Source organism: Crotalus tigris, unplaced genomic scaffold (genome assembly GCF_016545835.1).
Source record: "Crotalus tigris isolate CLP2741 ecotype Arizona unplaced genomic scaffold, ASM1654583v1 scf7180000019504.1669754, whole genome shotgun sequence".
NCBI lineage: Eukaryota > Metazoa > Chordata > Lepidosauria > Squamata > Viperidae > Crotalus > Crotalus tigris.
In genome coordinates this window covers 317,051-461,229 of record NW_024097569.1, presented here as the reverse complement: position 1 = coordinate 461,229, position 144,179 = coordinate 317,051, and the positions used below count along the sequence as shown (strand labels likewise).

Here is a 144,179-nt window from a genome sequence, read left to right as displayed (position 1 = left end):
ATGCACAATACAGCATAGGTGGCACCATGCTCAATAGTAGTAACTGTGAGAGGGACCTCGGAGTCCTAGTAGACAATCACCTAAATATGAGCCAGCAGTGTGCTGCAGCTGCCAAAAAGGCCAACACAGTGCTAGGCTGCATTAACAGAGGGATAGAATCAAGATCACGTGAAGTATTAATACCACTCTTCAATGCCTTGGTAAGGCCACACTTGGAATACTGCATCCAGTTTTGGTCACCACGATGTAAAAAAGATGTTGAGACTCTAGAAAGAGTACAGAGAAGAGCAACAAAGATGATTAGGGGACTGGAGGCTAAAACATATAAGGAACGGTTGCTAGAATTGGGTATGTCTAGTTTAACGAAGAGAAGGACAAGGGGGGACATGATAGCAGTATTCCAATATCTCAGGGGCTGCCATAAAGAAGAGGGAATTAAGCTATTTTCCAAAGCACCTGAAGGCAGGACAAGAAGCAACGGGTGGAAACTAATCAAGGAGAGAAGCAACCTAGAACTAAGGAGAAACTTCCTGACAGTGAGAACAATTAATCAGTGGAACAGCTTGCCTCCAGAAGCAGTAAATGCTCCAACACTGGAAGTTTTTAAGAAGAGACTGGACAGCCACTTGTCCGAAATGGTATAGGGTTTCCTGCCCGAGCAGGGGTTGGACTAGATGACCTCCAAGGTCCCTTCCAACTTTACTAATATGAATATGAACAGGTAGTCTGGGAATTGAAGTCCACGAGTCATAAAAGAGCCAAGGTTGCCTACCCCTGATCTAGACCATTGTTTCTTAACCTTGGCACCCTTGGCAACTTGAAGATGGGTGGACTTCGATACCCAGAATTCCCCAGCCAGCATGAATTTAGTCCCTATTCTGCACATATGACAATTTCCTGGTTGACTAGGTGCCTCTGTCACGTTCACGGTGATCAGCTGCTAAACACGGCTAAAGATGGTCTCTGGCCTCTCAAAGTTTGCCCATCCAATCAACATGGAAAGGGGAATAGTGATATATGAAGCCAAGCTGTGGAATGAGGAGTTAGGAATATTTCATATGTCCTATGTTTTTACCTTTTCAGTTGAGGCAGTTGAGGCAGTTCATATGCTTAATAAGGAGCAATATTGCCACCCAGCGTCTGCATTCACACAACATCCTGAGTCTAAACTAAAAAGGGGTGGGAAGTGTTGGAGCAATCTCACAATTGACTTAGCGTATTGCATGAAGCTGGCTCTCCTGCTAAGTTACCACTTGATTTGTCTTTAACCATTTTCAAAGGAAGCTATGAAGCGCTGAATCTGGGCCCCCTCCAAGCTGCAGATTCCTTGTCCTGCCTCAGTGATCCTGACACCTATCACTTGACTCAACAGCAGTAACTGTGAGAAGGATCTATGTGTCCTAGTGGACAAATATTTAAATATGAGCCAGCCATTTGCTACAGCTGCCAAAAAAGCCTATGCAGCCTAGGCTACATTAACAGAGGGATAGCATCAAGTTCCCATCAAGTAAGTGTTAGTACTGCTTTGTACTGCACTGGTAAGATCACACTTAGCAAACTGCATCCAATTCTGGTCATGGTGCTAGAAAAAAGATGTTGAGATTCTAAGGAGGAGTGCAGAGAAGAGCAACAAAGATGATTAGGAGACTGGAGGCTAATCCATACAATAAATGATTGAGGGAACAAGGTATGTCCAGTCTAACAAAGAGAACAACTAGGGGTAACATGATAGCAGTCATCCAATATCTGAGGAGCTGTTGTAGAGGAGAGGGGTTCAACCTATTGTACAAAGTACCTGAAGGCAGGACAAGAAGTAATAGATGGAAACTTATCAAAGAGAGACCCATCCTAAAATTAAGAAAAAAAATTCCTGTCAGTGAAAACAATTAATCAGTGGAACAGCTTACCTCTTGAAGTTGTTGGTGCTCCATCACTGTCACTGTAGGTTTCTAAGAAGAAATTGGACAGACATTTGTCCAGAATAGTATGGGTCTCCGCTTCTTAAGGGGCTTGGACTAGACTGGGCCCCTGCCAACTCTGTTATTCTCTATTCTGAACATCAAGAACCAGAGATGTAAACTCAGAAGAACTAACAACCATCTACCACACAAGGTGAACTACAGAATCTGAACTACAGTCAATGCAATGAGGTATGGAGATACCAAAGTTGTGTCCTTTGGTCCTTCAGACCAACTTTATGCCCTCCAGTTTCCTCTATAGTCATTTATTTGGGCGCAATGCAAGATAGACAACTGAGTCGTCAGGGATTTAGTGACATTCTCATTATTATTGTTTCCTGGTATGAACGGCTGAAGGAAATTCACAGGCTTGATTTGGAGGAAGAGGAAAGTCTTCACAGTAGAAAGAAAATGGATTTCCTCCCATGATGTTATCATTGAGAAATCTATGATCTTGGTCACTGAAAAAGAAGGGGATGTAGCTGTATCCCTCAAGACCAACTGCTTCTTTCCCTATTGGTCAGCTGTGAACTGGCTGAACAACATCATGTTGGTTGTATTAGTGCTGCTAAAGACAATAAGAACCTAGCATTTTGTTTAATTACAGCGGCAAGGTTGTTAATAGGGCAATATTGGAAGAAGGAATCTTTGCCTATTTTGCAAGAGTGGTTTTTTAAAGTTTCTTACTTAGCTGAAATGGCAAAAATTTCGGCTTTCTTGAAAGATCGATCGCAAGAGAAGTACCTCTTGGTGTGGAAAAGATGGATAAATTTTATACAATATAAGTATGATATAAGAAAATATCATTTAGCTTTTGAATAATTTATATTTAAAGCTTAAGATATTATTTAGAAGTGTAGAATAGTTTTTTTGTTTTTTTTGTTTTTTGTTTATTATTATTATCATTTTTTTATTTTTTTATTTTCTTCTTTTTCTCTTTCTGTTTTTTATATATAATGGAGTTAAAGTATTTAATAATTTGTTTACTGAATGTAATTATATTTGTTTAAGGTTTATTTGGGTTTAAAAGTTTTTTCTTTTAAGTTCTAGTTAACCTTGTATTCAGCTCTGGGAAGAATGGGGGAGGGTTTTGGGGTGGGGGTTTTATTGTAAAATTGTAAAAATTTATAATAATAATAAAAGAACCTAGCATTTTCCTCCTCCTGTTCATGTCGGGGCTTTACTCAGGGTCTCACAGATCTTTGAAACTCAACCAGCAACCAGGACTAGAAGTTGAAGACTCAAGGACTAGCCTTGAAGAAAGAAATCAAAAAGCCTTAAGAATGAAGATCAACTACTGCAGAATCTAATAATCCAAGTATAAGTAAGATGAAAGTGTAAACTTTACATCTTTTTCTGGTGTGCTTTGGTAGAGATGGACTTCTTGGCCTGAAATATGGGGAGGAGGGTACAGGGGTGTCTACCGGGGAGAGTAAAAACAGTAATGAAATCAACCTTCACATTTGAATGAAGCGCCTCTCATGGGGCATGTATATAAGGGCAGGGTTTTAATTGGGCTATCAGGGATAACATCTTGACTTTTTTAAACACCTTGTCTTCCGTGAATGCCCTTAGGTGGGCACTGACACTGTGTTCTGCTAATGGCCTTGTCTATCCTTCTCCATCCATGGCTGCTTCAGCCATTATTAGTGCAACAGAGTTCTTTTTTTTTTTTGTAAAAAAAAAATTATTTTCAATTTTGCAATACATTACATTCATAAAAATACTTCAGATAAGAGCCGAGGTGGCGCAGCAGTTAGAGTGCAGTACTGCAGGCCACTTTAGCTGACTGTGTTCAGCAGGTCAGCGGTTCAAATCTCACCGGCTCAAGGTTGACTCAGCCTTCCATCCTTCCGGGGTAGGTAAAATGAGGACCCAGATTGTTGGGGGCAATGTAAATATATATATATATACATTGCTTACTGGTGTACACCGCTTAGAGAGTGCTCGCACTTAAAGCGGTATATAAGTCTCACAAATAAATAAATAAATAAAAAGTAAAATAAATTGATACACACAACTTATGGTATTGCTCACCCATTTCCCCCCAAACTGCATCCACCCTCTAACCAACTTCCCTCTTTCCCTCTTCTTCCTCACTCTCCCCCTCTCCTCCTTCTCCTCAACCTTCCTACTTGCTTCTCCCCTTAAACTTATGATGTTAAAGTTTGAAGAGAGCTAAGGGTTAGTATGATTTTAGTTATTGTATAATTAGTAAACTTAAATAGATTATGTTTAATATGTTGGTATAACCCCGTACTTGTCTCTGGGAAGTCGGGGGGGGGGAAGGGGGTGGGGGGAGGATGGGTTGAAGTTTAAGTAGCTCAGATAAGTAGAAATAGTTTTATTGTATATAATATAATATTGATGTTTTAATTTGGAGAGAGGAATTGCTCGGGCATTTCCCCGGGACCGCATCCAGAGTGAGAAGATAAGTGCAACAGAGTTCTTGCTTTGACCTGTGACTGTGGTTGCTGTGGCATAGACATTTTGAGCCACTCTGAGAATTTGTGAAGAAGCTTCCATGCTCACCATTGACCTTGTGGTTTTAGGTGGTGGTGGAAGGAACTTCTAAGTTTCTCCTCCTGGAGGCTTCTGGTGATATCAACCTTCTTAGTTCTTTGGTGCCCTCAATGCTTTCAGAAGCTGACGAGACAGTCTGGAAGAAGTAATGTTCAACCTATTGGGAACAAGTTTGGTTAGAAATACTTGGGTGGAAATGTCTGCTGGGGTGGACAATTTAAGTATCTGATCTTACTTTAAAATATTTACTAGCTTTATTATCAGCTGCAATCACTAAAATCTTGGCTCCTTGCAAGAATTCAGACCATAAAATTGTAGACTTGTAGAGCTGGAAGAGACAACAAGGAAATGTAGTTCAACCCGGATGACCTTCCTTTGCTAGCTCTTGTCAAAATTTATGCTGATTTCCTTTGCTTCAGATCTGAAATGGATATCTTCTCTTCTGGATTATGAACACTGTTCAAGAAAAAAAGGCCGCAGTATGATTGGTAAGGCATCTAGCATCTGTTCTCTCATTTATTATAGTGCTAGTAATATAATAAGCTTTATGGCAATAAAGTGTAATAAGAATGTGGTAAAAAAAATACAAGTGCAGATCTTTACAGAGTTTCAATAGCAAATCTAATTAAAACACCAACCAAGCTTCAAATCTGGATTCTGACTGAAGAAAGACGTTGGAGGACAGAAAGGAACAGGTGAGTGTTACCTGCAGAGGCGTAGACCTACAATGAAGAAGCCAGAGGTTCAAGAATGGCAACAGGTGTTCATTGGCTTCTTTGTGGTTCACAACTAGCTTGAGAGGGAAGTTTCCAGGCTGAGGTGTTTTTTTAGTCTGTTCTTCAAAGCATCAACCAGAGAGACACTGAAGGGGCTGAGCTCCCTCACTTTGGGGGGAATCAGAAGGAAGCTACTTAAAAAAAATAAAATGTTGGAGATGTGGAAGTTTGGATGCTACATACTATCATATTTGGTGGTCGTGTAAAAATATAAAAGCTTTTTGGATTAAGATATGGTGGAATATTCAAAGAATTTTTAGAAGGAGGGTAAAATTTACCCCACAATTGTTTTTATTAGGTATTGTTACAGATTGTGATACTAAAGATATCACATTGATGTTAAATTTAATCACAGCTGCAAGGTTGTTAGTAGCACAATGTTGGAAGAAGGAATCTTTGCCTACTTTGCAAGAGTGGCTTTTTAAAGTCTCTTATCTGGCGGAAATGGCAAAGATTTTGGCTTTCCTGAAGGATCAATCTCAAGAGAAGTATGTTGTGGTATGGAGGAAATGGATAGACTTTATACAACGTAAGATGGATATTAAAAAATATTATTTAGCTTTTTAATAACTTATATTGAAAAGCCAATTTTCTTGAAAAGCCAAATTTTTTTATTATTATTATTATTATTATTTTCTTCTTTCCTCTTTTCTATTTCTCTTTTTTTATATATATTTTATCTTTAATTATTTTATAACTTGTTTAAGTAATGTATTTAGATTTGTTTATAGTTTTATAACTTATATTGAAAAGTTAATTTCTTTTTCTTGTTTTTTATGTATTTCCTTTTTTTTTCTTCTTTTCTGGTATTTATGTTTTTCTTTATATATATATATATTGTTGTTAATTATTTTGTAATTCGTTTAAGTAATGTATCTAGATTTATTTACATTTTATATTTTTCTTAAGATTTTTTGAAGAAACTCTAATTAAGCCTATATCCAGTTCTGGGATAGTCGGGGGAGGGAAGGGGAGGGTTGGGGAGGGATGGGGAAAATTGTTTTGTTTTTGTATTGTAAAATCTTAAAAATTTTCAATAATAAATAAATAAATAAAATGGCCTCTTTGCTTCTTGTTTCATTTTCAATACTTCTGAGAATCCTGCTGCCCTATTTTGGCATCGCAACCTTTCAGAGCTGAAAAGGGGCCTGGGATACAGGTAGCCCAATCCAGCAAGCAAGAGAGCTGGGGAACTACTTCCAAAGTTTGTCCACTCTTTTTAAATCTTAAGTTGCTTTAAAAGACCAGATGAGCTTTCCTGTATGTACTCTTTTTTAAATTTTATTTCTGCACCTTGTCCGATTTTTCCGGTTTATGTTTCTTCTGTAGGCACTTGTTCTTTAGCTTTTAAAGATTTATTCAAGGTTGTCCACTGAGTTCCTCATCTCAGTGTGGAGAAGGAAGGAAGGAAGGAAGGAAGGAAGGAAGGAAGGAAGGAAGGAAGGAAGGAAGGAAGGAAGGAGAGGGAGGAGAGAAGAGAAGAGAAGAGAGGAAGGAATGAGTGAGTAAATGAAGGAAGGAAGGAAGGAAGGTGAGGGACGAGAGGAGAGAAGAGGAGAGAGCAAGGAAGGGAGGAAGGGAGGAAGGGGAGGGAGGGAGGGAGGGAGGGAGGAGAGGAGAGGAGAGAAGAAGGAAGGAATGAGAATGAAGGAAGGAAGGAAGGAAGGGGAGTGAGGGAGGAGAGGAAGGAAGGAAGGAAGGAAGGAAAGAAAGAAAGAAAGAAAGAAAGAAAGATAGGCACCCACATTCTTCAAAGATTCCTGCCCCTTCTGTAGACGCCTACGATGGGTGTACAGAAGACCCCAGAAGCTGTTTGTGCCCCCCCAGCTGGTTGAAGGGGACCAAATCAGTCGCCAGTCGATCTGGTTCCTTTTTACCAGCCCCAGGAGCACAAGAAAAGCGGATCTGTCTGCTGGCTGCCTTCCTCCTCCAGCGCCTGCTGTCCCCGGAGTCCGAGTGGTGAGAAGGCTCCACGCTCACAATCTATCCCAAAGATACATACTTCTTAACATTCCATAGCCGGCCGACTCCATATGGGCATATGAAGAAGTATGTAGACTCGGGAGGGAGAGATGAGAAGCAGCCGGGCTGACTGTCCTGCAGCGGTTTCCATCACCAGCCACCGAAGGCCCTGCCAACAAAACAGAGTCAAAGTAGAGAAAGGAAGACAAGATTTGGGCAGGGCTCCCTCAGAGGGTGGTCCAAAAAGGCAAGATGGCATTCGTGGTAGGGAAAGAGTACAGTTCTTAATCATCTTCTTTTAATCTGTGTAGTTTTAATGTTTTATATTCTAATTATTTTTTTATTTGAATTATCACTTGTGAACTGCCTAGAGCAAGGGGTCATCAAACTTGGCCCTTTTATGACTTGTGGACTTCAATTCCTAGAATTCCTCAGCCAGGCACACTGGCTGAGGAATTCTGGGAGTTGAAGTCCACAAGTCATGAGGGGGCCATAGTTCCCCCATGCTGGCTGAGGAATTCTGGGAGTTGAAGTCCGCAAGTCATAAAAGGGCCAAGTTTGAAGACCCCTGGCCTAGAGTCATTTTGTAGGGGAGATGGGTGGCATAAAAAAATTGAATAAATAATAATAAATAATAATAAATTAATAATTTTTTAGGTGCTGTTCTTCCATTAGGGCTGCCATCTTTACTTTTTTGACCCCTGGCTCATTGGCTAAAGGGAAACTTCCAAGAACAAACTTGGAATGGTAAGCTGTCCAGAGTTGTTGATTTTAGAAATTGATTGATTGATTGATTGAATGAATGAATGAATGAATGAATGAATGAATGAATGAATGAAAAGAGTCCACTAACTTTTAAGAGCAGCTGGCCATCTCAGGAATTTTGAAATTGAAAATGTCAGGGGTACGGTCGGACCTACCTCCTTGGCCTAAGGGTGGCCCCTTGGACAATGATTACTGCTGGGGATGACTCCATAATGGACCCATTTCACCCATTCAAGCCTTCATGAGATGAAAGAGCAAGAACCAAGCCTGAGGGAAAGCTACGCCTCAGAACTTTTCAGTTCTCTGATCCGGCTAAACCCATTTCACAGACAGGCCAGCTGATGATGCAAATGAGAAACACCTTGCATAAGATGGCGATAACATCCCAGGGATAATTCTGACTCCTGGAACACATTTGATCTGGCAAATGGTGATGCTAAAAGATGTTTTCACACAACATGCTTTGCTGGATCAGTTTCAATCCTAGTGGCTGCATTTGCACAATTGTGTTTGGTCAGCTTTTAACTTGATGAGGGCACATTGTGAGAATCCAGTCTGTTGGATTAACCTTAACCAGAGAACGGTTTTTAGTTCAGGGACCAGCTAAGCCTATTGTGTGAACTCAACTGCCAAACTTCTTTAAATATACTGTGCAGCCACAATTGGGACCAGAATTTCCACTGCTAAGCAAGACAGTTATTTGCCACCGTTGTTAAGACAGTCATTGCAGTTGTTAAGCTAGACACAAATCTGGCTTCCGTCATTGACTTCACTTTTTGCCATTGCCAAGATCCCAAAATATTGATCATATGACCAGGGGGGTGCTGTGATGGTCATAACAGAAGAGAACAGAATAACAGAATTGGAAGGGATCTTGGAGGTCATCAAGTCCAACCCCCTGCTCAGGCAGGAAACCCTATAACATTTGAGACAAATGGCTATCCAGTCTCTTTTTAAAAGCCTCCAGTGATGAAGTACCCACAACTTCTGGAGTCAAGTGGTTCCACTGATTAACTGTTGTCACTGTCAGGAAGTTTCTCCTTAGTTCTAGGTTGCTTCTCTCCTTGCTTAGTTTCCACCCGTTGCTTCTCGTCCTGCCTTCAGGCGCTTTGGAGAATAGCTTGACTCCCTCTTCTTTGGGGCAGCCCCTGAGATATTGGAACACTGCTATCATGTCCCCCCTCGTCCTTCTCTTCATTAAACTAGACATTCCCAATTCCAGCAGCCGTTCTTTATATGCTTTAGCCTCCAGTCCCCTAATCATCTTTGTTGCTCTTCTCTGTATTCTTTCTAGAGTCTCAACATCTTTTTTACATCATGGTGACCAAAACTGGATGCAGTATTCCAAGTGTTGCCTTACCAAGGCCTTGTAAAGTGGCATCAATACTTCGCGTGATCTTGATTCTATCTCTCTGTTAATACAGCCCAGCATTGTGTTGGCTTTACGTGAGAAGACCGGTTATAAGTTATTTTTTCAGTGGTCTTGTAACTTTGAACAGTCGCTAAAGGAATGGATGTAAGTGAAGGACAAAATTGTTTAGTTTTATTTAAGGATTGTTTCTTTGTCTATGAATTTATTAAATTTGTTTGCCATCCATCTTGCCACAAGGTGAAGATTACCTTCTTCCTTTACTCACCACCAGTCACACACACCAGGATCCCTACAACCCAATTCCTAATTTCTCTTTCAAGTTCCCCTCCAGACGTGTTTGCTGGGATTGGCAAGAGGTATTGTGTCCATCACAATGTCATCGCACCGATTACATAACTGGTGTCATTTCCCTCACATCAAAAATAGAGACAATGCCCCCCCTCGCCATTTCTCCCCACTGGGCTGCCTTATACCACACACCCCCCCACCCGATGTCTTATCTTGCTTTTTCTCGGTTCGCTCTACTCCCAATGGCTGTTAAAATTAATCCTTATACTTGAATCACCTGGTTATTAAATAAATCATCTTCTGGCTTTTCCCAGTCGCAAACTATATGGTAGACATTTAAGATATGATAAAAAGAGGCAATAAATTGTTTAAAAGGGCCCTTGCAGAACAAGAACCATTTACATCTGAAGGTTGTATAATAATCACAAGAATTCTACAAGTATTTTCCTATAATTATTAAACAAACGTCAGTTGTAAACTGAATTCCATTTAAAGAAGACTCAAAGCTTGACTGAAGATGGGAGAGAGCAGATGTTCTTAAATTGTAGTAACTGTTTTTCTTTTAAAGCCTTGCTCTTAAGATCTGGCCATCAACTCTTCTCCAGCCCATGAGGAAGCAGGTGACTTTATCTGTTCCAGTTTCAAAGTTGTGTTTACCCTCTTTTCCCAACACAATATGGCCAGGACATTTCAACCCTTTGATAGTTGTTGATGCTCTTATTGGGAATCAGTTTGGTCCAGCGGTTAAGGCACCTGGCTAGAATGCAGGAGACAGTGGGTTCAAGTCCTGCCTTATCCATGAAAGCCAAACGGTGACCTTGGGCCAGTCACTCTCTCTCAGCTCAACCCAGTTCACAGGGCTGCTGTTGTGGGGAAAACACGAGGAGGAAGGTGTGTTGGATGTGTTTGCCACTTTGAGGTATTTGTTGTTGTTAGTTGTGAAGTCGTTCCGGCCCATCGTGACCCCATAGACAACGTTCCTCCAGGCCTTCCTGTCCTCTACCATCTTCTGGAGTCCATTTAAGCTCATGCCTCCTGCTTCAGTGACTCCATCCAGCCACCCCATTCTCTGCCATCTCTTTCTTCTCTTGCCCTCCATCTTTCCCAGCATCAGGCTCTTCTCCAGGGAGTCCTTCCTTCTCATTAGGTGGCCAAAGTACTTGAGTTTCAACTTCAGGATCTGGCCTTAATATAATAAAAAAAATCTGCTCAGGTTCTGTTGGATCATCTCCTTCCCTTCCAGTTGACTCAGCCTTCCATCCTTCCAAGCATGGCAAAATGAGGACCCATATTGTTGGGAGCAATATGCCAACTCTGTAAACAACTTAGAGAGTGCCGTAAAGCACTGTGAAGCGGTATATAAGTCTAAGTGCTGCTGCTATTGCTAATTTTCAATGGACTCCTTGGGATACTATCAGCCCCAGTTGTTCTCTTGTGGATCAACATGGGGGAAAAACAAACCATTGTAACCTAAACTTAATATCTGTCAGGGGACAGGATGATATGCAAACACCACATTGTATTGGCTTAAATAGCACTTAGCAATTGCACTTAGACTTATATACTGCTTCACAGTGCTTTACAGCCCTCTCTAAGCAGTTTAAGGAGTCATCTTATTGCCCCCAACAATCTGGGTCCCCATTTTATCCACCTCGGAAGGATGGAAGGCTGAGTCAACCTTGAGCTGGTGAGAATCAAACTGCCAAACTGCAGGCAGCTGGCAATAGTAGCCTGCAGTACTGCATTCTGACCACTGCGCCACCTGGGCTCATAAATTCCACCATGATGTGTGAACAGAAAGAGGAGAGAGAGAAAGAGAGAGAGGGAGGGAGAGAGAGAGAGAGAGAGAGAGAGAGAGAGAGAGAGAGAGAGAGAGAGAGAGAGAGAGAGAGAGAGAGGCAATATCTCAATCAATTTTCCCTATACAAGGTAGTCCTCAACTAATGTCCAATCACTTAGCGATGTTCAGAGTCACAACAGACCGGTCCCAGGCTACTTATAACGCAAATTCAAAATTCCAATGGTTGGCCTCCACCACAGTCACCTGATTGCATTTTGGACACTCAGCAATTGGGTTGCATTTATGGCTGTATGCAGTGTCCTACAGTCACAAGACTGCAATTTATGATGTTCTTTTGATAGAAACCGGTGTTTATTTCTGGTTTCTGGCAAAAAATGACCATTGTAGGCAATGGATTTGCTTAAAAACCTGCGCAAGAAGGGTTGTGAAATCAGGTGTGGTCACTTGGTAACCCACTTAACGACCGGCGTGACTAATGACTGCAATTCTATGTCCAGTTTTGGTAACCACATTACAAAAAAAGAGGTTGAGAGTTTGGACATAGTGCAGAGAAGAGCAACTAAAATAATTAAAGGCCTGGAAATAAAACCATATGAAGAACGATTGCAGGATTTGGGGATGGCTAGTCTAGAGAAAAGAAGGACTGGGGGGGGGGAACATGATAGCAGTATTCCAGTATTTGAGAGGCTGCCCCAAGGAGGAGGGGGTCAATTTATTTTCCAAAGCACCAGAAGAAACAATGGACATATCTGTTATATGGTGTCCTGCTTGAGCAGGGGAAAGGCTGGACTAGAAGACCTCCAAGGTCCCTTCCAGCTCTATTCTATTCTAATTCCAGACTCAATTACAGTGAAACGTCGAGGACTATCTCTTTCACTGATTTGTCTTTCCCAGGCTGGTATGCGTTACTCTTTTCTTCTCTGTATCACTTTTCCAGAGCTATAAAGAGAGATTGCAGATTATTAGGAAACAGAATTGCATTTTGTTAAGATCTCTGGTTGCTTGCCATGAATGCAGCAAACTGAAATCATGAGGCACACACATTCACACCAAGCATAAAAACAAGAGAACGAAGAATATCAAGATCTGCACAAAGCAAAACTTGCTGCAAGGCATAGCCTGGACACACCCATAACTCAGCTATTAAATTCACCCGTGTCCTGGATTTGCATAGTAGGTGAATTCACCCAGTGGCCACCCAACTATAGTTCTGGTTAAAAACAACATTTAATCTATCGAGACAAGAGCATCTATGAGAAACAACTCTTTGGTGGTGGTTAGTAGGTTAAGAGAAGATCCCACCTAGATCCTGGGTGTACTGGCCTTTTATCCAGTGTTGGTTAATATTAATGTTTTCATTCTTCATGCATGGCTCAGCTTGGAAACCTCTCCCTTTCCCCTCAGCATGGCTGGCTCAGGAATTCTGGGAGTTGAAGTCCACGAGTCATAAAAGAGCCAAGGTTGCCTACCCTTGTTCTAGGTCAGGGGTCTTCAAACCTGGCAACTTTAAGATTTGTGGACTTCAACTTCCAGAATTCCTGAGTCACAATGGCTTAGCTTGGAAACTTTCAGCATGGCTAGCTCAGGAATTCTGGGAGTTGAAGTCCACGAGTCATCAAAGAGCCAAGGTTGCCTACCCCTGGACTAGGCCTACCAGTTTCTGATAATCTACTCCTGTCAGGCTTAATAGATTAGTACAGAGGTAGGCAACCTTGGCTCTATTATGACTCGTGGACTTCAACTCCCAGAATTCCTGAGCCAGCATGGCTCAGCTTGGAAGCCTCTCCCTTTCCCCTCAGCATGGCTGGCTCAGGAATTCTGGAAGTTGACGTCCACCAGTCATAAAAGAGCCAAGGTTGCCTACCCCTGGTCTATACACACAGACCCACATGGCTCTATCAGATGGCAATCCTGTAGGGGTGAGACCTAGAAGAAGTTTGCCTAATTTGATCTTGACTAGATGGGCAGATAAATAAAGGCGAAAGTTGTCCCTCAAAAATTTGGATTGGAGCCATGTAGTTAGGACCTGGAAGCCAACGGCATGCCCCCTTCATTATTGGGAGACTGCATCAGCTTAGCTTTCAAATGCTCTTCAAGGGGCAGCATTGTATGATAATCCATGTAGGAGGAGATTAAAGCATAAGTGGTGGTAGGCAGATCCTGCTAGTCCAGGAATATTGTGATTGGCACACCAAATTCATATAGGTGTGCCAAGGTTCTCCTGGCCACAGCTGCCACCCGCTATTCATTGCAGAAGTTGTGTGAGTCCAGGGGAAACCTCTAATTTGTGAACCATCTCTGAACACAGGAATCCAATTCCATTTACAGTCAGAGGGGGAACCACTCCTGCCTCATGAGGTTCACAAACTCAAGGCTTCTCTATCCCAAAGAGAATTGGAGTCTGTTCCTCCCATCCTGACATTCACTGGCTCGACAGTTCCACCACACGGCAGAAGTGGACAGTCACCAAAAACTACACAAGGGATTTCATTAGATTAATTGCAGTGTCAGGGTTGTCTTCAAGCAAAGGTAAAGGTAAAGGTGTCCTTGTGGATTTTACTCAGCTCGTAGGGGGTTAGGTGCTCATCTCCATTTCAAGGGCCTTTGAGCCAGTGCTGTTCAAAGATATTTCTGTGGTCATGTGGCCAGCATGACATCACAGAGCATTGTTGCCTTCCCACCAAAGTTGATACCTATTTATCCAGTCACACTGACATGCTTTCAAACTGCTAGTTTGGCAGGAGCTGGAATAAGAAGAAGGAGCTCACCCAGTCTGGCGATGCTCAGCTTTTGAACCTGGGCTGTCTGCTTTCCAGCCAGCAAGCCAGTAGCTTAACTGCTGAGCCATCATGTTGTTGTTAGTTGCGAAGTCATGTCCGACCCATTGTGACCTCATGGACAATGTTCCTTCAGGCCTTCCTGTCCTCTACCATCTTCTGGAGTCCATTTAAGATCACACCGACTGCTTCAGTGACTCCATCCAGCCACCTCATTCTCTGTCGTCCCCTTCTTCTGTTGCCCTCCACCTTTCCCAGCATCAGGCTCTTCTCCAGTGAGTCCTTCCTTCTCATTAGGTGGCCAAAGTACTTGAGTTTCAACTTCAGGATCTGGCCTTCTAAAGAGTAGTCAGGGTTGATCTCCATATTGTCTTTATAAAAATCAAGTCCTTGGCAACTCCGGTTCTAGCTATCTACAATCTGGTACCATCCAGATGCTTTGATTGGCAACTGTCAGAATATTCTACTAGCATTCTCGGAATGGCAGAAGTCACACTGGCAGAAGATTCCCGGCAGCCCAATCCAAGACATCTGGAGAACATCCGACTGGAGACCATTCTAGCAGTTAGCAAGGAAGGCCTTTCTTGGCAAGTGCAAACTGGATACCTCTTCCTGATTACAGATAGTCCTTGACCTACGGCCACAAGTGGGACAGAATTTTGGTTGCTAGACAGTGCAGTTGTCAATTGAGTCACCTCATGACTGGATCCAATTTTATGACCATTTTGCCATACCGGTAGTTGTTAAGCGAATTGCACTGTTGTTAAGTGAATCTAGCTTCCCCCATTGACTTTGCGTATCAGCAACTGTCATAAATGTGAGCCGGTTGCCAAGCTCCCACATTGCAATCATGTGATCACAGGGGTGGTGTGACAGGAAAAAATCATAGCAGAATACCATAATAACAGAGTTGAAGAGACCTTTGAGGTCATCTATTCCAACTCCCTGTTCAAGCATATTATTTCAGACAAGTGGCTGCCCAGTCTCTTCTTAATTGCCTGCAGTGATGGAGCATCCACAACTTCTGGAGGCAAGCTGTCCCACTGGTTAATTGTTCTGTCAGGAAATTCCTCCTTCGTTCTAGGTTGCTTCTCTCCTTGATTAGTTTCCTACCATCCATTGCTTCTCGTCTTGCCTTCTGGTGCTTTGGAAAAATAGGTTGACCCCCGTCTTCTTTGTGGCAGCCTCTCAAATATTGGAACACTGCTGTAACCCCTAATCCTTATTTTGTACTTGACAATCTTTTTTATTAATTTTTTTCCCATCAGCATATGTTAATTTTTCCAATCAACAAGTTGTCTAGAGTTTGCTAAGCTAATACATGTTCAATTCCTAATCCTTCATTCTTTTCTCTAACCAAGAATAAAATAAATTCCAAATTTTATAGTAGTCCGTATCTTCTTTGTTTTCAGCCTCATAGTTAGTCTGTCCATCTCTGCACATTCCAATATTTTCGTGATTATTTCTTCCTCTGATGGCAATCCTTCATTCTTCCAGTATTGTGCAAAAATTATTCTCGCTGCTGTGGTAATATGTAGAATTAAATATAATTTCTGCTTATTAGTCTTTTCAGACATAATGCCTAGTAAAAAAAGTTCAGGTTTAAAATCCACTTGTTCGCCCAATATTTTTTCTAACCAGATATGTAATCCTTATTTTGACTAGACTAGACTAGACTAGACATACCCAGTTCCTGCAACCATTTTTTATATGTTTTACCCTTAATCAACTTTGTTGCTCTTTTCTGCACTATTTCCAGAGTCTCAACATCTTTTTCATAATATGGTGACCAAAACTGGATGCAGTATTCTAAGTGTGGTCTTACTAGGGCTTTATAAAGCGGTACTACGGTAGTACTTCACATGATCTTAATTCTAGCCTTCTGTTAATGCAACCTAGGATTGTATTGGGTTTTTTTTGGCTGCTGCCACATTCTGCTGACTCATATTTAAGTGATTGTCCACTAGAACTCCAAGATGCCTCACAGTGATTGCTATTGAGCCAGATTTCACCTAATCTGGACCTGCACTTTTGGTTTTTCTCGCCTAAGTGTAAAACTTCACTTTTCTCCATACTGAATTTCACTTTGTTGGATAGGGCCCAGTGTTCAAGTCTATCAAGATCCATCTGGATTTTGAGCCTATTTTCTGGGGTATTGGCTTTTCCTGCCAGTTTAGTGTCATCTGTCTTCAAGAAGATCAGTCAGTTTTTTCAGCCGCATCATAACTCCGAACTGTTATTAAACAAATGATCATAACTTGATCACTTCTTGTAGTGTAGTATAGACGATATTGGTGACAGCTACACGGATGTGCTTTAAGTAAGTAAAAAGGCAACACTGGGTCAGTGTGAGTGCATTTGGTATTGATGTAGAAGGCTGATGGGTAAAGATTATATAGCTGATGCCCAGAATAATCTCTGATATTTCCCGAATCTTACAGAAATATGTTAAGTGAGAATCTCTGTCTCTCTCACACACATACATACCCCTTTGGAAAACAGTTCCTATAAACCAGCAAGAAAACATTAGGCTTGTTTTTTCTTGGCTGAATTTAGGGGCATATGACAAATTTAACCTAGTTGCCAAATTATCCCATTTTTCTGGATTTATGCTATTTGTGTAGCATACACCCGTAACACAATAGCAAGCTAGAATGTTCACGTGCTAATGCAGCCAACAGGTTAGCCACCCACCCAGTTTGGTGGGCTGTGTGAACGAAGCCACAGAACTAGGCAAACAAATGAGGAATTCTTGAAATAGGTTTAGCTGGAAGTACCAATGTTGTTCCTACTGATTGTAAGTATTGCTTTCATTTATTTATTGCATGCATATTTAGAAAGAAATTATAGCTGTACTTGCAATTCCCTGGATTCCTCATTGGGTAGCGGGGGGGCAGAATACATCCTGTAGCATCAGTCAAGAAAATTGAAGTTGTGGCCTAGTTATTTTTTGCTAGACTCCTGCAGTCTTCTCCATCTGATCTGTCCCTTCAGGATCTCCTAAATAACCCTGCTTTTTTTTTCAGGGCTTTATAGCTAGGTTAATTCACATCTTCCACTCCTTGAGCACAGTGTCCCCTCTTAAACCTTTTAACTGATTTCTTTCTACTCCTGGAAACTATTGCAAACAGTTGTCTTTCCTTTCAAAGCTCTTGATGATCTTCTACACTTCCACCACCATCCCAGCCACTGATGTTTAATAATAATAATAATAAAGTTGGAAAGGACCTTGGAGGTCATCTAGTCCAACCCCCTGCTCAGGCAGGGAACCCTGTACCATTTCGGACAAATGGCCTTCCAGTCTCCTCTTTAAAACTTCCAGGGTTGGAGCATTCACCGCTTCTGGAGGTAGGTTGTTCCACTGGTTAATTGTTCTAATTGTCAAGAAGTTTATCCTTAGTTCTAGGTTGCTTCTCTCCTTGCTTAGTTTCCACCCGTTGCTTCTTGTCCTGCCTTCAGGTGCTTTGGAAAATAGCTTGATTCCCTCTTCTTTATGGCAGCCCCTGAGATACTAGAACACTGCTATCATGTCCCCCCTCGTCCTTCTCTTCATTAAACTAGACTTTCTGCCAGGTAATAAGGAAAAACTTGCCACAAGGATCTGGAGCAACATTGGCTACCTTAAGATTTGTGGATTTCATGCTGCCTGAGGAATTCTGGGAGTTGAAGTCCACAAGTCCTAAAGTGGCCAAGGTTGGACACCCCTTCTCTAATGTCTATTATCTCCTTTCTGGCCAAGAATGCCTCTGAGTCCATAAACATTTTTTTTTCAGAAAGGCACCTGATGATTAGTTGCCATTCTATTGGGGAAGGGCATCCATCTGTCTAGAAAAATGGACACAAGCTGGGAAGATGGAAAATCTTCTGTGAAGTTTTGGAAAAGGGAATGGCAGAGAATAAGGTCATCTATGTCCTTTGGGGAAACAGATGTTTGTGACTGGCTAGGCTCCCCTGGGCAGCTATTTTGCATAAGCACACAGAATAAGCTCTCAACATTCCAGATGTGCCAACTGACCCCAAACGCTTATCAACCATTATCAATCAGCCCTAGGTATGGTGTTTTTGCCTCCTGCTCCAGAGTCTTCTGCTCCTTCTATTTATTTTTTTTTAAACTGTGCCTTGGACACTTGACTACTGATCGCACGTGCTTCTCTTTCACCCTGCACACTCCAGTTCAAGCCCCCAGCTTTTCCACAACGTCTTGGCAAAGCACTCTGCAATCTCATGCCCTTAGTCATCCAGTAAATACATGTCATTGAAGTGAATTCATATTCTCTTCCATTGACCTGCAATTGCATTCTTTCCTTCTTCTCTGCTGTCCTCATCTCCAATGAGGGCAGTGGTTCTCAACCTGTGGGTCGGGACCCCATTTGGGGTCGAACGACCATTTCACGGGGGTCGCCAAACAACGCAGTCCGCCATTTTTTCCCCCTTTTCCTTAGCTGTGCTACTCCCTTTTATTCTATTGGCTTTTGAAAGCCAATAGAATAGACTCTCTTGAATAGAGTCTAATTCTATTGGCTTTCAAAAGCCAATAGAAATTGTCCAGGCTGTCTCTGCCCTGCTGAGCCCGCCAAAAGTCCCATTCTGCAAACGATGCTGCACCAGTTGAGTAGTCCTCGACTTACGACCGGTTGAGTAGTCCTCGACTTACGACCGGTTGGGGGTCGCGGCATTAAAAAAGTTGAGAACCACTGAATTAGGGCCAGGGATCTCTTATCCCATGGTTCACAAAATAGCAATCACATGCATGGTGTTGCAGCAGAACTGGGCAACCTGGTGACTTCCAAATGCTCCGGACATAAAACCCCATTAGCCACAACATGAAGTCTTTGGAGAGAGAACAGGTTGTTCTTGACTTACAACACTCATTAAAACAACACTGAAAAAATGACTTATGACCGTTTTTTACACTTACGACCATTGCAGCAATAAAAAAAATCAGAACCTTGACAACTGGCTCATATTTGTGATGGTTACAATGTCCTGGGGTCATGTGGTCAACTTTTGCAACCTTCTGACAAACAAAGTCAACAGGGAAACCAAGTTCACTTATCAACCATGTTACTAACTTAACTGCAACTATTCAGTTGTCAAATGGGGCAAAATTCACTTAACAAGCATCTCATTCAGCAACAGAAAGTCGGGGCTCAATTGTCATAAGGCAAGGACTACTGTCCTCTAAGATGTCCCATTATTAGAGAAACATTACCTTCTCCAGTTGAGTATAGATGGTGATCCAGAGATGTAATGTAGACCAACCTCTAAGGTTCTCAGCTATAGCAATTCTAGCTCAGGAGCCTGGAAATTAAAGTCCGCCCATCTGGATGGTAGCCAAATTGAAAAAGACTACATTAAAGAGATGGATAAGGTGACAAATAAGCTGAAGACTCCTGGCTTTTTGGAATTGCTGTGGCTGTAGATACAAATCTAGTTGTCAGTCATCCCGATAATTCAAGGACTACGTATTATGAGTACAGGTGTTCCTTGATACACAACCACATTTGAGTCTAAAACATCTGGTTTACATCTCTGGATCACCATCTATACTCAACTGGAGAAGGTAACGTTTCTCTAATAATGGGACATCTTAGAGTACAGTGAGTGAGACATTGGCTAAGTGAGTTTCGTCCTCTTTTACGATTTTTCTTGCCACCGTTGTTAAGTGAGTCATGGAGTTATTAAGTTAGTAACCCACTTGTGAAGTGAATCTGGCTTCCCCATTGACTTTGCTCGTCAGAAGGTCGCAAAAGGTGAACACGTGACCCCGGGACACCGCGACCGTCATAAATACGAGTCAATTGCCAAGCCTCTGAATTTTTGATCAGGTGACCCTGGGGAGGTGGCAATGGCTGCAGAGTTTTTTTTTCCCAGTGCCGTTGTAACTTTGAACGGCCCTAAATGAACTGTTGTAAGTCGAGGACTAACTGTACAGCATTTCTGCGAAGAAAGGTGAGGTTTTTTCCGCAGAACTCCACTCAGGCGTCCTCGCTGGAGAAGATGCTTGGGAGTGGGATGTTTAGGATTCCGCATTGGGATGAGGTTTGGTGGTGTGCAGAACAACGTGGAGTCTGGCCAAGTCAAGGCATTGATGAAGTTTCTCGGGGAACTTGCCAAAGGCAGATTGGACAAAGAACAACCTCCCCCCCCCCTTCACTGCTCAGCATTTGCTATAAAAGGAAGTCTCTTGCTTTTTAATTCCATCTCGTTCAGCTTCAACCCAGGGTTTCTGCAGCCAGTCACTTAACAGAGATGTTCCAAGTTTTGCTCTTGCCTTTGCTTGGCCCAATTCCTGGCTTTGCCTTCTCTTCACTCCCTGTTTGCTCCATCGATTCCATTATAAGGGTACTGCATTAGCCTCTTTATCAAATGAACGCTCTTTTTTTTAAAAAAAAAAAAGAGCCAGAGGAACAGAACAGCTTCAAGAAAACAAGTCTGGAACTTTAAATCCACACCCTGCTTCAACAGCAACAAGATGTGTGGATTCAGAAGCAAACCTCCTAAGGATCTTTCCTACCAGTGTTGTCCGAGTATGATGCCAAGATTCAATTACAGCAAAGTTCCGTCCTTTTTTCTATTTTAGAATACTTGCCTTTTGCTCATGAGTGCCCAGCCAATCAATCTCTCTCCGTATCAAATTCCTAGGAAGCCCATCAAAAATTTAAGAATCTGAGGCAACCTGATGTCTATGCTTATGTGTTTACATTTTCGGATGGGGTGAGAGACAACCTCCCGAATACTAAGCAAGATCTAGATCTATGGGGTGGTCAAAAAAGTCAAAATGGTATCCGGAATAGCACAGTCGAAGTCCTGCCCTTTTTGACAGGAGTGTGACGCACAAAAAAAAGGGGGGGGGCAGGGCTTCAATTGTGCAGTCCTGGTAGCTCCCCCCCCCAGATGTTCTGTTTAAGAATTCCCTATGAAAGCAACACTGCTAAGCATCCTCTGGAGATATCTCTAATTCCATGCCTACAAAATTCATTTTATGGCACTTCTAATGTAAGAGATTTTCATTCTTGGGCAAAAATATAGAGCTGCCCTCCTTCCTGGTAATTTAGGCCTACATCTCCAGAAATAAAATTAACACACCCATCAAAGATTCTGGCTTTAAAGCAGCAAGATTATCTCTGTACGTTTGTACATGTGTGTATTATAATATGGATATGTAGTGATATATATATATATATATATATATATATATATATATATATATATATATATATATATATATATACACACACGCACAAATACACATCTCTAGCATCTATCTATCAGTACCTATCTATCTATCATCTATCCATCTCTATCATCTCTCTATTTATCCCTGTATCTATCTATCTATCTATCTATCTATCTATCTATCTATCTATCTATCTATCTATCTATCTATCTATCTATCTATCTATCTTATTCTATTCTATTCTATTCTATTCTATTCTATTCTATTATCACCTCTTTCTACCTATCTATATAATATTTTATTCTAGTCCATCTGCACATAGAGCAGGAAGAATGGCGTCCTCAAACACAAGCCGGTGCTGATATGCTGAAAGAGGAAAAGTCCTGTAAAGTTACAGATCTAAATGAGATCCATGCTTTACTTGGGGACACTTCTGCAAAACTCTGTCGTGCAAATGGTCCTCAATGCAGAGAAGAGAAAGAAGGAACCTTACCGTCTTTCAGATTAACTCCTGCCTCCTGCCTTTCCTCTTTTTTTAACCCTTACTTTCCCTTCTCTGGGCAAGTCTCCATCCCCCAGGGGTGATTGATAGCCCAGGAAGAAGAGAGGAAGGGGGATTTCCATCTCAGACCACCTGCAAAGCAGTCATGACCCCCCCCTTCGAAGAGGCAGAACCCCCTTGCCCCCCCCCTTGGGGAAAACCACTTGCACACATCCATGGAAAGCTTCTTGAAGGATGCTAGTTCCAAAAAAAACAAAAAACCCCACAACCCCGTTTGTACGTGCATGTTTCCCCCTTCACCACGTCCACAAGGTTATTATTTCTTCTGCATTTTTTTAAAAAGAGAGAAACAAATGAAAGGTGCATCTCTAATGTCCAAGCTTTGCAACATCAGCTCCGTACTGGTGAAGGTTAAACACGCCCAACTCTTCTGCAGTGCCCGGCAATCTGCACGCCCCCCCCCCAGCTCTCTTTTCCCAGAGCATCACTTACAGTCCTGGTGGAGATGCTCCCATCCTCTCTGCCTGGAGGGGGGGGTTCAGGGGCCTTTGGGGTTGTGCTCTGCAGCCTGCCAGGACGGCTTCCCTGGCTTACCGGCACCGGGGCTTGACTTTGCCACGGGAAAACTCCCAGTTCATCCTCACCGCCTCCTGCATTCTGTTTCTTGCTAGCCGGCTGGTGGGAGCCAGTGGCAAACCGCTGGCAGTTCAGCTTGAGAAGTTCCTTCCTTGTAATAAAGGGGAGGGATTTATCTCTCTCTCTCTCTCTCTCTCTCTCTCTCTCTCTCTCTCTCTCTCTCTCTCTCTCTGAGAGATGTGCATAGGTTGTGTGTGTGTGTTTGTGTAGTCACAGGCACACACACAAACACATGCATCCATTGGGCCATAGAGGGACCTGCTTGCTGAGCTTTGCAGGGGTTTGTCAGGTGCAAAGCAGCCATGAATTAAAAAAAGAAAAAGAAAAAGAAGAAGGTTGTTTTGTCTCCCCATCTCTAAAGCGCCGGAGAGTTCCCTTTCCGACTTCTTCTGCATCCCCAACTTTAGAGGGACAGGAAAAATTATTTAGTTCCGCCTATCTTTCCCCACGCAGCCCTGTAGCCGACACCCCCCTTCCTTTCCACCCAACGGCCAATGGAAGTTTGTACAGACTTAGACGGTGGGCTAATGGAGGCCTTCAAGATTTATTTATCAGCAAAGGTTGGCGCAAAGGGGTAAAATTCCCTTTACATTTTTATCCACACTTGCCAAGAAATGACTCCGGAGCTTATGCACCTTCCTAGCCTAAGCACGTCTGAAGGGCCAAGATTGAAGGGAATTGTGCTCTGCACACAGTTGCAGATAGCCAAGATTTGGGTGGAACTGGTGCCAAAGAACAACGAAGTTGGCGGCAGATGCCTCCTGGATCTGATAGAAGGCAAAATATTTTTTTTTTTTTGCTTAGGGCAATAGCTTCATTCTGCTTCTTGCATATTGCCATAATAATAATAATAAAAAATAAATAAATAAATAAATAAATAAAGTTGGAAGGTACCTTGGAGGTCATCAAGTCCAACCCCATGCTCAGGCAGGAAATCCTATACCATTTCGAACAAATGGCTGTCCAGTCTCTTCTTAAAAAATTCCACTGTTGGAGCATTCACCACTTCTGGAGGCAGGTTGTTCCACTGGTTAATTGTTCTCACTGTCAGGAAGTTTCTCCTTAGTTCTAGGTTGCTTCTCTCCTTGATGAGTTTCCATCCGTTGCTTTTTGTCCTGCCTTCAGGTGCTTTGGAGAATAGCTTGACTCCCTCTTCTTTGGGGCAGCCCCTGAGATATTGGAAGACTGCTATCATGTCCTTCTCTTCATTAAACTAGACATCCCCAATGATTCCAGCAGCCGTTCCTTATATGTTTTAGCCTCCAATCCCCTAATCATCTTTGTTGCTCTTCTCTGTACTCTTTCTAGAGTCTCAGCATCTTTTTTCCATCGTGGTGACCAAAACTGGATGCAGTATTCCAGGTGTGGCCTTATCAAGGCATTGTAAAGTGGTATTAACACTTCACCTGATCTTAAGTCTATGCAAGTTGAACAAATTGGGATTTGCAAGGCCTGTCTCCCAGGGACCTGGAGCCTATATGCCCAGGGCAGGACTACAGGTAGACCTTGACTTACAATAGTTCATTTAGTGACCTTCTCAAAGTTATGACCATACTTTTTCAGTGACAGATGGCCGTTCTCCACACTGACAACCGTTGCAGCATCTCCATGGTCCCACAATCAAAATTCAGACCCTTGGCAACTGACACGTACTTAGGACGGTTGCGGTGTCCTGTCATAAGTGTGGTCACCCTTTGCGACCTTCTGACACGCAAAGTCAATGGGGGAAGCCAGATTTCCTTAACAACTGTGTTACTACCTCAACAACTGCAGTGATTCACTTACCAACTCTGGTAAGGTTGCAACATGGGGCAAAGCTCCCTTAGCAAATGTTTCACTTAGCAACAGAAATGTTGGGCTCAACTGCGGTCGTAAGTCGAGGGCAAGGAGCTCACATTCTGCTTTTTGTCCTCATCTCCATCCACCCATCAAGCACAGCCTTAAAATCAAGTATTGACAGGCTTCCTGAGTCCTTTTATTTTTTTTAATTGGGACTGTTTTTACAACAGTAATGATCCAAACTTTTGTGGCTTGCAACTTCATAAATCGCCTGCTTCTTTCCTGCACTCCTCCCTCCACAGACTCGACAGCCAGAGATTTACATTTATTCCTTTTCTGATTCCAGCAAGCGGCTTCAATCCAGACCCTTTAAATCTATGATCACGGGCATCTGGAGATCACACATGATTCCTCGTCCATTTGTAGGGTGAAATTTGAAAAGTGTCTTGTTGTCAATTCTATATTATTGCTAGGGTTGAAAATAAATATCTGATGGAGGAATATGGTGATTGAAAAACCAATCTTTCTGATGCTGGGGGAAAAGTAGTAATAGTAATAGTAGTAAAGTTGGAAGGGGTCTTGGAGGTCATCTAGTCCAACCCCCTGCTCAGGCAGGAAACCCTACAGCATTTCGGACAAATGGCTGCCAGTCTCTTCTTAAAAACTTCCAGTGTTGGAGTATTTACTGCTTCTGGAGGCAGGTTGTTCCACTGGTTAATTGTTCTCACTGTCAGGAAGTTTCTCCTTAGTTCTAGGTTGCTTCTCTCCTTGATTAGTTTCCACCCGTTGCTTCTTGTCCTGCCTTCAGGTGTTTTGGAGAATAGCTTGACTCCCTCTTCTTTGTGGCAGTCCCTGAGATACTGGAATACTGCTATCATGTCCCCCCTCGTCCTTCTCTTCATTAAACTAGACATACCCAATTCCAGCAACCGTTCTTTATATGTTTTAGCCTCCAGTCCCCTAATCATCTTTGTTGCTCTTCTCTGTACTCTTTCTAGAGTCTCAGCATCTTTTTTACATCGTGGTGACCAAAACTGGATGCAGTATTCCAAATGTGGCCTTACCAAGGCATTGTAGAATGGTATTAATACTTCACGTGATCTTGATTCTATCCCTCTGTTAATTTCATATACCGCAGTGATGGCGAACCTTTTAGAGACTGAGTGCCCAAACTGCAACCCAAAAGCCAGTTATTTATCGCAAAGTGCCAGGGCCGCATCAGCATTGTGGTGCCCTCACCGGGGGGGGGGATGGGGACATGGCCCACTGAATGGGTGTGGCTACGGTGATCACGGCAGATTGGTGGGTGTGGCCACCTTGATGTTGCTCGTGGGGGGATGCCTGTGGGGGCTGGGCAGGATTAGGGGAGATCCAGGGGGTCTCTGGTGGTGGGGCGGTGGGCAGGAGGCTCACCCTGCAGGGTGAGGCAGGGGGTAGGGTGGGGTGCCATTGCTGCGGGGCAAGGCAAGGCAGGGGTGGCTGCTGCCTGACACCATCAGCCCCCACACACAGAGGTCAGCAAGCACATGGGGCGTGCTTTACCACCTCTACTTGAGCTTGCTAGCCGGCTGCTTCGCTTCCTTGTGCTCGGCGGGGCTGCTACTCCTGGTACCGGCGGTGGCCTAATGGACCTGTTCAGGCAGCTGGCGGTGGTGGCAGGTGTGCCCACAGAGAGGGCTCTGAGTGCCGTCTCTGGCACGCGTGCCATAGGTTCGCCATCACTGATATACACGTAGGCCCAAGTATATTTCTTTTACAGTGTTTTTTGCTTTGATTTTTTTTTTTCTAATGGTATGTGGGAATGATTTTGGGAGATAGGAGGGCGGGGGGGGGGGTAAGGTGACCAACCATCCTCCTTTAGGGAGGACAGTCCTCCTTTTGTAAGTTCTGTCCTCCCTCAAAAAGTGTCCTCCTTCATGTCCTCCTTTTCAATATTTGAAGACTAATCTGCAGGGCTTTTTTTTTCCCTCATAGAACGCTCAGAACGGCGTTCCGGCACCTTTTTTTTGATGGGTTTTTTTTTCAACTTTTGCATGAGCTGTGCTACTCCCGCTATTGGCTTTCGAAAGCCAATAGGAATTGCTGCTGAGCGCGCCAAAACACCCGGCTGACAAACTTTGCACATGCAAGTTGTCTGTATTATTGTTGCAATGAATAAAATGTTTCTTTTATTTACGATATTTTTTTTCTTCAATTTATTTGTGTCCTCCTTTTCACTGTAAAAAAGTTGGTCACCTTACCGGGGGGGGGGGGGAGAAAGAGATGTTGCTTAGGGAATGATCAGATAAATTGGGGGGAGCTACGGCTGCATAACGGGCAGAGAAAGAGACTCGGAAAAGAATGTCCCAAACTTTATCAGTCTGTAACAAGAGATGGCAGGAGATTTGTACTTTCGGACTTGCAAAATTCTGTTCAGGTAGACTTACAGTAAAGTAGAATTAGCTCACCTACCTGTGCTTCCTATTTGGTCTCTACCTGGGAAGGCTGATATTTTAGTCAGGGATGCCAAGAAAGATAACGACTTTCCCTCTCCCTCTTCCCCCAAATTGTTCTCCTTTTCAATTGTCCATGTCCTCCTTTGCTTCTTCAGGAATAACAACAACAAAAACAATAATAAAGTTGGAAGGGACCTTGGAGGTCATCTAGTCCAACCCTCTGCTCAGGCAGGAAATCCTATACCATTTCGGACAAATGGCCATCCAGTCTCTTCTTAAAAACTTCCAGTGTTGGAGCATTCACCGCTTCTGGAGGCAGGTTGTTCCACTGGCTAATTGTTCTAACTGTCAGGAAGTTTATCCTTAGTTCCAGGTTGCTTCTCTCCTTGATGAGTTTCCATCCATTGCTTCTTGTCCTGCCTTCAGGCGCCTTGGAGAATAGCTTGACTCCCTCTTCTTTGGGGCAGCCCCTGAGATACTGGAACACTGCTATCCTGTCCCCCCTAGCCCTTCCCTTCGTTAAACTAGACATACCCAATTCCAGCAACCATCCCTTATATGTTTTAGCCTCCAGTCCCCTAATCATCTTTGTTGTTCTTCTCTCTAAAGGTATGGAGATGCTTAGTTGGAAGGTTTTTTTTTGTAAGTTGCTCGGGTACCAACTTGGATTCCATGACAAGGTGGCCAGAGTTAAATGGAGTTGTAGTCCTGAAAACAAAATCTCAAGTTCTTGAGGCCTCTATGGATCTTAAGCAAGAGTATATTCACTCCGCTCATTCGTTATAACTTCTCAGGCAATGGAAAACTGGGACTCTTTGCTTTCTTCCTTCTCTCTCTCCCCTTCCTATAATAAATCGTGACTGCTCATCCACTCATTTTCAATTATTATATTAACCATCTCAATCCATGCTCAACCAGTCCTCCCATTAGTCAGCTCTGAGCCAACACTTTTCTTTGGAAAACAGGACAGTTATTTTCCCGCATCCCTGGTTTTCTCTCAAGTATGAAACCCTGTAGCCAGCCTAAAAATTCATGGAAACAGGGGAAAGAGATGTGTAAAGGTCTACAGGTGTGTGGAGAATCTCATCTCACTGCATTGACCTAAAATTGAATTCTCAATTCAAGATGTTTTAGAATAGGACAGGGGTTCTCAACCTGTGGGTCGGGACCCCATTTGGGGTCGAACGACCATTTCACGGGAGTCGCCAAACAACGCAGTCCGCCATTTTTTCCCCCTTTTCCTTAGCTGTGCTACTCCCTTTTATTCTATTGGCTTTTGAAAGCCAATAGAATAGACTCTCTTGAATAGAGTCTAATTCTATTGGCTTTCAAAAGCCAATAGGAATTGTCCAGGCTGTCTCTGCCCTGCTGAGCCCACCAAAAGTCCCATTCTGCAAACGGTGCTGCATCAGTTGAGTAGTCCGGGACTTACAACCGGTTGAGTAGTCCTCGACTTACCACCGGTTGGGGGGAGTCATGGCATTAAAAAGGTTGAGAACCACTGGAATAGGGGGAGTGCAGCCCCCCCATTCTAGTTCCCCTAGAGCAATGGTGGCGAACCTATGGCATGTGTGCCAGAGGCGGCCCTCAGAGCCCTCTCTGTGGGCACGCACGCCATTGCCCCAGCCCCGCTTCCCCCTGTGGCCCCCTCCTCACCAGTAGCTCCCCTGGAGGAGAGTCACCCGCGAGCGCAGCCCGTGCTGAGCAGCACAGCCAAGGACATGGCAGCCAGACAGCAGGGACAAGACTCTACCCTCACGCCCCATCGCGCAGTTGATACTGCGGGTGCGCAGACAGAGGGCGTGGCCATCATGGTGGCGCTGGGCCGCCTGGGCAATCTGCGGCGGGCCGTGGAGGTGGTGAGTGGCCCTGTGGGCAGGCGGGGTGGGGGCGGGGGTGGGGGCGGAGCAGGGGCAGGATGGGGCAGGGCGGAGCAGGTGGGATGGGATGGAGGTGATTTTTGGGCACTCGATCTCTAAAAGGTTCGCCATCACTGCCCTATAGGAATAGAAGAAGGTACCATTTTGCCTAAGACTGAAAATCAGGCTTGTCAGATGCTATGTTTTTCCTATCCTGCTCTATGGAGTAGAGAGTCGGTCTCTGACAGAAGGCCACCTGAAGAGACTACAAGCATCTGAAATGTGGATTTACAGGCGGCTGTTACGTAGAAGCTGGGTTGACAAGATCAGAAAGGAGGAGGGGATAAGCCGCCTGGGAAAGTCAAGGGAAATCATCAAAACAACTAAAAAAACATTTATACAACCTCCAGTTATTCAATACTGTGTCGCCTGGGTCTCCCTCCTTATCTGCTCCTTCTTTGAGAAGGTTAGATAAATAGAAATATTAATGTAAGAGAAAATTAATCTTATTATATATAATACAGATAGGGAAATTTGGAGAGAGGAGTTGCTCGGACATTACCCCTGAATTGTATCTGAAGAGGGATGAGAGGGAAGAAAGGAGAGGAGAGAGAAAAGAGTGAAGGAGGGGAGAAGGAAGTAGGAAGGTTGGAGGAGAAGAGGAGAAGTGGGGAGAAAGGGGAGGAGAGTGGTGAAGGAAAGGGAAGAGGAGAGGAAGAAGAGGGAAGTAGGGAAGAGAAGAAAGGGAGAAAGAAGGTAGAGAAGGAGGAGTGTGGATACAGTGAAAGGGGAAATGGGCGAGCAACACCAAAAGTCATGGGTATGTATTTATTTCATTTTATCAAAAGTATCTTATATATGAATGTAAAAAGAATGTATGTTAACATCTGATAAATATCACGGGATATGTATGGGGGGGGAGTTTGGAAAAATAAAAAATTATTATTAAAAAAAACAACTAAAAAACAAAAATTAGAATATTTCGGACATGTGATGCGACAGCCAGAAAAATATGGCATACTCCATTTAACCCTCCAGGGAAAGATGGAAGGCAAACGAGGTCCAGGCAGAAGACAAACATCGTGGCTTCAAAATCTAAGGGACTGGTTTGGAGAAAACTCAGCAGCACTTTTTCGTGCGGCTGCTGATAAAAACAGGATCGCCAACATGATCGCCAACGTCCGATAACGGATAGGGCACAAGAAGAAGACCATTTTTCCCCCTTAGTCTCACTCCAACCTTCTCCAACCTGGTGCCCTCCAGATGAGCAATCTCTAGCATTCCCAACTGGCTTGTTGGTATGGACCCCACACAAATGCAACGGCCCAGACTGGGAAAAGGCTATATGAGTTATCAAAATATTTTATGCTTGCAGGATAACAATGGCAGTGATGAGGGTGGGAATGGAGACTTCCAAAGAAAAGGAAAGAAGCAGACAGGATGGGGAAGGGCTGGAAGTTATACTTCTTTCCCAATACTGTCCCAGGCTAGATCTAGTGGCTAGAAAGGAGCTGATGAAAAAAAGGCAGTAGTGCCATGGATGGCATCAAAAGAAGCAAGATGGTGAACACAGAAGCGTACTCCACCCACCTCCCCATTCTTTTTGTACACGGATCAATGTCCTTTGCAAAAACAAGAGATATCATCCCTCCTATCCAAAATAAAATAGTTTCTAGCCTTTTATGGCATCCAGGCAGGAGAAATAGCTACAAATATTTGACCCTTAGTTTCAATATAAATAGGGCTTGCTTTTAATACACAGCAGCAACTGGAACTTTTTCATAATGGCTCCGTTAGCTTTTCTGCAATCTTATCAGAGTTTTTGTGTCCTTGGAAGTTTGTTCTAACAGTTTCTTGTTTAACTGCCCAAGAGAAGGCTGACATTCCTGCAGCAACTGTCCCATTCAAATTGGGAAGTGGGGTTATAGTATTTCAAGACTTAAGATCACTAAGCTATGGGCAGGACTTAAGATCACTAAGCTATGGGCAGGGCCTCCATAGGAGCAATCATTTCTCCTGCTCAGGTCAGGCCTACTGCTAAATAGAGAAGTGAATTCCCAGTTGATGGTGATGACAACCTCTGGACCACGGCTTCATTGTACCAATGCTTCCTCCAGGATAGCATCAACTGCAAAGAGAGTTATGGACTCTTTTAAAGAAAGGCTGCCAATATTCCATCTGCCCGTCAGTCAGGAGTTAGTTTGGCATCAGCTCTGAACTAGGCCAAAAGTAGCATCAATATGAATCAGTTCAGAGGGGATGCCAATGGCAGCTTTGAAAGGAGACGTCAAGAGCCTTGTCAACTGGCATCATCTTCCTTTGAAGGAGTTACGAGGCTGGATCTACCACCTTCATTCTCATCCTGTAAAACAGTGGTTCTCAGCCTGTGGGTCGGGACCCCATTTGGGGTCAAATGACCATTTCATGGGGGTCACCAAACAACACAGTCCGCCATTTTGTTTCCCCCTTTTCCTTAGCTGTGCTACTCCCTTTTATTCTATTGGCTTTTGAAAGCCAATAGAATAGACTCTCTTGAATAGAGTCTCATTCTATTGGCTTTCCAAAGCCAATAGGAATTGTCCAGGCTGGCTCTGCCCTGCTGAGCCCGCCAAAAGTCCCATTCTGCAAACGGTGCTGCACCAGTTGAGTAGTCCTCGACTTACGACCGGTTGAGTAGTCCTCGACTTACGACTGGTTGGGGGTCACGGCATTAAAAAGGTTGAGAACCACTGCTGTAAAAAGAGGTTTCAGGAAGGGAAAATGTTGTTTTCTACTCATTGCCCCAATATTTCTAGCCCTGGAGATTCCAGCATGGCCCCGATCTCCTCTCATCTTACCTAGATGCATGTGTTGATCAAATCCATCTCCTCAGGAAGTCCCGCTTACAACTGCCAGGTTTAATTTTCTAAAGTGTTTTGGAAGCGACTGAATCTTTAATTTCATAAGAGTTAATTCTTCTGAGCGCAGAGATGCTCTGAGTTGCAAAGCTGGTGGGTTCTTTGTTTGATTGTTTCAACATTTATAAGAAACTTCTCAAAGGCACAAGACTCACTGTGTGGGCGGCAGTCAGGGAGACCTAACACAATCTTCTTCAACTTGGTAGGTTCCAAAGGTACAGCCCAAGTTCCGAGAATTCCCAGGAGGTCTGACCCAAGGAAAGTCTGGGAAAGTAGTCTCCACCTCATCTTCAGCGGACTATACTGAGCAAGCCTAGCTGGACTCCCAAATAGGAAACTTTAAAGCAGTGTCTCTCAACCTTGACAATTTTAAGGCATGTGGACTTCAACTCCCAGAATTCCACAGCCAGCATTGCTGGCTGTGGAATTCTGGGAGTTGAAGTCCACATGTCTTAAAATTGTCAAGGTTGAGAAACACTGCTTTAAAGGATTGAGAGAAGATTTTGCTATAAGAGTTCCCCTTGTCAGTATTCTGTCACTCTTTTAAAAAAAAATTGATTTGCAAACATTGTGATTTTACACGAAGGTTTAAATGCCAATCTGCTACCCTTGAAGGAAAACTGAAGGAAAATGTATCACCAAACATTCTAAGGATGAAGATCACCCACGCTTCTCCTGAGCTGAGGGTGAGGGTGTCTCTGAGAATACTTCCATTTGCCTGACGTGATTCCCTTCCTACGAGAGTTAACTCTCCTAGGAACACTTACCAAAATTGAAATTGGCTCAAAATGTTCACAGCCCCAAACTTGAACTGCATCGTCCGTAAGACCAGTCAAGCAATTTTAGCATCCCCAGAAAAAAAAAAATATATGGTATGAGCAGCTTCCCTCCCTGGCTCAAAACACAATACTGTAGTTCAGTGGTTCTCAACCTGTGGGTCGGGACCCCATTTGGGGTCAAATGACCATTTCACAGAGGTCGCCAAACAACGCAGTCCGCCATTTTTTTACCCCTTTTCCTTAGCTGTGCTACTCCCTTTTATTCTATTGGCTTTTGAAAGCCAATAGAATAGACTCTCTTGAATAGAGTCTAATTCTATTGGCTTTCCAAAGCCAATAGGAATTGTCCAGGCTGGCTCTGCCCTGCTGAGCCCACCAAAAGTCCCAGTCTGCAAACGGTGCTGCATCAATTGAGTAGTCCTCGACTTACGACCGGTTGAGTAGTCCTCGACTTACGACCGGTTGGGGGTCGCAGCATTAAAAAGGTTGAGAACCACTGCTGTAGTTCCTTCCGAAGGTGCCCAAACTCGTCAGCAAGACTGTTCCCTTATTTAACCGGAATGGGGCATCCAGTGTCAGCCAGACACGAGGAAGCAAATTCCTGCTTCTCACTTTGACTTGGTTCGCCTTCTACATCTCTGGATGCCCCTGAAGGGAAACCAAGTCTGAGGACGTTCTCAGTGGAAGGAGGTTGAAGATCTCCGATGGGTGGGATCCAGGAAGAGATGTTCTCTGCCACTGCTCCCATCCTGTGGAACAGTCTTCCCCCCCCCCCATCAGAAGCCCCCCCCACCTTCTGGAAGGGAGTCAAAACGTGGTTCTGTGGCCTTGCATGGACAACCCAGAGGATTATGCAACCGTGGGGCTGGTTAGCACCCTGAAAGCCCTCCCTTCACCTTCCCATTAATTTTTAACAGCGTTTTAATCAACCTCGCCTTTTAAGTTTTTTTTTTAAAAAAGAAACTTTTATATCCTGCTTTTTTATTTTATTGTACGCCGCCCCAGAGTCCCTCCGTGCGGGAGATGGGCAGCTCCAAAATGTGATCAAGAAATCAATGAATGAATACATTCTCCAGCTGGACCTCTGATGGAACTTAAAATTTGCTGTCCCTGTGGGCTCGTGAGCTTTCCGAGAGTCCTAGTCACGGGCCCTCCTTGTCTCTGCATTCACAGTTGCAAGCCAAAGGCCCTGAAAAGTCATTTAGCATTGCTTCAAAAGGGGGGGGGGGAAACCACATTTTTTTTTAAAGAAAAAGAAGGACCTTTTACACCAGAAGTTAGAAACAAAATGGAAAATTTCCTACCTCATCCTTGCTTACCCAGGAGAGCTGAAATTGACAAGGCTGGGACATAACTTTTTTCTCTCGGGGCTCTTCCTCCATCTCATTCCCCCCCCCCCACAAAACCAGGCAATGTTTGCTTGCTATTTTTGGCAGGATCCTCCAAACTGCTCCGCCTATGAATAAGGGGAGTGAAAAATCTGTTTTGCCTCTGCTATATAAGGAAAGGTAGAGGGATCCACACAGCGAACTATACTCCGAGCCAGAGCGTGTGCACGCAGAAGCAGGAGTGTGTGTGTGGGGGGGGGGGAGAGAATCACGCTTTTGGCACAAGGAATGGAAAAGAGATTGTATCAGGGCAATTCAGGGGCAGTCGCCTTGCTGCACGCACGTATGGGAGAGAGGGGAACAAATGCTCCGGCATCATCTTTCAAACATCTTGGATTGCCCACCTCTGGAAATCTCTTTACAGTTTCACAAACAAGCCAGAATTACTTGAGTTTGTTTCCGAAAGTGGAATCATCATCAGTCACATTGCTGAACCCAAACTTGGTCCTGAAAAGAATAATAAAAAAAAAATACCACGGGGTAGTTTTTAGCTACTGGTTGAGTTGCCTGACTAATATCAGATCTGCAGGGTGCTGCACACCTGTTATTTGTATTTCCGGACAAGGGTCTAGTGTTCCTCTGAATGAGGCTTGCACAATTACCCGGTCATGTTTGTGTTACAGGAAGTGGAAGGCAGCCTGAGTTTAATCAGACTTGAAGCTTTCTGTCAAGATAAGATGAAGATGCTTCCAATCTTGGGTTGTTTAAGAGGGAAGTCACGTCTACGTGTGATTCCTTGCAATAACTGGTTACTTTTGAGTTCTTTTTGCCTTTCAAAGAGAGGAATGTTATTAATGATATTAAAGTAATAAAGTAATAAAAGTAGCAGCTGGGGAGAGGTCTGGGATCCTCTCCTTATTTTCTTGTGGAAGGGGGACACCAAATATGGACACTGACAGCAGAGGAAAGCCAAAGCAAATATCAGCATGTGCTGTCCTGTCAATGAGCTGTCAACATTCCCAAGTAGTCCAAGCAGGAAACACGACTAGGTGAGCTAATTCTACTTTACGGTAAGGGTACATGAACAGAATCTTTCTGCTCTGCTCTTTAGAAGGCCAGATCCTGAAGTTGAAACTCAAATACTTTGACCACCTAGTGAGAAGGAAGGACTTGCTGGAGAAGAGCCCAATGCTGGAAAAGATCGAGGGCAATAGAAGAAGGGGACGACAGAGAATGAGGTGGCTGGATGGAGTCACTGAAGCAGCAGGCGTGAGCTTAAAGGGACTCCAGAAGATGGTAGAAGACAGGAAGGCCTGGAGGAACGTTGTCCATGGGGTCGCGATGGGTTGGACATGACTTCGCAACTAACAATAACAACAACAGAATCTTGCAAGTCTGAAAGTACAAATATCCCGCTATCGCCTTTACAACCTGAGAAATCGGAGAATCTTGAGCACTGCCTCCTAGAGTGAAAAACAATTTGATAGGAGAATGTTTTACCTGTACCTTTAAAAGCACAAAGGTCTTGGGTTCGATTTATCTAGATGACTAAGCTTCAGAGACCAGACCATATGAGAAGGATTAGGATTGGGGGTCTACTGGCCCATCTTTAAATGCTCCATGGATTTACTCAACCTAATTTCCTAGATTTCCATGAGACATTAAACTAAGAGTATCATCAAACGCAAAGCAAAATGTGGTTGACCAGTTTGCATTCCATGCATTGTGTAAACATAATTTAAGATTCCCCAAGTATTTTTCTACCTCTGCACTGGCTTTGGGTAGATCTGTCACCTAAACAGCAAAAAATAAAGAATCCAGTATTCACAAAACAGTTGACATGGCGAGTCAGTAAAAGACCCACCAAGCTTGGATTAGTTTTAACCTTGGTTAGTTGGGGGTGTGGCTTACTGTGTTGTTGTGAACCTCAGCTATTTGGTTAGTTCACGAAATATGCAAACCTCCCCCTCTCAAACTGGCTAAATTGGGAAAAGATTAAGCACGGAAGCTGTTATAAGGATTTAATTTGACTCATATATTAATACATTTACACACTGTCTTTCTAAGTGAGTTGCTTTTAAACTTCATGAGCAAAGTATACAGATAGTTAGTATTTATTAAGCATGGAATAGGAGAGGTGGAAACAATGAGTCATGTCCTTTCACACTGCTTGATTAAGAGATGGCTTTGTGCAAAACTGTTTTTGTTTTGTAAAGATTTTTCAGGCAAGACAAACCAATGTGATTTTACCTTTTACTAACCAGACCTAAAGCTCAGCATTTGCAGTTTTACAATTCATACATACCCAACTATCATGATGTTCCTTTTCAGACAGAGCCGTATTATGCAAAATATAAAAAAGGAGTAAAGGAGGACTTAAAGCATGAGATAAGAAAACATAGCTAAAACTACTTTACTTAAGAACATTAGACCTCTCCACAGTTTTTAGCCCTAGAAAAAAGTCCTTGCTTTCACTACATTTATATACACGTAGTGCTTCTATGACTACAACTGAGTCCAAAATTTCCGTTACTAAGCGAGACAGTTGTTCAGTGAGTTTTGCCCCATTTTATGACTTTTCTTGCCACAGTTGTTAAGTGAATCACTGCAGTTATTACACGGCTGTTAACTGAACTTGCCTCCCCCACTGACTTTGCTTGTCCAAAGGGGGCAAATGGGATCACATCACCCTGGTACGCTGCAACTGTCATAAACATGAGCCGGTTGAATTTTGATCCCAATGGTTGTTAAGTGTGAAAAATAGTCATTGGTCGTTTTTTCAATGCTGTTTTAACTTTGAATGGTCACTAAACAAACTGTTGTAAATCAAGGACTACCTGCACCATTTAATAATAATAATAATCATCATCTTCATCTAACCGTGCTTGTTTTGGAGTTCTTGCTCTTCCCCTGACTTCTTACCCATTCGCTCTTCCTTCATATATCTGTTTTTCAATGCATTCTCCTTATATGTATATAAATCTGCATATTCTTGTGGATCCCTCACTTTGCAGTCATTCTTCTTTCTTTACTACCTGTAAAGACCCCATTTGCATTCCGGTACCTTTCAGTTCCTCCTATTGTAGCCAACTCTCATTTCCATTTAAATGGACCTACAAACTCTTTATCTAAAAAGCAGAGACACCACCCTGCCAACAAAAGTGCGTATAGTCAAGGCCATGGTTTTCCCAGTTGCAATGTATGGCTGTGAAAGTTGGACTATAAGAAAGGCTGAGCGCCAAAGAATGGAGGCCTTTGAACTCTGGTGCTGGAGAAGACTCCTGTGAGTCCCCTGGACTGCAAGGCAATCAAACCAGTCAGTCCTAGAGGAGATCAACCCTGACTGCTCTTTAGAAGGCCAGATCCTGAAGTTGAAACTCAAGTACTTTGGCCACCTAATGAGAAGGAAGGACTCCCTGGAGAAGAGCCTAATGCTGGGAAAGATGGAGGGCAAGAGAAGAAGGGGACGACAGAGAATGAGGTGGCTGGATGGAGTCACCGAAGCAGGAGGCGTGAGCTTAAATGGACTCCAGAAGATGGTAGAGAAGGCCTGGAGGAACGTTGTCCATGGGGTCGTGATGGGTCAGACACGACTTCGCAACTAACAACAACTCTTATATACTCTAGTTATTTTCTCTTCTTTCACAAACGCACCATACCACATTCTACTTATTATCTTTCCACCCAATTTGCAACTTCTTAAAAGTATCTCCATTTTTTGTTGTTGCTAGTAAACATTCTACCAATGTACACAAATTCATCTATTTACTTGTTTTCTGCCATTTCCATATAACTTTAAACAGTTGACTCCATTATTCTTACTGAGTTCAGCTGTCTTGGTCTTTGGTACATTTCAATTTTCAGAGCCATGCTCTTTATTTCATTGTATAATTGAAATAAATCTAACGTTCCCTGCATATAATTTAAGAACTCAGAATATATGCGTGTATACTTCAACTAATATTTAAGATCAAAAGAATATATGCGTGTATACTTCAACTAATATTCTTCTAATTCTAACATCACCATAAGCATTCTTTATGCGTTTCTCTATCAATATATTAAGTAACCAAGGAAACATCTTGTTTTAATCCGTTTTCAATGTTAAAGCATTCAGTAACCATTCTGTTTATTCTTACCCACTTAGTCCCACTCTTAATGCATTCATCAATTAACCTTCAATTTCACACTCATGCAAAACATTCCATAATTCCAATCTATTCACTTAATCGTACACTTTTACCAAATCAACAAATGCACAATAAACTTTCTCATATTCATATAGTTCTTCGTGACCTAAAGAGGAAACAATTGTTCTTACTTTTCTTGCCTGGCAGTTCCCAAACTTGTGTTTGTTGACTCTTCTCATGGCTTTACCATCAAAATTCTACCAAACATCTTGCCAGATATACATAATAAACCAATTGTCTGGTAGTGTTTGCATATTTTCTTGCTACTTCGAAAAAGGAACAGCAACATTATTTTGATGCTCAAGCACCAGTACACCAATTTTCCCGCGCATCTTAAATTACTAACACAGGCACTTCCTGAGCAAACTACCTGTTACTCTACTTACACCATATACCCCTCACATTAGTTATCTTTTTTCCTGGAAACTAATATTTGTAGCATTCAACGTATCACCATAGATCTTTTACAAATCTCCTTCCAGCATTCCCTTACTTCAGTTTCATCTCAAATACTTGTTTCCCTTTTATGTTTAATTCTATTGTTTTGCTGGCAGCTTCTCATTTAGTTCTTTCCACCCATTTCTAATTAGCATAAAAATTGCTTACTTTCAATCACAATACCTCACTAACTATATTCTTTAGTTACTTTCATCTCTATATACGTGATATAGTCTCTTTTTCTCACCTTTTGCAGCCATCAGTCTTTTATATATATGTTTTCCATCCACAGCCTCTTTCACTTCATCATCCCGCCAGGCAACCCTTGTGCTTCTTTTGGTTAGTGCCACATTTCTATGGCAATGACACGTTATTCTTTTCACTCTGTTCCAATAAGCTTCTGTAACATCTTTTTATGACCATTTTCTGTTTAATCCTTTGGGAGGTTAATTAATACAGGTAGCCCTCAATTTATGACAACAATTGGGCTCAACATTTCTGTTGCTAAGCAACACATTTGTTAAGTGAATTTTGCCTCATTTTACAACCTTTTTTGCTACAGTTATTACGTGAATGACTACAGTTGTTACGTTAGTAACGTGGTTGTTAAGTGAATCTGGCTCCCCCATTGACTTTGCTTGTCAGAAGGTTGCAAAAGGGGATCACAGGACCCCAGGACAGTGCAACTGTCATAAATATGAGTCAGTTGTTAAGCGTCTGAATTTTGATCATGTGACCATGGGGATGCAGCAACGGTTGTTAGTGTGAAAAATGATCATGTCACTTTTTCAGTGTCGTAACTTTGAAGGCTCACTAAATGAACGGCTGTAACTTGAGGACTACCTGTATTTTAATTTTTTTTATATAGAGGAGTTAGGCATATTTCAGTCAATTGGCCACAGGTATTAATGAAGCCAAGTCTGATTCCAAGTATGTTTCATTATTTTTTCCAAGCTAAAATCTCTAGAGATTATCTTGCAAGGCAACACACAGTTGCTCACAATCCACTTCTTAGGAAGTACTGTACATGCAACATACTGATTATTGCTAGAACCAAATGTTGCATTATTACCTATTTCATCTGAAAACTGCTGGTCAATAAACAATAAAACATACTTTAGATGAAATAGCTTTTAAAAATGCATGATATGCATGTTTGCTGTTTTATGTTATCATGATTATTGATCTATGGCAGCAATAAAATAATAATAGTCTTACTTTTTAAATAATAGAGCAGATTCAGAGAGGAACCAAAGTCAAAACATTTGTTGACAGTATGGAATGTTCTTATGTGACACACTGGCCCTGTGGAGCTATTCCACATTTTGGTTTCTTAAGGGATTTTTTTTTTAGGAGTATCAGAAATCAAAGCACTAGAAGCAAATTCATATTAGATATTTAAGTTAGCAATATCTGAACCCTAAGTACGCTTAGTAAATAAGTAAAATAGAGGCACATTAAATTGCTGGTCACCAGCAGACAAAAAAAGATGGAAACCAGATATCAATTTAAAACAGAATTGTAACCAAAGTTTAAATGTATGTATGGTCAGAGATGCAAATACACTTCAAAATAAGAGCCGAGGTGGCGTAGCAGTTAGTGTGCAGTACTGCAGGCCACTTTAGCTAACTGTGTTCAGCAGGTCAGCGGTTCAAATCTCACTGGCTTAAGGTTGACTCGGCCTTCCATCCTTCCGGGGTAGGTAAAATGAGGACCCAGATTGTTGGGGGCAATGTAAATAAATATATATACATTGCTTACTGGTGTACACCGCTTAGAGAGTGCTTGCACTTAAAGCGGTATATAAGTCTCATAAATAAATAAATAAATAAAATAAAAAATATTAGAAAGCATAAATGCAGGGAAATGGTGAAATGTGATTTCCGATGGCCTCTCTCTTGTGTTTTAAGCTTCCTCATACAAGAAAGTTTTAACCTTTGAATCTACAGTTGGGAAATCATAATGCATAAGCATGCAAAGCAGTTATCAAGGTGAGCATAGGTTCTGAATGCATAGCAAGCGGTTGACAATATTCAACTATATAAGAAAAGCAATGTACACTTTGGGTTGCAGTCAGAACTATGAAGATTACACTTCGGACATTGCTGTGTCATTTATGACATCAATTGTGAAACTGGGTTTGAATGGTTAAATATGACTTCTTTCATAACTGGACTCACACATTGTGTAAGTCATGAGTGATTTGATATTGGCTTAGAATGTTATGTGACTCCGTTGCTTGTCTTTGAAAACTATGGTGTAGCATTATGAGTGAACTCAGGTAATAGGGTGGAAAAAACCCAGTCTTGTCTGATGCCTGAATCCATTCTTTGCATTGAATAAGATCTCTTCCTCAATTTCAACCTTACTCCTATTTACATGATACAACATGATGTAGCTAGCCAGGAATAGGTTTGGGGCCAGCATCTGCTTATTTGCTAGACTGGTTGTTTTTGATCTTCTTTTGTTGTAAGAACTGAGAAGTTATAATAGCTAGATACTTATGGAGGAGAAATACATTATATCTATTACAGAACTTGGAATACTGTAGAGGATAACACTTTCTTTCATCTCCTTACCCTTCCCATGACCAATGACATTTTGTTTTTAATAATGTACCTACGTTTGAATAAAAGCTCAAACTAAGAGCTGAAAATTTCAATTGAAATGAGACTGGAAAAAAAACTCTCCAACAAGATATGATGAAAGAGCCAGTTATATTTATTCAGGATATCGATGTGAATGTCCAAGAAATCAAGATGGTGGACACAACTACGTGACTGGAGCCTCATCATTTTAATGTTTGTTGTGACCCTCCAGGTTGTAGCTGCCATCTTGACCACTGTGCCAACACCCCTGCACTTAGTAGATCATCTAGATCAGGGGTAGGCAACCTTGGCTCTTTTATGACTCGTGGACTTCAACTCCCAGAATTCCTGAGCCAGCCATGAAGTCCATGAGTCATAAAAGAGCCAAGGTTGCCTACCCCTGATCTAGAGTCATCACCCTCCCTCCATTCACATAGGGCAGTGATGGCAAACCTTTTAGAGACCGAATGCCCAAACTGCAACCCAAAACCCATTTATGCATTGCCGGGTGGGTGTGGCCCATGGCCCATTGGGTGGCCGTGGCTACGGTGGTAATGGCAAACTGGGTGGGACTAAAAAGTTCAATCAATCAATTCCAACTTTGCAAGATCTTTTTTTCCCGTGAGAAGTTGAAACTGACTGATTGATTGAACCTTTTTGGGGGGGGGGACATGGCGACGGAGGCCTAAAGCGAAAAGGTTTTATAAAACCCAGCTGAAGGCCTAGGACTGGGGCGACGGCGCGCGTGCCCACAGAGAGGGCTCTGAGTGCCGCCTCTGGCACCCGTGCCATAAGTTCGCCACCACTGACATAGGGGCTATTCTCCCCTCGTAAACAATAAAACTAAAGATTCCACTGAGTCAACCTCAGTTCCTGTGACTTTATGAACACATCTAAAGGGATGGGATGGAATTTAAAGATTTTCTCCCTACTGCCTCATCCTGGAATTGTGGTTTGTCATCTGGGTACAGACTAGACCTTCTTAGTTTGTTTTAAGACTGCACGTGTCAACTCCCTGTATAAAACCTATGTTAATTTTAATCTGGTCATGAAGTTCAAATCCTTCTTTATTCACAGCCAAATCCCTCTTTATTCACAGCCAAAGCCTCGGAGAAGGGCCTTTTCTGTGGTGGCTCCGACATGGTGGAATCAACTTCCCCCCGAGATTCGAACTACTCCCACCTTGCCGGCCTTCAAGAAAGCCATTAAAACTCTCCTGTTCCGGCAGGCCTGGGGTTGATGTCCCCGGGGGGGGGGGATACGATTGGGACATGCTGTGTGAATGTACTCATTTTTATTGTTATATTTATTGTTTTAATTGTGTATGCCGCCCTGAGTCCCTAGGGATTGGGCGGCATATAAATTTTATTAATAAATAAATAAATAAATAAATACTGCTCATGAACATAAATTGTTCAGCCTCCAAGTTATGTCTTCTTCTCAGAGCCCCCAAATGTGCATCAGAACCTTCTTGCCCACCGGTCTTGACCCACAGGGCGAGGGCTTGTTCCTCTTTCTTTATCTGTTACATTTGCAACATCGCTATAACGTGCTGCAGAACCTGCACATCCGCTTCTTGGTTTCAGAGGACACCCAGCGTTTGGAAGCCATAGGATGGTTAGGCATGTCATTATCTTCAGCAAATGGGTGCTGAGTTGAGAGTTAATGTGATAATTTATTAGATTTTTATCCCCCTCTTTATTACTTTATAAATAACTCAACGCAATGAACACACCTAATACTCCTCCCACCTCCTTTTTTCTCCACAATACTATGAAATGTATTGTGTTGAGAGTTACGGATTGGCCCAAAGTCACCTAGTCAGCTTTCATGCATAAGGTGGGACCAGAATTCACAAGTCTCCTGGTTTCTAGACCAGCACCTTAACCACCACACCAAACTGGCTTTTACCCACAGGGACCTAAAAGGAACTACATTTCAGTACAATAAATCCTTCAAAATAGGCTTGTAGCATCATATATGGCTCCTATTTCTCAAGGATAATTTAAGGCAGTGGTTCTCAACCTTTTTAATGCCGCGACCCCCACCAGTCGTAAGTCGAGGACTACTCAACCGGTCGTAAGTCGAGGACTACTCAACTGGTGCAGCACCGTTTGCAGAATGGACTTTTGGTGGGCTCAGCAGGGCAGAGACAGCCTGGACCATTCCTATTGGCTTTTGAAAGCCAATAGAATTAGACTCTATTCAAGAGAGTCTATTCTATTGGCTTCCAAAATCCAATAGAATAAAAGGGAGTAGCACAGCTAAGGGAAAGGGGGGGGGGAAATGGCGGACTGCGTTGTTTGGCGACCCCCGTGAAATGGTCGTTCGACCCCAAATGGGGTCCCGTCCCACAGGTTAAGAACCACTGCTTTACAGGCTACAGGTGCCCATGTGAGTTCTAGAGATCAAAGACCTTGCCCTTTGAACAGGTTATTTTTTTCTGGACAGAGATTTTCTACGTCCAGGCCCTAAAAGTCCTCATTTCTCCAGTCCTATCAAGGAATTTCTCTGTGTGCTTGCTGAGGAAGCAACTCTTCCTCCTGAACACATCCCCATGGCAACTTAGACCCCATTCCAACCTTTGGTCCGTTGGAAGTGGAACGTGCTTTTGCTTAGAACACAGTTGTTCATTTTCAGGGAGCCATCCAATTCAAGAATTCCACCTCTCCTACTGGGAAGGAAAAGAAGACAAGGACAGCCATGATTACAGTTCAACGGGGTTAAGAGCCCCCACAGGCTGAGCAGCATATTTATTTCTTCATCTTCCCAAAAATCAGTAGTGCAGCAATGTAAACAGGAAACAGAAGAACTTGAAAAATGATTCTTCACCAGAAATAAGCCTGGCCAACATCAGGATCCTCAAGGCTACATTTCCGTTTATAACCTTTTGGGGCCTACATAACACTATCAACTTTTTCTCCCTTACTTCCAAAGACTTTATTAAGAATATAGTAAACCATTCACCTTGGGTCTACTAACCTCTACAGCAGGGGTCCCCAACCCCGGTCCGTGGACCGTCACCGGTCCGCAGCATGCCACCAAGCAGGCCGCACAAACAAGCAATGCTCCATCCTCAGGAGGCAGGCAGTATTCAAAACCACACCCCTTCTGGTCCGCGGGAAAAACCTTTCTCCATGCCACCGGTCCCTGGTGCCCCAAAGGTTGGCGACTTCTGCTCTAGAGGACCCACATAATTGTTCAGGAGGTATCTGGCGCCTGGGCCACCAACTGGCCATCCTAAACCTAAAAAAAAAAAATCTGAACTTCGACAATTTAAAAATTAGGGTCCTCCTCATCACAGTGTAAGTCCTTAGAATGGTTTGCCTTTTGCAATTCATCAGTGATAGCACTAAGAGGAGGGAATGAGGGGGGGGGGAAAGGAAGGGATAATCAATTAGGGTTTTTTTTTTTCTTTAGAGGGGGAAAAAAAAGGATGTTTGCCAAGTGTGAAACAGAGAGCACGGAAATGAATAAAGCACGTAATAATAAGAGGGGAAAAGGAAGATGAGCGAGAGTAAATCACATACCCCTAATGAAACTACGAAGCATTTTCCATCATCTTAGGGACGAAAAGGGAGCTGGTTCATATTGCCTAGTAACTTGTGATTTCCACCAAATGGGATGTTCAGTGGAGATGCCTGTATTTGCTCTAGGTTTTAAAAAAAAGGGGGGTGGTGGTGATGGTGGTTTATCGATCTGACATGGGATAACCAACATTTCTGTTGGAAAGCACACAATGTGCATGGAATTAACAACAGATAAAGAGGTGCTACAATAGGAGAGGAAGAGGCTCTGATCTACTGGGCAGTATTGGAATCAGTTTGCCTGTATTTGCCTTTTGATCCTCTCCCTCATTTTCAACTTGTGCAAAAGTGGTTTTTTGTTGTTTTCAAGACAACACATCAGTGTTTTTCACAGGCAAAGGAGCCTGTTGTTTTACAGTGTGACTGACTATCAGTGAGAAAAACTTTCAGGCTGGACGCAAGAGTGTGGAGGAAAAAGCCACCACTGATCTGGAGGCTCCATCTCAATTCTCACCACTGGCAAAAACTTAAAAGGGGAAATAACCCTTGACCATCATAGCCAACATGCAGTTTCTTTGCTTGCCGTGGAGACAATGCTTAGCTTCTTCCATTTCTGGAAAAGGAAGCTCCATCAATGATGGTGAATCAGAAAGGTTTTCTTAGGACAAAAAAAAAAATAGTTTGAGGCATCTCAGCTTTCAAGACAAACTACAAAGTGTGTTCTCACAAACAACACAGGAGTGTGTGTGAAGAAGGTTGCCAACGCTGTGGCAAACAGATGTTGGCGAGAAGAGCCTGGGATCGCTACTGCAAGCCCTACGCAAATCGATGCGTTTTCACAGGAGTGGCCGGGAAGTTCTGCATTGTTTTTCAGAACCGCACCCGCCCTTTGTAGTCTTTGTTTCACAGTTTCTACTTTTTTTTTTTTGCCAAAATTAAATTTCCCTTTTGAGTCCAGCTTCAAGTACCGGGCAGTTTGACTCCCCGTTTTCTTAAGAGATTATTGGTAAAGAGAGAAGGGCTCTCCAGCAGTGATGCTCCCAAGATGCCTCGTGCAACCGAGGGCGAAGAGAGAGCGGTCTTCTGAATCCCTTGCCACCTCTTTGCGACGCAGGCCGGTCGCTATAGAATCTCTTCTCGCTGTTTTTTTGGCTTCAGGATCACCTGCCCGTTTCTCAGAAACCCGTTCTGGCCATGGAGCAGCTTTCCTTTCTCCCGGTCAGGCCAAGTGAAGATGGCTTCGTCGCTGTCCAGTTCAGACTCGGAATGCATCAGACTGGTATTCTGGGCCTGGGACTTCTGCTTGCTGCCTTTAAAAAGGAACCAAGAAACATCAGGAAGCGAAAGGCTGCCTGTGGAGCGATCTTCGTCCTCTAGATCAGCCCCTCTGACCTGGTCCGACAGGGAAGATATGTTGCGTTAGCCCAGTGTTTCCCAAACTTGACAATTTTAAGGCATGTGGACTTCAACTCCCAGAATTCCACAGCCAGTTGAAGTCCACATGCCTTAAAATTGTCAAGTTTGGGAAACACTGCGTTAGCCCATCAGTCAAAAAGTTCTGATTGACTGGCTGCAGGAAGAGAACTTTCTCTCTCACTGTCCCTGCCGTGTGGAATATTCTCCCACCCCCACCCCCCCGCCCACTCTCTCTCACTGTCCCTGCCCTGTGGAATATTCTCCCACCCCCACCCCCCCGCCCACAGATGAGGCAGCCCCCCCCCCCCGGCCTTCCAAAGCGGAGCAAAGACCTGGCTGTGTGGCCTTGTGTGGGGAGCCCAGAGGAGCACACCACCGTGGGGCAGGTTAGCACTCTGAAAGTTCTCCCTTCCCCTTTCAATTAATTTTAAACCGTGTTTTAATCATTCTTGCCTCTTTTAAATGTTTAACTTCTTTGATCAAGAGCGAGAAATACAAACGTTACAAGAAAGAGAAAGGTTAGAAAGAGAAGCAAAAGGAAGACTTATAGAGACAAGAAGCATAAAAAACATAGATCAAGTAAAAAATGGGAGACGTAATTAAGCTCTTTTCTGTAAACATTAATGGATTAAATATATCAAGAAAAAGAGTTTAAATGTTTAACAATTTAAGGAAATTGGATGTAGATGTGATGTATCTTTGGGAAGTTTATATAAAATAGGATTATAGAAAATTACTAGAGAAAGTAAAATTTAGAATTATATACAATATTAGCATAAAACAAGAAAGGAGGAATTATTATATATGTCAAAAGAAAAAATAAAATAAAATCAATATATTTGGATGAAAAAGGGTGAATTTTAATGTTGGAAATAGTATTAGAGCAAAAACAGTATATGAAAATATTTGTATGATCACCAGGCCTAGATGGAATCCCGGTCGAGTCTTATAAAAAATACGAGAGTTACTACAATGAATAATGTTGGAAATTTAAAATGAGGTGTTGGTAGAGGCGATATGTGTATAATAATGTATTATAATAATAATAATATGAATTATTCCTAGTAAGTAGTAGAATAGGAAAGAAGGAAAACGTAAATAAGTAACAATATAAGGACAAATATTTCAAAGAAGAAAGAGGGGGGAAATGTAAATAATAGAAGAGTACTGTTACAAATTGCTGTTAACAAAAAAGGACATATTATGTGTGTATGTGTGTAACGTTTTGCTGTGTTTTGTTTTGTTTTGTTGGTCTAAAATAAAAATTAAAAAAAAATAAATGTTTAACTTTTGTATGTTTTTATACCTTAATATTGCATGGCGTATTCCCAGAGTCCCGCTGTTAGGGAGATGGGCGGTTTAAAAATACGATAAACAAAAAAGAAACAAACGTGCAAAGGGAAGAGATTTCAAGCCCCTTCTTACTTTTATATCCCTCTTTCAGAATAAAGCTTTCTTTACAAAGGCAACAAAAGCATTCGATCTCCAGATTATGGTGTATCAGAGGAAAGACAGCAAAGGAATCACATGCTCGGTCCTCTATTTCACACGCTGGCAGGAATGAGGATCTATATCATGTGGTTGGACCTGATTTCACAACCATTTTTTTAACTGGAGTCATGAAGCAAATCTGGCTTCCCCGACTGATTTTGCTTGTTGGAACCAGGCTGATAAGGTCATAAGTTACACTCACATGATCGCAAAATACTGCAACCATCATAAATGTGAGCCAGTTGCTAAGCTCCCAGATTGCGAACCTGTGACCTTGGGGGTGGTGCGAGAGTCATAACTTCGAGGACAGGTCTTAAGTCGCTTTTTTTGAGGCCGTTGTAGCTTCAAACTGTCCTTAAACAGTCGCCAGTCGAAGACTACCTATAAAGGTCTAAACTGGGGTTCATGGAGACATTTATAATCCCTTGAGAATAAAAATCAGGCTGCCTCAGTCTTTGGTCATCACTAACCTCTTCTCTAAGGTCTCACCTGCTTTGGAATTTGGTTTCAGCTCCAGGCTCTCTTGATCCGTGGCATCCAAGATCTTATACTTACTCTTCCTTCTGGCTTTTCCTTTTTTCCTTCAGGAGACAAACAAACAAGGTGGAGCTCAGGGAAGGCGGAATAAGATGAACAGCTCGCCCGAGGAACCCTGGCAAAGGGGGCACGGGAGTTTACTCACTTCTTGCAGCAGCAGACCACCACCCAGGAGAAGATGCCAAGGGAGACCAGAATCACAAAGGATGCAATCACGACGTAGAGCACACTCCATTCTGGAAGAAGCACAGAAATGTTCTCGGATTGTCTGACTTTTGAGACGTTAAGAGAAATTTCACGAGTCCTTTGGGCACAGCAAGAAGAGGTGAATGCAGTCATGGGTTCTTAGTTAGCAGAGGAAAAAAAATGGAACTTCTGGATTACCAGGACTAGGATCTTGACTTCCTGCCCTTGCTTGGCCAGTCTTCTCAATCCCCTGCTATACTTCTGACTCCAGATCAAAACCAGCCTTACGTCTCCATCTTTCAGAAATTACACAAGAGAGCCTGTGTGTTCAGATAAATTTTCTGTAGCTAATAATAGATACCGTATTTTCCGGCGTATAGGACGACTTGGCGTATGAGACGACCCCCGACTTCGGAGCCGATTTGCATGCTTTAGAAAGTCGTCGGAAAATACAGTAATTTAAACTCTGGATTAAATTCAGGAACCATTTTAGGCATAGAGGGAAGTATGAATGGGCAAATTAAAAAGCAGCCCAACTCTCGTTACTTCACCCATTCTCCTTGGGATTTCACGGAAGAATGGTAAACACAGGAATCTCATGAAATTTGGCAATCTTGTGAATTTTCTTTTTAAAAATTAAACGAGCCCCACTTGCTCCACAAGATCAGTCTGAAAAAGCTGGGGTATTCTGCTATTGTGTTTTTTCTTAATGACCTTCTGTGTTGGGGAGATGCTTCGACTGTCCTTTTCGATAAATACTGTAAATGGATTGGCTGAATTAAGGGAATATTAGCAGAGCCTCACACCCCAGAGAAGTTGATCTATCTTAGGTAGTAGCTACTGTGACTACTCTCCCATCTTCCTTTGGAAGGGATATCCCAATTGACCTAACAGGGTGTGCTACTGACAGATTGTAGGTTAGGCAAAGTGTAATTATCGTGGTCTTGCCTGAACATTCCTGTGGAACAAGGATGAATGACCTCACTGACCCTTCCTCTCCTAGAGAGCATTTAAGACACAAGAAACACAATCTTAGAAGTCAACAGCAATGCTCTATGTCAGCCTGTTAACTCTCCTCTCCTTATAACAGAGAGTAAGATTTAACATGTAAGCAGAATCTAGACACACCTAAAATGTAAGCAACATCCTGACACAGCCTCTAGCAAAACTCATCCTATGTCCAGCAGAGTCATGAAACTGGGATGTCCACCTACCGCAATTGCTTTCACCATCCCCAATCTGCACTTTGATGAAGTTCTCCATCCAAAAAGGATCACAAATACAACGCTTGGTGAAAGAGTCGCATAGGCCGTGATCTGAACAGTTTAGCTGGCAGGCTGAGGAGGAGGAAAATCTAGTCAATAGGGAGGCAGACAGTACCAGGGACAGGGACAGAGGCCGCTTGAGAATACGAATACGGCCTTTATGTATATTTCTCATGGTTGTTTGTCCATATAGCATGGATGTATAAATAAAATACAAGTACTGCCTGGCTGTTTATAGTCTGTAATGATTTAGATGGGGGATAATAAACCAAATCCAGACTAAATAAAAGAACTCACTCTGAAGGAACAAGTTTCCAGAGAGATAATACATATCTTAATTGTGAATACGGTTATACTCTTAACAGAAAACCAACAGATATGCAGTTTGAAGCAAATCTGCATTTATTCTGGTTTTGCAGATGGATGCAACCATTTTGACCAACTCTGGTTGATGTACAACTCCATCTCCTCCCCATATATGCACCATAGAGATTTGATTGGCTATTATAGGCTTCCATTTAATATGGGTATCTGATGTTCAGAAACCTCAACTGTTCCAGAACTAGGTTGGTCTCGGCCATAACTAAAAGATCACATTACATCTATGCTAAGAATTATATTGGCTTTCAGTTCCCAGGTAAATGATGTTGTTAGTTGCGAAGTCGTGTCTGACCCATCGCGACCCCATGGACAACGTTTCTCCAGGCCTTCCTGTCCTCCACCATCTTCTGGAGTCCCTTTAAGCTCACGCCTCCTGCTTCAGTGACTCCATCCAGCCACCTCATTCTCTGTCATCCCCTTCTATTGCCCTCAATCTTTCCCAGCATCAGGCTCTTCTGCAGTGAGTCCTTCCTTCTCATTAGGTGGCCAAAGGACTTAAGTTTCAACTTCAGGATCTGGCCTTCCAAAGAGCAGTCGGAGTTCATCTCCTCTAGGACTGACCGGTTTGATGGCCTTGCAGTCCAGGGGACTCACAGGAGTCTTCTCCAGCCCCATAGTTCAAAGGCCTCCATTCTTTGGTGCTCAGCCTTTCTTATGGTCCAACTTTCACAGCCATACATTGCAACTGGGAAAACCATGGCCTTGACTATGCATCCCAGGTAAATAGCCAGCACTGATTATTATCAGCGCTATGGTTTTGGTTCAGACTACTTGAAAAGACCTCAAAATCTAGGACACTTTCTGCTGACTCCCTTGTTCACAGGGTTCAACTGAGGAGGTTTACCTAGAGTTACTTTGGGCTCATTTTGTGGCAATCCTTGTAGCTGGATTTCTGGAGTGTGATCCCTGCTGAGTTGTGGGAAATGGCCTCTTTTTCAGTTTTAAGAAAGTCCTAAAAATATATCTTTCGAAAGAGATTTGGGATAGGTGATTTTAGTAGGCATTTTTAAAATATTTCTAGCTTTCGCTGCTAATTTACATGAGTGTTTGATATATAGAAGCAAGTTAGGTTCCTAGCCAGTTGCCTGCATAAGACCTGGAGTTTTAGATTTATTTATTTGAATTATAGATCAAATTTGGAGATGGAAGATCTCCCTCATCAAATTTGGAGATGGAAGATCTCCCTCATAGAGCAACTCTGATGATGGGCTTACTGAAATAACCTTTCTGACTTTGCTTGTCAGAAACCAACTGGGAAGGTTGCAAATGATGATCACATGACCCCAGGACCTTGCAACTGTCATAAATACCTGCCAGTTCCAAGTGCCCCAATTCTGATCACATGGCCATGGGGATGCTAAGTGTGAAAACCGGTCATAAGTCACTTTTTTCAGTGCTGTTATAACTTCAGTCACTAAGTGAATGGTTGTAAGTCAAGGACTACCTGTAATGCGTTTTACCAAAGGGCAAAAGGGAAGCTTCAGCAGGTGGATTCGTGAACTGAGCCCTGCCTTCTTGTTTGTTTGCAGTGAAACCAAAAATCAAAACCTGCTGCCACAATTAATCTCCTTCAGTGGAGCCAACAGCACCATCTTCAAACTCTAACCTCGCCCTACCCAGTGCTCGGAGGAAGAATCTTGATGGCCTTCTGGAAGGTAAGAGAGTTGGAGCCTGTTGGATCCCTAGAGCAGGGCTTTTCAACCTTATCAACCACTTTTAGGATATGGCAACATCCGAGGACCACCAGTCGCCTAGCAAGGTGTCAAAAACTTGATGACCCCCCCCCAAAAGGAAAAAAGCGATGAAGTACAGGTAGTCCTCGACTTACAACAGTTTGCTTAGTGACTGTTTGAAGTTACAACGGCACTGAAAAAAGTGCCTCCCAAGCCACAGCCGAGCAAGACACCTGCCTGCCCGCCCGGCTGCGCTCTTCCTCCTGTCCGAGGTTTTCATTCATTCATTCATTCATTCATTCATTTATTTATGAGACTTATATACCACTTTAAGTGCACACTCTCTAAGCGGTGTACACCAGTAAGCAATGTATATATATATTTACATTGCCCCCAATAATCTGGGTCCTCATTTTACCTACCCCGGAAGGATGGAAGGCTGAGTCAACCTTGACCCGGTGAGATTTGAACCGCTGACCTGCTGAACACAGTCAGCTAAAGTGGCCTGCAGTACTGCACTCTAACTGCTGTGCCACCTCGTGAGCATTTTGTTGTGAGCATTTCTGCTGAGGATTGGCAGCAGGGGTGGGATGGTGTTTGGTTTTTATTCCCCGTCTGCTGGGTGGTTGCAGCAGGTTTTGGTCACTTCACATGACCCTGGGACACTGTGACCGTCATAAATATGAATCAGTTGCCAAGCATCTGAATGTAAATCACAAGACCCTGGAGATGCTGCAACATTCCAGCTGATTGGTGCTTCTTCTGGGCTCAGCAGAAGTGCCAGGATCAGCGCCGAGCTCCATCTGGAGCCTGACGCTGATCCTGGCGCTTCCACTGAGCCCTGACAGCCCCGAAGAAGCGCCAATCAGCTGGAAAGTGGCACTGATCCTGGCGCTTCCGCTGAGCCCTGACAGCCCTGCAGCTCCAGCCATCTCTCGCTCAGGCTTGTGCGGTGCTGCCACCGGTTCAGCTCATTCCCCTCCTCCTTCTAGGATGGTTGCATACCACCTGCCAGGTGCCAATGTACCACAGCTGGTACCCGAACCACTGGTTGAAAAGCCCTGTCCTAGAGGAATGGTGTGCACAGGGCAGAAGCTGCCATGGAAAAGACACGCTTTCAAGGTCCCGCTAGGCAGCAACATGATTTCTGGGTGTAACGGAATAAAGTGAGTCTCCTACAGTATCCTCTGACTTACTGACAGTATTGATCTCCAGCGCACGGAAGATAAGGAAATCTGATTGTTGCTTCCGCAATTCACTCTTGAGGGTCCATGCAACATCACGCCCTTTGAAGACCTGGCGAGGAGGCTGGTTCCGCACGTAGAACACCAACTTTGTGCTGTCAAAGGGAAGAAAATTGGGAACGGGAAAAGAGAAAATGATTGACCAGAATTGCAATTCATGAGAGGCAGGAAGGCGCCATGGAAGTTATTTCCTTAATACACAATCTTTGAGAACTTGCCCGATGTTTCTCGCCCAGTGACCATGTGGGCCCTGTGTTTAAGATAATCCTCTTTCCTCTGAAGCAGTGGTTCTCAACCTTTTTAATGCCACGACCCCCAACCGGTCGTAAGTCGAGGACTACTCAACTGGTGCAGCACCGTTTGCAGAATTGGACTTTTGGCAGGCTCAGCAGGGCAGAGACAGCCTGGACAATTCCTATTGGCTTTTGAAAGCCAATAGAATTAGACTCTATTCAAGAGAGTCTATTCTATTGGCTTTCAAAAGCCAATAAAATAAAAGGGAGTAGCACAGCTAAGGAAAAGGGGGAAAAATGGCGGACTGCGTTGTTTGATGACCCCTGTGAAATGGTCGTTCGACCCCAAATGGGGTCCCGACCCACAGGTTGAGAACCACTGCTCTGAAGCCTAATGAAGAGCAAACACATTGCATAGATGATCAAACGCCAATCTTTTAAAACATACGTTATGCATGTGTAAAAGCCCGTCTGCCATTTTTGCAAGTGAGAACTAACAAGAAAAGATTCAAACTGCAGACAGGTGAAACCTTTCCATGTATACTGAGGGCTGGGCCCTTATTTATCAAGCATGGATAAGCAAGGCTACAGATAATGAGAGCTAACAGTATCTGTCTATATGAAAGGGAGGTGAGGCTTTGTGTTAGCTAACTGCCCTTTCCTCAGCCACCATATTGCTCAACAAAATCATGCAGTTGATGCTGGACTGAAGCCAGCATCAGACAGACCATCCACACTGTTTTTGCTTCTTCTTTTTTAAACCAAGTACCAAACAAATAGGAGCATCAGATATTTATAGGCTTAAATATCTGATGCTCCTATTTTTTCAAGTTTATTAGAAATCTACTTGAAGAAAGCAAAGCACTTCAGGAGTGGATTCATCAAAACTGCATCATGGGAAAGGGTGTTACCAGGTTTACTATATAAAACAAAATTGGCTATGTTTAAGCAACACACTTACAAAGTAGGCTGGCTAGAAACCAAGTAACATCTTAAACTACAAACTTCTAAATTACATATTAGTTGGTAGCATCTATGTGTCCAATAGTCCCGCAGCCCTCTAAATTTGTCTGTATTCTCACAATGTGAATGGCTGAGGGCAGGGGTGTTTAGTACAGATATAACTGTGCATACAACTGTGCCCACACAATACAGTGCACCTGGGCCACCTCTGCTCCAAGAAACCCATAGCGCCCAACATTGCAGCCTTAAAAATAGGTCAGTTGGAGCATGTCAAAAGAAAGTGTTGCTTTGTATCATTTTATTTTGATGAGAAGGAGCTGGGGCTAGTGCCAGTTGGGATATTCAAAGATTAGTTATCTCAGAACAGGTCCATTAATGGAACCTCCTTACCTAACTGATGTCTACATTCACCCTCAACCTCAAAAGAACTCCAAGCACCCAATGTACGGAGACATTTAATTTCCAAGACAACCACCATGGAACGGAAGCTGGGTTGAAAGTGTGGTTCTTCTTTTCTTACCTCTTCTCAGTGTAAGCCTGGATCTTCTGAACTGTGATGTCTGAATCTAGGACCCCAAGCAGAACCCCGATCTGACGGATGAACATGCCCTTCTGCCGCTCCGTCAGGTGGCTGACGTTGACATCTAGGATCATTTCCACAAGGTTGTTCCTCCTAGGATCTGGAAGAGTGCTGAAGTAAGTGCTAGAATGCGTCACGTGCACTGGCGAGGTTGGAATGTAAACTTGCTCTATCGCCGGGGTGAGGCCAAGGAAAAACAAAACGGGTCTGCTGTGGCCATCTATGCGTTTAACTTAGTTTAACACAAAGCTAGCCAAACGGGCAGGGCATCCAAGATTCATTCTTTGGAAAATGTTCAGGGAAAGAACATGAAGAAGGATGGCTCCTGAGAGACAGCTGTTCCCATTCCAGGTGAAGCCAACTTGGAGAAGCTTTGTGTTGTTTAGAACAGAGGAGACAAAGTTTTGATTTGAAGTGGGGGCTGGTGGAGATACTTAAATATTTCAGGTAGGATAGGCTAAGTGGCTCTGTCACTTACGGGCGTGTGTGTAGTAGTTTCCACTTGTTTCTGGATTTGGAAGATGGGGGGACTTCGGTTTTTTTTGGCTCCTCTGTTGGAGTAACTACATGCGTGTTGGGCAGCCATAGAAATCCATTTAATTAATAAATATTTTTGTGTGTTTCTCCACCTAAAAGTTAGGAGCCATGCAATCTTTCAGCAGTCAAGTCAGAGAAATTCAGAATCTCAGCTGGAGAAAGCTATGGGGGTTGCATAAAATGATGGAGGAAAATGGGTGCATGTCGTTCGTACGTACACTGTATGCCTAGAAATATGATAAACTTACAGAGTACTAACCCTACTATGTCATATATAGCAGGTAATCCTCATTTTAACGACCACAATTGGGACTAACAACTATATTCCTAAGTGAAGTTGTCACGAAGCTACAACTGTGCTTGTGATCTTACTTCAGCTTTCCTTTGCTTTAAAGACATGCAAAGGTGATACATTGTGAGAATTGGTCGGGAAGTTACTTTTTTATCACTGTCATAACTACAAATGGTTGCTAAATGAGGCAGTCGGTAAACGAGGACTACTAGAAGTGAAACCCAATGCAGGGTCTTAGCTTTTAAAATGGATGAAGCACAGCAGCTAAAAACACAGAAACCGTTTAGCCTAAAGTTACGATTTCATCACATCCATGAAGGCCCACTTCAAGGTCCAATTGGAACAGATGAGTTTATGTCTTGTAATGATTATTAATATTGTGGATTACATGCTTGGAATACGATGCTCAGCTATACTTCTTACTACCAACCCTGCTCCTTCATTAGTTATTTATATTATTGCTACTTGTTATTAGCACATAATAATAAGATCATACATACAGTGTCTACTTCACTTTCCCCCTTCCACATAAGCTTCATGTAGAACAGTGGTTCTCAACCTGTGGGTCGGGACCCCATTTGGGGTCGAACGACCATTTCACGGGGGTCACCAAACAACGCAGCCCGCTATTTTTTTCCCCCTTTTCCTTAGCTGTGCTACTCCCTTTTATTCTGTTGGCTTTTGAAAGCCAATAGAATAGACTCTCTTGAATAGAGTCTAATTCTATTGGCTTTCAAAAGCCAATAGGAATTGTCCAGGCTGTCTCTGCCCTGCTGAGCCAGCCAAAAGTCCCATTCTGCAAACGGTGCTGCACCAGTTGAGTAGTCCTCGACTTATGACCGGTTGAGTAGTCCTCGACTTACGACCGGTTGGGGGTCGCGGCATTAAAAAGGTTGAGAACCACTGATGTAGAACCAATCATTTTGGGAACGAAGATATGATGACGGAAATGGACACGCTCACCAGCTTTCACTTCCACAGTGGCTCGGTCTACAGCACTCTCCCCTTTGGCATCAGTCACTTTTAGATGGAAGGTGTACGTTCCCTCCACCAGGTTGGAGAGAAACAGAATGGGATGATGATCCGAATTATTTAGCACCTCCTGTATTTCAAGCAAACGTCCCAAAGGAAAGAAAGCAGAAATTCAAGATCCAGAAAGGTCTTCAAACAGTTCCAGAATTCAGTTTCTTAAAAGCATTGCACACAAAGACACGCACACAATTATAGCAAAATGGATTCTCTCCTTCATGTGGAGGAGAAGTTGGAAGCACCCCGGGTATCCTCATGTGCTTTTGATCAACAACATAAATTGTAAAGCACCAGAAATGCAGAAGAGGCCTATTTTTACTTGCTTTAAAAAAAAACAAACCTGGAATTTTGAAGGAAGTACAAGAAGCCCTACTGACTAAATACAATTGCAGGCAAGATGAGCAACTATCAAGGGCCAATTAACAGTGAAACAGGTTTAAAAATTAAGAACAGAGCAAGGGTATTTCACTGATACAGCAAGCATTACACAGAGATAATGCTGTGTAGCTTCAGGATGTGCCGTTTCCTTTCTGATTATCTTCTATTAGAGAGCTCCAAAGGGCCCCTGGGGTTAATTAGTTTTATACAGATTTTACAGACTTCTCCTGTACAATATTTATGGGAGTTGTTTCCAACCCATTTAGAGGGCAACTGACTGAGGAAAATTGCTCTAAAGGAAAACAAAATTCAATATACTGGATCGTCCCTAGTTTATGAGCTGCTGTATCGTTCATGCAGTTGGCAAAATATTGCTAAACGTTCTTGAGTCTCACATATAGCAGAAGCACTGTAGAAAATGGAGTAGCAGATCTTTCAATACCCACCCCTGCTGCAGGGCTGCTCTCATCCCGAGTCCACAGGAAGGTGACAATTCCTTTGTCATCCATAGATTGGGACCCATCAAGCTCTGCCGTGCTTGTAGGGAGTGTAATGGTAAGGCTGTTCCCCACAATTTTTGCCACAGGAGGCTGATTTATTTCTGGACAAAAAGGGAAGAAGAAAGGATCAGAAGACTTATGAGTCCAAAGGGTAACAGTAGGTGAAGATACTCCAGGAGGAGGATTTTGGGAATATTCATTCCAGCACGGACTCCATCATCAGCCATAAAACCCAACTGAATTATCAACCATATGGTTTACAGAGCTAGCCAAAATATGGTCAATAATTTCCCTCAAACTTATCAATTAATTACTAAAGAAGATGGGATAATCCAGAAACATACTTTTAAAAAATTCCCACTGGTTCTCGTAGGACAAATTAATTGCAGAATACAATAACAGCCAGGGTGTTGGTTTAGTTTAGTGTTTCTCACTCAGCAACTTTTAAGATGTGTGAACATAATTCTCAGAATTCCCCAGCCAGCATGGGTGGATTTCAATTCCCAGAATTCTCCAGCCAAGATGGCCCATCTGATTTGATGGCCATTAAAATATTATGACTTCCCACCTGCTACTCACCTTCTTTCACAATGACATTAACTGAACTTTGCCCTTGTAAATTCCGTTCATCTTTGACTGTTAGTGTGAATTTGTACGTTCCCACTTTAAGCCCAGAGACTGTGGCTATGCTGCTGTTGGCATTTTCCAGTTTCACGCCATCCGGACCCCTGGCACAGAAGAAATAAGCTGAACTTGACATAAATGCTTGCACAGGAAAGGAAGACAGAGACAGTTATTCCTTCTGACACCTGAGGAAGACCTAGGCTGTGACGCAAGGAGAATTATTTGGTGTGCTCAGGAAGAAATAAACATATCGAGTAGCGTTTCCCCCCCCCTCTCTCTGGTCATGATTCTTTTTCTCTTGTTCCATATAAGTGAATGGAATAAAGTCAAAATAATTTTATTCCAGTCAGCTGTTTATGGAAAAAATAAGATGCAGTTAGTAAACGTGGGTGACACAGATTTCTCCCACCCGAAAAAAAAAGACCAAATATCAAATTGTGTAGGTTTGTGAGGAAGGAGAGATAGGAGACCCTTAAGAGAATTTTCCTGATTTTTCAGAATCTTTGGCATTTTGTAACTTTAGGAAGCTACTTCTAGGCTAGGTCAAAAGTCAGCATAGTTCTACAAATATACAGGAACAATGAATGGCTTGAGATGAGCTTTTATTCCCACCTGAGACCAAGTTCTTGTCAGGACTGCCAAGAAAACCTCCCAAGAGACTCCAGAAAAATGTCTGGCCCCATCAACCTCTTATAATAAAAGGATCCGTTTCTCAGTCTAGGTTTCAGGGAACCTGAAGTCAACACTAATCATGTAATGAAAATCCCATGACAATTGTGTTTTATTTTGAGATTCTCCCTCCTGCCCCCCAAGATGATTACCCCTAATCCTAGACAGAAAAATATTCTACCACATATGGAAGTCTTGATTGCTCCAGAGAAGGTAGCCTTGGTGTGAATAGAATTGAAGCCTTTGAACTTGGGTGCTGGAGAAGACCCCTGTGAATCCCCTGGACTGCAAGGCGATCCAACCGGTCAGTCCTAGAGGAGATCAACCCCGACTGCTCTTTAGAAAGCCAGATGCTGAAGATGAAACTCAAGTACTTTGGCCACCTAATGAGAAGGAAGGACTCACTGGAGAAGAGCCTTATGCTGGGAAAGATGGAGGGCAAGAGAAGAAGGGGACAACAGAGGATGAGGTGGCTGGACGGAGTCACTGAAGCAGGAGGTGTGAGCTTAAATGGACTCCAGAAGATGGTAGAGGACAGGAAGGCCTGGAGGAACATTGTCCATGGTGTCATGATGGGTCGGACACGACTTCGCAACTAACAACAGCAAGTCTATGTACTCAACACCACACTCAAGATAATCTACAACAGGCAAGGCAAGTGAGCCTGGGAGGTGGCAGGTAACTTATGGATTCTCAGGCCTATCTCAAGATGCGAACTCAAAAAGACCTTACTTAAGTAAGCAGAGTAGACCAAATGTGTAATTTCTTTTCCATGCAAAAGAACCACCACCAAGTGCGGGAGAAAAGAGAGACATACTTTGTTTTCTCCCAAAGGAAGGAGACAATCTTCTGGTCGTCTGAGCTCTTGCTGCCATCCAGAGTGGTGCTGTCCACTGGCAGAGTGAGTTCTTTGTCTGGACCAGCATCTGCCCTGGGCGGCTTGTTGTTTTCTGAGTAAAAGGACAGGAATTGAAAAGACGCTCCAGAATGTGGCAGATTGCTTGCAATGAGAGGTATAAAGAGGAATAAAACGCAAATAAAATTGATTTATAGAAAGTTAAACCGTTATCTGACCCATTGGAATCCATACTGGCAACCCTCCTTCTCCCCCGCCCCCCCCCGGATTTTCAAATATGACTGTTGTCTATCCCTGCTAGTCGAGATGCTTTAAGCAGGAAGGCTTGGAATCAGACAGGGCCCTTTTTACATGCAAGGCACAATGTCCTGAATTATGGATTTTTTATAAACAGCCTGTAAAATATAAACTTAAGTTACACATTAAAAATTTACTTGGATACTGCCATATCCTGTTTCACTGACGTTTTATGGGATTTATACGTTTATTTAACATAAGCAGCTTCTACTGGGCAAACAAGTCATATTCTGTAAATCCAACTGAGAGGTTGTAGGTGGCCAAGAGTGAGAACTTAAACCCAGATCGCCTTTTTTTTTTGGCATTAGCAAATAATAATATTCGCTCCACAAAACAGGCATTTATTTTGTTGGTAGGAGCTGCACTTCTCTCCCCCCCCAACACACAAACACACACGAGAGTTCCTGAGGGCCAAAGGGAAAAAGGTGTGACATAATTCTGAATTCTCTAGAGCAGTGTTTCTCAACCTTGACCATTTTAAGGCATGTGGACTTCAACTCCCAGAATTCCACAGCCAGCATTGCTGGCTGTGGAATTCTGGGAGTTGAAGTCCACATGCCTTAAAATGGTCAAGGTTGAGAAACACTGCTCTAGAGGGTACATGGTCAATATTTTTGGCATGTCTGTTGTGTTTTTTTTATTATTTTTAGTTTTTGAGGATGTGAACTGTTTTAAAAATCAAAATCAGCATGTTTTGCCTGTTCAGATTCAGATACTTATTCACGTTCTTTTTTTTTGGTCAAAATATAAAATTAAAAAAATCAAAATAGGCATCAAAAATAGATAATATCCTGCTGAGGTTTGTGATAATGATCTTAGGGTGGTCTAGAATCAGAAAAATGAGGGTGGAGATGCATGTGGCCTATGAATTGCCCAGCCTTCTAGTTCTCTATATTTATGAGATAAGATCTTGACCTAGAGAGTGGCATATCCAGCAAATGATACACATTGTCTCATAATATAGAGTTTTCCATTCCATATAAGCCCTATAATTCAAACTAACGCGTAACACATAAAAGAGCCCATAAAGGAGGTTTTGCAGAGTTTTAACAGGCTTCCATTAAAGACTTCAATATACAGAATGGAAATTATTGTACAGGCTTAGCTCTTTGCTCTCCAGCAATTTTTAAATTTTTTTTTCATGCTATGCAACATACCATTTCTAAAACTCAAGGGAGTTTCAAATGCTATTTTTTGTTCTTTAAGTGGTTTGGGGGGGGGGATTGGTGGGGAGACAGCCTGTGCACATTTATTTGGGTAAAATAAAAGAAGTCAAGGGCTTTTAAGTGTCATTGGTTTCACCAACAGTAATTTAAAAGCATGCACCCCAGGAGGATGATACTGAAGAAGCCTTCCACGACTACCATGCCCCTTCTACATCTGGCCCATAACAATCTTCATAACTAGGTTTCTGGAATGTAATAGGGATTTGCATTTTGCATTCCCTTATGCCAAACAATTTGTTTTGAAAGCATACCAGGTTGTACGATCACAGTGACTTCAGCGGTGGACTGATGGCCAGCAGAATCTGTCACTGTTAGTTGATAGGTATAGTCACCTTCACGCATGGCTGAGAGCTGCAGAGTTGAAGTCCTTACCCCCTATGAATTGGAGAAGGAGGAGGAGGAGGAGGAGGAGGAGGAAGAAGAGGAGGAGGAGAAGGAGAGAGATAAAGAAGGCTGATTAAACTTTTTATCTTGGATGTCAGAATGAATCGAAGGGTTTCGTCTCAGATAAGCCCACTTTTATCTCTTTTTTTCAAAACTATGGAATTCACTTAAATCAGTGGTTCTCAACCTTTTTAATGCCGCGACCCCCAACCGGTCGTAAGTCGAGGACTACTCAACCGGTCGTAAGTCAAGGACTACTCAACTGGTGCAGCACCGTTTGCAGAATGGGACTTTTGGCGGGCTCAGCAGGGCAGAGACAGCCTGGACAATTCCTATTGGCTTTTGAAAGCCAATAGAATTAGACTCTATTCAAGAGAGTCTATTCTATTGGCTTTCAAAAGCCAATAGAATAAAAGGGAGTAGCACAGCTAAGGAAAAGGGGGAAAAAAATGGCGGACTGCGTTGTTTGGCGACCCCCGTGAAATGGTCGTTCGACCCCAAATGGGGTCCCGACCCACAGATTGAGAACCACTGACTTAAATGAATGCTAATCTTGGAGACTTAGATATCATGCAGATTTGGTGAAGTAAAGCTAGCCTTAGGCACTTATATGCTTAGCAATTCTGATCTGGGGGAGGAACAGGAACCAACGCAGCCAGAAATGCAATGACATTGGCGGGAGATAACCTAACCATCTTTTCTATGGATTGAACCATAGTGTCCACTCTTGGAGAGCGCATTTATTTTTATTAAATTTATGAAAAACTGGAGGGAGATTGATATTCATTAGGTCATAAAATTCCCCGAAAACACGCACGTGACTGGAGCCAGTTTAAAGCCTGCCCAGTGTGTCTTGAACACAAATGTTAACATTAAGAATCATATTATTTCCTATATTTTACTTGATGCTACATATTCTCACGGCTGCTAGATTGGCGTATGCACAAAACTGGAGGAATAAAGAAATTCCAACAGAAGAAGAGATTTTATATAAAATCTTATCGTGTGCTGATATGGATAGGCTCACAATGGAAATGAAGGACAAGACAGAGTCAGATTACTTTGAAATCCGGGACAAATTCTATTGTTGGTGTGAATCAAGGAGAACTGTTCGAGTTTTAAGTTAGTGTTAAGATAGAGATATATAAAACCGTATGTCAGTATATAGAGAAACAAATTAGAGACTGTATTGTATAGAAAAATATGTATATATATTGATTAAGAATTATATGTATGGTGAGGAACAAATTGTTAGGAATATATACACTGGAATGTTACGTTATGTCCATCCTTGTTTTAACTGTTTTATAAATAAAAAACTCTTTTTAAAAAAAGAATCATGTTATTTCCTAACCGTATGGAATCATTTGTTTTACAGGCAAATATTGGACTCTAACTGCCAGACGTTTACAAGGATCGCTGCAATTTTTTTTCAAGCTGAACTTGTAAAGTGTATTAAGAAAATGTTTACGGATGCATTTAAATGGGAGTCCTGGCAATCTTACCTGCATTTCTGCTACCTTCACTTTGCTGTTGGGGCTGAGGGACCATTCGTAGCTGACAATGCCGTGGTCATCTGTGCTTTGGTTTCCATAAAGGGTGATGGAATTTTGAGGCAGGGTGATCACTTGGTTAGGACCCGCATTTGCCACAGGGGGGTAGTCCACGGCTTTGTTTACTGTCAGGTTAGCGGTGGTGGAATTGCTAGCACCATCAGAATCCACCACAGTGAGGCTAAAGTGGGAGAGATAATGAGGAAAGGGAACAATTTTGCAGGCAGCAATCAGAGCTAAATCTGGCAATCAGACGCACGCTACCTCTGACATTTTTCATTCGCGTTTATTAGTTCCTAATGGAATTGACTGAAATGTTGCGATGGTGCTTATTTGAACATCTATGGCAACATCCCTGGCTATAATGGTTATTTATTTCCCATGCTGCATATAACTGAAATTTAAGCAAATGCTAGTACTTCTGGGAGCAGCTCTAACTGCTGGCCAACTGCATGACACACAGCTTTACAGAGTGACTCTGAAGCCCTGCATTTCTATTCACAGATAGGAAAGGAAAGAGCTATTTAACAAGCAATGTGGAAATTTCCACTCTCTGATTGAAGATATATCATATGTGATTCTCCACAAGGCACCAAGAAGTTCCACAAGGCACCAACCTCAATTAGCAAAGTCTGGCTGGCCTCCGGGGACCTCTTAGTAGTGGCTGCTGTTGGACAGGTCTCTTCCCTAATGGATATGCAGTTGGCTAGTTCAAAAACCTACCTGTATCAATGATCATTTCATCAAAGTTTTTATTGCCACTTTCGTGCTGTGATTGGGGAGACTGCTTTATACTGGCGGAACAATATCGAAATGTCCTGCTATTTTTTAATGTTATTATATTAATATCAAGCTACATATTTTTTATTTTATATCATCTGTAGCCTTGGCTATTCTATTAATAAATCTGCTAAAATATTAATGCCGTGAGTCATTTAAAATAAATATCAGAATTCAGTGCCAGAGGGCACAAGGCTTATGTGGTGTGGCAATTTTATATCATTAAACATTTGCCGATACGCTATAAATAAGGTGGAAGGAACAATTCGAATTAAGTGGGTGGAAGTGACCAAAAAAGTTGTTTTTGTTAATAATTTGGTTTTATATCTGCTGCAGCCTAGTGTGGGCACTGTGTATATGAGTCTCATGAATAATAAGGCTTTTTTGCAATTACCGGTTTCAAGCAAGTGTTCACTGCCAAAGTAAATACATTTTTAAAGTGTTCCTCAAAAGTGCCAAAGAAATCCTTTCAGAAACAGCTGAAAAGCCTTGCTAAGCATGAAAAAAGAAGCATAAAGAAACCACTTGGCAATTAAGGCAAGCACATGATGTAAGATTCACTGCTGGTTTCAAATGCACAAATGAAATCTAAACCGTCGCATTATATAGGCCATTTGCTAGTTGATAATCTGCCTGTTCACTTTTGGAGGGCTCTGTAACAGAGCCATGCAAACAGTTAATTATTTAAAATCATTGGCAAAGCAACCCAGGAAACAGCTTTTTGGATGAGAACATCTGAAGCATATCATCCTACTACTGATCAAAAGAAGAAAAAAAAGCTTTTTAAGCTTAAAATATTTATTCTACAAATCGAATGACAGCTATACCAATGAGTAACAGGTATTCTTTAGCTATTAAATTGAAGCCAGCTAGACTAAATTCAAAGAAAATTGAAATATTTATTTATTTGTCTGTTTGTTTGTTTGTTTATTTATTTATTTATTCTATTTACGACACTATAATCCCTTTTATCGGGGTAAACTGAACGGAGCTGAGTGTTTATTGGCCGGATGGCCTTCCTGATGCCTTATTTAAATTTATTATAGCTGCCCAAATCCAATGGACACTGAGTGGAGTGCAACCCCCCCCCCACCATAAAAACAGGTAAACCTAGAACTACAGATAGCCCAAATGACAGAGAATTGCTGAAGAATATCCCTAGAAAATTCGACGCGTTTACAAAAGAAGCTAATTTAAATGTATCCTCATTATTTTATTATTCATTTGCCGTGTCTTGACAACCCTCAAGAATATCCATCTTAAACTTCAGTTAAACAAACAGGTATGCAAGCACTACTTTTTTTTAAATAGATGCAGGGCAAGTAGAAGAGAGAGAGGAAGGGAAAGATTTAGAAAGAAATAGGGAGGATGAGCCATAGGATATTCTTTCACTAATGTTCATAACTCGCTAAAAACAACATAATGTGGGATCCCACTGTTTTATGAATGCAGCAACAGCCACCTGGATCCAGGATGATGCTAGTAGCAGCTTTGCCAGATTATGTTGTCAACTGAGGTATGTATGCTTATATAAGCAGACCACCTACACAGGCTAACAAAAATAAAATAACATTGTGGGTAAAACAGCGTTGCTGTTCTTGGAACTAATTTAGTTGCTAAGCTTATTATATAATCTAAAGTAACGCTGTATTTTGGACTCACAATCAGAAACAGGATCTCTTGGCTTACCGGAATGTGTAATTTCCTGGTACCAGGTTGGTCAGTTCCAGAATATCTGTATCCGCAGATACCTTCTCTTCTCGAAGTGGCCCCTTTAGTTCTTCCCAGTGGTAGCTGACTATTTTATCATCATCGGTACTTTCTGATCCAGTGAACACAGATAATGTGTGTCTTATTTTACAAGCCATTTTCTCAATAAACATGCAATACTCAAATCTACTTAAAAATTAGTCCAAAGCTGATGCGTAGTTATAGCCCAGTGGTTCTCAACCTGTGGGTCGGGACCCCATTTGGGGTCGAACGGCCATTTCACGGGGGTCGCCAAACAACGCAGGCCGCCATTTCCCCCCCCCCCTTTTCCTTAGTTGTGCTACTCCCTTTTATTCTATTGGCTTTTGAAAGCCAATAGAATAGACTCTCTTGAATAGAGTCTAATTCTATTGGCTTTCCAAAGCCAATAGGAATTGTCCAGGCTGTCTCTGCCCTGCGGAGCCTGCCAAAAGTCCCATTCTGCAAACGGTGCTGCACCAGTTGAGTAGTCCTCGACTTATGACCGGTTGAGTAGTCCTCGACTTACGACCGGTTGGGGGTCGCGGCATTAAAAAAGTTGAGAACCACTGTTATAGACCCTTTCACAAGCCACAACATTTAATTATTATTTTCCAAGAATTGATGCTATAGCACCCCTTAAATTTTCAGCGGATGATCAAGAGCCCATGGACAGAAGCTGCGTTATAGATATATTGGATTCCAGTTTCAATCTCCAGAATGTCACAGGCAGGGCAAGAAACAATTGAGAATGAAACCCTGGAGGGCCCAGAAATAATTCTAACCAACCTGTCTAACAGGCTACAGGTTTGTAAAACAGTCTTCCCCAAACTGAAGTCCTTTGGAAGCGCTGAGGAAGAATTATTAATTACTCTCCAGAATTATCTGTGGAGATTCTCAGTCATCCAAGCCATAGTTGTCTCAAAAGTGCTTTTTTTTTTTCCCTTTTCCAAAGGCAACTGGACTGTTTTTTTCTTGAGGAAGAAGAAAATGTTTTGCTTCTCATCCAAGAAGCTTCATCAGTTCAGATAGCAGGGGGGATGGAAGGATAGGTACTGACAGTTGAAACTGGATGGTGGGGGATGGAAGGACAGGTGCTGATAGGATGGGGGGGTATGGAAAAATTGTATTTCTTTGCAGTCACCTGATCGTTAGCACTCTCTCTGAGAGCTGTGTGAGGAGGCCACTTGGGGGTGTATCTGTGCCCTCAGGATCACAGGGTGCAACTGGTTGTGGAATCTTCTTGGAACTGCAGCAAGGGTTGTGTTGCAGACTGGAGACAGATGGGGTCTTACTCCTCCCCCTCTGTTGAGGGAGGGGTGTTCAGTTCTAACAAAGATGGATTCTTTTACCCCTCCTTAATGTTTTCTTCTTCCTCCTCAAGGAAAAAACAGTCCAATTGCCTTTTTTTGGGGGGGAAGCACCTTTGAGACAGTCTCCAGAATTCTTTTGGCTGAGCTGATTGAAAAGGCAAGTAGATTCAGTCCCAATATACAGGTTGTCCTTGACTTATGACCACATTCGAGACCCCACCCATTTCCACTGAATTGGCTTATCAGAAGCCCTCTGGGAAGGTCGCAAATGGCGATCATACAATCCTGGGATGCTGCAACCGATGTAAATATATGCCAGGTGCGAGCGCCTGAATTTTCATCATGGGGATGCTGCAGTGATTGTTAAATGCAAGGAAAAAAGTCTAAGTCACTTTTTTCAATGCCTTTGTAACTTTGACTAATTGCTAGATGAATGGTGGTAAATTGAGAACTACCTGTACTCCGGGGAGGCAAGAGTATAGAAGGCTGGCATGAAAAACTTCGAGGAATTAAAGCAATTTAGCAGGAAGAGATAACATACAAGCTGATGGTGTTTTATGTCCTCATCATTTGCAGCCATCTGAATGCAGTAGAGAAATCCTTTATGAGGCCTTTCTTTGTTATTGAAAAGGGAAAGTAGAGCTGATTTTTGGACAGGTGTCGGATTCTCTTCCTGAAAATATGGCAGCGTGATGTTTAGGACCAGAACTGGGACACTGAAAAGCGGTGCTTAAATGTTTTTGTGCGAAAGTAGCATAAAGCCTTGAGTCTTTCAGATATTAAATTACGCATTTGGCAGTGAGGGCTTGTAGATCAGAAATCTGGAGAAGTCAAGACGTGAGTAACACTTGAAGTGCTCCAAGGGATACACACCTCTGCCGTGCCTCTTTTTTCTTAAGGAATGATCGTTGCCTTCCCTAGCTTTTCTGATGATTTCAGGAGCGGACTGCAATGATTGCGTTCATGTTGGGAAACTGCCAGTTAGGCTGTAAGGAGGGGTCAAGCAAGGGCCTAGCTTGGAGTCATTGCACAACCTCAAGTGGCCTAAGATTGAGCTCCCTCAAGATCCATGAAGTCTTAACTTGTCGTTCCCAGGGAAAGGCAAGCAGTCAGAGGAAAATTCCTATAAGATACTGTAGGTGGTAGACAATAAAGTAAATACCTATCCATGAGTGTCTTTGGTTGCCGGGGTCTGACATTTGAATACTTACGGCTGCCGTCAATGACTGTTGAGGTGGTTGGAAGAGAGATCTCCAGGAACTTGGGTGACACAATGGCCACGGGGGGCTGATTTACTCGAGGCTCTGCAGTGACAAAAGAAACATGACAGTTTCCCTAGGAACAAATTACAAGATACTTGTGACACGTGCCAACTCCTTTAGAAATCCACTTCATTCAATTGCAGCATAGCGGTAGAAATAAGAACTACAAAAACCCCAACTCCAGATTGTGCTTGCTAGACTACCTTAAGATGAACCCTCTGGAGCACAAAGACCCTTTCCTGTTCACTGTGCATGTGCTATTCTATCTTTAAAGGCTGTTGTAAGGATTAATCAAAGAATCTATTAAAGAGTCTGAATTATCTAGAAAGTTTTGTAAAATGTAAATTCATTTAGTGGCTATAGCAACTTTTCAGCTTCAAAATCCTCCAGTCAAAACTGCGTCCCGTTGCACTTGCCTAATACGGCCCCTCCCACTCCATGCACTGCTCTTCACGTTAGGTGGTCACGTGATCCATCCTAATACGGCCCCTCCCACTCCATGCACTGCTCTCCACGTTAGGTGGTCACGTGATCCATCCACCGGCAACACGCAGGAACAGCGCTGACGGTGCAGCTCGCCATTTCAACGGGGCTGACTGGAAGTTCCTGGTTTGTCTGTCGTCTCACTCGACGCCGGATATGGGGATACAAACGGGTAGGCATCACGCTGGGTCTGACATCACCATTGTAAGGATTAAGTTATTACTTATTAAATCCTCTTGTTTGCAAATTGGAAATCCACTTTCTATAAAACTAGCTGAAATCACAGCTTTTTTTCCACTGCTCTTGCATTTTTGTGGTGAGGTGAACAGTCCCCTGGACTGCAAGGCGATCAAACCGGTCAGTCCTAGAGGAGATCAACCCCGACTGCTCTTTAGAAGGCCAGATCCTGAAGTTGAAACTCAAGTACTTTGGCCACCTAATGAGAAGGACTCACTGGAGAAGGGCCTAATGCTGGGAAAGATTGAGGGCAATAGAAGAATGGGACGACAGAGAATGAGGTGGCTGGATGGAGTCACTGAAGCAGGAGGCGTGAACTTAAACGGACTCCAGAAGATGGTAGAGGACAGGAAGGCCTGGAGGGACGTTGTCCATGGGGTCACAATGGGTCGGACATAACTTCGCAACTAACAACAACAACGAACAGTCCTGCCATTAAGTTAGGACAGTATTACAACACTAAGAATTCTCTCCAGCTCCTGAACGAAGCTTCTAACATTCTTCAAAGAGTGGATAGGGAGGCAAGAGAGTCCTCAATTTGCTGCATATATTTAATATGCCCTCATATTCATATTTGTAGTATCCAGATGTTAAATTAGTTTCTAAGTACAAAATAGGGACATGGATAATTTGAACATAGTAGTCCTAAATTCTGGATTAGCAATATCAGCTGCCCGCTGCAATTCATTAGAGATACTCACTCTGGTTGCCCACATAGAAAGAATCATCTTTTTCAAGTAGAGCCATGCAAGCATTCTGATGGATAATAGGGAGTATTTAAAATAACAAGACAGAAGAAAAGCTCTATAGAGCTCCTGCAGCTCATAACCAAGGCAACACCATTTAATCAATGCTGTATTACCTAACTTAAAATAATTAGTGGAAAACAGTAAACACTTCCAGAAGCAGGCAGCCTTATTAGACTGCTGGTAAAAAAATAAATAAAAAAATCCTGTGGCATCCTAGCTAATTCATTTTCACATAAGCTTCATGCATCAAGCCCACTTCATCAGACAGATGGAACCAATCCCAGGAGAGAGATTCTCTTGAGTACATGCAAAGGAAGGGAATAAGAACCCCTAAAGGAATCAGGTCACAGAATGATTAGATACTGGTCATAATAAGATCTCAGAGTTGTGTATTTTGTCCCAAAGGGCACAAAATCCAGTATAATGTGAGTTTTGTGTTCTGAAAGTGGTGGCTGACTATAACTTGCCTTGTCAAGATTTAGCCTGTCTCTTGTCAAAGAATTACTTCACTGGATAATCCCGCGAGAGCAACTGCAGTTCAAGACAAGATTATAGTTTTTTCAGAGAGGCAGAAAGTGGTTTATATTTATTATTCATGCTCAAATAGGTCCCTGGGTATGATCTCACCTCACGAAGAAGCATTGCCAAAGAAATTATATAACAACCACCAACAGGAGCACTGCTGCTGTTCACACAAAGCACAGAAAGGGAAAAGAGGTGAAAGGAATGTGATAATGACACACTCCTTTTCCTCTCTCAAAACTGAGTCAGACGTTTTGCTTAGAAAATATTCAGGCCAGCGATGATTTGGGCCACCTACTTGCTTTCCAAATGTTTATGAAGACAGGAAACTATAAGAATAACATCTGGGAAGACAATGCAGGAGAGAAGGCGATTGATGCAATCCCTGAGCATACCTGGTTTAACCGTCACATTCACCATCCCTTCTCCGTGTGCATTATCACCATCTACTATCACGTTGAATTCGTATAGGCCAACTGTGAGCTGCCAAACAAAACGAGCAGGGATTGTTAAGGAAAAGGACAAGACTATCATGATATGTTTTTTAAAAAAAATCCATCATAAAGGATACCCGTGTTTCCCTGAAAATAAGACCAGGTCTTATTTTATTTTTTTGCCTCCAAAAGAGGCACCAGGTCTTATTTTCGGGGGATGTCTTACTCACCTCCGGCAGCGACAACCCCGCCCAGCAGGTCCACTTCTTCTGGGGCCAAAAGGAGCAACTGCATTCTGGCCTGCATTTCACAGTCAGGCCTTTCTGAAAAAGGCCTGTAACTAAGAAATGCAGGCCTGGCTGCAGAAGATGCCAGAGAAGAAGTGGGCTAGCAAAGAGAGGCCTGGCTGCAAGGTAAGCGGGTGTGGGGCACATGGGGCAGATCCACCTCCCCACCTCCACCCTGGCTTGATTTTTAGGTGTGTGCCTCGCCCCCAAACTAGGGCTTATCTTAGGCATAGGGCTTATATTAGGCCCACCCCCCAAAATCAAGCTAGGGCTTATTTCAGGGAAATACGGTATTGGCAGTGTATTTGAGGCAGGCCTTTTTATAACACTGTTTTTATAACACCAATTCTTCCACCATGATCTGTAGTCACCAAAAAGATGTTGCCACATGCTTAGGGAACTTTTAGGAGCCAAGGAAAAGTTCAGATAATACGGGATGAAAACATTGAAAAGCTTCAAACTGCTTTATATGCTGCTCCCACTGAACATGTTATTGTTTAAAAGCGTTCTTCACGTACACTAAACAAAAGTGATGCATGTTAAACTAGACTGCATCCTCATTCTGGAATTTTTACATTCTCACGATCCTTAAATCTGTTGCTCTTGCATTCCCGTTTCATACATTTAACCTCTTGCAAGTGGGACAATAGAGGGAGAGTATGACCAGGTAAACACTTGGACAGCAGTGCTTTTATTTGTTGCCACATCCATCTAAACCTTGTACAGTGACACTTTCAACCTCTAATTCTTTCTAGCAGACTCACCTTGGATAACTTGAGAATCTGTGAATGCTGTCCTTCCATCTCTCCACTATAATCCTTTGGGTGCGTAATCAATCTCCAATCATAGGAATAGCTACTTCCTAATGGAAGAAGATCAGAGATTAAGATAAAGACCTTAAATTTGCATGTCAAAAATTATTCAAAATGTAATGCCAATGTGGGACTTATGCAAAACAATGGTTTTCTTTAAGCTGCCATATTTATGTGAAGAAGTCTTGACTGCCAAAATAGATTTGGCCAGGCTTCTTAGCTTCATTTTCCATCTTCAACTTACATGCATTTACCAAACAAACTCACAAGGGCTACCAAATTCTGAACTGGATTGTTCAGCTTCTACCTTTAGGCGGTGGAGGTAGGACATATGCATTCAGTTCCACTTCATTCTTTGGTAGGGTCACCTGGACACTGTCTCCAGCAGAAACTGCCAATTTCTTCATAACTGTGGAAGAAAATTAACGTTCAGACACCGAGCAGAATTGGGGACAATTCACATTTTATATGTGTAAGGACCCACCTTACTTTGCATCTTAAGAAGACAGAACTCTTGGAATAATTCTTCCAACAGGTATCCTTTATTAAGAGAAAATGGTGGCAGGCGTTCTAGACGGGACTTGGGGTCCAAGCTCTCCCATTCAAGGTTTTAAGGGGTTCCCCAGTAGCCCCACCCAATCACCCCCCTTCTTCCAGCGACAGTCTCAGGCATTATACTCCCACCCCCTTTTCCTTACTGCTGGCTGGATGGAGACTTCAGAGAGAACTACATGAAAGGTAATAGCCCCATTGTTATGGTTAGTCCTTTTGGCGATATCCACATTCATTCTCTTTGAAGTGTACCAAAGGAAATGAAGGCCATAAAGCCCCTTTGTTCACCCCCTTCCCTTCGTCGTATGGCAGAATCCAGAGAAAGCAGAAATGGGGTTTTCTATAGTTGATAACTAGAGATGAAATATAATTGGATTCTGACAATATGTTTCATTATAATATGCGCAATAGGTTGTTTTCAAAGGGAAAACAGATGTTTCAGAGCGCACAGATGCTCATGTAGCACCTACTGGCAACTTCTTAAAGCAGCTGCATCTTTCCCTGAGACTAGTTACCTTCCCTTTGCAGCTGCACAAGAGAAAGGGAAATGGACTGTTTGCTTTAAAGAGCTGCCAACAAGTGCTATGCTTCTCCTTTGACATCTGAAATGCTACGGAGACTTCTGCAACAAATGATTAACAGACATAGTTTACAATGTACATAAGAATTATTGGATATTTGGGCAAGTATGTTCCGGTCGTCCCTGTCTTCAGGCATAGGTTTTATGAAGGAGCCTAAAATATCTTTCTGCTTTTATACAGCTAGAGCTTCTAGTTACAGATAACCTGTTTCAGAAACTGGTTATTAAATCAGAATTTGATACTGGACTGCTTGTTTTAAGCTTGCTACTCATTTAGAAAAATAAAATAGGTAGTAAAATAAAAGGCAATTATAGACAAATAACCATTAACCACAAAGTGATTCTGAATTAATATGCTGCAATATTCTGGAACTGTACATTATAATCTCAGGCTTGTAGATGATACCCATCTCTCAAAACTATGTTACTGTTCCACCCTAAGCTAATACTGAAAATAAGAAACTTTGCTCTTTTGGAGGAACTAGTTTGACACTGTGCCCTGAACTAACAAGAATAGCTACACTAGATACATTTCAGGAGAGAATATGACTTTTATTTCACAGACAAAGGAGAGGAAGGAATCTTGACTTATTCAAGGTGAACTGATTTATTTGTTTATTTAAAAGACTTGCATGACTGCTACTATTAGAGAATAACTTAGTGCAGTTCCAAACAATAAAACCACAAACAGAGTAAAACACATAAAAAGAAAACGAAAAAAAAGGGCACCTCAATCATCCTTCTGGGATGCTCTCCCCCAAAACCACCCACAGGTTCTCATCACTTTCTACCCCAGTGGCAGGAACTCAGACTTCTATAAATGTGCAAAGAGTCAGAATTCTGAGTTGGAAATTGAGGAGGATTTTAAAACCCAAGTATGTAGTCAGAGCTCACAGAACCATTAACTCTGTAGTATTTTGAATATTTGGGTATAGACAGCACTAAAGCTGATAATCAAATCTTGTTTCAATTTAAGGAAAGCAACACAACTGTCTTTAAATAGCTCCCTCCCAACAGCCAGATGAAGAACACAAACAACAGCCAACATTCACAAAGAAAAAAGAGCAAAACTTATTAATGAGAATACATCTGGATTTTAAGAAGTTCCTCAAATAAAACCAGGGCACCGTTCATATGCCTGAATACTGAATAAATTCGTGGAGAAAGAGTTAATCTTATTTTTTTTTCATTCAGTGTTTTTTAGTAGGCTAAAATGAGGATAGTGGTTGCGCACAAAAATTTTTAAAACATATAGGGTCAGTAGAGACTCAAACTAGAAAATAATCAAAATGGAGGCCCCCTTAATCACATGTCTGATACAATATCTGAATAATTTGTCTTCGGATCTAGTACAACATTATCAACAGAGCTTTGTCTGTTTATGAAGTAAGAGAACAAAAGTTTTTATAAAAGTATTAGGGGAAAAAAAGTTATCTTCCAAGTATTGTTGACAAAATCAGTGTTAAGAGAGTCCAGAATTTGGAACCTGGTCAAGAACATTTAAAGAAGGATGTATGGCATCTCCTCAGCCAAAGTTTGCTCTTACCTGGTGTTGGGGCAGGAGTACTAGGTACCATAGCAGGATTGGTCAGAACTGCAATAACACTGCCATTGATGGGTGTGCCAGTTGGAACAGGGAACACCTGTTGCACCTTCTCCAAATCCTTTCCTGGAAGACTATTAGAAGTTGGGATGGCTTTTTCTAAAGAGGCAGTCTGGATGGAAGCATTGTTGGATGGTCTGGTTTTCTCAGAGTTCCCAACAGGACTGGGGAAGATGGTTGCTGAAGAGGGATATGGTGTAGAAACTCCTGTAGGGGCCTAGAATTTATATGAGAGAGACAGAGAGTTTGCGAGAATAAATATCAATTACAATTTGTAATAAATAACCATTTCAGTTCTTAGTAAGTAACTTAATTCTCAGTTGTTATTTTAGAGGACTGCCTCCGTTCTGCTGCCCAGAAATTATATCCCATTCATGAATTACAGAGATAAATAACTGCCATTATGAAGTAAAATTATTCCTAAATATTCTTAGTTAATAAACATTTTGTTTATAAATCAGATTTCTAATAACATTTGTATTAAATCAAATTAAATGTAGAATACAGTACAGCTGTAATAGTATACTGTAGGAGTTGTAACAGAATTTGAATTTTATTTTTTAGGATTATAGCAAGGATTATAGAAATATTTGTACTTTTGTGCTAGAAAATACTTATTATTTCAGCATATGGCATACAGTATATGCAGAATATTTTCAAGGACAGAGTTATAAAACTGAGGATCACCACTGAGAAATCCTATTTAGAAGACCTGCCAGCCAGCCTAAGAGTGAATATTCAAATTGGGTATATGTTATATTATCATAGATGCAACATATTTCAAGAAATAGAGTTGAGCCAAGTGACTGTTGATTCTTACACAACAGGTGAGGTACATAAAATTGAACTGCTGTAGAGCACTGGTTCTCAATTGAGGCCCTAGGATTCTTAAAGGAAACTAAGTGTATTAGATTGCAAATACTATATTGCTGATATGAGAAAATGTAACAGTTATGTTCCATATCCGTATCCAGGCCCTGATGGGAGACATAGGAGAAAAAAGTCTGAGAAACATTATTTTACAGGATGGGGATCACTAGGATGATGATGATTAATGTTGGGATAGCAGAAGTATTGAGATTATGCTAGCTATCTAAAGCATGACAAATAAAATTTTATTTTCTATTCACTCAACATTTATCTTGCTTGGAAGCAGGATTTCCGTCTTCATGATCAAGAATTTGAGTGAGGGGTTTGTTTTAGTAATATATAATATTCTTTTACTCAGAAACTGATCAGACTGGTGTAAACAAATCTAAGGAACAGATGGAAACAATTTCCTTTCTTTCATCAGGAAATTCTTTCGCAGACCTTCCCCATTCCAATGGCTTGCCTGGAGCAGCAAGAACCGGACATTTCAGTTTTAACTGGGCTTATCTGTATAATTGCATATTTTCTTGATCCTTTTTATATAGCATCAGTCAAATTCTTAAACTGAAGTATCCAGAAACATCAATGATGTGGACCATAGTTATAAGGAAAAATGCAGCACATGTTATTGCGATAGAAGTAAGTTATTTATATTATTAAATGTGTGACTTGGGAAATTAGAAGATAAAAGTGATCACCTTTTGCGACCTTCTAACAAGCAAAGTCAATGGGGAAGCCAGATTCACTTAACAATTGTGTTACTAACTCAACAACTGTAGTGGTTCACTTAACAACTGTGAGAAGAAAGGTCACAAAATGGGGCAAAATTCACTTAACAAAAGTCTTGCTTAGCAACAGAAATTTTGGGTTCAATTGTGGTCATAATATTTGCCACTAGCTTTAATATAAATTTCCCTGAGCAAAAATGGGTTCTAATCTCTAAGATGCTGTTTATCCTTCCAATCTGTGCTACCCATCAGTCCCTTGGAGAAATCAAGAAATCATAGTGCACCCCTTGCATTTTAGGGGTTTGACTACTATTTTGTCAATTTTCATAAGATGGTTTCAACAGAAAACCAATCTTAATCTTTTTTTCAGTCAAGTCTATTAAAAAATTCCCAACAGGATTTTCTCTGTTTTTGTAAAGATGATGCACCTTCTCCTAGTTGGGACATCAGAAACGGTGCTGATAGTGCTTTGTTTTTGAAATATATTCCAACTGTTATTGTGTGAGAATTGCACCTGCTTCCCCCAGCACAAACTATCATCAAAGCAGAGAGAGAAAATAGCACCAGGAGGACAAGTTGGATAATCTCTGGTATGTCAACACAAGAGAACAAACACTTATATAGATCCAGGGCTAGTGACAGAAATAGTCTATTTGGTGAATTAAATACTCAAACTGCTTTTTTGCCATTTTTCTGTAGTTCCTTATCAAGATATAAAAAACCTTCTGTTGCTCCTATATGGGTTTGGGGTTGAAAACTATACCAGCATTATTTAAGAAACAGCAAATTCTGAATCAAAATAAAAGGGTATTTTATCCAACCGTGATTTAGATATAGTTGTACCTTTGTACTCATTGTTAATTGGTTCCAAAAGGTGCAATGAGTACCAAAAATGATGAGAACCAAACAGTTTTTTCTCATAAGGAATAATGTAGAAAGTGACAAGGAAGCCAACACCAAGACTGTGTGTTGAGTGAGTACCAGGACAAATTTTTTTTGCGTCAAAATACCAAATTCAATGAGTTTCAAAGCAATTGAGTACTTTGTCTGTACTGACAAAGTCACAGGCAGAGTTAACGTACAATAAATGGAAATATTACTTTTTATAAGAGTTTATTTTCTAGGAACTGTATTTTTCTAGCTCTCAAATTGCAGTATTTCATTACTGGCAAAACTCAGTTCCCTTCCTCTTAATTTCTCAGTATACCTTTTGGATAAACAGTGTTTCCTGTCCTTTGTCATATTATCAGAGGTTCAATGCACATCCTAACGTACCCAGAAAAAGACAAATGCAGTGTAAATATGGCTTTTAGGAAATAGAAAAGGAAAACATAGGATAAAATAGACTGTTTTTGTTGTCCCACAATATGAATGGAGTCAGAAAAAACTAGTCCATGGAGAATAGATGTGACTGCTGTAATAAATGTTAGGAATAAAGCTAAAGCTACTGTTTTTCTATCTTAGCAACCATAGAATTTTAATAGGTTGTTTCTGCAGTCCTCCTGCAGTAAAAACAGCAGATACTTTGATCAGCAAGCTATGCTTCACATTTCTCTTGTTGAATCAGTCTCTACTGTCAAGCTCACATACTGACATTTGGACTTATTTTATTAATCCTATTAGGTACTTAATTTTTTTGTTAATTAAACCAATGCAAGAACAATGTTTTTAAAAATAGCAGTGTGAAACAGGAAGTTGATATCTACAGACTCTCCTGCACTCTAAATTTATCTCTTGTAATACACTGTGAGGTTGCTTTTTCAATGTTTCTGTTGCAAGGGACTTTCACATCTCTCAAAATGTGACCCCTTCTGCCTCCCACCTCAAACTAATGTGTTTATTGCAACACTTTGGACATTAGTTGTATTAAGGCCAGGCAGAAGCTTTAATATCAGCATAACTAGCTGCACATATTAAAGGTCTCCCTCCTTTCTTAGGCTCATTATGTGAAGATTAGTATCTGTGGGAGTCCTTGGGATCTCTCCACCGATAACAGAATAATAATTTTAAATTTTCTTCATTTCTCTCTATTCACTATTTGCCCTTACTTAAATTACTGTAATCATTTATCAATCAATGCTGGTAACTAAAAATGAGAAACCCTTGCAGTTTTATTGGCAAAATTTCAGAAGTGGTTTGCCACTGCTTTCTTCCTAGGGCTGAGAGACAGAAACTGGCCCAAGTTTACTCAGTTGACTTTGTGCCTAGAGCAATATCAGAACTCACCAAAACTCTTCAGGTTTCTAGTCCACCAAACTCGCTCTCAAGAAAACATTACTGTTATATGTATATCGTTGTTTTTTAAAAAATATACATATTATTTTCTTCTGCCCCATTCTTTAGAATTACATTTCTTCTTCTACCACCCCTACAATGGTAAGATGCTCAGTTTCAGGCCAGCAGCTTCTACAGCAGCAGCGTAAAGTACAATGAGGAAAAGCAGGAACAGAAAGGTTTTAATAATCCCTCAAGCACTTTTGAAAATGCTCTTTCCTGGCAACAGATCTAATTAACAGCACAAGACACTTTTTTTTCAGGCTTATTGGAGCAATGAATTGGAGAATTTTTCCTAGAACATAAAAATGGCAGAACATTGTGCTGTAAGGCCTCACTTTTAAGTTACCCTGAGAAGCAAAACAGCAAACTTGGAACACACTTGAAAAGTCAGGATCACAATTGAATCTTACATAAGAATAAGAAAGGCTGATTTCCACATTTTCACATTATAAAGGCTTTTGCTTCTGAAAACCTTGCATTCCTTGAAAGCCCAGCTTTTAATAAATTCGAAAGTGATAAAAATTTGCTATTAAAAAGGCATTAATGAGTCTTTGCCAGAGTATCTTATGAACATGGGTTGGAACAGCAGCAAAATGTCATTATCAGAATATCGAGAGAAAAGTGATAATTTATTTATTTATTTTATTTATGAGACTTATATACCGCTTTAAGTGCAACGGAGGGATAGCAAGGAGAGCTAAGACAAAGCAATGCCATGTAGCTGTTTCCCATAGGAAATGGGCCATTTCCAAATTTCCTGAAAAGTCCTTTGGCTCCGGTCTATATCCTGTTCTGCAAGGTTAGCCGTTCTCTTGTCCCAGCTGCAATGTGACCAAAGCCTGTCAATACTGCACCCAGCTATATGGGAATATCAGATTTCACGAATTACATTCTTTTTGCAATAGGTGAGGTTAAACAGGATATGACTCTGATCCTACTGGACTTCTCCATAGTTGCAAAAACCTGGCTTTTTTGTCACGCCCTGGGGTAGGAAGGAGAAGTCTGCTCCTCAAAGGGAGTTTTTGGTAAGGAATACCTCTGAATATTCTCCCCGTGTGCTGTGGACTGTTTTGATTTTGTCTGTTGTTGGCTGTTACTGATCTGATATTTTCATGCTATGGTATAAGCCATCTAGAGTCATCCTCCGATTGAGGCCACACAAGTTGACAAAAAGTAAATTTATTTCCCAATTCAGGAAACTTTTAGTGAAAGCTTTACTATGGAATGGTTAATACCAATACAATGGCAGAGTATTGCACACGTAATTTACAATAAAAAGCTATATTTTGACACAATCTGTTTCAGTAACAACTATCTGCAACATTTGAAGCAATATGCCAACCAATGGAAACATATTTATAGCTTTTAATAGTTCTGTTTGCTATTTTTGCTGTGTGAAGAGACCTGTTGATAAGCAACAAGCTTTATTCTCAACCTTGCAGCTGCAGAGGAGAATGGAGAGCGTTCCGATGGCTGCAAATTGATCCGTACTTTCTCTTTACCCTAGAGTTGAAACTAAAGCTGGCAAATGTGTAGCCAAGAGTCTGGGTTAGGGTCAGCCTTCATTTTAGAGCAGTGGTTCTCAACCTTTTTAATGCTGCGACCCCCAACCGGTCGTAAGTTGAGGACTACTCAACCGGTTGTAAGTCGAGGATTACTCAACTGGTGCAGCACCGTTTGCAGAATGGGACTTTTGGCGGGCTCAGCAGGGCAGAGACAGCCTGGACAATTCCTATTGGCTTTTGAAAGCCAATAGAATTAGACTCTATTCAAGAGAGTTTATTCTATTGGCTTTCAAAAGCCAATAGAATAAAAGGGAGTAGCACAGCTAAGGAAAAGAGGAAAAAAAATGGCGGACTGCGTTGTTTGGCGACCCCCGTGAAATGGTTGTTCGTCCCCAAATGGGGTCCCGACCCACAGGTTGAGAACCACTGTTTTAGAGAGACGTTGGGTCAAACCAACCCACCTTCCCTACTTCAGGATTTGCTTAGATACAGGTATGTATGATTTACCCAGGTTTGATGGTTAAAAGAATACAGATGCTACTCTAATATAAAAGTCTACTATTAGAAGCAAACAATCCCCTATACCTAGATAGATCAACAGAATATGGATTAATTTTTAAAGTCAAATGAACTAGTTGGGTAACAGTCAAGGCAGAGCGACAACAAGAGAACGAGGTCATAGAAATTCTGCACTGCTATTGGATTGAGCAGCATTACTGCTTTTCCAGGGATTCACTTACCTCCAAAGAGTCACTCCCATCAAGGTCATGCTGTCTGCTAATGTTATCACTGTTGGAAGAAGATGGGCTTTGGAGTTTCAGTTCTTCTGAACCCTTATCATTTGGCAGGAGGATTTTCTCTACTTTGCTAAGGTTTCCTGAAAGGTCTGCTTCCGATCTTGAAGACGGTGGTTCTTTAAGATCCTTGTGAGTAGGTAGTCTATCCAAGTCTTCTGATGGAACTGGATGGTTTATAGAACTTCCAACGGTGGAGTCCACGTCTCGCTTTAGAGAATTTCCCCTGACTTTTCCTAAGTGCAGTGCGTGAGCAGGCAGCTCTTTGAAGGACCTCTGTATCCTTGACTTACTCTGATGTCTCTCCCTCCAGTTCAACCATTTGGGAAGATGGGCTTGCCTCTCTTTGGCAGGTTGGGAATCTACATCAAGATCAGATTTTGTTACAAAGACCATGATGGGCTCCACCGTGTCAGTTCTGATCTCCTGACACTTGTGAGACTTGGTACAGTTCACCTGGATGCAGATAGTCCCCATGAGCCAAAATGCACCGCAGGCTGGGGTTTGACAACAAGCAGCTTGACAAGAGTGGATAGAATGCAGTCCTTCTAGCAGCTGAAGTTGGACACCGTCTGATGACCTCAAACTGCTCTGTTCCAAAGGCTTTCCAGACTGGCAAGCACTTCTGCTCCAGCTTCCATCTGTGCAAAGAGAAGTAAAATTACAATCATTTTAAAGAAGCAGTAAAAACAAAGGCAAAATGATCACCAGTGGTTGGTTTTCTCACCCGTACAGCAACAACAAAAATCAATCAGTTCCCTTTTTCTTATCCAGAAACATGGTTGTTGTTGCCATCATTATATTTTCATCCCACCTTTTAATATATTTTTGGTCAACTCAAGGTGGAGAACATACCTGCCTCTTACTTTTCCCACAACAGCAACCCTCTGAGTTGGGTTGGGCTGAGAGGTGACTGGCCCAGTTGCCCAATAAACTCACAGTCTTCTCATTTTGAGGCCAGCAATTTAACACTATACCAAATATACTCTCTTATATTGAAATGTTTATGTTTAAAACAAGAGGGAGGGAAAGGAAGCAGAATACCAGCTGCTCAATGAAAAATGGCAAAATGCTAAGAGATAACAAAGAAAAGGCAGTACTATTCTTGAACATGCTATTATGGAGTCAGAACACCAACACCCACTAATAAGTCTGCTGCCCTAAATCTCATACTTTGTTATGAAGTCGGGCTACCTTATCTGTCAAATAAATAAATAATCAATAAATCAATCTTGCCTAATTGAATTTTTCCAATAGAAAAAAAAGATTCCAGAAAGTTTATTCACTTGCTTTATTCCTGAAGCTGCAGCATACTGCCTCTCAACATACCTCGTGCTTGCTGTAAGTCACGAAAATATTGTCAAATGTATTACACTAATTATTGCAAATCTACTGAGGTATATAAGCTTATTTAGTTCCAAAATAAAACAATATATCACTAGAATTATAATTAGTTCCTTTCTGAACCAAAAAATGTTGCTGCTGCCATTTTGCATGAGGTGATAAATTCAATCTATTTAGTGACAAATAAAATATCTCTTCATTGATTAGGATTTTGTATCAGTGACAAAAATATGCTTCTTTTTCCCCATTACATTAAAAAATGATGAGCTCACACATGCATATTTTAGATTCAGTAAGTACAGCTTATTTATTTGACAGAATATTGCTTTTTCTCACTGCGCCAGGATATTAAGAGGACTAGAATCCAAGAATAAAAACTAAACATAACCCTCCTACTCTTCAATATGAATCAATGGTGGCATTTCATTGTGCTACATGATGTTAAATGATAAGTAGAAAGAAAGGCAAGTAATCTAGGGAACTCTGACTAAACAGGGCTGTTTTGAAATTCTAATCTAGGCTCGATCAGAAGGCTCCTTATCTTCATGCCATAGCAGGTTTTTTTTTTCGCAAGACCTCTAGAGTCTAGAGCAGGGGTAGGCAACCTTGGCTCTTTTATGACTTGTGGACTTCAACTCCCAGAATTCCTGAGCCAGCCATGCTGAGGGGAAAGGGAGAGGTTTCCAAGCTGAGCCATGCTGGCTCAGGAATTCTGGGAGTTGAAGTCCACGAGTCATAAAAGAGCCAGGTTGCCTACCCCTGGTCTAGAGCAGGGCTTTTCAGGCTTTTCACCCATTGTACCACTTTTAGGATAGGACAATATCCGAGTACCACCAGTCGCCTAGCAAGGTGTCAAAAACTTGATGACCAAAAAAAAAAGGAAACAAGTGATGAAGTACAAGTAGTCCTCAACTTACAACAGTTTGCTTAGTGACTGTTCGAAGTTACAATTGCACTGAAAAAAGTGCCCCCCATGCCACAGCCGAGCAAGACACCTGCCTGCCCACCAGGCCGTGCTCTTCCTCCTGTCCGAGGTTTTCATTGTTGTGAGCATTTCTGTTGAGGATTGGCAGCAGGGGTGGGGTGGGGGTGTTTAGTTTTTATTCCCCCCCCCCCGTCTGCTGGCTGGTTGTAGCAGGTTTTGGTCACTTCACATGGCCCTGGGACACTGTGACCATCATAAATATGAATCAGTTGCCAATTTACTGAATGTAAATCACAAGACCCTGGGGATGCTGCAACATTCCAGCTGATTGGTGCTTCTTCTGGGCTCAGCAGAAGCACCAGGATCAGCGCCGAGCTCCAGCTGGAGCCTGGCGCTGATCCTGGCGCTTCCGCTGAGCCCTGATAGCCCTGCAGCTCCAGCCATCTCTCGTTCAGGCTTGTGCAATGTTGCCACCGGTTCAGCTCATTCCCCTCCCCCGCTACTTTTCTAGGATGGTCGCATACCACCTGCCAGGTACCAATGTACCACAGGTGGTACCCGTACCACTGGTTGAAAAGTCCTGGTCTAGACAATGATTAAAAGGTCATTTTGTCCCAGGTCAGAAATACTAACAACTAATTCACCTATATTCAACTGCTTTTAGGATTCTGACTGCACTACCATAATCTAGTAATCAGATAATGATTCAGCATCATAATAACACAACAACACATGTAATAGGTAATTAACAGGGCCCATATTTCTGAACTCTAGAAGAATGAGGGACATTAATAAACAAATTTAGGTCTGTTTCCCTGTTTCCGTAAGTGCACAGTCAAATAATTTGATGGAAAAGAATATCTGATTTCTCAAGAGAACTGATCTCTTGTTCCCAACCCTGTGGAGTGACAGTGCTGTAACATTTTCTACCTCACCAACTTAATCTATTGGCAAGTGTCCTTTTGTACTGTGCTTCCATTTTATCACAAATAATACCAAGAGTTTTTGCAACACTATCCTCCAGAGACATTATTGGATGTATCTCCTTTGAGCTGAAAAGATGGGAGAAGCTCCTCTCTGTGCATATTTGAATATAAACTGATGAAAAAGTAAAACAGCAAAAGTGCTTCACATCTTCACCCACAAATACTTGACTGCCTGGAACACCTTAAAGTGACCTCACTGTTTCCCAGCATCATGTGGCATTTGTATCAACTAGAGCCACTTATTTTCCTGACAAACATCCATGCTCTTGCATGCTGGACCGTGAAACTTGGTATTAAATTTTAGTATTTAATCTTCTATGTAGAATATATAACTATGCTATTACAATATATACAACTATTGAAGAAAAAAACTTAAGCAATATGAATTTTGAGCTGGCATGTATCCAACTGTCATGACACACCATGTCGAATTAATTAGCTTACTAATCAGAAAGTCATAAGATACTTTGTCAAACTGAAATCTAAATTGTATTACATCTATGGCGTTACAATAACTAACCCCCAAAAAGGTGTTAGCGTCATAAGATTTTGTCTTGACAAATGCAGGCTGATTTCTGGTAATTAATGCATTGTTTCTAGTGCCTGGTATATAGTTCTTAGGATTTTCCTTTCAGGGATACAGATAATATTTGCCTTTTCGTAGTCCCCTGATACTGTTTTCCAGAATTATTCAAAGAATAACATACATAAAAGTTTGGCAAGTTTCTTACTCCCTCTCAATTATTAAATTAGTTAATTAGGCCCTGGAGATTTAAACCCAAAGGAAATAGATATACTTTAACAAGGATTCTGTTAGTCTCAATTAAGGATCTGGCCCTGAATCCTGTTTTTTACAATTACATAACCTCTTCTAGAAAAACAAGCAAGAAGAGGAATTGAGCAGTTCCACTTTTTCTTTCTTATCTTTTAGCATTTTTCCATTTTCACTAAGCAGCTGGTCTATGCGCCTTTCTCTTCCACTTCCATAAAATTTTGACCACAAAGGTATTTTGGTTGTTTTTCCCCTCCTTTGTTAAACTCAGCTGACTCTGCATTCTAGCTTTTGTAGCACCTTCTCTACAATTTAAGATATCTTCATCTGTCATGCTTACTTCCTGCATATAACTAACTCTTTTATTTGCAGATCAGTGCTAATTTTTTCATTGATCTATATTTCCTCCACCCACTCGCCACCCACCCACCCCATCCCTGTTTTTGCCACAGTGGAATTGGGCTTAAGGATTTCCTATTCAAATGATATACTAAATTATATTTGGCTTCATTTGAAATTCGAACATTCCAGCGTTACATAAACAATATTCTCTAGTGTTCGTGCCACTTTTCCTCACTTAAATCTTCCCTAATGAATAAAATGCATAGAAGGAAGTTATAAGACAAGTCAGGAACTGGATCAGTGGGCAACCTATAAATGTTGGCAGTATATAATGAATTTTCTAGAAGGTCTGTCTGTGGCAGGTCTGTATAGTTTTCTCTAATACTACCAGGGTAATAAAAATTCCCCATCAGTACTGCTTCATGTCTCCTTGAAAGATTTAGTTTAGAAAGCATCCTTCATCCTGGTTGTGCAAGCAATAGTCGATAACAACAGCCACATATTTTAATACAGTGATTTATACATTTTAGCAAGTTCATTCATTGAATCTTTGGGGAAGCGTAGATATTTTAATGCACAGTGCAATTTCACCTCCCTTTCCATTGCTTTCGTTCTTTTTAACAGCTGTATCCGCCAACTGCTGTATTAAACAAGCGCTTTCATTGCTATGAAATCATATTTGCTTTCCTGTACTCGGAGTTCAAGCTCATCCTGCTTATTTCTTGTATTCCGAATGTACAGAAAACAAAGGTGTGAAGCTTGTGAGTCAATGTTATTCCTGATTTTTTTTACTGAGTTAAGTAGGTCATTTAAAAAAAAAAGCATACCCACTTTCCTCTATAGAGTGTAAGGCTTTATCTGAGTTCCTTACATCACTATTTTCTTTTTCATAACACCACAGAATTCAGCTTAATGCCCTCTTGATTAAGTCAAATATATTTTTATCAGTCCTGTGAAATGGAACTCATCTTGTACTAGCAGTCCATCAGGTGTCAGGCTCAAGGAACCAGAATGTGAGATGATCAAAAGTTATCACTTTATGGTTGCAATGTCCATTTACAAGAATCTCACCAGACTATCTGCATTCTCTTGGGAACAATCAGATAAGGCTTCGGGGTAAAGCCTGCTATGCTGATGCTTTCTGTGAAGTATGGACTCTAAGGTCAACCTCCTTTTCATACCTCCTCCCTCTCTAGCTAGAGATTCCACCATATCAGAAATTCTTCGGACCACAGTCCAGAAGTCAATCATCTTCCACTAACATCATTTGAATAGTTTTAGTCTTTTACCTGCTCCGTACTTCTGCTGTTTCCCAATTCTCTACTATGGCCCAGAAAGTTGAATAAGAACAGTAATTGAACCTCCTGGTTGAGTATTCTTCATAGATCTTCTAAATCGACAGCGATAACAATGTATCTGCTCTGGAAGTATCACTGATATCACATCTATTACTTAGAACTGATAATTGATAGTGGATTTTATAAATCTTGAAATTATCCTGTTATATTCCTGACCCAAGCTTTTGGCGTGAGTTATCAGACATGTTTGTTCCACAGCTCTTCTCCTTATTTTCTTATAGAATACGCTGCATCTCCTCTGTCTTTCAGGGATACATTATCCTGGCGCATCTTCAGCCAAGCCTATTTTCCTTTCCCTGAAAACTCAGAGGCAGTTAATTTTCTGAGGGCCTCAGAGCTGTTCTGAGTTCCAGAAGTATAGAATATTTTACTGTACTGTTTTTTTTCTGGTTGTCGCTTTCATTACCTGGCCTTTTTGTTGGATTCTTGTTCAGACAATATGTAAGAGTTATTACCCTTATCAGCTTATATTGCAGTACCTCCATTGTTTGAGCTAGTAAACCTCCAGCCTCTCTTATGAGGTTGTGTGGCCATTCACTGCACCAGTTCTCCAGCTCTTTTTTCAGGTGCTCCCACTACCTTGCAGTTTCTCAAATAAGTAATTTCTGCAGTCTGGAAAAAAGATTCTGGAAAGAGTGCAAAGAAGAGCAACAAAGGTGATTAGGGGGCTGTAGACTAAAACTTATGAAGAATGGCTGCAGATACTGGATACATTTAGTCCAGTGGTTCTCAACCTGTGGGTCGGGACCCCATTTGGGGTCGAACGACCATTTCACGGGGGTCGCCAAACAAGGCTGTCCGCCATTTTTTCCCCCTTTTCTTTGGCCACGCCCCTGGCACCCGGTGATGTATAAGTAGTTGGGGGTCACCACAACATGGGGAACTGTATTATGGGGTCGCGGCATTAGAAAGGTTGAGAACCACTGATCTAGCCTAATGAAAAGTAGGACTAGGGGCGACATGATAGCAGTCTTTCAATATCTGAGTGGCTGCCACAAAGAACAGGGGGCAACCTATTCTCCAAAGCACCAGAAGGCAAGACAAGAAGCAACGGTTGGAAATTAACCTAGGAAAGAAGCAATCCAGATCTAAGGAGAGATTTCCTGACAGTGAGAACAGCTTGCCACCAGAAGTTGTGGGTACTTCATCAATGGAGGCTTTCAAAGAGAGACTGGAAAGCCATTTGACTGAAATGGTATAAGCGCAGTGCCCAAACTGCAACCCAAAACCCACTTATGTATTGTCGGGTGCCGGGTGGGCGTGGCCCATTGGATGGGTGTGGCCCATTGGGTGGGCGTGGTTGCGGTGGTAATGGCAGACTGGATGGGACTAAAAAGTTCAATCAATCAATTCCAACTTTGCAAATCTTTTTTTCCCCCATAAGAAATTGAAACTGATTGATTGAACCTTTTTTTTTTTTTTTTTGCACACGGTGACAGAGGCCTAAAGTGAAAAGGTTTTATAAAACCCAGCTGAAGGCCTAGGACTGGGGCGACAGCACGCATGCCCACGTGTGCCATAGGTTCACCACCATGGGTATAAGGTCTCCTGCTTGAGTTGGGGGTTGGACTAGAAAATTTCCAAGGTCCTTCTAACTCTGTTATTCTGTTAAACATGCTGCAAGGTTGATTTCAGGCAAAAATATAAACACAGTACAAACACTACAAGTCATGATTGTACAGAATCACATCCATTCATCTTCAGTTCTATCTTTGGATCACCTTTGAATTCCTGTCACTAACAGGAAGACAGATCTTGTTTTCTACCCAGGCTCCCAGTTAGCCAATTACACACTGTGAATTTGGGAGTGGGGAAAAAGGCTAACTGATCTTTTCTTGAACTTCATTGTACTGTCAAATTCCAGGGATCAGTTTTCACCTGGCTCTAAAAGAGAGGAAAGAGATTTTTTTTTTCCTAATTTAGCAGAATGTTCTTCTCTTTCCCCCATCCTGCAGTCTGTATTTCTGAATTACAGGCATTTTGCTTCTTTGCTACAGAAATAAGCATTATGGATTTTTCCTGCAGTTTTCAGTGTTGTGCTAATTATTTCACCAGAAGATTTTGACTGCATCAAAATGAAAAGCAAAAATAGAAAGGCAAATATTAAATAGAAGGGCACAAATTTCTATGCTTATGTGTTTTTTTTTTCTTAATCTCAAATATGCCATTATCATAAACTGGGAAGTTCTTGTATCGAATGTCACTTCCATTAAGGTGGCCCTGGAAGAATATTTCAGTATCACTTTTTATCCTCATTGCAACACTTGAGAATATGTATTTCATTTATATCCCACCATTTGATAAATCAAAGTGATTAATATAGCAATAGCACGTAAGACTTATGTACAGCTTCATAATCCTTTACAGCAGTGGTTCTCAACCTTTTTAATGCCACGACCCCCCAACTGGTCGTAAGTCGATGACTACTCAACCGGTCGTAAGTCGAGGACTACTCAACTGGTGCAGCACCGTTTGCAGAATGGGACTTTTGGCGGGCTCAGCAAGGCAGAGACAGCCTGGACAATTCCTATTGGCTTTTGAAAGCCAATAGAATTAGACTCTATTCAAGAGAGTCTATTCTATTGGCTTTCAAAAGCCAATAGAATAAAAGGGAGTAGCACAGCTAAGGAAAAGGGGAAAAAATGGCAGATTGCGTTGTTTGGCGACCTCCGTGAAATGGTCGTTCGACCCCAAATGGGGTCCCGACCCACAGGTTGAGAACCACTGCTTTACAGCCTTCTCTAAGTGGTTTACAGAGTCACCATATTGCCCCCAACAATCTGGATTCTCATTTTACCAACCTTGGAAGGATGGAAGTCTGAGTCAACCTTGAGCCAGTCAGGATTGAACTCCTGGCAGTAGGCAGAATTAGCCTGCAATACTGCATTCTAACCATTGCGCAATCAAGGACTCCTAATACCTAATGCTTCATCCTCCCATTTTCAACAACCCTTTCAGATGAAATTTGCTGAGAAAGCGTGACCGAAAAATCACCCAGCTGGTGTTCGTGCCTAATGTGGGACTAGAGCCTGGTGGTTTAACCATTACACCAAACTGGCTATTATCACCCTAAAACAGAGAAAATAATAGAAAATGAAGAAGTTAAAGTGCTGTGGGACTTGGAATTCTAACAAACAGGCACCTGCTGCATAACACCCCAGACTTAACAACTGTTGATAAGACAGACATAAAAATTTGGATAGTGGACATGGCAGTACTTGGAGAAAGCAACATAGAAGAGAAAGAACTGAAGAAGATAACGAAATGCAAAGATCTGAAAATAGAAATAGAACAACTCTGCTTCCTTTGCAAATAGAAACAAAGATAGTACCAATGGTAATAAGTGTCTTGGGTGCAATCCCAAAACAGATCGAGTACCATTTGAACACCATCGGCATTGACAAATTCACCATCAGTCAATTGCAAAAGGCAGTTTTTCTTGGAACAGCTTCCATTCTGCGTCAATAACTCCAGTACCTTACACATCAACATCTGCCTACTCTAGGTCATTGGGAATGCATATCTGTCTGTGGGAAGGACTTGATAGGCAGACAAAAATGCCAAATCCGTATCTTATAGAACTATTTTAAGGACGAAAAAAAGTAATGAAAAGCATTTGACGATAGTATGCTATAGTGTTTAAATTTGTTATTATTATTCAGTTGGATGAGTACTCCATAACCGTTTCAAAACTAGGGAGGGAGGGAGGAAATCAGTCAATCTTCAAAATCCACCTAAAAGACAACAGCAGAACTACAATAAATGAATGCTCTTAACATTGGGGGAACTGACAGCCAGAATTTATTGCAAAAGCTCTTTAAAGATCTCTCACACCAGGGCCCCAGCAGACATTGGGGCAAATCTAACTTGCAGCAAAGAACAATTTAACTTCTTACAAGATGTTGTATTTGCCAATTGCATTGATTAATCTGTCAAGCACCCTAACAATTCATTACAGTGTAATTAAAAAGAGGACACAATATTCTTGCCAGCTTGAAAAAGGAATGGTAGGGAGGAAATGAAAGGAAGAGCATTTAACTTCTGAATATAGTTGGGCAAAGCAAAATATTCCTAATTATATTTTCTTGCCAGCTGCCTCATATTTAAAATGCTTAATTTTAAAAGTTTTCGGTTTGTGGCCATTATCTGTTGTGCTTATGCTAGCATTTGTCTCACTAAATTCCAGTTTGTTTTGCACTGTGCTCTTGCATTGAAATTTATCAATGCATGAAGCAACAAGGGGCTTGTTTTTCACCGGGCTTGTTCCAGAATTGATGCTGATTAGGGATGAGAGAAAATGGCTGGCCCAAGATCACCCAGTTGGCTTTTGTACCTAAAGCTGGACTTCAACCTGAGTTTCTCTGCCTCTATTCCAACATCTTAACTTTTTAACTATTTGGCCACATCAGAGTATTTTTTTTTCTGTTTTGTTTTGGCTGAAGCAACATACTAAGCTACAAATAATAAAGCCATATTATAAAACACATTTCTGAAAGTTTCTCTGGTCTTGGCAAACTTCCCTGAAAAAGGTGCTTAATAAGCACCAGAAGCAAAGTTAACAATTTATACAGTTGAAGTCTACATAGATGAGATCATCAGGATGGGATGACTGGTGTAAAGGACTCTGTGAATTAATGTTCAACTATATCTTATTACCCTACCAGTGAAGTGACTGATTTTCAAGCATTATGCTTGAAGTATTTAATTTCTTATATAAACTCTCAATATGCTTTAGAAGCTTCTCAAACTAAAGCTGTTTTGCTTGCTTTAATATGCTGTGATCACATAATAGCATGTTAGCCTTCCTGAATAATCACCAAGCAGGAAGTAAGCTTGTCTATTAAAGAGTCACATCACACAATCTTTACAGATTACATGACAGCTTTAACACAGCCCTTAAAGGAGAGATACTGAGGAATCTTTTAAGCACTGAGGTCTACATAAGATATGAGGCCAGGTTTCAAGAGCCTCATCTGCCAGTATGAATGCACAACCTGCACACAAATGTATACTACCTATCAGAGGCTTCTTACTCATTTTCAATTATAATTATGATATGCACCTCTACTGGGATTAGTTAAAAACCCAGCTTAATGCCTCCAGGAAAAGCCAGAGTTTTACAGCCTTCCAGAAGACCAACAGGATTGAAGCCATTCAGATCTCTGGGAGAACAGGCACTGCACAGAAAAAACGTATCTCCTGGGTCCTGCGAGATGGCACGGTTCTTCTCAAAGGACCCAGACCACACCAACCTTGCCAAATCTGATGAGATGGGCAGAAACAATTGCAATAAGCAGTCCTGCAAGTATCTTGGCCTTATGCCACATAGGGCTTTAAAGGGGACAACCAGCATCTTGAAGTGTACCTGTAAGCTTACTGGAGCCAGCGCAGCACACAAATCAAAGGTGTTACATAGTCAAACTTTATTGCATCTAAAACTCTGCACACTGCTACATTCTAAACCATTTGAAGCTTCTGAATAGTCTTCAAGGGCAGAGGACATTGCAATCATCCAGATGGGAATTGACTGTGGCATGAGTGACTGTGAGCAGAGCCTCCTAATCCAGGAACGGGCACAATTGATACACAAGATGGGTCAATGCAAAGTCCCTATGTTGCCATCTAGTCCAGCGGTTCTCAACCTGTGGGTCGCGACCCCATTTGAGGTCGAATGACCATTTCACGGGGGTCACCAAACAACGCAGTCCGCCATTTTTTCCCCCCTTTTCCTTAGCTGTGCTACTCCCTTTTATTCTATTGGCTTTTGAAAGCCAATAGAATAGACTCTCTTGAATAGAGTCTAATTCTATTGGCTTTCAAAAGCCAATAGGAATTATCCAGGCTGTCTCTGCCCTGCTGAGCCCGCCAAAAGTCCCATTCTGCAAACAGTGCTCCAAGTTGTCTACAGCGAAGGTGAGTTATCTGGAAGTTTCCACCCCTCCCTGCTGAGCAACTACTAAAAATGTAAGTAAAAGAGGGCCAGGGGTGGGAGGTGGTTGGCCTGCTCCGTCTCTGCCGCTTGCCAGCTACGCCTCGGCCGGCGCAGGGGGTGGCACCATGCATGTGCGGCGCTCCCTGGCAGGGAAAGTCCTCGACTTACGACCAGTTGGGTAGTCCTCGACGTACGATCGGTTGGGTAGTCCTCAATTTACGACTGGTTTAGTCCTCGACTTACGACCGGTTGAGTAGTCCTCGACTTACGACCGGTCGGGGATCGCGGCATTAAAAAGGTTGAGAACCACTGATCTAGTCCTTGAGCAGAAGTTATGAATCGAGGATGACCCCCAGATTGTGCACCATCTCTGTCGAGCTCAAGAATTAGAGGAATCACTCTTATTAGAATCCCCAACCTTTTCATCTCCACTAAGACCTCACAGCCTCCAGACACTAGGTAAGCACCTTTATAGCATCACTTGTACTCAGCCCAGGGCAGAGATTACAGTTGGATACCACTGGGATAATGATAATAGTTCACCCTATGTTATTACTCTTATATTAATTCTAGATTAAAATAAAATCAGCTTAGAGAGGGAAAAGCAGTTGGGCATATTAATAAATTCCTCCTTCACATAAGTATATTTAATTTCAAGAGGAACCACCTGGAAAAATACTGATGTTAACAATTTAGAATCACATCCCTATTTGAAAACAATCAGGACTTTTTAATATGCAATACACTAAGCGCTAGACAATATCCAGTTGTCCAGGAAGGAACAGAAGTTTGTCTGTTGCAAGAATACATTTATTCATTTTGAAAGGAGAGAGGTTGAGACAGACTGTGCCAGTACAATCTGCTAGAGAAACCCTTCTAAAGTAAAGTAATTTAAAAAGAATTATGAAACTTTATAAAAGTTTCCTGGATTAGCTTGTCAGAAAACTTTTGGTATATATTTTGAAATGTGCACAAAATTTGGAGCATGGTGATCTGGAATAAAAATATCATTGTAAGGATTTTTATTTTTTTTTTGTAAATATGAAACAAGGCCATAATGTTGTCAACGTTTTCCCCACAAAAGCTTAAGTGCTAATAGGGGAAGGGGAAGAATTGAAGAAAACAAGGAAAAGTGTATTTACAAGATAAGAATTAGGACAACTCTTTAGTACAAACAACATGCTTGAAAAACAGGCAATAGCATTGTAGAACATGGTATTCATTCCCTCAACTGTGTCTTAGTTCTGGATTTAGAATATTCCTGAAATATGTTAACTGCTGTAAAAAATTTTAAAAAACACCAAAAAAAGATAGCGCTGAAACTTAATTTTGTGGAACTTAGGAAACAGAAAACTAATCTCAAAGAAACAAAGAGAATTCAAACTAAATAATTTGTGATTTCTACTTTTACTGTGTATCCCAACCAAAAATAAAGATAACAAATCAAAGAGACTTTAAAATCAACTGTTTTTTGTACATGCAATGCTAAAGATCAATGACTCACTTACTGCATATCAACTAATCAATTTTACCAGTTACCAAATGTCAAAAAAGACACCAGATAATTTATTAGAGGTTGGGAGGAAAAGAGACATTTTACCCTATAACAGTGTCAGTTTAAAAGAGCCTTCTTTAAAGATACTAGTTTTTCAGTTGATAATATTTTTAAAAAATATATATTTTTGAAAAAGATAAAATGTTGAGATAAAATTAAGATAAATTGTTGTATTATTTAAAGAAGGGCTTGTCCTAGCAATTTTCCATAGACCATAAAATTGACCTATTCTCCAAAATTCTCTTTGCAATACCTCTTTTTTTTTTTTTACCCTGCAAATAAAGGTTAGATACTAAAACTCCTTCTCTCCCCCCCCCCCAGTCATTGATCTGTCTTCTCTGACTGCTTAAACAGAAAGCTTTCTCCCACTGAGAAGTACCTGCTAAGTCAACATGTGATACACGCTCCCATTTTCAGGGCCACTTTCACAGCTTACAGACGAGTTTTTGAACCCAATGGCATTATATAAGAATGTTCTTATCAAGAATCTTGAATGAAACACAACTATTCAGCCATTTTAATTCTATTCCTGAATCTTATCATTGTAGCTCCTTAATAACTACAGTTAAGTCTTTGCACAATGTCCTTATCATTACTAAAAGAACTTGTTAACAACTTTTATTTAGATATTTCATCTAATTTCCCAATATTTCCTATGTGTCTTAAAGCTTTTACTCTTAGTTATATCAAAATCATTTATATGAGAATGTAGAGGGTAGCAAGTGTCTGTGGTATCTTTCTAAGATTCTGGAATTAATCTGAAAGTTAAATATTTTCTATTAAGTATTTACCTTTTATATTTCTGTCGAAAACAATCTTACATATCCCCATAGCCCTCATCAGAGTTTTGTGTGGCACATAGGACAACCGCTGTGCTATGGTGTGTGTGTGTACACACACACACACACACACACACACACACACAAATATATATATGTATATATGTATATATTATTGGAAAGAAGAGTATGTGGAATAAAAAAGCACTACATATTAAGCACATACAACATATATAATTGGCATCATTTGCCATAGATTTTATATTGGAAGAGGTGCGCCCAAACGCTCACAAGAAACAGACACGCTCATTTAGAGCTTTGTATTTCAAAAGGAGAAAAAAACACTGTGTGAAAACTCAGAGCACACAGATGGTCCAAAGGCGTAGGTGGATAAAGTGCCAACTTAACAAACTTTGGCTAAAAATCATATAATGTGGGAAGCTCTATGTCTAACTAAAAGTATCTCAAGAGACAATTTCAAGATGCAGTCATATTTACAATATTTATTAAAAGGCAACACCTTTCAGGAACAACAACTCACTTTAAAAAACATATGTGTATGTATTTAATAAAATTTCTTACTGTAACAAGATGCTAGCAGATACTGCTGATTGTTGACTATTAATAGACTAACATGGCTTTCCTCCTACAATGTCCCTCTTAGCAATGGGTGTTCACAAGCTTTACATTGATAACAATTCATAGAACATAAATTAGATAGGTTTACATTGCACAGATTGATAAATCCTTATTCATTCACAATTGTAAGTGTCTCAGAAAGGAGCATAAACTCTTACCTGTACAGAGAAAGAGGGCACTGAGGCAGACAAATACATAGATTAGAGGAAGATGGCCCAGACACTTGGCAGATTTCCTAAAGAAGATTACCAATGGATTCAGAAAGCTGATGCTGAAACTGTTTTCCAAACTCTTCTCCATGGCCTTCGCAGACAGACACAGAGTTCTATAAATATAAAAAATATACAATTCTCTTTTTTATATATTCTGATCTCCAACTGCAATCGCTTTTGGGAAACAGTTATATCTAGATATTGAGACAATGAACACACATACCAAGCAGAAAAAAACAGTTTCTACTATTTATCATCAAGTCCCAAGATTTGCTCCTGAATTTATCTTTAAAAATCCCATACAGATGTCTTAACTGGGACATAGCTTAGGTTAAAGGCAGGGTCCCCTGTCGCCACATGATGAGTTATAAAATCAATTAATCTTCGAACATAAAACAAATACATGAAAGGAAAAAAATACATGTGGCAAGTTCTAATTTCTTCAAAGTAGTTGCCCACATAATCCTAAAGGGTTCCTGCTTGCCATTTGTTTACTGATGGCCAGCTGTCTTCACATATCAAAATACTCAGTACTGAAACCAGCCCACATTTGGGAACAGAAGCATATTACAAAATTACGCAATGCAAGCAAAGCAAACTCAAAGCAAAGAGTGCTAAATCAGTGGCTTTTAAATGGGGGCTTTAGACTCTGTGTTTGAAAGTTAAAAGCATCTATGCAGAGTTTCCTAGTTCCACCAATGCTTCAACAAATTCAGTCCATCTGCTAAACATGTGGAACTAAATGTTACCAGTTGCTTATTTGTACTTCCTAGCACCATCCAGAAAACAAGACAGAAATTGGAGCAAGCAACCAGTTGAACAACAATGAAAAAGTAATGTTAGCCAAGCTTTCTTTCTACTAGGAAAATGAGAAACTGAAGGTTAGATAAAGTTGCAGCTCTATACTTACTTACTTGTGGATACAAATAGTCCTCGGCTTATGACCACAACTGAGCCCAGAATTGATGTTGCTAAGTGAGTTTTGCCCCATTTTACGACTTTTCTTGCAACATTTCTTAAGTGAATAATTGCAGTTGTAAAAGTGAATCTGCCTTCCCCATTGGTTGCAAAAGATGATCACATGACCCTCCGGTCACTGCAACCATCATAAATATGAATCAGTTGTCAAGCATCCAAGTGTAAATCATGTGACCATGGGGATGGTACAATGGTCGTAAGTGTGAAAAAATGATCATAAGTTATGTTTTTAGTGCTGTTATAACTTCAAACAGTCACTAAATGAACTGTTGTAAGTCAAGGACCTATCTGTGTTATATAAATTGTACTAATTTCAGGCATGTTCCTTTTATTAAATTTAATAGCACTTAGACTTATATACTGCTTCACAGTGCTTTACAGCCCTCTCTAAGCAGTTTACAGAGTCAGCATATTTGCCCCCAACAATCCGGGTCCTCATTTTACCGACCTCGGAAAGGTGGAAGGCTGAGTCAACCTTAAGCCTGTCAGGATCGAACTCCTGGCAGTGGGAATGCAGAGTCAGCCTGCAGTACTGCATTCTAACCACCGCACCACCAGGGCTCTTAAATGGAATTCTGCTTAGCTTGGACCTGCATTTATCTTTAACTTACAGTGGGTATTTATTTATCTCCCCTTTTCTATGACTTCATTACAAGGGATCTGAATAGAATAGAAAGAATAATTCTATCAAGAACCTTTATTTTAACTCTCAATGAATTTCCCTAATCTTATGCTTATACAAATAATAACATACTGAAAATAGGATTAATACCTAACAAGTAGTCAACAATCAAGGAACTACCAACTCAATCAGCAAAAGAAAAAGGAACTACTAAGGAGAAAACAACACCCTCACTTACCCTGTAAATAAATAGAGAGCAAACCCCACTCCCTTCTAGCATTGAGGATGTTACCTAGTTTGATAACAAAAATGAAAACATCTGAAGGAAAACAACCAAGCTCAGAGGTGAACACCACTATGCAATCATGAGCTATATTCTGGTAAAATAATCACAATACAGTCCATTGGTAATAAAAGTGTATACTTTGGTGATGACATCGTAACATAGATGAAGAGAATATGCCTCTCCACTTTTTCTTGTACCACAAAGGCTTGCATTGTCTGGTAAGACCACTAGCAAAACTGTTGTATTTAGTTCCTGGAACCAAAATCTGATGTAACTTGAACCTTTGGCTCTTTCCCAAAACAAAGCAAATTTTATAATCTGGTTATTGCAGCTCATCATGGAAAACGAACAGTGGAGGAAAAAACAGTGCAAAATTATAATAGAAGATCAGCTACAATCTTAGGGAATTTCATTACTGTATTTGAAATGCCTCAGTAGCACATTTTGCTGATTCCAGAATCTACTAGCAATTTAACTCTGGATATTGTTAAATCAATTTATACACTGCAATATCATAAAATTCCCTTTTCCTTCCTATATAGAACAACATATGCACATGACAATAAGCACTGGGTTAGATTGGTTTTATCCTAGAAAAAGAACTTAAAAATTTGTTCCTGATGATTTGGATAGCCTGTTCACCACATTATTGGATTATGTAAGGGATCAGCCATGCCAGCATCAGTGCAAAGCTTCAGTAGCTGCATAAGAACAGAAAGTTCACTTGAAAATCTCTTGAAATACTGCAGAGGATTCTAGGGTACATTTTCAGCTTGCATTAGGAGTCAACAATGCTGGAAGACATCTGACAGCCTGAACTCCCATTTATGGCAGGTAGTCATTAAATTATGACAGCTAGCTGTCTAGTCTACCTATATCATAACACTGCTGAATTCATCTATGCCTTGCATCCAATTTTATGTTTTGCTCTAGGATGACTAACAGAATTAGGTTACTGCTACTATGCCTGCCTTCATTAAAACACCTTGAGAACATAAGAAGAGATCAAAGTTCAGTTCTGCCTTCTGTAAACGTGGAAGTCTATTTACGTGGCACAATGAATTGCCTTGTTGCAAAACCAGATATTCCTCTGGTATAATAGTTCATATACTCAGGTTGCATAAAAAGGCCAAACTTAGATATTAGTTCTAATCATATCTAGAGGCCTGCAAATTTTAACTCCAGCTATTTTTTAAATCTTTTTGTTATTAATGAGACAGCTGGCTGTTATAAAAAAATCAGCTTATTGTAATTAAAAAGTCATAGCATGGTTTAAAGATACACATAGGAGGTCAAACTGTAAAAGGACTCTTGGAGGTGTTTTTTTTGCTGCTGGATGTTTTGAAGTATGGGTCACATTCTAAATTACTCAGTACATTGAATGTATTAATAACTTAACACCATTTTTTATTAAAATAATAGCATTTGGGATCTCTCTGTCATGCTATTGTTTTTTTTCTTAGTCACTTCACCCCACGCTATTGTTGCTGGTAAAAGCAAAAAGAAGTTGCTACTAGAACTAAAGTGAGGAGAGAATCACTAAGACTTTTTAAAAATAAGAAACCAACATGCTGCTAAATGTATTTACATATTCAATACATCATTTGGGGTCTTAAAGTTGCATATGCAACAATAGCAATAAAGTCACAATGTAAAGATATACTTTCATATATAGTATATGCATATGCATATGTCTGTGTATCAACATGTTAGATTTTTAATAAATGAAAAGGACTCCTTGTTATGCACAGTTTAAAAGCTTCCCTCAGTGTCTATGCAAATGGATACATATTCATTATTCATCAATATACCATTGACTCAATTTAGGTTCATTACTGTTTTAGCAGAACACTCTATTTCACAACTGTAAAGCTCTTAATACAGCAAATATGATTTACTGTTCAGTTACAAAAAAATCCCCTTCCAACTTTACTCAACTCTTTTAGGGAAGCTTTTAACAGCTTTGAAATATTTAACCCCCAAAAATATATATTTGTATCCAGCAAAATATCCTTATTTGAAGGGTGCCTCTGTCTTAAACAGTTGACATTTGAGGGGTGCTGCTTTTGAAATTTCTGATACTCAAAGTAATTTTTCTCAGAATTTAAAATAAAAGGCTAACTTAAATCCAAGGAGTTCCCTTCTTCTCAAAGAAATTAAATCAAAATTTTAAAAAATCTTATTTCTAAATCAGAGCTGGTCCTGTCTGTCACAGAATCTACTATTTGGGTCTCTGTAAGCAACTATTTGGGCAAGCTCTGATAGGATAAATGGAAAGTCCAGAAAAGTAACTCTTACAGAAAATCAAAATATAACCCCATTGTAAAACTCTATTGCAGCAAGAGTGGATGAATGTTTCCAGTCAAAATAGTACTATGCACCCCAGACAGATTGCTTGGACAAAAGCAAAGCAAAATCAACAATCTACAGAGACATAGTCTTCTTGACAGGTAGGTACCTACCTATCAAAATAACAATACACAGTATAAGAGTTATTTAGCTAAAAGAAAAAGCAGGCTCAGAATTTATATTTAATCTGATCATTTTAATCCATACAAATAAGGTCTCAGCTACCAGTCAGAGTGTACCCTAGCATTTCTGAGGACACAGAGCGTTTCTGTCTTCCTACTGGTATTCAGCCAATAACTACATGAATTATATTAATCCACTCAAGATGGATACACTGCCTGGAGCTTCAGGAGGAAAGGTTGCATACGTATTAAAGAACAAATTATATTTGCTAGGAATAAGTTCCCATTTGACTGTTAATTTTAGTATTCATTCGAGTTATATAGCCACCCATCTCAACTGCATGACTCTGGGTGGCTTACAATGAAAAAAGCTACAATACTATCAAACCACAAAAAGAACATACAAAAACCAATACAAATTAACAATAGCAAAGGCCTAAAAGCAATCTACATCCAACATAATTCCTATATGGGCTCCTTAAAACAAGGCTGTACCTGTTTTTCCTAATTGTTATGCCAACAAGTCCGGGTTCAATTCCTCCCACTTGTACAAAAAGGGTACCAAATTAAATTTCCCGCATTTTCACTTCACTAAAAGACAAACATAACACGTGATGTAGACATCAGTGTTCTGCACTAGTTCAGTTTTGTACAATAAAATTAATAGGTTGTAGGAGCTGTATTCTCCATAATACATTTGTTAAATATCTGAAGTAGCACGCAAGCATTTTATTAGTTCTCTAAGAACTATTCCCTCTTCAGTGGCAACTATCCTGTTTAACCAAGACCCAGATTCAACTTTCAGCATCTTTTGCAAAAGGAATACCGGAGACACAGGGGCCCTGCAAACCTTGGAGAGCTGATGAACCAATTCCTGGGCCTCCAAGTTTCCATAATGTGCAGTAATGCTTTGCTGTGCTGCTGGAAGCTATGGCCAGGCATATCTGTCTCTGCCACCCTTGATTATATATAAACCTTTTCCGTTCAGACATTGCAGGTCGACGGGCAACCTCATAACTTGCATATCTCCTTTGTTTGTGAACTCAAGGTGGGTTTATTTATTTATCAGAGTTATAAACCGCCTCACTCCACCAAAGTATTAAAGTGGTGCAAAAAATCAGGCTAGAGTATGGAAAGCAACCGAATAATAAAAAACTGTAAATTGTATTCACCAACAGGCATTAAGCAACATAACCTGAATAAAGCCTCGCAATCTACACATGGTGTGATACCTTTAGTCTATTTATTTGTACACCCCCAATTCTTAAACTTAACATTTCGCCTGCATTGTTATATAGATTTTATAGATTGTTTAGTCAGTCAACGTCTGTGCTGTATCTATTCAGTAGATATTGTTTCTGTTTGGCAGATCAAATGACAGACATAAATGACAGACATAATCACCAAGGACCCTCACGAAAAGACAGATTTGACCTCTTCCCGGAGGGGGGGAGAGGCAAAAGAGTGGGGGGCCGCTCTTGCTTTGGGGAAGAAGCTGTTCCCACGAGCGGACTGGCCTCCCAGGACACGCGCTTCCGCCTGCCCTGATCCGATCCCACGACAGCCCGGCGAGGTAGGCCGGTTCCAGGGACCGAAGTCGGCCAGAGATTTCCCAGGGTGGGGTGGGGGACACGTGGACTTGGGCCCTCTCCCTAACCTCCACCGCTCAGGGGACTCTCACCCCCCAGCGCTCCCAGCCAGGGAGGCCCCGGGAGCGGCGGCTGAAGGGAGCCAAGCGTAGGGAAGGCGCTGAGGAAGCGCGACCCATCAGGCGCTACTTACCAGGGGAGCATGGCGGGCCGCGGTGAAGGGACGGGTGTTCTTGGCCGACAGGTGAAAAAGCGGGGCGCGAGCGGCTGGGTTGGCCGCTGAGGTAAACTACTGGAAGGAAGGGTCCCCCTGCCCATGCCCTCCTCACAGCCGCGGCTTTACCGCCGCCAGGGCCGGCAGGTAGGCCGCAGGCTCCCCAGAAGCTTGCTCAGCCGCCCCCCCCCCAAGTTATTTATTTATTTTTTAAACAGCCCCCCCCCCCCAATCCTTCCGTTTCTGAGGCAGAGCAACCCCAACGCCTCACTCTCTGCCCCGCTCCGCCCCCCTCCACTTCTTTCCCTTCGGCCGGAAACGCAAAGGGAAAAAAAAAAAAAAAAAGACGTACGCCTCGGCCGGCCTCTCCACCAATGGGCGCTCCCGACCGTCGGAACGAGAGGAGGGTGGGGGAGAGAAAAAAAAAAATCCTCTCGCCGTTGCTATGGTTGCCCGAGCGCCTTCCTCCCCGCCCTCCGTTTCCTCAAAAGGGAAAGCGGAAAGACCAGGGGAGAGGAAAGGGGGGGGGAGGAAAGAGGAGAAAGAGAGAGAGAGAGAGAAAAAACGCTGGCCGTTGCCCTTAGGTGGCATGGCGGCCGCGGCTTCGCGAAGAGGTCGCATCAAGGCGGCCGGTGATTGGGAGCCAGATTAGCAAGTCGTCGAGGAATTGGCTAAAGAGAGAGAGAGAGAGAGAGAGAGCCAAGAGGAGGGGGGGAGAGGGTGGAGAGGGAAAGCCGACAGGCGTTGCGTTGGAGAGAGCGGCAGACGGTCCTTCGGCGCGCGCGCTCGCTCCTGGCAGATGCCATCCGGGAGAGCCGGAGGAGAAGCAGCGCGCTGTCGGCTGGGAGGTAATGAAGGGAGGCGAGCGGCCGTTCGGAAGGCAAAGTGGAGCAGGAAAGAAGCCCAGAGGCGTCGAAGGCGGCGGGGGGGGGGGAGAGATCCCAGGCCACCCGCCCCCCCCTTATTGGGCTGAGGGGGGGGGCTGAGCCTCCCATAGGGCGCCCTTCCGTCTAGAGCGCGCCGCATTTCGGGGAGGGGGGGGAACCTGGCCTCTCCCGCCTGGTGTCGCAGTTGGAGAAGGCGTGCTGGGGCTGGGGAGGCCCCTCTGCAATCCCCCTCCATCCGCAACCCCCAGGGACCCCCCAGGGGCCCCTCCGCGGTCGGGCCCGCCCTCGGGGGACAGCAAGTCCTGTGCCGCCGAGTCTCCCTCCAAATTCTGCCCAGGTCCCTTTTGCAGCGTGGGAACCAGGGGCTACGACGTGGGAAAAAAAAAAAAAAAAGAATCTGAAATTTCCGCCTGGTGCATTTTATCGAAAGAGTTTCGCTGGGGATTCGTGCCGTCCTGTCAAAGGCCGGATGGCGTCTCGGAGAGGCGGGGAGAGGGTGCACTTGTGTTTCGGGGGGGGGCAGTTTCAAAAGGTCCTCCGCTGCTGCTTGGGTAGAGTTGCTCTTAAGGGCAGCGGTCCAGCCTTTGGCTGCCTCTGTTGCACCAGTTTGGACAGCGGTTAAATCCCCGCTGGACGTCTGTGGTGCTGGTTTGGACGGTGGGTTGCGGGCGCCCGAGAATGCAGTGGGGCTGGTTGCCAAGGTGAAGGAAATGCAGCTCGGAAGGAGGATGGCTAACCCTCTGAGCATGCAGTGGGTCAAGTTCTTGAATTGCAGCTGAGCTGCTGCCTGCAACAGCATTTGGGAATCCGCTTGCGCCACTGATGCCCATCAATCCTCTCTCTTCCCCCCCCCCATCGCAACTGGAAGAGAAAAGGGAGCAATGAGGCTTCTAATTCTCCTGCAACCTAATTGCAATTAGCTGCATTCCTGCTGCGAAAAATTGGGGATTTTAATTAGGGTCACTGAGAAAAGGAAGAGAAGCCTCCCACCAGGCAAATCTGTTTAAGATCACTGGTTGCCTGCTGGGTGAACAATGAGGTATGCAGTGGTTTTTGCAGAGAGATGCTGGAAGGAAAGGATGGTTCTCTTTCTCTCTTTTCATGCTTGCCTGTAGTTAATCTAACCACCGTTAACCTATCTGTAACTATGCACTGAACTGTAAGTGATGGTTAGATGGGTAGGTTAAAACACAATGGCTAGTTCGTTACTCATAACAATCATTACTGAGGCATCTGCCAAACCGCTTACTGCAAATTGCTGATTTTTCAGCCCTTACCAACAGTAAACCAGCAACCCATTTTTGACTGCTCTGCAGAGCAACTGTTTGGAAAAGTGAGCGGAGGCTCTGTCCAAAGCAAATTTTTTGCAGCCAAGAGCTGGGTGTAAACTATAAAATTACTCCTGGTCTGTTCAGGCCCTAACATAGATCTCAAATCAGTTCCTATTAGCCCACCAAAAAACTCTGATCAGAAACATTAGTACCATGGACAGCAACTCTTTGCGATGGCTTCGCATTTGTGATATTCTGCTTGTCCTGTTTTTGTAGGTATTTCTTAAATACTTTTCCCAAAACGCATTGTTGATCTTACTGTTGATCCTGTTGTTATATGTGTGTATATGTGCGTATGTTTGATTTTGCTTGTATTGAACAAGTTAGTTTTGTTTTTAAAACATTTAAAACATTTGCCTTCTGAGAGCTTCCTTTAAAGAGGAGTAAAAATCCATTAAATGCAAAGGGAGGAAAAGACGTATTTATTAATTTATTACTGCAGTTTATATGCTGATCAGTTCCAAGAAGGCTCTAAGTGGCTTAGAAATTATACAAAATTACATAGAAAACATCACAAGGAAAACATGGATCTAATAACTGTCAATCTTGCTTGCTATTAAGGCACCAAGGCAAAACAGTCATAGCCGTAACAATTGCCTGCTGCAAGGAAGAGGCACACCTTATCATATATTTTCAAAGGCTCTCTAGAACAGGTGATAATGACTTTCCTGAACAGCAAATAGGGTTGGTGCTGAGGTACCCCAGGTAGAGCAATGTTCCAAATGAGGGGGACACTTGCAGGAAAAGACCCATGGCTCCTCAAGGATGGGGTCTCCCTACTAGATCTTGTTGGATGAGCAAACAGCTGGAAGAAAATAGTTCTCTAAACATGCAATCCGTGATATAGCTTTAAAGGTGAAAACCAGCATCTTGAATTGCACCTAAAATCTAATTGATCACTAGTGCAGTTCTGACAGAGCTGGGGTAACTTGGGCACGTCTGGAGATGCCCTTAATTGCATGATACAGGCATATTCCATTGATTTCTGTTAGGTTGGTAGAAACAACTTAATTAGAACAGGATGGTCCAAGATTATATATCCTCAGCAGCTCCACTCTGAGTCTGGGTTTGATTCTGGCCACAAGAGGAAGACTTTCTGTCTTAATTGCTCTCCCCATCCCTTTTAGAAGCCATCTTTCCTCCCAGAATCTGGATTCTAGTGTTAGAATAATAATGTTGGTGTTTATTTCTTCATATTTTGTCAGCCTAGAGTCTGCCAGGCAGTTTTTTAAAGATTCATATTTTTTTCCTATCAGGAAGACCTGAATTTAAAAGAGCCTACATTTCTGTTTTTTTCTTATGGTGGAAAGCTGAAGCCAGAGCTACTATTGCTATCTTTCTGCATGGATGAAATCCTGGGTATTTTTATCATCTCTTAACGTGTCACATGTTTATTTGTTCCGTTCTTTTCCATTAGAAGCATCCAAGAATAAAGTGCGCTTGCACACAGATGCTCTCACACCTGGGTTGAGCAAATAACAACATTTCCATCTTCCAAGGGCAAAACCTATTTTAAATATGGGCTGGAGTTTTGCATTCCAAATTGGTCATTAAACTAGCAACTAGAAAAAAGACCAAAAGATTTCCTTTCTTGAACATTTAGGATTTTACGCTTTAATAATAATGTTAATTCTTTATTGCTTAGATTTACGTTCAGTCGTTCCCTATGATATATAATACTCCCTCTCCAGGGTTTTAAAGCTATATTTCACAAATTCCATTCATAAAATTACAGGGGTGGAAGGGACCTTGGAGGTCTTCTAGTCCAACCCTCCACCCAAGGCAGGAGTCCTCATGCCACTTGGACAAATGATTGTCCAATCTTGTCTTGAAAACCTCCACTGATGGAGCACACACAATTCCAGGAGGTGAGCTGTTCCACTGCTTAATAATTCTCACTGTCATGAAATTTCCCCTTATTTCTAGGTTGGATCTCCCTCTCGTGAGCTTCCACATCTCTTCCACGCTCCATTCTTAAGGAAGCTCTTTCTATTTTAGTTGGTCTGCTGTGAAATACGCTGCAGAACCATTATACATTGTAGAATATTTTTGGGGGTGTGAACTACAGCAAGGTTGAGAGAAGCAAAAGAGGAAAGAAGGACTTAAACATTAGAAAAAGAACAGATTTATGTTTTCAAAAGACATCGTGTACAGCTTCATTCACCATTTGAACTATGTTAAAACATTATGTTAAATGTTGAGTTAATTTTCTACATTATCAGCCAACCGTATCACTCAAATATCTGAAATAAAACAGCTTGTTGCAACTGTATTTTACTGTATTTTGCAATTTTCCAAATTGTGTTCAACAGTTTTTGAACAATATAAATCAACTATTCTGGGGAGGTTACAGTGGCTAAGGCTCAATATATTGGCAATATTTTACATGTAAAAGAACATCAAGTAGAATCAGAATTCTATGTAGCAATGAAGCTAATTCTTAAATCTTAGGCTGGTTTTATTATAGTGTTTGAACGGTTTATATAGAGCATTATTTTTAACAATGTTTTGCAGGCATTTCTAGGTGAGCAATGGGCAGGAGTTCAGAAGTGATAGATCAGGGTGTCTTGCACCAGTACAAAGGTTTATGACTCATGGTTGTCTAACAATAGAACCAATTGAAAAGCTCTCTCTTTTCTCCCCCCACCCCACCCCAAGTATTCTCCCTGGATTAGATTGCCGGAAAATAACTCTTTGGAAAAAAACAGAAACAGAGTTTCTGAATAGCCGCGTTCTGCTGCTTTTGATAAATTCCTGGGTTCCTGAGTCTATGAATATTTATTTATATAAATATTTAAAGGCCATCCACTTCTGAGAACAGCCAAAAGAAACAGTAACAGACACCAACATTACATGAATCTTCTCTAACAGAGGCAGCCATTTTGCCTTTCGTGTCCAAGAGCCCCGTGGAACAGTAAGATGGCTGGTGGCTTCTGAAAGACCAAGAGGTTGGGTGCCCTCTGTGCCTTGGCAGACAAGAACTTTCAGAAAATGAAGAAAACCATAGAGAAAGTACCTTACCACTCCCCATCACACCTTCATTTGGGTGGGAACCTTCCACAGGTATGATGGAGAGTGCACCTACTGCAGGCGAGGGGGACGACTTGGCCAACTCGGACTTTTAGCAGAAAGAGACCCAGATGAAGAGATTGTGCAGTCTGGAGATGGATGGAAGAGGGGGGAAGAATTCAGGGTAGCCACATCCTAGAGTAGTGGTTCTCAACCTTTTTAATGCCGTGACCCCCCCCCAACCGGTCGTAAGTCAAGGACTACTCAACTGGTGCAGCACCATTTGCAGAATGGGACTTTTGGCGGGCTCAGCAGGGCAGAGACAGCCTGGACAATTCCTGTTGGCTTTTGAAAGCCAATAGAATTAGACTCTATTCAAGAGAGTCTATTCTATTGGCTTTCAAAAGCCAAGAGAATAAAAGGGAGTAGCACAGCTAAGGAAAAGGGGAAAAAAATGGCGGACTGCGTTGTTTGGCGACCCCCGTGAAATGGTCGTTCGACCCCAAATGGGGTCCCGACCCACAGGTTGAGAACCACTGTCCTAGAATCTGTCAGAATATATTGAACAGCTTATAAAGCTATAGCTTTAGCTTGGCAAGATTCTGTCTATTGGCTGCAAGTAAATCAAAGATTGGACTTAACTAGATCTCACTGTCTCTCCTTTGGGCTTGGGCCTGACAACAGGCCCTCCTTTAAAGGCCACGTGGGAGAGACCAAGTAAGGGCAAGAAACAAATGTCCATTCGTGATGAGCTTTGAAGATGGTAGCCAGCAATTTGAACGGAACCCAGAAACTAAACCAGTAACCAGTGCAGCACCGTAAATTTACACTGCTGAATCTGTTCCCTCCCATTAACAGACAAAGCTGCTAACTAGTTGAAGCATCTGAGTTATTTTCAAAGGCGATCCCACATAGAGCGTGTTACAGTGGTCTACCTGCGTGGAGACAAGGGCATGAGTCATGGCAGACAGGGCTCCCTGGTTTAAAAAGGCCCAAACCCCCCCCAAAAGTCCACCTTAATAAATGAGGATGGCAATCTTCTCTCCAATTCCTAGGTGGCCTCCCTGTCAGCCCTTTAAGGAAGACTAGACTGGGAAACCAATTCCTGTAGGCCAGTGCTACTTTTATTGTAAAGCAGGACCTGCATGCACCTCCCTCCCCTTTATCTTCGTGTGAACTAAACAGGGACTTGTCTGAAACATTTACTCATGTTAAATTCTTGATCTGACCATTGTCTTGGTAGCAGTTCTTCCTCCTGTCCCTCAAGGCCATTCCGACTTCCTTTGACACTGGCCCAACAACTTCATCAAGACCAGGGGTCTCCAAACTTCGCAATTTTAAGACTTGTGGACTTCAACTCTCAGAATGCTGGGTGAGGAATTCTGGGAATTGAAATCCACAAGTCTTAAAGTGACCCAGTTTGGAGACCCCTGATCTCATGTTAAACATGAGAAAGAAGACTGGAACCTCACACATATGTGCAATTCTCTCTCTCTCTCATGCCTGCACACATGCACACATTAGGACTGCTCACTTAGGGAGAAGCAGAATCACCATTTCTAAGCCCAGATCCTTGTAGGCAGTCCAGAAGAAGGCCATGACTGAATGGTCTAGCACAGGGGTAGGCAACCTCGGCTCTTTTATGACTCATGGACTTCAACTCCCAGAATTCCTGAGCCAGCCATGCTGAGGGAAAAGGGAGAGGTTTCCAAGCTAAGCCATGCTGGCTCAGGAATTCTGGGAGTTGAAGTCCACAAGTGATAAAAGAGCCAAGGTTCCCCACCCCTGGTCTAGCAGGACCAAAAGGTATGCTCTCCATCTAAGTCCTGACAAAGATTATTTTACCAGCATGCCATTCATGTCATGTGCCAAGTCTGAATCCTGATGGCAAGAGGTCATAAAATCTATTTCCTCTAAGCCTCTAGACAACTGGATCCCATTACCTTCTTCACAACCTTCCCTAATGTTCATGAAATCAACCCCACCTGCCCCATCCGGCTGCATGAATAGTCCAGTTGGATCATGAATCAAAACTTGCAGGTGGCCGAACCTCTATTGCTACAGTCCCACTCCACAGCCTTGCTCCGCACAAACTCCAAAGAATCCCTTGCCAGAATATTTTGCCAAGACTCTTTCCAAGAGGACATCAGCTGAGGAGAATACAAGCAATTTCATCTGCCAAAATAATTTGTAAATATGCCTCCTAAATCAGAGACTGAACAGAGTCACTGAATGCAACTCTGCAGACCCAGGAAGTGCAGAGGAATTGAAACTTACCCCATTTTTATGGTGCACTCACAAATGTGGACATGCACCCATGAGCTATCAGATTTACTCTAGTTTTGTCCACCCTCACTCCAATTCCTCATTAAACCAAGGAATTTACAGGGATCTGCAAGGAGAGGCCACTTGGGGCCACCCTTATCTACTGCTCTTGCCGGCACCATGTTCCAGAGATTGGTGAGGGGACTAGAGATGCCTGCAAGAGTCCTGGGAAACTGATGGACAGTTTAACTCAGTGGTTCTTAACCTGGGTGATATCACTCCCCAGGGGGTGATTTCATTTTTCAGGGGGGCAAAGGAACAAAAAGGGGGCGATGGAGTGAGAAGTTTTGGGGACACTTTTGAGACTTTTTCATATAGTAAATTGCTGCATATCTGTCGTACAAAAACATCAGGTCGCTCGCTCTTAGTGGATTGAATTGTGTTTTCAAATGTTCCTCCAGCTAGCTTCAGGACAGAACGCCGTACATATGTGACTACGCATCGCTTATCTTCATGCGCATTGCGCAGCAGCCTCTACCCTTTTTATATTTCTTTTTGCGTCTTAAATTTCACTTGTAATTCAATCATTAAATGTTACTGTTTTTCTTTTCAGGCATTTCACTTTCTTGCAATTGAATTTTGTTTTCAGTGGTCATTACATTTAAGTGTCTTGAATAAATAAGATAATAATGAAATACATGTATCACAAAGTTTGGGAATAAAGTGACGGGTGGCACCAAAATTTTTCAAACAGTTGAGATATGGGGAAAAGATTGGAAATAAATTATTTGCATCGATATGTCCTGATGACAATTTTAAAGAAAATAAAAAAGTGTTTGCATAAATGGAAGAATTATTTCCTATGTTGTGATTGAGAGGTTATGTTGGGGGAGGGGGGGCGATGACAACTTTCTCATTGGCTCAAGGGGGCGATTCTTTCAAAAAGGTTAAGAACCACAGGTTTAACTGGTCCACCACGCCTGCAGAGGTCTGATGTGCGAATGATCCAGAAAGCATTCTGACATGACAAAAGACGAGTCCGTCACCTTCAGATCACATTGCAAATAAATAGTGTCATCGTGTTCCTTAATTCGCAACATAAATCTTGTCTGCAAGTTCTGCACATCCCCAGATCTATTTGTGGACTTAACGCTGAAGGTTGACTGTCCTAATCTTTGTACTGGATAGTGTGCCCCAGCACAGTCACTCAATTCTGATTACCCAAAATTCTTTGTCATTGTTCTTTTTTAAAAAAATTAATAATAATAATAATAACTTTTATTATTGCTCTGGGTCATTGTTTTCCAGAGCAGCTCACGTCAAAAGAGAGAGAACCTCTACCATCGGGCCTGCAAACAGAAGTGTAAAAGGAAGGAGGAGGAGAGCAGTTCTTGCAAGCCAGATAGAGTGGTGAGCCATAGGTTGTTATTTAAGGCAATTTGGGGTGGGCTGCCCTGCTCTTGCTTGTGTTGTTCCTTACGTAACAATTGACGGTCCTTGTTCCTTCGGCAGACGGGTGACACCAAAGTGCTCTTTACTTTGACAGGAGCAGGATTGTGGGTTGTTGGAGCTAAGTGTTTGTTCTGGCAGGATGGGAGAAGCAAGCTGCCTGCAGCTGTTCCTTCTCTTGATGATAACTGGGCCAAGCGTGATCTTGGTTTGATGGCCATCCCAGGAAATAAAAAGGGCCCCTTCCAGTTCCCGACAATGAAAGCCAGATTCATGCTTGATTGTCCAGCATTACTTTGGAGTGGAGGCTCTTTGTCTTTCTGAGTTATTTCTTTTTTTTTACAGTCAACGTTGGCATCATGGCCTCAAACTCGGGAATTGTTGCTGATGATGGGGAGAGCAGCAAGAATTGTACCCTGGAGAGATGCTTGAATGTATTCCGCGATGCAAGCAATGATAGCGAACAATTTGCAGCTCTGCTTCTGGTAAGATTCTAGCCTTGCCTGGGTGAGAGAAAATACCCAGAGGGAAGGAGGGAGGAAGGAAATTCTTGTTTGTTTTAGCCACTCAGTAGTAGTTGGCTAGCTACCTGAGAGATAAACTCACCTGGGTCCCACCTGTAAAATGTGATGGTGGTGATGATGATAGGTCTAGCGCTTTTTGAATGTTATTTAGATCATTTATTGAATTATACAATTTAATCTTCTCATATAAATCAAACGTGGACAGGATAAGAGTTGTCCATCTGACAAAGAGCTGGAATCTTGCCCCTTCCTCTTCCCCCCCCCCCCCCGTTTGATAACTCCGGCTTTTCTTTTTTCAGGTGACCAAAGCGATCAAAGCAGGAGAAATCAATTCCAAAGCCCGTCGAAGGATTTTCGACGCTGTCGGCTTCACATTCCCAAACCGGCTTCTGACTTCCAAGGATCCACCCGAGGGCTGCCCCCAGCACACTTTCCAAGCCCTGGGCCTCACTTTGCTGGCCTGTTTCTGCACCGATCCAGATTTAGCCCGGCATCCGCAGATGCTGAACAAAATCCCCATTCTGAGTGACGTGGTGTCAGCCAAGACCAGAGATGCTTCTTACAGCGCCATGATTGATGATGCCTACCAATGCCTCCGAGCCATCTTGGCTACCTCTAAGGGTCCCAGAGAGTTGATCAACAGGGGCGCCCTTTCTGCCCTCTGCCAGGCCTACGTGAACCACAGCTACGGCTACGATCAGGCCCTTCAGCTGCTGCTGGGGCTTCTGACGTCAGCGGAATCCAAGTGTTGGCAGAGAGCCACCACTGACCTCACGGGCGTGCTTAATGTCCTCAGTGCGGAGTTCCAGAAGGCCGAAGACATGACCAAATTCCAGCTGTGCGAAGTGCTGGCCCGCTTCGTGCCTCCTCATCTCCCCCCTGGCTCCGAATGCCTCCTGTTCCTCTACCGAGGCCTGTCGAGCATCTTAACAAGCAAGCTAAGCACCTCCCAGCGAGACCCGGCCTTGAAGCTTTCGGCCTGCCTCTCCCAAGCCTGCAGCTCCGCCTGGATCCCAGCCGGCAGTTCCGGCAGCAAATTCTTTGCCCTCTTGATCAACTGGGCTTGCGTGGAGGTCCGCATGACCTTGGAGGAGCTGGACCTGACGGAGGTGGATAAGAAGCGGGAACTGATGGCGGCCTGCTACGTCCTGATGGAGCTGGCCATTGTGGAGTGCACCCGAGAGAAAGGCTCTCTCCTGCAAGACACCCAGAAAGTGCAGCTGGTGGGGATCCTGGAGGAAGCTTTGGGGGCTGTCATACATTACCTGAGACAGGTAAAAGCAGAGCCTGTCGGACGGGGTGGTTAATTATCCTTTTTAGATGGGAGGCTGAGGCTGAGGAATGGGTCACTTTAGTCAGGTGCTCCTGATCTGCCAGAGAGACAGTCTTGGCAGGTAAAAAGTTCAGCACATGAGAGGAATTGGCCGTAGGATGGGATGGGGAGGGGGATTTTAAGTGACAGTTCTTCCCAAATGTGTGCCGTTAGGACATCGGTTTCAGTCGAGCTGTCAGAAGCCATTTGGGTCCTGAAAAATCATTTTAGTTAAAACAAAAAGGCGGGAAAGTTGAGTTGTTTTTCTCAGCTGAGTGCCTGAGCTGTCCGTTCAAGAAAACTCAGTGCTTTCGCCGCAACCCCTTCACTTTTAGTAAAAGAACCCGTCACTTTGACCAAATGGAGTCGAGGGTCTTTCTTTCCTAAAGGCCTACGTTGGGGCAGGTCTGACATTTACGGCCTGCTCTCTCACCCTTCCTGGCGAGTTGCCTTCGCGAGGCCTCCTGCCTCGGCCCTTTTCGGCCTTGTGAACGTGGCCTTGGAAGGTGTGTGGTGTTTTTTTCTTCCGCTACTCAGGTTGGGCAGAAGAAGCTGGAGGATCCTTTCATCTTTGCCTCCGTTCGAATCCTGGGCGCCTGGCTGGCTGAGGAGACCTCTTTCCTCAAGCAGGAGATCTGCAACCTCCTCCCGTTCCTCGTTTATTACGCCAAGGTGCAGTTTGAAGAAGAGAGGAGAAGCCGCCGAAGTGCTTCCCAATCGGAAAAGGAGCAGGCCGGACAAGGCACCATCGCAGAGCCTCTGTGGCGGGGAGACGCTCTGAGGTAAAAAAAAATCCTGATAATTGCTGAAAGACAATAATTGACAGGATTTCTCTCCTGCAGATCAGTACATCTCCTGGCCTTTTGGCTCACGAGCCCCTCGTGCCCAGGGTTAGAACGGAAATACAGGTAGTCCTCGACTTACAGCCACAATTGAGCCCAGCATTTATGTTGTTAAGTGAGACAGTTGTTAAGTGAATTTTTGCCCCCTTTGATGAACTTTCTTGCCCTAGTTAAGTGAATCACTGCAGTCCTTCAGTTAGCTCAGGGGTAGGCCACCTTGGCTCTTTTATGACTCGTGGACTTCAACTCCCAGAATTCCTGAGCCAGCCACACTGAGGGGAAAGGGAGAGGTTTCCAAGCTGAGCCATGATGGCTCAGGAATTCTGGGAGTTGAAGTCCATGAGTCATAAAAGAGCCGAGGTTGCCTACCCCTGAGTTAGCCACACGGTGAATCCAGCTTCCCCGTTGAAGGTGGCAAAAGGTGATGACATCATCCCGGGACAATTGAGGACTAGTAAGTTGAGGATCACCCGTAGTTCTGTCTTGTCTGCAATTGAAGATCAAATGGATCGTCCGAAAGGCAGGAAAAAACCCTAGTTCAAATTTGCAGCACAAACGTACCACTTCCCAGCCTCAGTTGCGTCCCTTATAACGCGGTAAAGCTACATGCTCCTCTGTTTTTCAAAACTTTCCCAAATGTTTTGACCAAAGTTTGCCTTGCCTTGGACTGGTTCCATCCTGGGCTTGTAGGATGCCCAGAGAGGTGATGTGAGGGATTTGGCTGTCCTCCACGGAAGCCACACAGCCATCTTTTACAGAGTCATTTGCTTGACTCTGGTGGGAGAGATGCTCTGACATTTAAATGCCATGGACCTTTTTTTTGGATGTCCAGTTTTGTATGTCCAGTACTCAGATTTCTCAGCCAATCCCAGGGCAGATTGTTAGGCTGACGTTGACTTTTATGGAGAACCTTTCTTCTATTAATGTTGCAAATGAAGTCCTGTGTGCCTAGCTCCACTTCTAAATGCAGAATGAGGATTATGTCTCACCCTACCTCATGCTGGCCTACAGCTCCCAGCATTCCTTGTCCCTGGTATATTCTTCATACTAAGCTATCAGGCTCCTTGGGTTAAGGCAGCAAGACTGGCTAAGGAATTCTGGGAGTTGAAGTCCACACACAACTGAAAGCTGCCAAGGTTGAGAAATACTGTGTTTTAAGGTATCTAGTAGTCTTGCTTCTGTTAATTACAACAGCTTGCAATCAGTAGCTGTGGTTATAAAGGCAGCAAGCATCAAGAGGATTGTACAGTGATTTGTAATGATGATTCTAGGCCCGCATCTAAAGAAATGGTCGTCCACTTCTTTCTGCACCCTCCATATAATTTCTTGCTGCTGTGCCTGAACTGGATTGGAGAAACCATGTCTATAATGACTCCACTATCTTTGGATTTGTTTACCTTCAACTCCTCCTAGTTTTTCTGTTCTATTGCAACTGAGCAATTCTTCAGTACTGTGTTATCCTCAGATCCCTGAAATGCAGGTACCATAATTTGACTGAGCAGGTTACCGACGCATCTTGTTTTGAAACACGGACATGTTTCCTCAAAGATCTTTTAGTTCTGCCTTTTAAATCCAGAAGGAAAGTCCATACGGAAGGCTGTTGGTAGGCTTTTTGACTGAACAATCCATTCAAAACTCTCTGGCTTTCAACTCACTTCCAGGGCCTTGTATTTCCCCCTTCTAGATTCCTGTTACCTGGTTTGAGCCACCTGACTGCAGAAGATCGCCCCCGTGAGATCCTAATTTCTGAGGGGGCGCCGGTTCTCTTGTGCCAATATTTCCTGCACCGTTGGGAGACCTTTGTTTCAAACACTGAATCCCAGTCTGCTTCAAAAGTGATTGAAGCCAGTCTTCAAACCTCCTGCGAGATTTTTCTGAATTTCGTTGTCACCGCTCCCGATTTAATCAGGTAATGTATGGAGGTGGAGGTGTAATGCAACCCTTGTTAGAAAGGTCCGCTTCGGTTTGTTGCTTAAGCGAAGCGCTCTGCAGGGAGTTGATGCTAATTGCTCCTGCGTAGGCGTTTGCCAGCAATCCGTGAGAGCTAGTGGGCAGACGACTCCCCGTGTGCCAGGCTGCTCTTAGCGATCTTTGCACATTGAACACAGAGATCTCAAAAGCATTTGTAGCACATTCAGTTGCTGTGATTATGAAACTCTGTGTTTGGGGCTGATGTTTTGGAGAGTTTCTGACAGCAGGCAGTTCTGTAAGCCCCACCAGCTCCCTTTGGGCTGAAAGCATCTGGATGTGTTCCTGCAAACACCTCCATTCCCAAACGTAGACTCGTAGGCTGGGAAGGAACATTGTGATCAACCTGTCCAACTCTGCCCAGAATGGTATAGGGCAGTGGTTCTCAACCTGTGGCTCGGGACCCCATCTGGGGTCGAACGACCATTTCACGGGGGTCGCCAAACAACGCAGTCCGCCATTTTTCCCCCCTTTTCCTTAGCTGTGCTACTCCCTTTGATTCTATTGGCTTTTGAAAGCCAATAGAATAGACTCTCTTGAATAGAGTCTAATTCTTTTGGCTTTCAAAAGCCAATAGGAATTGTCCAGGCTGTCTCTGCCCTGCTGAGCCCGCCAAAAGTCCCATTCTGCAAACGGTGCTGCACCAGTTGAGTAGTCCTCGACTTACGACCAGTTGGGGGTCGCAACATTAAAAAGGTTGAGAACCACTGGTATAGGGTCTCCAGCTTGGGTGGGGGTGATGGTATTAGAAGACCTCCAAGGTCTCTCCCTATTCTGTTATTCTGCACAAGGGCCTTTAAAATATTTTAAGTATTTGAAGGCTTATCACGCCTGCCCATAACTGCCCATGTCTTTTATAGGACTCAGTTTCCACTTTCGCCCTGTATCCTGGTGGTTTTTCTGTGGATGTGTTTGAATTTGTGAGATTCTACTGAAATTTGGTCTATCAGGGGAAACGCCATTGTATTTGGGTTGCTTCTCAAATCTTACATTCCTGGTGTTTTTTTGTCCCTTGTCGCTCTTGACACATGTTGAGCTATGTGCAGTCCAGAATTAGGCAGGATTTCAATAGATAGATAAAATTAAAAAGCATGAGAAGCCAACTCAAGAGATTGCACTCTGGATTGCTGCTGATGAAGTTTGAGCAGGAACCGGCTTTGGGGGTGCCTTTCCTTTATTTTAACCTTTATACCAAATCCTCCTAGCGCTGCTGAAGCGGAGAGCAAAATTTAGAAGTCCTAAGAATATCATGCAAGAAGGAGGAATTGCAAATAACTCAGAAAACATCACTTCTTCTGCTCTCCCCTTCCACAGCCGAGAAGATTGTTTCTCAGCCTTGATGGACACAGTGCTGAAATCTCTTCCGTCTCTGCTGCCACAGAGAGAACATCTCATTTTGAGTGCCAACCTGGCTACGCTGGGGCTAATGATGGCCCGGAAACTGTTCGCTTATCCAGGCAAGTGGTGATACCTCAAGTTCTGTTGACTGAACTAAACCATTTGAAAGCAGAGAGGAGGCCAAAGCAGTGGCGGTTTTGATCTTGTTTCAGGGCTGGTTGGCTGGGCTCCCATTAATGTGGGTGGGCACTTGCACAACCAGTACACATTCCCTGTATTTTAAAATAGTGCGTAGATCACCCAGGCAGTGCCAAGTAAGACTGGTGCCTCAGATGTCATCTTAGCCAGTTGCATTTTTTTTTTCATGCTGCAGCAAATATAATTGTACCCGTGCAGGTAGTCCTCGGCTTACAGCCATTCCTGTAGTGACCGTTTAAGGCAGTGATGGCGAACCTTTTAGAGACCGAGTGCCCAAACTGCAACCCAAAACCCACTTATTTATCGCAAAGTGCCAACACGGCAATTTAATCTGAATACTGAGGTTTTAGTTTAGAAAAAAACAACTCGTACATTAACATCTTTTGTCTTAAGAGAAAAACACAATAACAAAGCTTTTAATGATACCAACAACTTTTTACTGAAAGGTAAAAGTTTGCATTTGGCCTGCTTTTGAACAATGCCTTGGTAAGGCCACACTTGGAATACTGCATCCAGTTTTGGTCACCACGATGTAAAAAAGATGTTGAGACTCTAGAAAGAGTACAGAGAAGAGCAACAAAGATGATTAGGGGACTGGAGGCTAAACATATAAGGAACGGTTGCTAGAATTGGGTATGTCTAGTTTAACGAAGAGAAGGATGAGGCAGGACATGATAGCAGTATTCCAATATCTCAGGGGCTGCCCCAAAGAAGAGGAGTCAAGCTATTCTCCAAAGCGCCTGAAGGCAGGACAAGAAGCAACATGTGGAAACTAATCAAGGAGAGAAACACCTAGAACTAAGGAGAAACTTCCTGACAGTGAGAACAATTAATCAGTGAACAGCTTGCCTCCAGAAGCAGTAAATACTCCAACACTGGAAGTTTTTAAGAAGAGACTGGACAGCCATCCTAAATGGTGTAGGGTTTTGTATTTTATATTATAATTAATCTTTAAAAAAAAAACAGAGAAACACTGTGCTAGATCCATCTAATGCAATGGTGGCGAACCTATGGCACGGGTGCCAGAGGTGGCACTCAGAGCCCTCTCTGGGGGCACACACACTGTCTCCCCAGCCCCGCCTCCTCTCACGGCCCCCTCCTCACCAGCAGCCCCTCCCAGAGGAGAGTCACCCCTGGGCATGGCAGCGCAGCCAAGGACATGGTAGCCGGGCAGCGGGGACAAGACTCCACCCTTGCGCCCCGTTGCAGGCAGATGATGCTACGGGGCACGGGCGGAGGGCATGGCCACCATGATGCTGCTGTGTTGTAGAAGTGAGAGACTTGAGTCAGCTCTTTGTGGAAGGAAAGTTTATTTGAGCAAGTTCAGAGAGCTGCTCACAGCTTAAAGGGTCTGAACCCCAGACCGGGGCATAGATGATCATATTTATAACCCCAATACGTAGGTATTTCCTGATCAAGACATATTCCATACATGGTTACATTCTATAGTTCCTTATTCTAACATAGGAAAGTTACTAGACATGGTTATAATCTATAGTTCCTCTTTTCAACATAGGAATGCTTTTAGCTGTTAGCAATATTTCAAGTACGAAGCAGTTTTCAATATATCATGTGATAGACAGTTTGCAATGTATCATGTGCAGAGCCGAGAACAGGATATCTGGCAATTCTAATTTTAAGTGTTGTCTGGTAGGCAGGAAAAACCTCCCTTTCACCCACAATTTCTGTCAGACAATCAGTATTTTTCCAGCTTCCCACTTTAGCTGGACTGCCTGGGTGATCTGTGGCGGGCCGTGGAGGTGGTGGGTGGCCCAGTGGGCAGGGCGGAGTTGGGGAGCGGGAAGACAGTTTTTGGGCACTCTAAAAGGTTCGCCATCGCTGATCTAAGCTGATCTAACGTGATTCTTGGAATTTTCCCTCTCAGGTCTCCAGGGGACTCCCGAAGCGGAGAGCTTCTTTGGCGCCACCATCCGTTTCCTAGCTGAAGCTTACATGGCCCAAGCCAGCACCGAAGGGGGGATCGTGACCCTCGGCGTTTTCGCCCCCTACAAGGCTGCCTGGCCGGCCATCCGCGAGTTGTGGTTTTTGGGGATGCAGGCTTCGCTAGCTGCGTGCCTCTCTTCCTGTGGCTGCCCCAGGACGTCCTGCGTTCCGGCTGGCTGCAGGACCTTCTGGCCTTGCTGGGCCGCGTCGTCCCATCCTCCGTGGATATGGATGGGTGAGGGCTTACCAGGGGGTCTTGGTGGAGCTGGCCAGAGCCAGCCAGCCATGCCTGGAGAGCATCCAGCAACACCGGGGTTTGGAGCTGGCCAGTCTGTACGGCAATGGCCGCCTTAGAACAGTGCCTCTCCGAGCAGTGAGCGTGCTCAGGGAACAGGTGGTGGGAGAAAGGTGCGTTCTCCCAGAAGTCGCAGCTTCCCTCTTGTGTCCTGCAGGGGGCAGCTCTGTGGCAGGGGAGATAGTGTATGTCGGGTGTCTCTTCCCTATAGCTTGCACAGAGTTATCCCACATAACGGGTTGGTTTGTTTTCTTTGCCATTCTTTGTATTTATTTAATTTATTTATTGAGGGGGGGTTCTTTCTGCCTTCTTTCCAGGTGGCAGAGGACTCCCAAGGCAGATATATACACACACACACACACACACACACACACACAGGCAAACTTTTGCAAGTTTAAAGATTATCATAAAGCGACTCAAAATCTTATCACAGGGCTGGTGACGACGAAGATCATGCAACGATTAAATTATCCAGCCCCCCCAACATGGTGTTAATTCAAAGATTGGGGCAAGTTGGGGGGGGGAGGGAGGGGGAGTCTTTAAAGCCCCTTTTTTAAAAAAAATAAATAATAATAGAATAAATAGCTGAAGAGGTGCCAAATATTTGTAGCTCAGAGTTCCATGAAGACGGGACCACCGCTTTAAGAAAAAAAGGGGGGGGGCCAACGATGTCTCCATGCATGTTTTGTAGCTCTCTTGTGATCTCGTAGAGTAATATGAAGCAGAAGTCTTAACTTGCTGGCAGTTTAAAACAAAAACAAAAAAAAAGCATCAAGCCTAATGTATTGCAATGCACATTAGTGCTACTCCGTTTGACTCTTAACGCACTGTGAAGTAAAATAGATTCTTCTCCGGAGACAGATTCAACAGATGCTAAAGGGAGTCTGGATTTTATTTTTTACGTTATTTTATTTCCCTAGTGTGAAGAGTGTAACGATGACCTCGACATAATGTTTGAACCCCAAGTCCCTTTGCTCTAACCTCTGTCATATTTGGATAGGCACCAAGGATTTCCTGAAGGGTGGAAAGGCTTCAAAAACAAATCAATTTTTGTCTCAGGACTCTTCCAGGGTGGAAGCTTTTCCTTTCCAGGAGAGAGGAAATGCTGGACACCTTCATTTGAATGTAATTTGAACGGTACAAATCTTTCCAAAAAATCTGCAGGGAAAAATCCAATGACCAAGAATGATACCTTCTCAAAAGGCAGCTGGTGCCAAATTATATTGTGTTCGGATTGCGGCAGGGCTGGGGCTGGGGGGGGGCAGGAGCTGGTTTCTCGGATGTTTATAATCATAACTTGCACACCTCAGCTTACAAAAATTTAAAAACTTGTGTTTTTTCAAACACATTTAAGGAGGGTGGAGTTTGACTCCCAGAATTCCATGCTGGCTGGGGAATTCTGGGAGTCAAACTCCACCCTCCTTAAACTTGCCAAGTTTGAAAAGCACTGATCTGAACCAAGAACAATCGTGAAAATATGCATTGAAAGCAATCCCGATGCTCCTTCCTTGCTTGGGACTGTTTTATCAATGAAAAGTAGGATAAGAGTTTGGCTTGTTTTTTTTTCCCCTTAAGAAATCGTCCTACAGAGAAATGGTGAGCAGTCCGGACAGGTGGGCAAATACCTCTTTTTTTCCCCTCCCTCTCCTGCCCCAGCCATAAGGGCCGGGTCGAGGAGGGAGGCTGGGCACTAAAGATGGAAGCAGCATCCCCATTAGAAGAAGAAGAAGTGGGGGGGGGGTTTCCTAGGGCCAACATATCAAAGCGGGATTTAGATTCTCTGGATTGTGGATGTTTGCTTCTCCGTGTTCTTCAGCATGTGAGCTCTTGCATGCAGCTGGTCACTATTGCAGTGCCGTGTTCTTGAGTTGGAGAATGGTTCAGCCTGTGAAACTATGGCCTTGAGTTGTTCTCCGGGTGTTTTCCAGTTCAGTAAATAAAAGTGGTTTGTCTTGTTATGAGCGCCTGGCTGTCCTTTTGTTCAGGGGGCGGGGGGGGGGCGACACATCTCTGTTGATCCACCACTCCAAACTTTTGAAAGTTTAAAGCAGTGGTTCTCCACCTGTGGGTCAGGACCCCATTTGGGGTCGAACGACCATTTCACGGAGGTCGCCACACAATACAGTCCGCCATTTTGTTTTCCCCTTTTCCTTAGCTGTGCTACTCCCTTTTATTCTATTGGCTTTTGAAAGCCAATAGAGTAGACTCTCTTGAATAGAGTCTAATTCTATTGGCTTTCAAAAGCCAATAGGAATTGTCCAGGCTGTCTCTGCCCTGCTGAGCCCACCAAAAGTCCCATTCTGCAAACGGTGCTGCACCAGTTGAGTAGTCCTCGACTTACGACCGGTTGGGGGTCGCGGCATTAAAAAGGTTGAGAACCACTGGTTTAAAGGGATTTGTTAGAATTTATTTACGGTATTTTTATCCCGTTTGTAACTCCAGGTGGCGAACAGACGCAGTATTCCTTGCTTTTTTTTTCGCAGTACTCTTTTTCCCATAAAAGCCTTGTCAGACGGGTTGGGCAGAGAGAGAAGGACTGGTCTGACGCCACCCAGCCAACTTACACACCTAAGGTGGGACTAGAACCGTGGTGGCGAATCTCTGGCACGGGTGCCACAGGTGGCACGCAGAGCCCTCTATGTGGGCACACGCAACGTCGCCCCAGTCCTAGGCCTTCAGCTGGGTTTTATAAAACCTTTTCGCTTTAGTCGTCCGCCACCGTATGCGAAAAAAAAGGTTTAATCAATCAATCAATTTCAGCTTCTCGCGGGGAAAAAAAAAGATCTTGCAAAGTTGGAATTGATTGATCGAACTTTTTAGTCCCACCCAGTCTGCCGTTACCACCGCAGCCACGCCCAGCCAATGGGCCACACCCACCCAATTGGTCATGTCCACCTGGCACCTGATGATACATAAGTGGATTTTGGGTTTCAGTTTGGGCACTCAGTCTCTAAAACAGACATGTCAAACACAAGGCCCGGGGGCTAGATGCGGCCCGTGAAGTGGTTTCATGTGGCCTGCGAAGCCATCCTGGAAACAGTGAGGGAACGGCCCCCGCTGCCCTGGCCCAGGCCAGCTGGGAGCCAATGTACAATTTTGTGGTAGCCATCTTGGCACTTGCCCTGGTGGACCATGCCTTGGCGCTTGCCCCGGTCCCACCCCCTTCTGCCAGAGACCCTCAGATCTGTCCCACTCCTGCCCAGGCCCCCACGGGCACCCTTGATGCGAATGATGTAGAGCTGGCCATGCCCACCCAGTAGGCCACACCCACTCCATCCATGCCCACCCAGTAGGCTGCACCCATGCTGGCCACACCCACCCGGCCCCTCAAAGGCAATGCTGATGCAGCCCTCAGTGAAATTGAGTTTGACAGCCCTTCTCTAAAAGCTTCGCCATCACTGGACTAGAACTCCCACTCTCCTCATTTCTAGGCCTTCATCACTATACTAAACCGGTCAGTCCTAGAAGAGATCAACCCCGACTGCTTTTTAGAAAGCCAGATCCTGAAGTTGAAACTCAAGTACTTTGGCCACCTACTGAGAAGGAAGGACTCACTTGAGAAGAGCCTAATGCTGGGAAAGATGGAGGGCAAGAGAAGAAGGGGACGACAGAGGATGAGGTGGCTGGACGGAGTCACTGAAGCAGGAGGTGTGAGCTTAAAGGGACTCCAGAATATGGTAGAGGACAGGAAGACCTGGAGGAATGTTGTCCATGGGGTCGCGATGGGTCGGACATGACTTCGCAATTAACAACAACAACAACAAACTGGCTGTCTCTTTTAAAAAAAAAAGTGCTAGAATCAACTGAAGGTGCCAGAGCCCCAGTGCTCTCTTCCAGCAGCATCCAAGTTGATATTCCAGGAAAAATGGACAAGCCGTTTCAGGTCCCCACCACCTTCTGGGTCGGGCGCTCAGCTTTATAACTCCCTGCCAACATAGCTAAAAGATTTTATTGGTTTTCTTTTCTTTCTGTTCAATCACGTCTGATTCTCCGAGATTGCCTGGACAAGTCCCTGCAGTTTTCTTGGCAAAAAAGTGGTTTGCCATTTCCTCCTCCTTAGGGCTGCGACAGAGGAACTGGCCCAAGGTCACACTCCTGGCTTTGTGCCCAAGGCAGGGCTAAAACTCAGTCCCCCCGTTTCTAGTTTGTTGCCTTCACCACTACACAAACTGGTTCTCAACTGGGACTTACAAGGATCCAAGTACTGAAATATTACTCCTCTATGCAGTGCTTTTCCTTTCTTTTTTTTATATTTTATCTCATGGACATTCCACCTTACGGGTGCTTCTGAGCAGTCTTCTGCGTACCTGCTTTTGGTCTTGTGCTGAGTTCTCTACCTTTCCTAAAAATCCATGTCCTTTGCCTAAACCAGGGGTAGGCAACCTTGGCTCTTTTATGACTCGTGGACTTCATCTCCCAGAATTCCTGAGCCAGCCATGCTGAGGGGAAAGGGAGAAGTTTCCAAGCTGAGCCGTGCTGGCTCAGGAATTCTGGGAATTGAAGTCCACGAGTCATAAAGCGTCCTAGGCCTAGACCAGAGGTAGGCAACCTTGGCTCTTTTATGACTCGTGGACTTCAACTCCCAAAATTCCTGAGCCAACCTGGCTCAGCTTGGAAACCTCTCCCTTTCCCCTCAGCATGGCTGGCTCAGGAATTCTGGGAGTTGAAGTCCACGAGTCATAAAAGAGCCAAGGTTGCCTACCCCTGGCCTAAACCAGCTTCTCCCCTGCCTGGGCACTTCACCCTCCCAGACCACCAACTGCAGCAAGGACCCAAGACAAAAGGGTATTTGACACCATATAAAGACTCACGATAGAGGTAAGTCCTCTGCCCTTAAACTGGCAGACGTGGGTACGTTTTTTTGACCAGGTGGCATCCCTTGAGATGCCATAGATCAGTGATGGCGAACCTTTTAGAGACCGAGTGCCCAAACCGCAACCCAAAACCCACTTATTTATCGCAAAGTGCCAGGGCCGCATCAGCATTGTGGTGCCCTTGGGGGAGGGGTGTGGCCCACTGGGTGGGCGTGGCTGCAATGTTCACGGCAGACTGAATGGGTGTAGCCAGGGTGGGCGTGGCCACTTGGATGTTGCTTATGGGGGGATGCCTGTGGGGGCTGAGCAGTATTGGGGGAGATCCAAGGGGTCTCTGGTGAGTGGGGCGGTGGGCAGGAGGTTCATCTTATAGGGTGAGGCAGGGGGCAGGGTGGGGGTGCCATAGCTGCAGGGCAAGGCGAGGCAGGAGCCAGGGAGACTGCTGTCTGACACAATCAGCCCCCGCACACAGAGGCCAGCGAGCGCATGGGGGCCAACGGTGTCCGTCTGCAGCCACAGCCTGCTGGCCCTTCAACTGGCGCATTCTGGGGCTCCACAGTCTGCTGCCAATACTGGGCCAGAGTTCCAGCAGCAGGCAGAGTAGGGGAGGGGGGAGGCACATGATGCAGACCTCCAGATGTGCCTACTCCATCCCATCTGTTTTTGTTTGCGGTTGGAGAGCAGGTCCCTGCTGGTCATCTTGACCACCTTGCAGATCTTGCCCTTGGCCCGCACGTGGAGCCTGTTCCTTTCACGAACCCGACGCACCTTGGCCTGCCTCGGGCCGCAGTGGTGGACTAATGGACCTGCACGAGCTGCTGGCGGTGGCAGCACGTATGCCCACAGAAAGGGCTCTGAGTGCCGCCTCTGGCACGCGTGCTGTAGGTTCACCACCACTGCCATAGATGCTCTTGCTAAACTGTGTTTATTTTTAAAGAAACCACTGGGCTTACCTTGGCTGATCTCAAAAGCTAATGGGGATGGCCCTGATTAATCCAGATAAATACAGTGGAATTCCACATTGGTCATCTTCTAGAAGTCTTAAAAAAAAGATCCTGAAAGAAATAACATCCACCTAGACCAAGCAGACAAACTGAGGAGTATCTGCCTGGATATGATGAAGCTGAAACTGGAAATGCTAAAAAAAAAGATGTGAGGCCTGTATAAAAAGAATTAAAAACCCGGACGGGTTTGTGGTGCTTCATCAGCCTCGACATCAGGGCAGGGGTGGGGGAGTGGCAGTCATCGCTCGGAAGTCCTTGAGTCCTCGTGGGATTCCTGCCCCGGAGGTTGTTGGGTGTGAGTCCCTCCTATTGAAGTTGGGTTCACGGGTTCAGTTGGGCTTGTTGCTGACGTACCTACCTCCCAGCTGCGTTGCAACAGCCCTGCCTGCGTTGCTGGAGTCAGTAGCCGGGTTGGCGGTGGAGTTCCCCAGACTTATAGTACTGGGGGACTTTAACCTACCATCACTCGGCGATCACTCAGAGGCGGCACAGGAGTTCATGGCTTCCATGGCAACCATGGACCTGACCCAGGTAATTCAGGATCCGACCCATAGGGGTGGTCACACACTCGACATTGTGTTTCTCTCGGGGCAATGGAGACATGATCTGGAATTAAGGGGAATAGAGATCTCGCCCTTGTCATGGACAGATCATTTCCTATTGAGGCTGGACTTCAGAGCATCACTCCCCCATCGCAGGGAGAGGGAACCGACTAGGTGGTTTCGCCCCAGGCGCCTAATGGACCCAGATCGGTTCCAGGAGGAGCTTGGGGAAATACCTGACTCCCTTGTCCACAACTCGTCCGGGTCCCTGGTTGCGGCCTGGAATGAGGCGGCGTCCGGGGCCCTGGATCGAATTGTGCCTTTGCGACCTCTCTGTGGTGGTGGTCCCCGGAGGGCGCCTTGGTTTACTGAGGAGCTCCGGGAGATGAAGCGCCACAAGAGACGTCTAGAGCGACGTGGGAGGGCCAGTAACTCTGAATCTGACCGATCACTATTAAGAGCCTATCTTAGGACTTATTTAGTGGCGATAAGAGCGGCAAAGCGTGTTCACTTTTCCGCACTTATTGCGTCCGCAGAATCTCGCCCAGCCGCCTTGTTTAGGGTGACCCGCTCCCTTCTTAAAGTGGAGGAGGCGGAGGAACCCTTGCAGGGGAGAGCTGAGGAGTTTGTTCAGTTTCTTTCGGACAAAATCGCTCAGATTCAGAGGGACCTGGACTCTGACTGGGCAGTGCCAGCCGAGTTGCCAGGGGCTGGTCTTAGTCATGTTATCTGGAGCGAGTTTGAGCCTGTGACCCCTGATGAAGTGGACAAGGCCGTGAGGGCAATGAATGCCGCCACCTGTTTATTGGACCCATGCCCCTCCTGGCTGGTTTCGGCCAGTAGGGAGGTGACACGAGGCTGGCTCCAGGCGATAATTAATGCTTCCTTGATGGAGGGGTCTTTCCCGCAACCTTTAAAGGAAGCGGTGGTGAGGCCCCTCCTCAAGAAGCCTTCCCTGGACCCAGCTGTTTTGAAGAACTTTCGTCCTGTCTCCAACCTCCCCTTTGTGGGGAAGGTTGTAGAGAAGGTGGTGGCGTCTCAACTCTTGCGATCCTTGGATGAAACCAATTATCTGGACCCTTTTCAATCTGGTTTCAGGCCCGGCTACAGCACTGAGACTGCTTTGGTCGCACTGACCGATGACCTCTGGCGAGCCCGGGATAGGGGTCATTCCTCTATCCTGGTGCTTCTTGACCTCTCAGCGGCTTTCGATACCATCGACCATGGTATCCTTCTGCGTCGTCTCGGAGAGGTGGGGGTGGGCGGCACCGTATTGCGGTGGTTCTCCTCCTACCTCTCTGACAGGTCGCAGTCGGTGTTGGCGGGCGGACAGAGATCGACCCCTAGGCGCCTCGATTATGGGGTGCCTCAGGGCTCGGTCCTGTCCCCCCTCCTTTTCAACATCTACATGAAACCGCTGGGTGAGATCATTCGGCGACACGGGGTGAGGTATCATCAGTATGCAGATGATACCCAATTATATATCTCCACCCCGTGCCCTTTCAGTGAAGCGGTCGACGTGATGTGCCGGTGCCTGGAAGATGTGAGGGTCTGGATGGGGGTGAACAGGCTTAGACTCAACCCTGACAAGACCGAGTGGCTCTGGGTCCTGCCTCCCAAAGGCCAACTGGATGGTCCATCTTTAGTCCTGGGGGGGGCAAATTTACCTCCCTCAGTGCAGGCACGCAACTTGGGTGTCCTCCTAGACTCACAGCTAAATCTGGAACAACATCTATCGGCTGTGGCCAGGGGGACCTTTGCACAGGTTCGCCTAGTGCACCAGTTGCGGCCTTATTTGGACCGGGAGGCTTTACTCACAGTCACTCATGCCCTTGTCACCTCAAGACTGGATTACTGTAATGCGCTCTACATGGGGCTACCCTTGAAGAGCGTTCGGAGGCTGCAGTTGGTTCAGAACGCAGCCGCGAGAGCGATTGTGGGCGCGCCAAGGTACGCCCACGTGTCACCTATCCTCCACGAGCTGCACTGGCTTCCTGTGGGTCTCCGGACGCAATTCAAGGTGTTGGTTATCACCTTTAAAGCCCTTCATGGCATAGGGCCAGGTTACTTACAGGACCGCATTCTGCCGCATAGCTCCCAGAGACCGGTGAGGTCCCATAGAGTGGGCCTCCTTCAGGTCCCGTCGGCCAGACAATGTCGGCTGGCGGGCCCTCGGGGAAGGGCCTTTTCCGTGGTGGCTCCGACCTGGTGGAACCAACTTCCCCCCGAGGTTCGAACTACTCCCACCCTGCCGGCCTTTAAGAAGGCTATTAAAACCCTCCTGTTCCGGCAGGCCTGGGGCTGATGTCCCCGGGGGGCCGGGATACGACCGGACTCGCAGTATGATCGCAGTATGATTGTATTATTTTATTATTTTATTGTTTTTTGACTGTTTTTTAACTTTGTACGCCGCCCTGAGTCCTTCGGGATTGGGCGACATATAAATATTAAAAATAAATAAATAAATAAATAAATAAATAAATTAAGATTGGCTTAAAGGTACCACCATCCCCAAAAAGCCCAGTTGGTACCAACTGTTTGAACTTGACAACAGGAGCTAAGAAGCTTCTAGCCCAGAGCGAGAGAGGGGAAAATGCCTTTTGCTGTTCATGTAAGGATAGAGGTTAAAATAGGTTGCACGTTGTCTTGCATCAGTGACATGGACGACAAAGGAATTTGATAAATAAATAAAATAGTAAAATGATACTGCAAAAGAGATCAGAGATTTGCAAGCCTGTTCTCAGTGGCTAACCAAAGTTACTACAACTGGAGGAACCAACATTCCTGGCTAGAAATGAGAAGAGAAGCAACCAAGTTTATTTTATCCTTGACAAGCTTGATAAAAATGTAGGCTGGCTACCCAAGTAGCAGCAAATTAACAACTATGTGGGCCTGTTATTGGCCTCTAAGCTATGTAGGCAGTAAGTACAACATTGTGCAACAGTGGCATGGAACATAAAAATCATGGTTATGTGGAGCACCAAACAATAAAAGTTTATAAATTTCCAATTATAGAAAATGAAAACTACTGTAAACCAACACAATCTAAAATAATAATGATAATAAAAATAATAATAAAAGTACCTCAAAGCTAAAAACAGCAGAATATACCATTAAGAACTACGACACTAATAAATAACAGATAGTATCAGATGGCAGATATAGGATATATCAGGTCTGATTAATAATAAGGAGAAATAAGGAGAAACTTCCTGAAAGAACAATTAACCAGTGGAACAACCTGCCTCCAGAAGTTGTGAATGCTCCAACACTGGAAGTTTTTAAGAAGAGACTGGATAGCCATTTGTCCGAAATGGTATAGGGTTACCTGCCTGAGCAGGGGGTTGGACTTGATGACCTCCAAGGTCCCTTACAACTTTATTATTATTATTATTATTATTATTATTATTATTATTATTATGAAAGAAAGAAAGAAAAAAAGAAAGAAAGAAAGAAAGAAAGAAAGAAAGAAAGAATGCAAATGCTAGACAAAAGGAAGGAAGGAAGGAAGGAAGGAAGAAAAAGAAAGAAAGAAAGAAAGAAAGAAAGAAAGAAAGAAAGAAAATGCAAATGCTAGACAAAAGGAAGGAAGGAAGGAAGAAAGAAAGAAAAAGAAAGGAAGGAAGGAAGGAAGGAAGAAAGAAAGAAAGAAAGAAAGAAAGAAAGAAAATGCAAATGCTAGACAAAAGGAAGGAAGGAAAAGAAAGAAAGAAAGAAAGAAAGAAAGAAAGAAAGAAAGAAAGAAAGAAAGAAAGAAAGAAAGAAAGAAAGAAAGAAAGAAAGAAAGAAAGAAAGAAAGAAAGAAAGAAAGAAAGAAAGAAAGCTCAGGAGATTCAGTTTGGTCTAGGCTAGAAACTGGGAGACTGCCCAAGTCCTATTTCCTTAGCCACGAAAGCCAGCCTGGTGACCTTCAGCTAGTCACCCTCTCTCAGCCCAACCCACCTCAGAGGTTTGTGGGGGAAATAGGAGGAGGAAAATAGGAGTATTAAATACGTTTGCCACCTTGAGTTCTTTGTGAAACTAAAGGGAGGATAAATAAGTTACTTACCAACAGCGACCACAAGAGGTCACTCGTACGTTAAGTAAACGCAAAATCTTCCTTTCTAAGCCAGAGGTCCCCAACCTTTTGGGCACCAGGGACCAGTTCCGTGGAGAGAGGTTTTTCCATGGACCGGAGAGGACGTGGTTTTGTGTGCTACCTGCATCTCACGGATGGGGCTTTGCTTGTTTCTGCAGATCGGATGATGGCATGCTGCGGCCCGGTACCAGCCCACAGACCAGGGGTTGGGGACCCCTGTTCTAAGCTCTTGGCCAATTCAGTCATTCAAGAGGAAGCTTTCCCAAAGGGAGGGGAGCTGCCATAATTCACCTCCGGTTGGGAAAGGCTGCCCCCCGACTTTCTGTGGATTTCTTTAGTTGCAGCATTCAGAGGTTGAGCGAGAAGGAAGGGGACAGACATTCGCCTGTGGCACAGCTGAACCCTTTGCATGTGTGGTGGGTCCGCTCAAAACTTGCTTTATTTTGGCTAAGCAGGTTGTGTGAAATGAGCCCCTGTGTTGTATAAGGCACGGCTTCTGGCTAAGTAGAATATATGAAGTCAACTGCCATAGAGCTAACGGTTCCAGGGGTAGGCAACCTTGGTTTTATGACTCGTGGACTTCAACTCCCAGAATTTCTGAGCCAGCCATGCTGAGGAGAAATGGAGAGGTTTCCATGCTGAGCCATGCTGGCTCAGGAATTCTGGGAGTTGAAGTCCACGAGTCATAAGAGAGCCAAGGTTGTCTACCCCTGAGCTAACCTATCATACCTAAGTAAACAATGGCTTAATCCAATTTCTGTACCAGGGATCAAGATGGAATCGCACATGCCATCAGCCACAACATGATTTATGGCTCAGTATACAAGCGGTCCCTGACTTAACCACAGTTCACTTAGTGACCGAAGTTACAACGGAATTGAAAAAAGTGACCGTTTTTCATATTTATGATCATTGTAGCATCGCACGGTCATAGGGTTTACATTCAGATGCTTGACAACTGACTCTTACTTATGACGGTCACAGCATCCCTGACCCCCTTTTGCAACCTTCTGACAAGCAAAATCAATGGGCAAACCAGACTCACTTAACAACTGTGTTACTAATTAAACCACTGCAGTGATTTACTTAACAGATGTGGCAAGAAAAGTCATACAAAGGGGGTGAAATTCACGTAACAAATTTCTCACTTTGCAACACAATTGTGGCCGTAAGTTGAGGACTACCTGTATCGCAGACACCTTGCTACTGTGATCTGAAAAATATAATTTCAGCTTAGTCCACTGATAGAAGTTCACTTAGACATTTATGGCGCATTCAACAAACCTCAGTGAAGGTAAATCATGACTTGGTGCAATGGATAGGACAGTGGTGGCGAACCTGTGGCACGCATGTCAGAGGTGGGCACTCAGAGCCCTGGGGGTGCTGCAAAGGTTGTAAGTGTGGAAAACAGCCATAGGTCACTTTTTTCCCAGTGCTGTGGTCACTTTGAACGGTCACCAAATGAACTGTTGTAAGTTGAGGACTGCCTGTATTTAGAGAATATTGCTTTTGCATATGGAGGCTCTATGCAGGAATGCGAGGCAACCTGGAACAAGCAGAGGGAGGTGTAATTGTTCGTTATTCTTGCTCCCATAGTCCATCTTTCTCTTTTTCAAGCAAAATTGCAAGGATGCCTCCTTTGTGGCTTAGCTTACAGAGGACGCCATCTTGACTTTCCCAAGGAGGCGCCCCCCCCCCGTGCTAGCCCCCTCCCTTTCAAGCTCATTTCAGCTCTTTCCCAGTGAATAAAGATCAGCCTTCCTGCAGCCTAAGTGGGTAACAGGTTTTAAGAATGATGTGGAAAATCACTGCAAAATACAGCATGCCTGATCTAATTTTAGCAAATGAAAGCGGTCTGCTGGAAAATAGACCTTCCTTGAAAAGCCATTTTAGGTTTCTTTGTCACACGAAGAGAAGAGACGGGTGGTAGGAACAGAGCAAAGCCTCGTCTGAACGGCCCCCTCCCCGTGCGTGCGGCTGTTTCCCCCCCCCTCTCCTCCCCCCACCCGCATGCTTTCGTGGGCTCCTTATAACACCATATTTAATAGAAATAAATTAGAATAAACAGCCATCCCTCCATGTCTAAAGACAGGTGGCGGAGTAATATTAAAAGACAGGAATAAAATTCATTTAATGAGCCTTGTTAATTAAACCTGGAATTCAAAGAGGCTGGAGATGTGGGAATTCAGGGGAAAAGATGAAAATGAAGGGAAGCGTTGCTCCAGGCGGGCAGAGTGGAATGAAATTAAATTTAATGTGGGATCCTGTTTGCTAATGTCTATCGCACATCGTGCAGCATTACAGCTGAGGATAAAGCGGTTCTTACTCAACACACACACAGCCTGCACGAAAGGAAGACAACGCCACATTGTTTGCTCAAACAGGGAGACCCCCCCTCCCCTGGAAAGACATCCCAACCCAGAAGGAAATGCTTCAGGGGAAAGGGATCTCCTACCAGTGACCAATTCAAGGGCTTGGATAACAGCACAGCTGGTCCTCGACTTACAAAGTTCATTTAGTGACCGTTCAAAGTTACGACAGGACTGGAAAAGGTGACCTGTGACCTTTTTTCACACTTGCGACCTTCGTAGCATCCCCTTGGTCACGTGATCAAAATTCAGACGCTGGGCAACAGGCTCATACTTACGACGGTCACAGCGTCCCAAGGTCACGTGATCCCCTTTTGCTAGTTCTTCTGACAAGTCAAGTCCACGGGGAAGGTCGTCAAAGGGGGCGAAATTCACGTCACAAATGTCTCGCGTAACAACATAACCGTTCATTTAGCAGCCGCTCCAAGTTACGACAAAAAAAAGCAGCTTACATCTGGCCCTCCTGTTTCTGATTGTCACAGCGGCCTCTCAGTCACATGATTGGATTTTGGGCACCTGGCACCTGGAATGCGTCTGCAGCGGTCCCACCATCCTCATGGGATTGCAGTCTGCCACTTTCCCAGCCTTCTGACAAGTACAGTCAATGGGAGAAGCCAAATTTGCTTAATCAGAGAGGCAAAACAGCTCTCAAGATATAAAAAATACCTTATGTACATCACTTTTGCTTAAGAAGTTAGAGAGTCTCCCTCTCCCCTCCCCTCCCTTCCCCTCCCCTCTCCAATCCTCTCTTCTACTCCTCTATTACATTTATGTGCCATCCTCCTCGCTGTCACACTATACATCCTGAGCTCCTACAATTGTCCCACTTTTTCAACATTAGGCACTTTCTTAAGAAGTCCCCTAGACCTTTCGCTCCAAAGGAATCCATTTTTCCACCTTGGAGAGAAAGAGAGAAGGGGGGGAAAATCTGTCTTTCCTGAAAGAAAGTTTCCATCTGCCCTGGCCAGTGCAGTGTTTGGTGTGAGGCATAAAAAAAAGAAAAGGAATGGAAAAGTGGGACAAAGAAAAGAAAAAGGAAGGAAGGAAGGAAGGAAGGAAGGAAGGAAGAAAGAAAGAAAGAAAGAAAGAAAGAAAGAAAGAAAGAAAGAAAGAAAGAAAGAAAAGAAAAGAAAAGAAAAGAAAGAAGACAAGACTCAGGATTCAATGCCCAACTCTCTTCTACCTACTGGGGCATATTCCTAAGCGCTCTGCTTTGCCCGTGGGGGGGCACCCTGCACCGGAGGTCGAAAGGAAGGGCTGAAACAGCTGCCCTCATCCCCACCGCCTTTTGCCCCCTCCGCAAAGCTGCTAGCTAGCCTGGACAGTACTGGAAGGGACCCTCTGGGACCCCCCTCCCCTCTAGAGGGTCTCTAAAGGCGACCCCGGCGGCCCCAGGAAGACCGTCCACCATCCACCATCCTTCTGTTCTTCTGCTAAGGCCCGCCTGCCCGAAGGGGTGCAAGGATGCCAGTAAGAGAGGGGTTCATCTGGCTGGGATGGGACACACACACACACACACCACACACACACATTCACACAAACACACACCACATACATCACACACACACACCACACACACTCTCACACACCACACCACACCATACACTCACACACCACACACATCACACACACACACACCACACCACACACACTCACACACACCACACACACTCACTCACACACACCACACCACACACACACACTCACACACACCACACACACATTCACACACACACACACATACTCACACACCACACACATCAGACACACACACACACCACACACACTCACACTCACACACACACACACCACATACACACCCGTTCCACAGCGGCCGCCGCCCCCGCCGGCGTTGCTTCGGACGGCCCCGCCGACGGCCGAGGAGCCGCTGTTAAATTCCGGCGGCAGCTGCGGAAAAGTTCCGCGGACCGGGCGCGAGGTGGCCGCTTTCCTCCGGGGCTCCGGCGAGGCGAAGGCCCGAGCGAAGCTGCGCCGGCCGGTTCCGGGGAAAGACTCGGCCGCCGCGGCTTGCGCTGAGCCGGGCGAGGCTGGCGCTTGCCTGGGGAGCCGCTCTTCCCCGCCCCCGGTCGAGGGGCAGAACCGGGGCGCTTAATGCCGGGGGCGCCCCCTGCCTGCCCCCCCCCTTGCCGGGAGAGTCAGGGGTCTGGCTGGGCGGCTGTTAAGAGGGGCTTCTTCCCAGCCAGGGGGGTTTACGCCCACGCCACCCCCCCCATTTTCTTCGGGTGGGAAGGAGTAACGGTTGGGGGGCGGAAGGGCAGCGGCCGGATCGTAGGAACTCTCTCCCAGTTTTGGGATCTCCTGGGTCTCAGAAAACGGGCGCGTTAATGTTACGGTATTAGCTATTAGAGTATTTTGCTCGGGCTCGGAAGCCTCGCTAGGCAGCAGACTCCGGTTGTTTGGGGCAGCAGCTGCCCTAAATCCGTGCACGATGGGCTTTGAAATCCACGAGTCGTGGAGGGTGCCGGGGCGCCGTTTGAAAAGACACCGTCTGCCGCGATAGAACCAGCCATTTACCTTGGACGAAATCGTCTTTCTTTCTTTCTTTCTTTCTTTCTTTCTTTCTTTCTTTCTTTCTTTCTTTCTTTCTTTCTTTCTTTCTTTCTTTCTTTCTTTCTTTCTTTCTTTCTTTCTCTTTTCCTTCGTTTCTTCCTTCCTTTTGTCTAGCATTTGCATTTCTTTCTTTCATTTCCTTCCTTCCCTCTGTCTAGCATTTGCATTTTCTCTCTCTTTCTTTCTTCTTTCTTTCATTTCCTTCTTTCTTCCTTTCTTTTGTTTCTTTGTTTCTTTCATTCATTTCCTTCCTTCCTTCTGTTTAGCATTCGCATTTTCTCTCTCTCTCTCTCTCTCTCTGTTTCTTTCTTCTTTCATTTCCTTCCTTTTGTCTAGCATTTGCATTTTCTTTCTTTCTCTTTCTTTCTTTCTTTGTTTTCTTTTCCTTCCTTCCTCCCTCCCTCCCTCCCTCCCTTCCTTCCTTCCTTCCTTCTGTCTAGCATTTGCATTTTCTTTCTTTATTTGCTTTCTTTACTTTCTTTTCCTTCCTTCCTTCCCTCTGTCTAGCATTTGCATTTTCTCTCTCTTTCTTTCTTCTTTCTTTCATTTCCTTCTTTCTTCCTTTCTTTTGTTTCTTTGTTTCTTTCATTCATTTCCTTCCTTCCTTCTGTTTAGCATTCGCATTTTCTCTCTCTCTCTCTCTCTCTCTGTTTCTTTCTTCTTTCATTTCCTTCCTTTTGTCTAGCATTTGCATTTTCTTTCTTTCTCTTTCTTTCTTTCTTTGTTTTCTTTTCCTTCCTTCCTTCCTTCCTTCCTTCCTTCCTTCCTTCCTTCCTTCCTTCCTTCCTTCCTTCCTTCCTTCCTTCCTTCCTTCCTTCCTTCCTTCCTTGATAGTGTTACGAGCAGGAAGGAAACAAGGCGCCTACCATGCCGTTAAGGGGCGCTTTCCTTCCTTCTTCGCTTTCTTGGCCAAAATCTCCTTCCTACGGACTTTCTGGGCCAGGATTCCTCCAGCTAAGAAAACATTTTCTCCACGTGAAACTGATACGAAAACCAGGTTGGTCTTCACGGTCAAACACTCGGCGAAATAAGAACTGTCTTGCGCTGAGTTCGGGAGCCCAGCGGACAAAAAGGAACATCTGGGAAATAGCGCGGATTCCCTGAGCCGAAATGCCTCCAGGACGTTCGCAACCGCTGGCCGGCGCCTTTTGCCCCCCCCCCCCCACGCCGCCTTCACCCTGCTGAGAGTCCCCCCCATCTCCCCCCCCAGTAAAGGGGGCGGGGTGGCTTTGTGCCTCTGAGCCCATGAAAATTCCCCTGGAGGGTCTTGCCTGCCCTCCAGCCTCCTGGGGACCCAGCGGGCTCAAGATCAACATTTTCTAAAGTGTGTGTATGTGTGTATGGGGGGGGGGTGTGTGTCTCATCTCCTTCGGCTGGCAACTAAGACTGGGCATCGTCCGAGCTACCTTTCTCCCGAGCTTGGCCCGGAGCCTTCTTCTACTACTCGCTCTTCTCTTTCCAAAAGCGCCCAGAGAACTGCAGAGAGTGACCGAAACGTCCGTTTGGGGGGGGGGCCTCCCCCGCGCCTCGTTTTTCGACCTGTTGTCTTCGACTTACAACCTCCCTGCCGTTGTGCCTGATTTTCAACATGTCACGGTTGTTGCATTATTGGGGGCTACTGAGGTGGGCTGTGCTACCAATACTAATCTGTGCCATTAACGTGGACAATAAAGATAATAGAAACGAAGGGAAACCAGCAGCCTGGAGGTGATGGTCCCACTCCCCCCCCCCTCCGTTCAACCCGACGTCTCCCGGCCACCTGCCTCTCTATAAGCCCGGCGCAAGAAAAGGGCCAGCGGTGAGAAGCGCCTGGCGACCCGGTCCCGAGCGGGGTCCTGATTTATTGGTACGGGGCGAAAAACTAGGGAAGCCCCTACAAAGGATGCGGGGGGAGAGAGGAGGAGCTGAGGGCCACCGACTGGCAAAAAGTCTATGGAGATTCCCGGCCATCCCGGTTATTGTCCCAAAAGGCGCTTTTTTTCCAAAGGCGACCGGACTTTCTTTCTTTCGCTGAAGCTTCTTCAGTTCTGAACTTCACACCTTGAACACGTGTCGCTTCTCATCCGAGAAGCTTCTTCAGATCTGAACTTCGGAACGGAGGAAGCTTCTTGGATGAGAAGGGAAACGTCTTAAAGCCCAACGGAGAAAAGTCCGCTGGCCTTTTGGAAAAGCGCCTTTGGCGCGACTGGCAGAAAGAGCGCCGGGCTTCGGTGGAGATTGCGCGGGGAGTCTGCGCGGTTCCGGATTGCCAGCCCCGGGGATCGCTGCGTGGTGTTTGTGCCGATAGAAAGAGAATGGGATTTTTAAAAAAAAAAACTTTCGAGGAAACCCTTCGTTTTCACCCGCTGATTCCGAAACGACGTCTGATAATCTGGCATCTCGACACACAAACGCGTTCCGGTGCGTAAATGGACAGGAAGCGCCAACCCGAAGGAATCAGCTGACTTCAAAAGGGACTCCGCTTGGAATGGGAGCTGAGCTTCTCCTTCGGGTTATTCCGGAGGCCTGAAAGAACTTTCGAAGCTTTCCCGAACTTTTGTTGTTGTTAGTTGCGAAGTCGTGTCCGACCCATCGCGACCCCATGGTCAACGTTCCTCCAGGCCTTCCTGTCCTCTACCATCTTCTGGAGTCCATTTAAGTTCCCACCTACTGCTTCAGTGACTCCATCCAGCCACCTCATTCTCTGTCGTCCCCTTCTTCTATTGCCCTCAATCTTTCCCGGCATTAGGCTCTTCTCCAGGGAGTCCTTCCTTCTCATTAGGTGGCCAAAGTATTTGAGTTTCAATTCAGGATCTGGCCTTCTAAAGAGCAGTCAGGGTTGATCTCTTCTAGGACTGACCGGTTTGATCGCCTTGCAGTCCAGGGGACTCACAGGAGTCTTCTCCAGCACCAGAGTTCAAAGGCCTCAATTCTTTGGTGCTCAGCCTTTCTTATAGTCCAACTTTCACAGCCATACATTGCAACTGGGAAAACCATGGCCTTGACTATACGCACTTTTGTTGGCAGGGTGATGTCTCTGCTTTTTAGTATGCTGTCTAGATTTGCCTTAGCTTTTCTCCCCAGAAGCAAGCGTCTTTTAATTTCTTGGCTGCAGTCCCCATCTGCGGTGATCTTGGAGCCCAGGAAGATAAAATCTGTCACTTCATTTACCTTCCGAACTTAAGTTTTATTTTTGCCCCACGTCTTGTTCAGGACAAGCTTAATTTGGACCTATCAATCAGCTGCCACACGCCTTTTAGTGCATTTTGGGCACTTTCTCTGAGGAGATCTCTTGCTGACGACCGTTGTTGGTTCCATTACCGTGCTTTATTTCCTTTCCGTAACTGAGAGATCTGGATTACGCTTTCTCTGATGCTGGAGTCCCCTCCCTTCCCCAGGTAGAGCTAATTGAAATGGCTGGTGACTTAGCCCACCAGCCCATTGACACTGAAAAACATTATAAGGCCAGGAAAGGTACAAAGAAAAGCCATCAAAAGACGCAAATTATTTAAGAGAGAGAAAGAGAGAAACAATTATTGTAAAGCCTTAGGTTCTGTTCAGAATAAGGGGGAAATGTGGAAACCGGGGCCAAGTTAACATTTGACTCGCCAGTACAGTGAGGAGCTATTATTCCGTCTTAGTCACCCACCCCTCGTCTTTTGGTGCCCCTAAAACAAGACTTAAGCAGCCTGGTGCCGATTTTTCAACCCCCCCCCCCAAGCAAGCAGGTTTCATACTTAAATGCGCAGCAAACTTCATTCTCCTTTCCAATGACTCTCACCCAACATTGATCCGCCATTGGTGGATTCCTGGGGGATGTGCCCGCCCATGAGGAGGAAGAGGAGGAGGAAGAGGAGGAGGAGGAGGAGGAGGAAGAGGAGAAGGAGAAGGAGGAGTAGGAGAAGAAGAAGAAGAAGAAGAAGAAGAAGAAGAAGAAGAAGAAGAAGAAGAAGAAGAAGAAGAAGAAGAAGAAGAAGAAGAAGAAGAAGAAGAAGAAGAAGAAGAAGAAGAAGAAAATACAAACCATTAGCTACTGATCACCCAATCAAATCCTCCAATTTTTCTCTCCCTTCTCACCGTCAGGACAATATATTTTTGCTAGCTGCCTGGAAGACTGCAGGGCTCCCAGCCCACTTTGGAAAGACTTTTGGAGAACTTAGTCCAAACTAGCCATGCTCATCTTGGTTTAAACCAAGCTCACTTAATAATGCCACCCTTATTTTTCAGTTTGAGGCCATTCGTCAGGTCCGAAGTTAATTACTAGCTGGGTTCAACGCATTAAGTCGCCCAAACGTGCGCCAAGGTCCAAACTAACCAAGAGGTGAGTATTGTAAGAATGCATCTACTAGGACTTTGACAGGTCTGCTTAAGCATGTAGTGCAGATGCAGTCTATCGGGGTGGTGCCGAATGAAAGCATGCTGTACCAAATTCAAGTCAGGCTGCATTAAACTCTACTCCAGGGGTCTTCAAACTTGGCCCTTTTATGACTGGTGGACTTCAACGCCCAGAATTCCTCAGCCAGCCAAGCTGGCTGATGAATTCTGAGAGTTGAAGTCCACCAGTCATAAAAGGGCCAAGTTTGAAGACGCCTGCTCTGCTCAGATCTCCTGAGAAATATGTACCTCCCTGCATAAGCCTGCACCCCATTACATTCATTGGGACTTCGTTTCCATTGGATAATTTTATTCCCCCCCCCCTTCTTCCAATCCGGAAATCGCTGCTTGAAATTTCAAGACTGTTCCTGCAAGGTCCCCCATGGTTTTTAATTCATATGCCAAGCAGAATTAAATTTCTGAGGCTCCCTATGTAAAGGTACCCATTACCTAAGACCTAAGCCTCCGGGTGTGTAACCGCCATTGTTTCTTTCCCTGGCTGTGTTCTTTACAATTCAGCCATGCTTAGTTTCTCTGCCTACTAATGTTAAGAGGCACTAGGAACAGGAATAGAAGTCTTTATTGGCCAAGTGTGATTGGACGCACAAGGAATTCGTCTCCAGTGCGTAAGCTCTCAGTGTACGTATAAGCAACAAGTGATAAATCACGATCATAATCATACAATACATTCATCTTCAGTCATAAGATACAGCACTTAGGGATAGTGGTAGGATACTAAATAAGCAATCAAGATAAATCATACTAGAATACTAAATAAAACAATATATATCGTAAGATACATGCAAGAAAGTTATAGTCATACGAATATAAGGAAATAGGTAATAGGAAAGATGAGAAGGATAATAATAATAATAATAATAATAATAATAATAATAATAATAAATGCAGCCCTATTAGGTAGTTTGGCAGTGTTGTGGGAATTAGTTGTTTAGCAGAGTGATGGCATGGGGAGGGGGGAACCGTCCTTGTGTCTAGTTGTTTTGGTGTGCAATGCTCTATACCAATGTTTCCCAAACTTGACAATTTTAAGGCATGAGGACTTCAATTCCCAGAATTTCACAGCCAGCAACGCTGGCTGTGGAATTCTGGGAGTTGAAGTCCACATGCCTTAAAATTGTCAAGTTTGGGAAACACTGCTCTATAGCAGGGGTGCTCAAACTGGGCCACTTTAAGACTTGTGGACTTCAACTCCCATGCTGGCTGGGGAATTCTGGGAGTTGAAGTCCACAAGTCTTAAAATGGCCCAGTTTGAGCACCCCTACTATAGAGCATCATCTTGAGGGAAGAAGTTGAAACAGTTTGTGTCCAGGACGTGAGGGCTCTGCAGATATTTTCCCAGCCCTCCTTCTGGCAGTAGACAGATCCTCCATGGAAGGCAGGCGGATAGCAATGGTTTTTTCTGCCGTTCTAACTATCCGTCGAAGTCTGTGTCTTGTCTGGTTGCCATGCCAAACCAGGCAGTTATAGAGGTGCAAATGACAGACTCAATCATTCCTCTGTAGAACTGTATCAGCAGCTCCCAGGGCAGTCTGAGCTTTCTGAGCTGGCGCAGGAAGAGCATTCTTTGTTGTGCTTTCTTGATGACATTTTTTGATGTTAGGTGCCCATTTTAAGTCCTGAGATATTATAGAACCCAGAAACTTGAAGGTTTCTACTGTTCATGCTGTGTTGCCTAGTATTGGAAGAGATGGCAGAATAGAAAGGCTTCTCCTAAAATCTACTATCACATCTACAGTCTTGAATGTGTTCAATTCAAGATTGTTCCGGCCGCATCACAAGGCTAGTTGTTCGGCTAGTTGTTGACTTCCCATCTGTATGCAGATTCTTCCTTGTCTCGTTGTCTCGAATGTGGCCGATCAATGTTGTATCGTCTGCAAACTTCAGTACTTTAACAGGGGGGTCCTTTGAGATGCAGTTGTTGGTATAGAGAGAGAAGAGAAGTGGAGAGAGCACACAGCCCTGGGGGTGGGGGGGAGACTGTGCAAATTGTACAGGTATCTGATGTGATTTTGCCTAGCTTCACCTGCGGCTTTCTGTCTGTTAGAAAGCTTATGATCCCCTTACAAGTGTGGTCAGGCACTGCTAGCTGAATCAGTTTAGTTAGAAGAACATCTGGAAGGATGGTATTGAATGCTGAGCTGAAGTCTATAAAAAGGAGCCTTGCATAGGTCCTTGGAGATTCAAGATGTTGTAGGATGTAGTGCAGAGCCATATTAGGAACGGTTGCTGGAATTGGGTACGTCTAGTTTAAAGAAGAGAAGGACGAGGGAGGACATGATATCAGTGTTCCAATATCTCAGGGGCTGCCCCAAAGAAGAGGGAGTCAAGCTATTCTCCAAGGCGCCTGAAGGCAGGACAAGAATCAACGGGTGGAAACTAATCAAGGAAAGAAGCAACCTAGAACTAAGGAGAAACTTCCTGACAATTAGAACAATTAACCAGTGGAACAGCCTGCCTCCAGAAGCCGTGAATGCTCCAACACTGGAAGTTTTTAAGAAGAGACTGGACAGCCATTTATCCGAAATGGTATAGGGTTTCCTGCCTGAGCAGGAGGTTGGACTAGATGACCTCCAAGATCCCTTCCAACTTTACTACTACTACTACTACTACTACTACTACTACTACTATTACTACTACTATTATTATTATCATCATCATCATCATCTTTGGAAAAACACATGGATAGGTGGGCGGGTGAGTAAAACCCACTTAATTTTGTGCAGACAGAATGCGTGCATGGCTCATTCAGGTAACACACTAGCAGATGACTTCCCAAGCAAGGCTAATTTTGGCTAGTTTAAAATTTAAATTTCTCTGTGTTAGATGAGACCAGCCCCTCTGGTTAGTTTATGGCTTCATGTATTGTGCAATTCCAGAAAATGATTAAATTCTGGAGCTAGGCTACACGCTGTACTGTATGCATGTCAGTTCCTGCAGCATGAACATCATCGCTCTATCTTCACCAGTGAGGGAGGAGAGATTATCCGCCCCCCCAGTGAGATACAGGAACCTCTTGAGTTGGCTCAACCTACCACTGGCTGCCTCTTAGCCAGCAGATCACATGCATGTACAAATACGTACACGTCTGTACGTGCAAATGCGGCTGAAAAGTTGTTGCGTTGGTATGCTGAAGATTCAGCCGACAATGCAGCCAGCCTCAGGAATCAGGCTGTTTTGTATGGAAAATCATTCTTAATGCAAATTGTGGTTTTTAAACACTTCCTCCTTCAGCGGTCAACAAAGTATTGTCTGGGTTGTCTTTGTATAGATTGTTTTCCAGCAGTTAAAAAAAAAAAAGAAACATCCAATCAAAATCTTACCCCTTTTAAAATTAAATCTTGGAATCTTTCTCCTAGTGCTTTGAAGCTCTTAAAAACTTTCTGATCCTCTAGCTGATTTTACCCATTAGAGCCAGGGGTTCTCAACCTTGGCAACTTTAAGACTTGTGGACTTCAATTCCCAGAATTCCTCAGCCAGAGCTGGCTGAGGAATTCTGGGAATTGAAGTCCACAAGTCTTAAAGTTGCCAAGGTTGAGAACCCCTGCATGATTAGACAAACTTGGATTTCTTGTGAGAGTGGATCAGGAGAGAGAATAAAGACGGAAAAGACACATCCCAGGTCAGGAGTTGGGTTTCCTTGTTTCTGTTCCCACTATTGTCGTCAGACAACTTTCCTTCCTTCCTTCCTTCCTTCCTTCCTTCCTTCCTTCCTTCCTTCCTTCCTTCCTTCCTTCCTTCCTTCCTTCCTTCCTTCCTTCCTTCCTTCGCCATGTTAGTCAATTGCAATAGAAACAAAAGGCATTTTGTGACTGGGCACCACACAGGGCACAGATCTACAGTTCTTTGCAATGTTAGGTATGTAGCCTGAAGCCAGCTAACTGTGTTTGATTCTGTGCATTGTGCTTCAGCCCTTCCTGGCACTGAGTAATGTCTGAATTGCATCTTCTTTGAGTATCACCCCCCCACACCATGTGGCTAAAATAACCAGGAATCACGTGGTCCTGAAAGGCGAATTGAGATTGAATTGAACCGAGGCCAGGGCTTTTCTATATATTTTGTCTTGAATGAGCTCTCTCTCCTTCCCCAAAACTCTTTAGCAACGATTACTCAACGCACATAAAGCTGGGGTCCTGTACAGCTCTAGATCAGAGTTTACTTAAGTTTGTTGAATAAGCTACAGTGTTTTGTCTCAACTTAGTGGGATAGCCCTTTGAACTGTGGTGCTGGGGAAGACTCCTGCGAGTCCCTTGGACTGCAAGGCGATCCAACTGGTCAGTCCTAGAAGAGATCAACCCCGACTGCTCTTTAGAAGGCCAGATCCTGAAGTTGAAACTCAACTACTTTGGCCACCTAATGAGAAGGAAGGACTCACTGGAGAAGAGCCTAATGCTGGGAAAGATGGAGGGCAAGAGAAGAAGGGGACGACAGAGAAGGAGGTGGCTGGATGGAGTCACTGAAGCAGTAGGTGTGAACTTAAATGGACTCCAGAAGATGGTAGAGGACAGGAAGACCTGGAGGAACGTTGTCCATGGGGTCACGATGGGTCGGACACGACTTCGCAATTAACAACAACAGTGGGATAGCCATATATTGTAAGGTAAAAAGCACAGTAGCAAAGCTCACACAGTCAACCAAGGCACACCACTCGCCACTAGGATGGCTTGACCCGATGCCCACCCCAAATAACAAGGTTTATTTCCACTGGAAAGCGGATTCCCCTGACGGTGGATCGCTGCTTCCTCAAATTAGAAATACTGTCTCGGTTCCTTTTCTCTTTAATATCCCGTGGCGAGGGAGTTGGGAACGGGAGAAACTTGAAATCCCAAAGGATGTTCAATAACTGAAAAATACCAGCTTGAGATTTTCAGCGGTGAGAGATTAAGACTATTGCATCTCTCGACACCTTTTCTGGGGAGGTAGAATAACGAGTCCCACAAATAAATGAAACTTTCTCTAAAGTTTGTTCGGCACCAGAAATGATAAAGGAAGGAAAGGAATCCCTGCGGATTTGACTCCGCTAGTCGCTGCCGAGGATAGCAACGATTAAATAAACGGACTGGGAATTTTTCGGTCAAAGTAGGAAACCCAATTCTCACGAATGACGTCGGGTATTTTGAATCTCCAGGCGCAATTTCTTCGTTGGCAAGCCATTGAATTCAGTGGTGGGAGGAAGGGGGGAGGGGTGACTATTAGTACCGAGATAAGAAAGAAAGAGACCCCCCCCAGGCAAACCTAGAGGCCACAACTTGCTGATAAACGCGCATATTTTTGACCCGGGTTGTTTTGGGGAAGGCTGCGTTGTCCTAACCCAGCCCGCTCGCAATAACTCTTCTTTCGCATAGCATCTTGCCAATCCACACATCGGGTTAATTCTCAAACCGAGTTTATTTTATTTATCAACTATTTGCCATTTCCTTACCGGACTGTCGGCCGCTGATCGCGGTTAAAAACATCGTTAAAAAGTTCAGACAGTAAAGAGCGGGGTCGTGTGAACCCAGCCCGAGTTTGAGAAAGGCCTCAAGTTCCCTAAAGCGGCGCGACCCCTCAACCCCAACCCCGGGCCAGAAGCAGAACAGCCGATAGCTTGTCTGTCTCACCTTCGCGCTGGGAGCCGGCTTTGTCCCAGAGTCGCCCTGAGCCAAGCGGGCAGAATCGGGGCTTGTTCGCCGCTGGCTCCGGAGCCTTCGCTTCCCTCTAGCCGTGACACACACACACACACACACACACACACACACACACACACACACACACATAAACACACACAAACACAACGCCCCCGAGATCTTTTCTTCGCCACGGAAGAAGAAGCAGGAGGATTGAGGGGGGGGTCCTTCCTCTTGTGCCTCTCGCCCCCCCCCCGCTTGTCCTCCA

At 43.4% G+C, this 144,179-nt stretch overlaps 2 protein-coding genes across 2 annotated transcripts; one reads left to right on the top strand and one right to left on the bottom strand.

Annotated features, from left to right (window-relative positions):
• Positions 1–43,540: 43,540 nt before the first annotated feature.
• On the bottom strand, positions 43,541–101,384 carry KIAA0319L (KIAA0319 like). The gene is made up of 21 exons (XM_039362986.1): positions 101,174–101,384; positions 94,981–95,147; positions 80,137–80,831; positions 73,960–74,233; positions 71,589–71,690; positions 71,234–71,331; positions 70,144–70,231; positions 67,707–67,799; positions 65,144–65,276; positions 62,627–62,855; positions 60,989–61,112; positions 59,176–59,308; positions 57,645–57,793; positions 57,012–57,166; positions 56,122–56,260; positions 54,270–54,429; positions 52,506–52,648; positions 49,205–49,327; positions 47,950–48,040; positions 47,757–47,848; positions 43,541–45,670 (listed from the first exon to the last, which is right to left on the bottom strand). Exons 2-21 carry the CDS (start codon positions 95,120–95,122, stop codon positions 45,483–45,485), a joined length of 3,351 nt encoding a protein of 1,116 aa, XP_039218920.1. The 5' UTR covers positions 95,123–95,147; positions 101,174–101,384; the 3' UTR covers positions 43,541–45,482.
• A 503-nt stretch (positions 101,385–101,887) lies between these two features.
• On the top strand, positions 101,888–119,314 carry NCDN (neurochondrin). The gene is given in 11 exon segments (XM_039363018.1): positions 101,888–102,042; positions 109,995–110,096; positions 110,481–110,620; positions 110,959–111,933; positions 112,509–112,753; positions 114,498–114,722; positions 116,096–116,238; positions 118,203–118,373; positions 118,376–118,492; positions 118,495–118,598; positions 118,600–119,314. Coding segments are annotated over 9 exon segments (2,145 nt in total). The 5' UTR covers positions 101,888–102,042; positions 109,995–110,096; positions 110,481–110,494; the 3' UTR covers positions 118,639–119,314.
• The last annotated feature ends 24,865 nt before the right edge of the window (positions 119,315–144,179 follow it).

What these genes read in the sequence shown, in the direction of transcription:
- KIAA0319L (XM_039362986.1), bottom strand. Translation starts at nt 95,122, where the DNA reads ATGGAGAAGAGTTTGGAAAACAGTTTCAGCATCAGCTTTCTGAATCCA. An exon ending in CCTACCTCCACCGCCTAAAG is followed by an intron (nt 71,332 to 71,588) that starts GTAGAAGCTGAA and finishes TTCTTCCATTAG; the next exon opens with GAAGTAGCTATTCCTATGAT. An exon ending in CACTGTGGAAGTGAAAGCTG is followed by an intron (nt 54,430 to 56,121) that starts GTGAGCGTGTCC and finishes GCACTCTTCCAG; the next exon opens with ATCCTAGGAGGAACAACCTT.